The 144179-nt window shown below is 41.3% G+C and overlaps 2 protein-coding genes, 1 long non-coding RNA gene and 1 pseudogene across 7 annotated transcripts; 3 read left to right on the plus strand and 1 right to left on the minus strand.

Annotated features, from left to right (window-relative positions):
- The first annotated feature begins 9826 nt into the window (after nt 1-9826).
- Nucleotides 9827-59073, plus strand: TRAF5 (TNF receptor associated factor 5). 5 transcript variants are annotated; one of them, XM_033195264.1, is made up of 11 exons: nt 9827-10084; nt 36069-36287; nt 37236-37293; nt 39531-39632; nt 43128-43292; nt 43925-44002; nt 44310-44384; nt 48873-48965; nt 53584-53724; nt 55410-55578; nt 56235-59073. In XM_033195264.1, exons 2-11 carry the CDS (start codon nt 36070-36072, stop codon nt 56807-56809), a joined length of 1674 nt encoding a protein of 557 aa, XP_033051155.1. In that variant the 5' UTR covers nt 9827-10084; nt 36069; the 3' UTR covers nt 56810-59073. The 5 variants fall into 5 exon arrangements, with proteins under 5 accessions (XP_033051155.1, XP_033051158.1, XP_033051159.1 ...); XM_033195267.1 differs by lacking the exon at nt 9827-10084 and adding an exon at nt 10165-10296; XM_033195268.1 differs by lacking the exon at nt 9827-10084 and adding an exon at nt 26884-27724.
- A 1998-nt stretch (nt 59074-61071) lies between these two features.
- Nucleotides 61072-66921, minus strand: LOC117074024. Its single transcript, XR_004433495.1, has 3 exons — nt 66828-66921; nt 64848-64938; nt 61072-61241 (listed from the first exon to the last, which is right to left on the minus strand). It is a non-coding gene; the product is annotated as an uncharacterized LOC117074024 (long non-coding RNA).
- A 318-nt stretch (nt 66922-67239) lies between these two features.
- On the plus strand, nt 67240-103232 carry LOC117074023 (annotated as a pseudogene).
- Nucleotides 103233-136455: 33223 nt separating this feature from the next.
- LOC117075735 (actin-related protein 2/3 complex subunit 3-like) lies at nt 136456-137003 on the plus strand. The gene has a single exon (XM_033198350.1). The coding sequence runs from the start codon at nt 136467-136469 to the stop codon at nt 137001-137003; it is 537 nt and encodes a 178-aa protein (XP_033054241.1). The 5' UTR covers nt 136456-136466.
- Nucleotides 137004-144179: the final 7176 nt, after the last annotated feature.

The following is a 144179-nucleotide window of genomic DNA, read 5'->3' on the forward strand; positions in this document are numbered from 1 at the left end:
TTACTTCTTTGTCATAACTGCCTTAGGGAAGGAATGTTCTGCAGCAGTATATTAGCGACAATGGAGTTTGAGAATTAAACATGACAAGGAATGCTCCTAGATGTGTGAGTTTGTGTCTAAAGGGCAATGTGGCTTTATCTGCCCGTTTTTGCTCTCCTAAGTCCTACAGAACTAAGGGAGAAACAGTGAAGATCAGAAGTTAATATTGGGGGAGATGTTTGCCAATTGTCATTACTAGGTTTAAAGTAGACAACTGTTAATTAATAAAAGGAACAGGTCTTTAAACTTCAGAATCCTAAAGCAGGAATCTGGGTGAGCGGGGTCTCTAAGGAAAAAATGCTGGTGATGTGAAGTGGAGGGATCTAAGAACAGTCTTCACAATGTAAATGACATCAAAGTTGATGTCTCAGAATGCTTCATATTTTTCCTTCCTTTGGACTATTTTAAGAAAGGTGAAATTTTTATTCTGTACAATTTAATCTTACTTGTAAGGTACAGTTACCAATAACTAAGAAGATGCTGAATAATACCACAACACAAGGTATCTCTTGAAGGATCTGTCTAGTTTACTACCCAGAACAGCTTTCTTATTTGACAAGATTTGGCTTGAAGAGGCCTTTAATCCAAAGACCATTTTTGTTGATACCCTACCCCTTCATCTTTTCCAAAAGAGTGAAAACAATCAGAATCATTGAGGGCTTGTGGCCTATGTATGCAAAATGGTTGCCCACCAACCTTTAATATGATGAGTTTTCCAACTTGACTAAACAACTTAACTTCTGTGAGCCTCATTTTCCTCATTTGGGGAGGAATATATAAACTGGGGCATACAGTACCTGCCCAATGTATGTTAGAGGTTTTTACATGTCTACTTATACCATACCCTTCTTAATAAGGGAAATATATTTTGACTTTTTTTTTTTTTGGACAGAGTCTCGCTCTGTCACCCAGTCTGGAGTGCAATGGTGCAATCTCAGCTCTTTTTTTTTTTTTTTTTTTTTATTAAAGTGCAGTGCAAAAAGAGATTAATTTCAGTTCAAGATGACAGACTGGACATAGTCTTTTACTTTTCTTTCCCATAATCTCCCCCACCAGTCTTACTGAAATGACAAGAAATAGAAAAACCAAAATAACCCTTAGCAGTGCTAGGAAGCCAGAGGAGGAGCTACCAGCAGATGGGAGTAAATTTATGACAAAAGCCCACAGAATTAAGGAACCTCTAATGTGACAAAGAGCTGAAGCCAGCCTTTTGCTAACAGCCAGCAAAGAACTCAGGCCTTCAGTTGGACAACCTGCCAGGAACTGAATCCTGCCAACAACGATGTGCACTTGAAAATGGATCCTTCCCCAGTTGGGTCTTGAGATGACCAGAACCCAGCTAACACCTTGATTGCAGCCTATGATTAAAGTAGAAGCATCCAGATTCCTTACAGAAACTCTGAGTTAATGTGTGTTTGAGCTGCTAAGTGTTGGCAGTGGTTTGTTTTGCAGCAACAGAAAACTAATACAATGGATAAATACATACCGTGTTAACATTAATCAAAAGAAAGTTGGAGTGACTGTATTAATGTCAGAAAAAGATTTCAAAGCAAAGACTGTCATCAGGGTTAAAGATGGTCATTTAATAATGATAAAGGTGGGCAGTTCATCAAGAGGATTCCTGATAAAACTGCAAGAAGAAATACACAAATTCACCATTATAGTCAGAGATTTCAACACCATCTCTCAATAACTGATAGAATGTGGAAGCCAAAAATTAGAGTATAGAAGACTTGAATAACACACCTTTACCTAACTGAAATGTGGGATCATTCTACCCAACAGCAGAACAAACATTCTTTTCATGTACACATGACATTTTTCTCAATATCAGCACTACTGACATTTTAGGTTAGATAATTCTTTGTTGTGCATTTAGAACGTTGAACAGAATCCTCAGCCTCTACCCACCAGATACCAGTAGAACCCACCTCCCCAGTCTGACAATCGAAAATGTCTCCAGACATTGTCAAATGTCCCATAAGGAGCAAAATCACCTCCAGTCGAGAATCATTGCAATATATCATATTAATAAAGGAAAAAAGCCATATGATTATGTTGATAGACACAGAAAAGATATTTGACAAAATCTAACACCTATTCATGATTAAAACTTAGAAAACTAGGAATATAACGAAACTTCCTCAGCCTGATAAGAGCATCTACAAGGAGCCTACGGTTAACATCACACTTAATTGAATGCTTCCCCTCAGGATGGGAATCAATGCAAGGATGTCTGCACTCACAACTCTATTCAGTGGTTTACTGGAGGTTATAGCCAGTGCAATAGGCAAGAAAAAAGTATACAGATTGGAAAGGAAAAACTAAAATTGTTTTTATGTGCAGATGACATGAAATTGCATGTAAAAAATCGCAAGAAACCTGCAGGAACTAGAATAGTAGTTTTTGCAAGTAGCAAGCTTAAGAAAATCAGAGGATACAAGATCAATGTAAAATCAATTGTATTTTCGTATAATGGCAACAACTGATCTGAGAATGGAATTAAGAAAAATTTATTCATGATAGTATCAAAAAGAAAAGAAATACTTAGGAATAAACAAAAATGTGCAAGACTTGTCTACCAAAAACTATACTGCTGAGAGAAATAAGACCTAAATAACTGTTCATGGATTGGAAGACTTGATATTGTTAAAATGGCATTTCTCCTCAAATTGATTTATAGATTCCATCTAATTCTTATAAAAATCCTAGCAGGCTTATTTTGCACAGACTGACAAACTAATTTTGAAATTTATATGGTGATGCAAAGGACCTAGACCAGGGGCCAGTAAACTTTTTCTATAAACAGCCAAATAGTAAATATGTTAGGCTTTGTGGTCCACAAACTGTTGCAACTCCTAACCTCTGCCATTTTAGTTCAAAAACAGCTAGAGAAAATATACAAATGAACAGACATAGCTATGTGTCAATAAAACTTTATTTACAAAAACAGGCAGCAACTCCTTAAAATAGACAAAACAATTTTGAAGAAGAACAAAATTGGGTGATTGGCACTAACTAATACCCATATTTGTTATAAAGATTCAATAATCCAAGATTGTGATATTGGTATAATGATGGACATACAGATCAATGGAACAAAATAAAGAGTCCAGAAATAGACTCACACATATGTGATCAACTAATTTTCAATGAAAGTGTCAGTGTAATTCAATGGCAGAAATGATAGAATATCTGCATGCAAAAAAAAAACCTCCAATAAACTTTGATCTTTACCTTACATCATACATAAAAATAAACATAAGATGGAACACAGACCTAAATATAAGAACAAAAACGGCCGAGCACGGCGGCTCACACCTGTGATCCCAGCACTTTGGAAGCCCGAGGCGGGAGGATCACCTCAGGTTGGAAGTTTGAGACCAGCCTGGCCAATATGGTGAAACCCTGTCTCTACTAAAAATACAAAAATTAGCCAGGTGTGTGGAGCATGCCTGTAATCCCAGGTACTCGGGAGGCTGAGGCAGGAGAATGACTTGAACCCAGGATGTGGAGGCTGCAGTGAGCTGAGATCGTGCCACTGTACTCCAGCCTGGGTGAGGCAGGGTAAGATTCTGTCTCAAAAAACAAAACAACTATAACTTTCTAGGAAAAAACACAAGAAAATATATCACTGAAGCATGATCCATAAGAGAAAAAAATTGATAAATTGTATTTCATCAAAATTAAAAATGTTACTTTTCAAAAGACACAAGAAAATGAAAAGGTTAGCCATTGGCCAGGAGAAAATATTTGCAAAACACAAGTCTGATCAAAGATTTGTATCCAGAATATACAATGAACTCTTACAATTCAAATATAAAAGCTCTTTCAAATCAATAATAGAACAAAAGAGGGGGGTGGTGGAAGATTTGGATACACATTTGCTGAAGAAGATATGCAAATGGAAAACAAGTACATAAAAAGATGATCACATCATTAGTCATAAAGGAACTGCAAAGTAAAACCACAATGAGCTACCTGTAACACCCACTAGAATAGCTAATATTAGAAAAAACTGACAATAGCAAGTGTTGTCAGGGATGTGAAGAAACTGGAACCCTCTTACATGGATGGTAGAAATGTAATATGATACAACTACTTTGGAAACCTATTTGGCAACATCTAAAAGACTAAATGTACACTTAAAATACAACCCATTAATTTTACTCCTAGGCATCTACCTAAAGAGAAATGAAAATTTATGTGCACACAAAAACTTCTATTCAAATGTTCACAGCAGCATTATTTATAATTGTAAAAACTAGAAATAATACAAATGTCTATCACTTGGGGAATAAACAAAATGGTCTATCAATACAATTTTTTCTATTATGGATCATGCTTTGATAATATATTTTCATGTTTTTTTTCTAGAAATTTATAGTTTTGTTCTTATATTTAGATCTTATGCTCCATCTGGTTAATTTTTATTCATAGTATGAGGTAGTCAACAATAAGAAATAAAACACTATTGACTTATGCACCAACATGGATCAATCACAAAAGTATTTCCCTACTTGACACAAAATGCTACATATTTATTCATATTAATTTTCTCCTTTTTTTTTTTAGATGGAGTTTCGCTCTTGTTGCCCAGGCTGGAGCGCAATGGTGCGATCTTGGCTCACCACAACCTCTACCTCCTGGGTTCAAGTGATTCTCCTGCCTCAGGCCTCCGGAGTAGCTGGGATTATGGGTGCCTGCCACCATGCCCAGCTAATTTTTTTGTATTTTTAGTAAAGAAGGGGTTTCACCATGTTGGCCAGGCTGGTCTTGAACTCCTGACCTTGTGATCCACCTGCCTCTACCTCCCAAAGTGCTGGAATTACAGGCGTGAGCCACGGCGCCTGGCCTTATTCATATTAATTTTCAAAAAAATGCAAAGCTATGGAGACAAAGGAGATCTCTTGCTTGAGGCCAGGGCTCGGGGTGTGGACTGACTGCAAATGGACACAGGGGGTGAGGGATTTGTTCTAAAATATCATTGTGGTTATGGCTGCACAACTGTATACATTTACTAAAATTCATCAATTGGGTGAATTTTATGTTATTAAAAGTACATCAGTAAAGTTGTTTAAACAAGGAAGAAGAAGTATGGAACTGGAAGGGCTGTACAAAAGCTGTATCACAATGAGAGGCCCTCATTTGTGCCAACAGAAAGTAGCATGAGATTTCCGAGGATAGAAGTGGCAAGGTCATGGAATACTGAGGAGTGATTAGAGTCAAAGACCCTTGAACTTTGTGTTTTTTCCCAGGATGGGCCCTTCCTGAGCTTATGCCTTTCTTTCTAATGCTTCTGTCCTGTTTTCTGTGAAATGGAAGATGTGACTAACCAGGGTTCCAAGATCATTGCTTGAAATCTCAGCATATAGAGTAAGCACTGTTCTCAAAAATAAATACCAAATAAATGGTCTTCCTTGTTACCAACCTATTACAAAATGCAAGACCAAACCGATCAAACCTATTATCTTACTTCATGATTCCTAAGGCTAAATAATAACTTTTAAATCTATATTGTAATGCCTTCTGGTGATTATGCAGAATTAATATGTTAAAATGTTTTCCTAGTAGTGATAGGAATTGCATGTGTGAATCTTATTAAAGAAACTGTCAAAGAGGACAGAATTCATACTTAGCCAGGTGTACAATGAAGACAGGAGGCCTAATTTAAAAACAATAAAAGGCCGGGCATGGTGGCTCAAGCCTGTAATCCCAGCACGTTGGGAGGCCGAGACGGGCGGATCACAAGGTCAGGAGATCGAGACCATCCTGGCTAACACGGTGAAACCCCGTCTCTACTAAAAACTACAAAAAACTAGCCGGGCGAGGTGGCGGCGCCTGTAGTCCCAGCTACCCGGGAGGCTGAGGCAGGAGAATGGCGTGAGCCCGGGAGGCGGAGCTTGCAGTGAGCTGAGATCCAGCCACAGCACTCCAGCCTGGGTGACAGAGCGAGACTCCGTCTCAAAAAAAAATAAAAATAAAAATAAAAAAATAAAAACAATAAAAATCTCATTTCTCCAGCCAAGGCTGACCATCAGACAATCAAACCATGAACAGGAATAAGGAAGGGTGTGTTTATGTATCAAGCAGGGGATCCCCTGGAATAAATACATAATATATGGCCATAGGAACAGTACAGGTCTGCTTTTTTAGAGTGGTGCTGACCCTATAACATAGTAGATAACAATAGAGTAAAGCAAGGTAGAACAAAAAAAACATGGTTTTTTTCTTAAGCTCCTGAGTTAAAGGTGCAGCTGCTGAATGCACATACACAGGCTCTTTTGCAAAGGGAGGCTTACAAAAAATTTACATTGGTCCCAAGAGAAGCTCCCTGCCCCATCCCAGTACTCCCTCCCTCTCTTCTTGTGGTGGTCAGCACACTGACAGGCAGAGCTGAGCTAAAGGTTATTTGATGGAAGCAAAGAAACCAGTCATTCATGTCTTGTCTCAATACAACACCTACTTAGTGAGCAAGCTGCGTGTTCTCTGTGCACAAGACCCTGAGATCTCCTTTTTGCCTGGAAGTGGTTTGCTGCTACAATATATCACCCTTTCCATGTGTGTTCTATTACAGACAAAGACTTTCCATTGTAACTTGCAATTGAGTCAAAGGTGCAATCTATGGCCCAAGGAGAGGATTTTCCCTCCTTATCTGATCTCACTGATCTCTAGGTGATGGGAAGTATGAACTTTCGCCCTGCTAACTAACTCACTACATTGATCAGTCTTGTCACAGAGGAGCAGCCTGAGGAAGATAATGCATCCATCTACTATTCCAGTAGGCGGCGTCCTCACCTCTCCATCAGCACCATCTTTACATTGGCAGCCAGGGTTGCAGTCTCTCATCCTAATTTATACAGCAAATTAAACAGCTGAAATCCATGTCTTCGGGCATCTAGAGCAATATTACAGTGTCTAGAAGCAACAGATAAAGGGTTAGCCCTTTCCTTCTGCATAAAACTGTAGTGTAGAGTTCAGCCCTGGTCTTATTTTGTAACTGAATTTAGTTTGAAGGTTGGATTTTGTTCAGTGTTAGATATAATGTTGAACTTAATGCTGAATATTTTCAAAACACTAAAAGTACTAAAATTTGTCTTTAAGTTGTTTTGTTTGAATTCACACCAATCATTTATTTGAGAGGTAGGGTGTAGTGGCTAGGAGTACCAGAACCAGACTTCCCAGAATTCAAATTCTGCCTCTCTCAAACTAATAATTTTGTGATTCCAGGCAAATTGCTCAATAGATAAGATTTTCCATCTATAAAATGGAGTTGATTATTAAATGAGTTAACATGAAAAAATACCGAGCACAGAAACTGGTATATAAAACTTAATAGGCCGGGCGCGGAGGCTCATGCTTGTAATCCTAGTAGTTTGGTAGGCCGAGGTGGGTGGATCACTTGGGATCAGGAATTTGGGATCAGCCTGGCCAACATGGCGAAACTCCATCTCTACTAAAAATACAAAAATTAGCTGGGGTGTGGTGGCGCACGCCTATAGTCCCAGCTACTCGGGAGGCTGAGGCAGGAGAATTGTTTAAACCCAGGAGGTAGAGGTTACAGTGAGCCAAGATCGTGCCACTGCACTCCAGCCTGGGTGGACAGAGCGAGATTCCATCTCAAAAAAAAAAAAAAATCCAAAAACCTTAATAAACGTTAGTTATCACTTGAAGGTATTTAATTTTTTTTATATGAGCATTTACGTACATACAGGATTCAAATTCCACTTTATGATCAACAAGGAAATTGGGACTATGTTATTGACTTCTGACTAATATCCATCTAAAATTCCTTTACCTTTCTACTTAGACTCAGCCCTCAAGTTATGCGGCCCCCATTTCCCACCACAATAAAGATCCACCTCTCTATCCCAGCTTTTATTGCATCATATTTAAGGCTTGCACGTAATTTTTGGAACAGTTGACTGCTTTATTCAGTTGGTGGGGAGAGGAGTAGGAGAGGCAAATCACAGGCAATGACGGGACTAGGGATTCTGAGCATACCTGCATGTATGCATACTAGACACTGACGTTCCAGCCAGTGAAAGGAGATACAACTTCTAAAATCATTATCAACTTTATTATGCTTGGAAGTAATGAGAAGAGAGGCAAGAAGCAGGCAATTGTAAGAGGAAGTGGGTGGGACGTAGTGGCTCGCACCTTTAATCCCAGTACTTTGGGAGGTCGAGGTGGGAGGATTGCTTAAACCCAGGAGTTTGAGACCAGCCTGGGCAACATAGTAAGTCTCCATCTCTTTAAAAAAAAAAAAAAAAAAAAGTAGCTAGGCGAGCTGGGCATCCTGGTGTGTGCCTGTGGTCCCAGCTACTCTGGAGGCTGAAGCGGCAGAATTACTTGAGCCCAGGAGATCCAGCCTGCAGTGAGCTGTGATCATGCCACTGCACTCCAGCCTGGGTGACAGAGTGAGAACCTCTCTCAAAAAATACACACACACACAAAGAGTGGGAAACTATAGTGCATGGCAGAACAGAGAGGAGAACTCGGGTTCACTAAGCACCTACTCTGTGTCAGGTGTACAGGAGTGCCATCTTATTTAATTCTCATGAGAAGATTATGAGACAGATCTAGAATACCGAAGCAACACCCACCAGTGCATCTCCTCCACAGAGCGGTTAATCTAACTCACCAACCAAAAAAGGTTTGGATCTGGATTTCTGGCTCTTTTGAGAAATAAGAGATCAGGTAACAATAGGCTGGCACTGGGTGGTGGCTGCTCCACTAGATCCTCCACCTGCTCTTTAGTGCACCAGCGCCTCCCTCCTTTCTCCATGACCACAACCTCTGCCTCCCTCCTGTATGTTTCCTGCCCAGCTCCTGAGCACATCTGAGTTTTCGACTCCCAAGGGGTATATTATTCTCCCCTTTTATTGACGAGTACTGTAACTGAAACTCAGAACAGTCAAGTACTTTTCCCACGGTGGCCTAACTGAAAGTAAAGGATCTAGATAGAATTGGAATTTTGGTTCATTTCATTTATATAGAATGTATTGCCCTTGGAGAGAATATATTGTAAGAAAGAGCCCAGGTTTAAGAGTGCGCAGACTGAGCGCGGTGGCTCAGGCCTGTTGGGAGGGAGAGGAGGGCGGATCACACGGTCAAGAGATGAGACCAGCCTGGCCAACATGGTGAAACCCCGTCTCTACCAAAAATACAAAAATTAGCCGGGCGTGCTGGCGCATGCTTGTAATCCCAACTACTCGGGAGGCTGAGGCAGGAGAATCGCTTGAACCTGGGAGGCCGAGGTTGCAGTGAGCCGAGATCGAGGCACCGCACTCCAGCCTGGCGTCAGAGCGAGACTACGTCTCAAAAAATAAAATGAAATAAAAAATAAATAAAATAAATAAAGAGAGAGAGAGAGACCTGGATTCAAGTTCCGGTTGCAGAGCTTGCTGAGTGTGTCTCACCTTGGGTACTTCACTCTACGTTGCTGCTCTGGCCCTCAGAGAGCTCATCTGTAAAATGGGGATGACCAGGCCTACTTCACCAGCTTGTTTTGAGGACCACAGGAGATGCTTGGGAAGCCAACCCTTGACATAACGGGGAGCTCTACAACTCTCAGAGATTGGTAGTGTTAGGCCAACAGGCCAACAGCAAGAGGAGGGCTGGCAAATTTGTGCTACCCTGAAGGAAAGTCTGGGAAGGACTGATTTGAGCCAACTTTCAAGGCCTTGAGCAAATAGGTCAACACAGAAAAGGACTGGCTGAGCCTTATCGTGCCTGACGGAAGAGCAAGACGTCCACAATTGGAACGCACGTGAGGGAAATTAGATGACTAGACTTGTAGATACTAACGGTTCTGAAGCGGGTAGGTTAGCTTTCCAACCGCCTGGGTGACGGTCTCAGCCTCCGCCCGACCCCTTCCTGCGCGTCTGCTCTTCCCCTGCGCCCGCCCGCGCCCCTCCGCCCGCGCCCCGGCCCCGCCCCAGGCCTCGCCCCCGCTTCGCCGCCGCCGCCGCCGCCGGGCGCAGCCCAGGAGCAGCTGCGCGCCTGCAGACCCGCCCGGCGGAGGCCGCGCGCCGAGCCCCACGTGAGTCCGGCGGATCGCCGCCCAGGGCGCCCTCGCGGCGGAAAGTCCGGGGTGGGGACACCGACGAGCGCTTTTCATCTTGTCCCAGTTACTTTGAAACCGAAAGCGCCTGCTGGCGTCCGGCCGGTCCCCGAGCGGCAGGGAGGGCGCGAGGCGGCGGCTGGGCCGAGGGAGGCAGAGGGTCCCGGGCTCGCGGGAGACCGGCGGGGCAGGTGACCGCCGACTGCCCCGGGACAGCGGGTGCGGTGCGGAGCGGGTTTTCTTAGCCGGGGAGAGGTGCGGCGAGGGCGGAGACTGGGGGTCCCGAGCTGGGGAGCTGGTCCAGAGGGCGGCTGTGGACCGGAGGGGCCAGGTTCCGTCGGGGTGCGCTGGTGCGGAGGACTTTCAGGCATTTCCCGCACACCCGCACTGCAGACCGGGCCCTGACCCCCTTCCGACCCCGAAGGCACCCCCTCCACCTTTGCAGGGCTTTCCAATCAAAGCAACTCCAGAATGAAACGTCAGGATTGCCAGGAATGGAAGCCTCCACTAACTGTTCGTTTGCGCGTCTTCCTTTAGAAAGCAGATACCCCCCTCCCCCAGAAGGCCAGCTCTAATGAGCCTTGACGCAAACCAAAGTTCGGAGAGGTGGAAGGAGTTGCCCAGAGGCACCCAGAGAACTCGCAGATTCTGAGTTCTCTGTACCAGATTGTCTCCACTTTGTTCCTGTTCTGCAGGGTCTTGGTGGTTCTGAGAATGTTCGGGGCCAAGCTCTTGCCGCGGGTCCCACTGGGCCACTCTGGCCGGCCGACTTTCTCTGCTCATTCTGCCTCCTTCTGCTAAGTTTCCATATTTGGGTATTTCAGATTTACTTTCATGAGAACTCAATTATCTCGCTGTGGCACCAGGCGACCGTTGAGGTTGGAGAAACCAGGCGAGGCTCCCTGCCAGGGTTGCCCCTGCAGCCCCCACCCTCCATAGCCCTGGGCTTTGACCCACCTCCTGTGAAGATAGGCATCTGGTAAACAGTTAATTCTGTAAATATTTATTGGGCAGGTGCTGTGTGAGAACTGGGCTGGGGCCAATGGAATATGATTATTTCCTCCAGAGATACTTGCATTTTAAAAGGGCTCCGGAAGACCTGAGATGCAAAGAAATTAGTTGAACCATTTCTGGGAATAGAACAGTTCTGGGTGTGTGCGAGATAATTTTAGGCAGCAAAAGGCTGGGCTAGGACCTCACAAATCCCAGCACAGCTGCTCTGCCTTATGTACTCACAAAGCTGAAAACAGGGGTGTTAATGTAATTGATGGTTTGGGTGGAAACACTTCCATCCCTAACTCTAATTTGAACTAGAAAGACAGAAATTGCTGCAGGAACGATGCCTGTAAGATGGAAGTAGAAAACGCCTAGCTTCTGTAAAGGTTTTTGATTTTGTTACAGTTACTGTTTTTGTTGTAACTCTATGGAATGGATCAACTCTTAGATCCCTGGGTCCTGGACAGAGGCAGGAGAAAGTGTCTGAGCCAGCATCTGGAACAGGGGAAGTGATGGAGAAGGATACTCTTCCCACGGCCTCTGGGCTGAGGCCTGTTGTGATGGGCAGGGTAGGATGGTGGTGTTTCCCTCTGTCAGCAAGCATCACCTGAGTACTCGCTGGACTTGGGTAGTACGGCGATGGAAAGAATGTGAAAAAGAGCTGCCGTCTACTGAATGTCCTAATGATAGGGACTGGGATGTTTCAGAGGGGGTGATTTGCACAGTCGGGGAGCTAGATGCCTCAGAGTCAGTCTTGTTAGGCTAGCAATGGGAAAGGCACCTCAGTACTTAGACAAACCTTCTGTGATTAGCTCAGCTTTACTGGGGAGGACCTTGAAGGAAAAATAATTGTTTGTAAAACTTGGTCCTTTGCAGAGCATTTTCTCTTTGCTCTTGTCGTTTTGTTCTCATTTTGTCCTCCATGACGCCCTCATGAGTTAGAGCAGGCTTATTCTCTACATCTCTCAGATTGTGAGGGTGAAGCACTGAGGGGGTAAATAGCTCCCTGAGCTCCACTGCTGGACCAGGCCCAGAGCATTGAGGTGTCTGGTTCCCCTGCTCCAGGCCCCTCACCCGGGCTTCTCAGAGAGCCGTATCTGCCCACCTCCTCCTCTGTCTGAGGGGTCAGCAAGGGGACCCAGATTCTGATAATGCCTCTGTGGTCTGTCTCCAGCAACATGGAGCAAGTTCTGCTGGAGGCTCTGGCCTAACCACCACAGGAACAGGCATCTACTCTGTTAGCTCTGCCCAGCCAGGCAAACTCGGGGCAAGACCCGTGTCTGTTTTCATGTGTGTCTTGGAACCTGGCATAGAGTAGGCCTAAACAGATGTTTGCTGAATCGAATGGAATTCATTCAGGGTGTGTCTCCCTTGGGGTCTGAGCTGCCAGGGACAAGTGCTGGGTAGGTTTGGGAGAGAGAGGTTGAGCTCCCAGCAGGACTTGCTTAAATCCAGAAATTAGAATAACACTGTATAGCTTACAAGAAGCCCATCTCATCTGATTAATTTCTCACTACCTCCTCAAGAGAAGGGAGAGGCACATGCTATTCCTTCCACTTTACCTGGTTGCAAGCTGAGGCTCAGAAGTGATTTAAAAGACCTCACAGCATGTAGGGTTGGGGCAGGACCCAACCCCAAGTCTTCTTTCTCCAATTCCTGTGCTTTTCCCATAGTTTATTAACTAAAGGAAGCCAGAATTCTGGGCAGGAGGAGGACGAGAGAACCAGCGAGACAGTCATCGAAAGCTGCCTGACCTTGTCACTGATCGGGGTTAGTGTCTGACTCAGTCTCTGAAGAGCTTTTTTCTGCCCAGGTTGTGGCTTTTTCTGAGGTTCTGGATAGGAGTTCTAGCTCCAGTAGAGGTGTAGCAGGTGAGTGTCTGTGTGTGTTGGGGCAGAGGTGAACATGCTGCAGGGCAGAGGCAGTCCTCAGAGCTGGCAGGCCCCTGCTGCTGCTGCTGCTGCTGCTGCTGCTGCTGCTGCTGCTACTGCCACTGCCGCTGCCACCACTGCCGCTGCCACCACCACCCAGGAGTGGGCCAGCATGAATTTGTTGCCTTGCCCAGATGAAAGCTTTATTTGAAGGATCACACAGCAGCCTTGACCCACATCGCCTCCAGCAAGTCCTATCTTGTGAGAAAGTGGCATGGAGGACCAGGCAGGAGATAAAAGTGAAAGTACTCATTAGTCCTGACAGAGGAACTCAGTCTGTTTCCATTGACAGTGGTGAGCACATTTTGCATATTTGTACCTGGAGGCAGGTAGTGATGCATGCTTGGATCGTGCTGTAGCAAAAGCAGTATATATGCAAATGGTCTGTACACTGTGCAGTATCCATGTGACATGCAGGTCTTAGAGACCCAGTATTAAGTGACAAAGCCCAGTGAGTGCCCTCCCAGGATATCTGTGTGGAGCGAGGGCTGCCATCTCACTTACTTTCAGCAGAGCCCCATGTCTGATTTCTTGACACCACAGGCTCCATCAGCTTCCCTCCTTAGCAATTCAGAACATTCCTGAATTTTTTCCCATGGCGGTTTTTTTTTTCCCCCTCTCAAGGAGAAAGTGCTCTCCTCCAGATCAAGGCAAAAGCACGTTCTCCATCTACACTCCCAAATCAGCTCTCTCCTCCTCCCTCTGAGGCGGGTTCCCTCCCTCCCTCCCACTCACAGACTTCTTCCCTCCCTCCCTCCCACAGACTTCTTCCCTCCCTCCCTCCCACAGACTTCTTCCCTCCCTCCCTCCCACAGACTTCTTCCCTCCCTCCTCCCACAGACTTCTTCCCTCCCTCCCTCCCACAGACTTCTTCCCTCCCCTACAAGCTGAGTTTTCTGTTAATAAGAAGACTCCATGTTTCCCCAGTCCCTCTTCTCTTTCTTTCACTGACAAGCTTCTGGAAAGAGTGGCCAGCTCTTGCACTCGCTGCTCACTTGGCACCGTGCACCTGCTGTGCTGCTCTGATTGCTCTGTGTAGGTTTCCAGGACCTGGTACTCCTCAGTCGCCAGCCCATACCAGCCCACGCTGCAGCTATTACTTACCTCCTTGGAGGTTGCTACACCGCCCCCACCAGCATTCCCTTCCTTGACATCCAGCTTCTTATCTTCCTCTGTCCTGCAAATGCAGGTATGGAGCCAAGCCTGGGTCCTCAGGCTGGATTTCAATTCTCTGTGCTTCTTTCCTTGAGCCCTTGGCCATTCCCAAGACTTAAACCAACACTTTTAGGGAAAGGCTGATCAAATTTCCATCCCTCACCCAGTTCTCTTCTTCACCATTATGATTTGCAATATTCAGAATCTTCCCCATGCTGTTTTAGTGGCACCTTAGACATTTGTCCCGGGCCGCCTCTTTCTCTGTGTTCTCTCTAACTGTTGCAGAAATTGCTGCTGTTCCTCAGTCACCTTTATCCTGTCCCCCTCAGCCAGTCCTGATCTATCTATTCCCAGTTCAGGGCCACAGGGACTCTTTCCTGGGCAACCTTAATTAAGCATTGACTCGTTTTCCTGCCCCAGGTCCATCTGTATTCAATTTTCCTTTCCACACTACTGCAGAGGGGCCTCCCTAATACATAGCCTGGTCAAGACCTGCTACTTTCAATGATGGTGTAGTAGAAACAGTGTAGACTTCAGAATCTGGTGGGCCTGGGTTCAAATCTGGGTTTATGATTTGCTGGTTGTAGTTATATAATCTGAGCAAGTTGCCCAACTTCTATAGTGTCTGTATTCCCACTGGTAAATAGAAATAGTAATGTGTGCCACTTGGGGTTGCTGGAAAGATGAAATGAGTCAATATATATACAGAACGTGGAGTCTGGCAGATATTTCAGTAAAACTGGTTTTCTCCTTCCATGTGGTTAATAGCTGTAGAGCATTGTGGGGTTTCTGGGGAGTTGGAAAATGCATGCCTAGCCTAAAGGCATCAAATTTAAATTAAAAACCAGCAGAAGAATTGCTGTGTGTCATAGTAGACCATCTTTTTTTGGGGGGGTGGGGGGATGGAGTTTCACTCTTGTCACCCAGACTGCAGTGCAGTGGCACAATCTCAGTTCACTGCAACCTCTGCCTCCCGGGTTCAAGCGATTCTCCTGCCTCGGCCTCCCAAGTAGCTGGGATTACAGGCGCCCGCCACCACGGCTGGCTAATTTTTTGCATTTTTAGTAGAGACAGGGTTTCGCCATGTTGGGCAGGCTGGTCTCAAACTCCTGACCTCAGGTGATCCGCATGCCTTGGCCTCCCAAAGTGCTGGGATTACAGGTGTGAGCCACTGTGCCCGGGCAAGTAGACCATCATTTAAACTAGCCTATTGCTGCCACTTTGCCATCTCTAAACCAGGTAGACCTCAGGGGCCGGGGTAGGGAAGCTGGGATGGGACAGGGTATGGTGGGGATAAGGTGGGATGAGTCCTTGGCAGGCAGAGGGGGCAGGCAGCCTCAGAGGCTGGGGCCCTATGGTCCAGGTTTCAAGGGCAGGAGTCCAGTTTTCAGTACTTGTGGGCAGAGCAGGCGGCAGCTTTGGAGGAAGAATAGTGCTTGGCAGAGAGCCAACACAGGAAAAAAATAAAACAGAATTGGGAAACAAAAATATAAGCTCTGACTTGATCGCCAGGAGCAGACCAGTTACTTTAGCAGGATCCAATGTGAAGGCACAGCAGGATGAGGTTGACTTGATGCAAAGCCGCCACCCAGAGCCCTTTCTATTCTCCTGTACTAAGGCGGATGGCTTAGAACAGCCAGGCTGTGTTCTAATGCTTCTGTTAGGGAGACCCTTGACCCTGGAGGATGGAGGGAGGTGGATGGGTTTAAGATAAGCAGCAGGCATGAAGGTTGCTCTTCTGTCTTCATGATTTTAGGATTTCTGAGGTAGAGGCTGGGTTGATATCTATGATGCAACCTAGGAAAACTTACCATGCCTCCTTGGGTTAAAGGCAGAATAATTTAATATAAAGCAAAGGCTTATATGCTAAGCAGATGCAGAATGAAAGAAGTGATTAAAACATTGGGTGGAGTTATTCCAGGAATAACTCACTAGGGAGCGAGAGGGGTAGATAGGAGAAATGGAGGGGGAATATTAGACTTAAGCAAAGATGTTTTAAAAAGATGAAGAACATTTTAGTCACCCTTAATGAGTGGGAAGTAGATTATTTGGGAGCAGACTGATTTCTTTATGTTAAGATGTTTTATTTCAGAAACCAGTACTTTGGGATGTTGCCTCAAATTCTCTGTATCATTCCCACAGACCTCCCTTAGAGATATCTATTGCCATGTATTAGCTATGGACAGCCAGAGGCTAAGTTCTTTCCCCACTTCCTTGATACTAACAGTTCCCATAGGGCCTATGTATGACTAGGTGGTTCACTTTCACTTCACTTACACTGGATCTTCCTAACAAGTGGACCTCTCTAGCCCTCATCTCTTCTACCTCATAACAGCAGTGCTGGATTTTCTCATCATCATTTCTGTTCAAGCCTTGTTAAATAGCTCTAGGCCCTTCTTTTTTGTTGTTATTTTGTTTTGTTTTGAGATGGAGTCTTGCTCTGTCGCCCAGGCTGGAGTGCAGTGGTGCCAACTTGGCTCACTGCAACTTCCGCCTCCCGGGTTCAAGCAATTCTCCTGCCTCAGCTTCTGGAGTAGCTAGGATTACAGGGGCCTGCCACCACGCCTGGCTGTTTTGTATTTTTAGTAGAAATAGGGTTTCACCGGCCGGGCGCGGTGGCTCAAGCCTGTAATCCCAGCACTTTGGGAGGCCGAGACGGGCGGATCACGAGGTCAGGAGATCGAGACCATCCTGGCTAACACTGTGAAACCCCGTCTCTACTAAAAAGTAGAAAAAACTAGCCGGGCGAGGTGGCGGGCGCCTGTAGTCCCAGCTACTCGGAGGCTGAGGCAGGAGAATGGCGGTAAACCCGGGAGGCGGAGCTTGCAGTGAGCTGAGATCCGGCCACTGCACTCCAGCCCGGGCGACAGAGCGAGACTCCGTCTCAAAAAAAAAAAAAAAAAAAAAAAAAAGAAATAGGGTTTCACCATGCTGCCCAGGCTGGCCTTGAACTCCCGACCTCAGGCGATCCACCCCCATCGGCCTCCCAAAGTGCTAGGATTACAGGCGTGAGCCACCGTGCCTGGCCTTGTTTTATTTTTTTGAGGTAGGTCGTTGCTCTGTCACTCAGGCCGGAGTGCAGTGGTGCAATCTCGGGTCACTGCAATCTCTGCCTCCCGGGTTCAAGCAAGTCTCTCACCTCAGCCCTCCGAGTAGCTGAGATTACAGGTGCCCACCACCAGGCCTGGCTAATTTTTGTATTTTTAGTAGAGGTGGGTTTCCCCATGTTTGTCAGGCTGGTCTCAACACCTGGCCTCAAGTGATCTGCCCACCTCAGCCTCCCAAAGTGCTGGGATTACAGGTATAAGCCACTGTACCTGGCCTAAAGACCTGTAGGCCTTTCTACACCTGACTTGCCTATGCCTACCTTTTCTTACATCATTTCTCCTGCCTAGAATGCCTCCTGTTCAAATCCATTAATCCATACCCCTGCCACTCTTTTCAAAACAAATTCAAAATTCATCTCTTGTTAGGCTTCTGTGTTGGGGGTCCCCAAGACCATCCCCAGGTTCAGTGATTTGCTAAGAGGACTTACAGGATTCAGCGTCCAGCAGATGGTCATACTCACAGCTATGATTCATTTCAGCAAAAGGATACAAAGCAAAATGAGCAAAGGGAAAAGGCTTATGGGGCAAAGTCCAGGGGAGACCAGGTACAAGCTTCCAAGAGTCTTGGAAAAGACTCTGCAAAGGACTTCCGAGGGGGAATCACACAGGATGTGCTGAATTTCTCCAGCAGTGCATTGTGACAGCAGGTGTGAAGCACCGTCTACCAGGGAAGCCCATTAGAGACTCAGTGCCCAAGGTTTTTACTGAGGGCTGGTCATGTAGATACTTCATCTAGCACATGTCAAAATTCCAGACTCCAGAAGAAAAACAGGTGTTCCTCATAAAACACATTGGCCAGGCATGGTGGCTCACGCCTGTAATCCCAGCACTTTGGGAGACCAAGGTGGGCGGATCACGAGGTCAGGAGATCAAGACCATCCTGGCTAACATGGTGAAACCCCATCTTTACTAAAAAATACAAAAAATTAGTGGGGCTTGGTGGCACGCACCTGTAGTCCCAGCTACTTGGGAGGCTGAGGCGGGAGAATCACTTGAACTCAGGAGGCGGAGGTTGCAGTGAGCCGAGATCGCACCACTGCACTCCAGCCTGGGCGACAGAGCGAGACTCCATCTCAAAACAAAACACATTGTTTACCTAGACAGTTTAAGCACAGTGAGCCACTCTTAGCAGTTCAGGTGGTGGGAGCCTTACTGAAATCCGTGTTCCAGACACCAGCCAGGGGCCATCCTTGCGAGCAGAACTTTCTAAAGATAGCAGTCTCAGGCTTGCTGTGTTAACTTGTTTCTGCACAGCTTTTCTTCATAATCTCATCTGTTCTGTCCTCTCAGTGCCTAACTATAGTTATGTTGTAGAGAAAATTGCCCTATACAAAGGGCAATTTACAAAGGGTTTCAGCCCAGAATGGCCTCCTACTGCTGTGTGGCCCTTTGAACCCCTCCGTTTTCCTCATTGGGAAAAGAGGAATTATAATTCCTGCTTGTAGGTCTCAATGGTGACTAAAGACCAAAGAAAATGATGTATTTGGTCATTCCATCCATCCCTCATGATTGAGTACCTCCTTTATCTAAGGCAGTGAGTGAGCTGTGGAGAGTAAGATGTGAGTGTGACATGGTGGCTTTGACAGCAGACAAGCCTGAATCCCTACCCAGCAGTTACCAGCTGTGGTACCTCCAAAACATTGTGTCATCCCCCTAGCTTTGGGTTCCTGATCTGTAAAATATGAATATGAATCATATAGTGAGTATCTACAAATGTGGGCTGCTGTGTGGATTAAGTGGGACAGCCTATGTATAACTCCTGTGATATCTAGAACATTGTGGCACCCCAAGTGGCAACTGTTAATTGACTCATATATTTGAGTGCTTGCTCTGTGTCTGCACCTTGAAAAATATAAGACACAATTCCAGCACTGCTTTCTCCATGCTGGGGAAGACTATTGTTGAACAGATAATTAATTACATAAACAATTATTTACATTCCTGGCAAGTGTTGTTAAGGAGAAGTATAGGTGGTTCAAGGGCGTGTCGTAAGTCGGGGGAACCCTAACCTGACGGAGGAGGCACACAGAGGCATAGCTGCATGTGTGAGGCTTCATCTGGGCTTGAATGTGTTGAGCTCAGCAAGAGGAGGCGGGAGAGGGAAAGATGTTTCCGGCAGAGACAACAGCTTCAGGAAAGGGAGACCCAGCCTTAGGGCGAAGGCTGTAAGGGGGGAAGGTTCTCTGTTCATATGAGGAGTGGCAAAAAGACCAGGAATCCAGGAGAGGTAGAGGACAGGTGGGGAGATTGGCCTAATTCAGAGGTCACCTCTGCCGCCACCCTGGCAGGGAAGGGGCAGAGCAGGGGCCCCATGCAGGGAGATTTGCAGGTGTGGTGGCAGGAAGTAGAGGTGGTCTGGTCTGATGATCTCTGGTTTTTTTTTTTTTTTTGCTGTGCAGTAGGAAGTAGAGTTTCCTGGTGAGACTGGAGGGAGTGGTCAAGGTTTGTGGAGGAGAGAAAGGTTTAAAATCAACATTGAACAGAGTGAGCTGAGAGGGAAAAGCTGGCTTTGTGCTGTTACTATGTTGGCATGATGAAGTCTCTGGAAAAGGACTCTGGCAAATGGGATTTTAGATCTCTAGCACCTTGTACAATGCCTGGCACCTAACTGAGGGCCCCATAAATGTTGGATGCATTGCATTGTTGGCTGGCCTACCTATATACATTTTTGTCAGCATTTCCCCCTTTCCCAGGTGCCTGCTACCCTTGGGCTAAAGCTTCCCGCTTAGCACCTCCCCCAGAGGCTAGCTCACATTAGTGTGTCAGAGATTACAGGCATACGCCACCATGCCTGGCTAATTTTTGTATTTTTGGTAGAGACGGATTTCACCATGTTGGCCAGGCTTGTCTCAAACTCCAGACCTCCAGACCTCAACTGATCTGTTTGCCTTGACCTTCCAAAGTGCTGGGATTACATGCGTGAGCCACTGCACCCAGCCATGTGCACTGTTTTATGTATTGGGACCTCAGTATCCAAAGAAACAATCCCTGGTGTGATGGCGCTTATATTCTATTCTGATAGGGGAAGACAGAGAGTAAAGACATGAACAAGTAATATGTTAGGCAGTAATAAGTGCATGGGAGGAAAATGCAGTAGAAGATGGGTCTGCCAGGGATGTTGCGTTTTCCATGTAGGGTGGTCAGCAAAGGCCTCCCTTGTGAGATAACATTTGAGCAGATTCCTAAAGTGAAGGAACAAGCTCTTCAGATATCAGGGTGAAGAGTATTCCAGGCAGGGGAAAAGCAAACAGAAGCCTCTTCTGCTGTTCAAGAAGAAGCAAGGCCAGTGTTGCCAGAGTGAGTAGATAAGGGGGAAGTCTCTAGGAAGTGAGGACACAGAATGGAGGGGCAGAGAAACAGAGGGCCGTGACCTCCAAGGTCACTGGCTTCTACCCAGAGTGCAATGGGGCCATTGGAGCAGAGGAGCAGCAGAGACAGCTTCTGTTTTTAAAAGCATCACTCTGGCTGCTGGGTTGTGAATGGGCTGTAAAGGAGCAAGGCAGAGCAAGAGACCAGCTAGGAGATTGATGCAGTAACCATTGGGGGGATGATGGTAGCTTAGGCCAGAGTGGTTATGCTGACAGTGGTGAGGAGGCAGAGGGGAGGATATGTTGGGAAGGAAGATCCCATGGGATTTGGTGTTGTGAGATAGAGAGTAAGAGAGGACCCAAGGATCACTCCAAAATTTTTGGTCCAAGTGACGCTGTGATTGGTGGTACCATTTCACTGAGATGGAGGAAGGCTATGGGAGGAGCAGGTTGGATGGGGATTGGATGTGTTAAGTTTGTGATGCCTATTCAATGTAGAGGCATCGACTAAACAGTGGAGTGTGTCTGGGGCTCAAGGGAGAGGTCCAGATTACAGATAGAAATCAGGGCATTGTCAGCCATAGCTGGTAAGGCCATGAGGTAGGACGTGCTCACCCAGAGAATGAGTGCAGATAGAAGAGAGCAGGTCCAGCACCAGCCTGAAGCTCCAAGAGATAAGAGAAGGTGACCTGGAAGCTGCCACGGTGATCTGAGTGGTGCTCCTCATGCTGTCATGAGCTGTAGAATCTAGCCTGGGAATTTGCTAGAAAGTGAGATTCTAGTTGCTACTGAGAGATCATGATACTGAAGTGTATTAATCAGTATCATATTATAACAAATGGACCCCCTTCCTCTGGGGTAAGATGTCCAAGCCAGCATTTTCATCATTTTCTAGAACAGATTCTTAGCAGAGCATCTGGGGCCCTGACTGCTCAGAGAGCTGCTGCTATAGTTTTGTGCATATGCATACGCATGATCCCTACCTTGACTGAAAAATTCTTGGGGACAGGAGCTACCTGGTAACCCACTCCCCTCCACTCCCATAATACAATAAGGCGCAGCCTTTGCATGTGACTGGCACTGAATAAAGCTGGCTAGGAGGGCAGGGTGGACATGCATGGTGATTAAGTGCTTATTTACGTGCCAGGAATTGTGTGATAATAATTTACGTGGATTTACTCATTTAATCTTAACTCCAAGCCTTTGTAGCAGGTACCATTATTGTCTTTTTTTTGTTTTTGAGACAAGAGTCTCACTTTGTCACCCAGGCTGGAGTGCAGTGGTGCAATCTTGGCTCACTGAAACCTCCATCTCCTGGGTTCAAGTGATTCTCCTGCCTCAGTCTCCCAAGTAGCTGGGATTACAAGTGTGCGCCACCATGCTCAGGTAATTTTTAGTAGAGACAGGGTTTCTCCATGTTGCCCAGACTGGTCTCGAACTCCTGAGCTCAGACAATCCACCTGCCTCGGCTTCCCATATTGTCCCATTTTCTAGATGAGGAAGGGGTAACACAGGTAAGCGAATGGCAGAAGGGGTTGAACCCCAGCAGTCTGGCCCCAGAGCTGGTCTCTAACCAGTAAGTGGTACTTCCTGCCATCAAGCCCTCCTGTTTGGTGTTGGCTGCGATGTGGTGCATTTTCTCCCAGCTGTGACACAGAGTGAGGAGCACTGGCTTTGGAGTTGGAAAGTCTGTGTTCAAATCCCTGTGCCCATGCACTAGCTGTGTGATTTGGGGAAAGTTGTTTAAGAACTTGAGGCCTCGGACTCTTCATTGGGAATATGATGAGGTTAGCAGTATTGCCACAAGGTTAGTGTGGAACTGTGTATGATATTGTATGTAAAAGTGCAGGCTGGAAATTACTAGTACATGTCAGGTTTTATTATTATTATTGTTATCATCATTATCTTGAGAAACCAAACTGTGAATCTCCTAGGACTAACCAGAAGAGCTGCCAGAGGCCTGGGGATCGTAGCAAACCCAACAGGCCCTGCTTCCACCAGAGCAGGTATTCTGTATGCTCTTTTATTTATTGATGTTTCTGCATGAAATTCGGTTTGGTAAGTTCCACTGTGAAACAATGCAACACTTGGGTAGCTCTTCCCTTAAGTCCTTCCAGAGCTGACAGGCTCAGTTGTGGGGTGGGGGGTGGAGAGGGTGGGGGAATCCACTCCCCCAGTTCTACCTACTTCTCTTGGATCTCCTCTCTGGGCTCCCTACCCGCTCTCCCTCTTCTGTTGCCCTGATCAGGCCCATGAGTCCCAACAGCCTGAAGGCTGCATTTTTCAAGTCACACTCTAGGATGCCTGCCTGTATGTGGGCTGGGCACCTAGAGTGTGCCTGGGGTGTATCTGGGGTAGCCCACCCCAGGAATGGTCTCTCGTCTGCTTCCTCCATGGACTGGACCAGAGCTGGCCTTGCCGCCAGGCGGGAGGGGATTGCCCTGTGTGCCTCTCACAACACGTACCCCAGCCACAGCCCTCCCAGCTCTGGGCAGTAGGCAGCTGGCAGTATGTCATACGTCTGTGGTCAGCTTTGGAAATGTAAACTTACACAAAGGCAGCTGTGGATGAGCATTTGTGGGAAGGTGGGGCACCGCTAGAATGATGTTGACCTTTGGTAGCTAAAAGTCACCAAAAGGTCATGCCACGGTTTCTAAATACTCACTGGTACTTCTGTAGCCCGTCTAGGGTGGTCTCAGGTTTTTCCCTTTTCTTCAGAGTACCCTTAGGCCCTGGAGGGTGGGGCTGGGTAAAGCCTGGGCTCAGTCCTCATTTGAAAATGTTTCTGAATTCCAAGCTAAATCTAAACCGTTGTCTGTTGGCTGTGCATCCAAGCTCGAGGGGTCACTGCAGCTTCATTCACTTTACGAGTGTTTGTGCTCTTCGTACTTATCTTTGTTTTTGTTTTTTGAGACGGAGTCTTGCTCTGTTGCCCAGGCTGAAGTGCAGTGGCGCAATCTTGGCTCACTGCAACTCCCGCCTCCCAGGTTCAACTGATTCTCCTGCCTCAGCCCCCTGAGCAGCTGGGATTATAGGTGCGTGCCACCACGCACCTATTTATTTTTTATTTTTTTAGTTTTTTTATTTTTTTAGTTTTTTTTTTAGTATTTTTGTATTTTTAGTAGAGATGGGGTTTCGTCATGTTGGCCAGGCTGCTCTCGAACTCCTGACCTCAGGTGATCCACCCACCTCAGCCTCCCAAAGTGCGGGGATTATAGGCGTGAGCTGTTGGGAAAAAGCTGAGTGTTGGGAGGGAAACTGAGGCAGGGCTTGCATAATGTCCTTGGGAATATGTCTAGACTTGCTGGCTCCTTGCTTCTAGCCCTCCTAGGCTCCTATTCCCATTATCTCAAGTAGCAGAACATGTTCCATATAAATGCTAAACCATCACAGCTGTAAATCACGTGCTTAATGCAACGTGTCCTTTTGACCTCCACATTCTCACCACCTGTTTCTCTGTTGGATTACCAATAAATAGCGTGGGCTCCCAGCGCTCGGGGACATCCCAGCCTCCACAATTGCGATGGCTTCTTGGTGTCCCACCTTTATCTCTCAAATGGTCTTTTTCTCAATCCTTTGACTCTGCCGGCCTTTGTCACCCCCATGACCTGGTATTGGGTCTGATCACCCCAACAGTGAGCCACCGCTCCTGGCCTCTTTGTACCTTCTTTGTAAGCAAGGAGGATGATCAGGAAGGGGGAAGGGGGAGAGAAGTGTGCGTCTGAGATGACAGCCCCATAGCTCCATGCAGTGGGCACACCCACCCCCATTTGGGAATGCAGTTGAGCTGGCAGTAGGCAGCCTTTCCAATGAAGAGAAGCCTTTCCAACGAGGAGAAGTTCTTGAGCTGAGTCAAGAACAAAGGGCAGAAGGCTGACCTAGCCTTGGGGAACCCTGTAGGAGTGGAATGCTGGCAAGGAGCCACCGAGAGGTGTGGTTCAGAGCTGGAAGAGAAGCAACAAATACAGAACCCTAGGGCCAAGGGATCAGGGAGTTTCAAGAAGGAAGTGCCAAATGTCACATAAAGAGCAGGAGGTCAGTGATTTAGGAGAGACTAGTCAGCAAATGTGATGATGTGATTACAGTTTAGATCATCGAACTAACATAATATGCTTTCCCAGACTACATATGGCCTCATATACCACATCCCCGTATGATTTGGGCCTGCCAACTTATTCCAGGTAGAGTACAGATGAGCTTGGGAGGGCCAGGAAGGCTTCAGAGAGGCGCTGATGGGATCTGATAAAGGACACAGGTCTGTGGGTGCCACCTGGGAGGTGTGTTTCCATCGGGCACTGCTCTAGAGCCGGGAATGGGAAGGAGAAGAGGGGTAGGGGGAGAAAGAGGTTGATGGGGCATTGCTGGGCTGAGGATGGAGAATGGGTGGGAGCTCCAGCGGATGGGGAATTTGGGCCCGTGTGCTGCATTTTTGTTTCCTTATCAGTGTCTGCCTATGGTAGGTTCCCAGCAAAGAAATGATTTACAAAAAGTGACTGAATCAATAAATGTTTAGTGCGAGGTAGCCCAGTGTAACCATGAATTCAAAATTGGGTGAAATGAGAAGGCAAATAGCATGTCAGGCAGTCAGGTTATCTCAGAGTGGGGGACGTTGATGGAGACACTCAGGGACAAGTGCTTATTAATAATAATAGCCCTTATGACACCTCTGTGTACTACCACTATAAGCTCTTCACACATAGAGGGGTCGGCAAACTTTTTCTGTAAAGAACCAGGTAGTAACTATGTGTTTGAGGCCTTGTGGGCCATATGGTCTTTGGGGCAACTGCTCAGCTCCTCTGTGGTAGCACATAAACAACCATAGACAATGTGTAAGTGAATGAACATGGCTGTGTTCTAATAAAACTTTATTTACAAAACATGTGATGGGCCAACCCTTGATGTATATGGTATTGACTTATTTAATCTTCAGAAGTTCTATGTGGTAGCTACTGTTATCGTTTTATCACCATTTTTTTTTATATTTTTCTTTTTTTTGAAGTTTGATAAGTCCTACTTTTTTATTTTTATGGGTGTGTATTAGGTATATATGGGCTACATGAGATATTTTGATATGGGCATACAATGCATAATAATCCCATCAGGGTAAATGGGGTATCCATTATCTCAAGCATCTATCATTTCTTTGTGTTACAGTCATCCCAATTCTTTTAGTTATTTTTAAATGTACAATAAACTCTTGTTGACTATTATAGTTACCCTGTTATCAAATACTAGATTGTATTCTATATAGTTATTCTGACTATATTTTTGTACCCATTAATCATCCCTACTTCTTCTCCCCAACACTTCCCCAACCCCACAACTATTCTTCTCAGCTTCTAGTAACCATCCTTCTACTCTCTGTCTCCATAAGTTCAATTGTTTTAATTTTTAACTCCCACAAACAAGAACATGTGAAGCTTGTCTTTCTGGCCTAGCTTATTTCACTTAACATAATGTTCTGTAGTTCTATCTATGTTGTTCCAGGTGATGGGATCTTGTTCTTTTCTATGGCTGAATATTGTGTATATTTACCACATGTTCTGTATCCATTCATCTGTTGATAGATGCTTAGTTGCTTCCAAATCTTGGTTCTTCAGTGCTGCAGTAAACATGAGAGTGCAGATGTCTCTTCAACATTCTGATTTCCTTTCTTTTGAATATATACCCAGCAGTGGGATTGCTGGATCGTATATAGTTCTGTTTTTAGTTTTCTGAGGAACCTCCATACCATTCTTCATAGTGGCTGTACTAATCTACATTCCTACCAACAGTGTACGAGGGTTCCCTTTCTTCCATGTCCTGTCCAGCATTTCATTTTACAGATGAAGAAACGGAGAAGTATAGAGACCAAGTAATTTGCCTAAGGTCACATGGCTATGAAGGTGTATGGGCAGGATTTGAATCCAGGCAAGTCTACTCCAGAGTCCATGGTGGTAATTGCCATGCCATGCTGACTCTCGGAACCTGGGAGGGGGAGGGAGGAACCCCAGCTCCTCATCCCCTGTGGGCCTCCACCACTACCTGGAAGTAGGAACTCACTAGGCCTCCATTTCCTCATTTTAAAAAAGGGGGAATAATGATTATATTATATTACCCTGTCTCCTATGCTGGAGTGCAGTGGCGCCATCATAGCTCACCGTAGCCTTGACCTCCTGGGCTCAAGCAATCCTCCCACCACAGCCTCCTGAATGGCTGAGATTACAGGCTTTAGCCAACACACCTGGCTGAGGGGTTAAAATGAGCTAATGCATATAAATTAGCTGTCTCTGTGCTTGGACATAGCCTCAGTACTTGTAATCCTAACTCATATCTGACTCCAGCATTAGGCTCCATTCACTTCTTTTAATACCCTTCCCTTGCCTTCCGCCTCAATCGGAACTCTCCTCGATTGTCTTCATGGCCCTTTCCCACTGTGGCCTCACACTAACTCTGAGTTTCCACATTGATTATTGAGTCATCTGGGTTATTGGGTACTGTGGCCTGGGGACTAAGGAGGATAGCCCCGCCCTTGAGGAGCTCGAGGAGCTGTCCCTAGGTAGCAGTGGGGACTGTTACAGAGCTGGAGCCAAGGATGGGGGCCGAGCGCACCGGAGTTGAACAAGGCTTCCTAGTGGAGAAAGCTGCTGTGTGGGAAGATCAGTAGAGCTTCCTTTGTTATTTTTTCCTCTTGGTCTAGTTTCTAAGAGCAAATCTAAAGGTCTTCTGGATACCTTCAAAGTACCACCTGGAGTCAGGTCGACTCTACATGGTTCCAAGAAGAGTTCCACTAAAGGCATCTCTGTAAGTGTCACTGACTTGAGGCGGCAGCAGCTTCGGCCATGTCAGCATGGGTGTGCAGCCTGGAGGGTTGGGGGAAGAGGGATGCCCTTCAGCCTTTGCGCTCCCATCTACTCACCAACAGTGCTTGCTGTACCACCAGGAGAATGGGGAAGCAGCGGTTTCCTGACAACTTGGAGAGAAGTCACAGTTCTCTTTAAAGTAATTAAAATTATACTCACATCATTCTTTGTCCTGTTCCCAAGACAACGTTCTTCTGTGAAGGCGTAAGGAAAAGCAAAGAAAACATACGCTTATCTCTGCCTCTAAGACATCAAAGCCAGTCATGCTGGGGTAAGGACGGTGCGTCGGTGGACTACGGTCACATGTTTTCTGGTTGTTGTGGTGTCACCTGGTCTCTGCATGAGCTCCCGGCCATATTAGGTGCAATGGAAAATGGCCTTGTTGGTTCTCCCTTTCTCCAAGGCCTTCATCTTTGACCTGCCTGGTTAAAGGGGTTTCTTGCACAATTTTTGAGGGAAGACCTCTCCGGGCCATCACAGACAGAAGCTTTGGAAAAACTGTGAGACCATTTCAGTTCTCCTTTGTGCCAGAAGGATAGCCTAACAGATAAAGTGCTTTCTCCTCCTTCCTTTTCCTTTCCTTTTTTGACTTAGGGTCTTTCTCTGTCACCCAGGCTGAAGTGCAGTGGCGTGAACAATGAACACAGCTCACTGCAACCTTGACCTCCCAGGCCCAAGCGATCCTCCTGCCACAGCCCCCCAAGTAGCTGGGACTACAGGCATGCACCACCACACCCTGCTAATTTTATTTATTTGTTTATTTATTTATTTTGAGACATAATTTTGCTCTTGTTGCTCAGTCTGGAGTGCAATGGTGCAACCTCGGCTCACCGCAGCCTCCCGGGTTCAAGCGATTCTCCTGCCTCAGCCTCCCGAGTAGCTGGGATTACAGGCATGCACTACCACACGCGGCTAATTTTGTATTCTTAGTAGAGACAGGGTTTCTCCATGTTGGTCAGGCTGCTCTCAAACTCCCAATCTCAGGTGATCTGCCCACCTCGGCCTCCCAAAGTGCTGGGATTACAAGCATGAGCCACTGCACCTGGCCAACTAATTTTTTTAATTTCTGTAGAGATGGGGTTTTGCCATGGTTGCCCAGACTGGTCTCATACTCCTGAGCTCAAGCAATCTTCCTGCCTCGGCGTCCCAAAGTGTTGGGATTACAGGCGTGAGCCACTGTGCCCAGCCCCGTCCCCCTTCCTTTTTTTTTTTTTTTTGCTTCCTTGTAGTAACTGTTCTTCCTGGAAGAACAGAATCACAGGATTCAAGGCCAGCCATGACCTTGAGAGAGAACTGCCTATCCTAGCAGGAGAGCATCTGGAACCCACCCAGGGTATGGATTCAAGAGACCCGTTGGTCACTGCATCTTGGGATTAAATATTCTAACTTTTCTTTACCACCAGCCACAGTCTCTCCTCTTTAAGCCCAGGACCCATTGGTGGGCCTTGGGTGGGTTTGGGGAATAACATATTTATATCCTTCCCATGCTGCTCAAGTGGGTATTAGGCAGTTGACCAACACTGCCAGTGAGACCTGAGCAGAGCTGAGAAATGGACAGTTTGGCTTCTAGCAGCCCATCCACAGAGAGAGGGGCCAGCTGGTGTCATTAGAGCCATGGAGGAACACCGGTCACTGTTGAGATGCTGCTCAGCACCCAGGGATGGGGGAGAGGTCCCCTGGCTTCCCCCTCTCCCCACCCCAGTGCCTCTCATTGGCTGAACCTCACCAGAAGCCAGGGAGCCTGGAAAACAGTTTGTGGCATCAAATTTCACCCTACCTCATGGTACAGACCTAAGCAGAGCAAGAGTAGGGATGGATCTGGGCAAACAGGCAAATGACTGGCTTATTCCCTTAATTTCGTTTCAGCTACAGTTAGTTGCTAACCATTCTAGAACTTTTGTGATCCCGGGAAATTCTTTAATCTCCTTCATCTAGAAAATGCCTCTTTCTTCAAGACCAGCTGAGATGATTTCTTCTCTGTGAAATCAGCACAGACACCTCAGAAATTGTTAGCTACCCCCCACCGAGGCTCTACCAGTTCTTTGTCGGAATCTCTGTTTGTGGTACTTGCCAGCGGGATATTGTAACCGATCATTTTTGTTCCTTATTTCTTCTGTCCTTGGAGGGCTTCAAGGGCAGATGCAACGTCACAGCCTCTGCTTTCTCAGGACCTAACCCAGGGTCAGTGCAGGGATGTGCAGATGAGTGGGCTGTGGGGTGTCCTGCTCACAGTTTCATGGATGGTGAGTGGCAGAGCAGAGACAGAGGTCTCTGGTCCTGTGCCCTTTTCACTCTGGGGTTTTATCTGTAGTAATCAGTAATTCCCCAAGAATCAGAACTTGAAAACCCTGGAGACAAATTTCATGGACTTATGTCTTATGCACTACAACATAATATATTAAAAAACTCCCCAATTTTTCAAATCTTCATTAATCCAAACGGGTTGTTGGCAGGGGTATGGAGGTAGTATGGATAGACAGACCAGGATCTACCTTTCTTTGTTAAATCTTTCTTAAACTCTGCAAAACACATATCTTTTTTTGTTATGACTGAAGGATAAGCTCACGTTGCTTCAGAATGTGAGAATATTTATCATATGTTCTCCAGAAATCTGTAGAGATATGTAAGTAAAGAATTTAAATGGTGGCATCCACAGCTTTCCTTTGGAATTCCTAAAAAATTCTCATGGAAAAGATGCATCAATTTATGAAACAAGAAGATGGCATTTCAAAGAAACTCAGCAAGAGTTCTTAGGGAATAGATGGGATATGACTTTCTCTTGTCTCTTTGAGCTTGAGTTAACAACTCTTCAGTAGGAGTACCATACTGTACATCCCATTGATGGCAAGAATAAGAATGCCCTTGACTGCAGAAAGGTGATATATAAGCTCTATTTTTAGCACTTTTGATATGTTTTATTTTTCTCCTGACTTGCAAGAACTGAGCTTCTTTGTGGTTCCTGGTACGTAAGCTGTTACACACAGAGGGGAAAGATTTTAATAAAATGGAGTGCTTACTCATTTCCACTAAATAGCTGCCTGGGAATGACAGAATACCAGCTGAAAATATCTAATTAATTAGATAAATATATTTGTTAGGTAAAAAAGCATAGCCTTTCTAGTTCTGCTGTTGGGCTCTCTCATGTCAGTGAAGACAGTGGGTTCAGGCTTGAGGAAGCTTCAGAAGGAGACGGACCCTGCCCTGGGAGGCATCATAGCTCTGTTGATATACCAGAACCTCACCCAGAAAGACACCTCAAGTCCACGTCTCACAGCCGAACATAAATGCTTATTTTTTACAATGTATGATGAGATTAAAAACCCAATTTCATAAAAACAAATACTGGACAAGACAATAACAGATTTGAGAGTGAACAAGGTCAGTGAATGACTTAGGCTTGTTGAATAGGTCTGGGAAATACACACATGGATGGGGAGAGGAAGGATAGAGCATTCAGTCCGCTGCTGGCTGTTCAGCAGGAGCAAGGAGACTGTAAGAATCACATGTGCTGTGCCTGCCAGGACAAAGCTGACAAGACAAGGGCCTGCACAACAGGCTAGTAGAGCAGTGGTTTCCAAAGTGTGCTTCAAAGGCCCCTGGGGTGCTGGAACAGCTCTTACTGGGAAAACACTTAATGGACTCTTATTTCAGGTGAGTTCAGGTAAGAGCCAATTGTGTGCATCTCTTTCGCAGTTCCAGTTCAGTGACCTTTTGCATTGTTACCTTGAAATTAGCCATAGTGGAAGTGTTTACAGAAATCGGCAAATGCTACAAACTGGAGCTTTCCCCCAGTTGAGCAGATTATTAAACGTTTACTAGCACAGCACTGCCTGCAGCTCCCTGATACACTTTCGGGGGATCTGCATGGTCAAAACTATTTTCATAATAGTACTGACATCATTTGCCATTTTTACTCTTCTTTTACAAATGCACAGAGGTGTTTTCCTGAACAGACTGAATGTAGGAGCAGACGTGAGAATCCAGCTATCTTCTATTAAGCAAGACGTTAAAGAGATGTGCAAACATGTAAAATGGTGGCACTCTTCTCACTAATTCTTTTGTTTTGGAAAATGGTTATTTTTCATAAAAATATTATTTGTATTAACATATAATTGGCTTATTATCTTGAAGTAAATACTTTTTTAATTCCTCAATTTGACTCTCAAGTATGGTAAATATGAATAGATATAATTTGCATAAACAAAAACTCTTAGGGGTCCTCCATTAAAAAAAGACAAAATTTTATTTTAGAGCAGTTTTAGGTTCACAGCAAAATTGAATGAAAGTCTGTTTATCCATTCTTTCTTTCATGGATTGTGCCTTTGGTGTTGTACCTAAAAAGTCATTGTCAAACTCAAGATCATCTAGAATTTGTCCTATGTTATCTAGTAGGAGTTGTAGGTTTTGCATTTTACTTTCATGTCTGTGATCCATTCTGAGTCAATTTTTGTGAAGGTGTCAGGTCTGTCTAGCTTCATTTTCCGATGTGGATGTCTAGTTGTCCCAGCACCATTTGTTGAAAAGACTATCTTTGCATCATTGTTTTGCCTTTGCCCTTTTGCCAAGGGTCAGTTGACTGTATTTATGTGGGTCTATTTCTGGGCTCTTTATTCTGTTCCATGGATCTATTTGTCTGTTCTTTTGACAATACTCCACTGTCTTGATTACTGTAGTTTTATAGTAAGTTTTGAAGTTGGGTAGTATCTGTCATCTTCAATATTGTGCTCTTGTGTTGGATCTGTGGCTCCTCAAGTTTTAAGAGTGTTATCTTAGACCAGGTGCTGTGGCTCATACCTGTAGTAATCTTATTGCTTTACTGAGCTGAAAGGATTGCTTGTGGCCAGGAGTTCAAGACCAGCCTGGGCAACATAGTAAGACCTTTGTCTCTAAAAATAAAAATAAAAAAGTTAGCCAGGTGTGGTGGCACACACCTGTAGTCCTAACTACTGGGGAGGTTTAGGTGGAAGGATCACTTGAGCCCAGGAGTTGGAGGTTACAGAGAGCCATGATTACACCACTGCCCTCTAGCCTGGGCTACAGAGTGAGACCCTGTCTCTGAAAAAAAAAAAGAAAAAAAAAGAGTGTTATCTTAGTCTGTTTGTGCTGCCATCACAAAATACCTCAGATGGGTAATTTATAAAGAACAAAATGTATTTCTCACAGTTCTGAAGTCCACAATCAAGACACCAGCAGATTCTGTGTCTGGTGAGGGCTCACTTTCTGCTTCCAAGATGACCACTTATTGCTGCGTCCTCCAGAGGAGGTGAACACTGTTCTCACATGGGGAAAGGTGGAAGGGCAAAAGAATCTAGCTAGTTCCTTTGAACCCATTTTAAGGTCACTGGTCCCATCCATGGATACACAGCCCTCATGACTTAATCACCTCATAAAGGTCCCACCTCTCAATACTATGACACTGGACCTTAGGTTTCAACATACGAATTCTGGGGGGGACACATACATTCAAATCATAGGGGGTCCTGAGACCAAAAAGTTGGAGAACTACTGTTGTGGCAAAAGATGGACATACACACAGATGAGTTCCATAGATTCTTGTATTAGGAAGAGTGTAGAGTGTAGTGGAGGGGAACCTGAACTGAGTTTTGTACATCCTACTGCCTCATTCTGGGGACTGAATGAGCCTGTTGCTTTAGGTACATCTCTGAGAGTCCAAATTTAGATGCTGTGTGACAGACTTGGGCCTGGCCTCAGAAGAGAATCTCAGAGGGACATAGAATATGACATCAGGGCACAGGATGTGAAGTGCCAACCTCCCCAGGAACGAGGGAACACAAAGCAGAGTCAGGAAGTTTGAAAGTGGTTCTTCGAGTTCTCTGAGAGAAAGGTGGGTCTTGGTTATTAGGGTTGTGCATGTAAATAAAATGTTTGCCTCTTCATCTTCAGACTTCAAACTTTTGTTAAATCCCAAGAATCAGCCATGTTACAGGAGGGAACATTTGTATCTTACACTGCTTACCTACCACCCTTGAAGTTTTGCAGGAAACAGTAGGGAAAAGGTGGAGCTTTGGTCTCAAACCCCAGACTATTTATTTATTTGTTTATTTATTTATTTATTTTTGAGACAGGGTCTCTTGCCCTGTCACCCAGACTGGAGTGCAGTGGCATAATCATAACTCACTGCAGCCTCCACCTCCCAGGCTCAAGTGATCCCACTTGCCTCAGTCTCCCAAGTAGCTTGTGCAAAGGCCCGGTGGCATAAAGTGTGGTGTATTAGAAGAACTAAAAAAAAGCCTGTGTGTCTGGAGTACAGAAAGCCAGGGAAGAGAGGTCCAGGATGCTGCTGGATTGGGGAGGATACAATCTTGAGCCTGCTTAGCATTGTCGACTTTCTCTCAGAGCCCTGAGAAGCCACTAAAAGATGAAGGGAGATAACCTTACATTGTACTTGGCATTTTGAAAGTCTCATCCTGGCTCTAGTATGGAGAATAGTTTGGAGAAGAAAACAATGAATGAACTTATATTTAGTTCAGGTGAGAAATGATGTGGCTTGGTACTTGTCTTAGCTTGGGCTGCTATAAGAAAGCACCATAGACTGGGTAGCTTATAAACAACAGAGGTTTCTGACGGTTCTGGAAGCTGAAAGCCCAAGATCAGGGTGCCAGCGTGGTTGGGTTCTGATGAGATCCCTTTTCTGGGCTGCAGACTTAACTGCTGTATCATCACATGGCAGCAAGAGGGCCAGGGACCTCTCTGGCATCTTTAGAGAGGAGGTCTCAACATGTTGCCTGGGCTAGACTTGAACTCCTGGGTTCAAGCCATCTTCCCACCTCAGCCTCCTGAGTAGCTGGGACTACAGGTGTGCACCATCATTCCCAGCTCTCTCTTGCCTCTTCTTTTTTTTTTGAAACAGAGTCTTGCTCTGATGCCCAGGCTGGAGTGCAGTGGCATGATCTCGGTTCACTGAAATCTCTGCCCCCTGGGTTCACTCCATTCTCTTGCCTCAGCCTTCCAAGTAGCTGGGACCATAGGCACCCACCACTGCGCCTGGCTAATTTTTTGTATTTTTAGTAGAGATGGGGTTTCACTGCGTTAGCCACGATGGTCTCTATCTCCTGACCTCATGATCTGCCCACCTTGGCCTCCCAAAGTGTTGGGATTACAGGCATGAGCCTCTGCGCCCAGCCTTCCCTGGCCTGTTCTTCTAAGGGCACTAATCCCATTCATGAGGGCTCCACTCTCATGATTTCATTACCTGCCAAATACGTACCTCCTAATACTGTCACATTGGGGGTTAGAATTTCCACATATGAGTTTTGGGGGGAATACAAACATTCGATCTACCACAATGGCAGTGATAGATACTCTGAGTAATATATTTGTGTGCAAGAAGTCATTGCCAAACTCAAGATCATCTAGATTTTATCCTATGTTATCTTGTAGGAGTTTTACAGCTTTGCATTTTATGTTTGTGTCTGTGATCCATTCTGAGTTAATTTTTGTGAAGGGTGTCAGGTCTGTGTCTAGCTTCGTTTTCTGATGTAGATGTCCAGTTGTCCCAGCACCATTTATTGAAAAGACTTATCTTTGCATCATTGTTTTGCCTTTGCTCCTTTATCAAAGGTCAGTTGACTGTATTTATGTGGGTCTATTTCTGGGTTCTCTATTCTGTTCCCTGGATCTATTTGTCTATTCTGTTGATAGTACTACACTGTCTTGATTACCATCGCTCTATAATAAGTTTTGAAGTTGAGTAGTGTCAGTCCTCCAGCTTTGTTCTTCTCCTTCAATATTGTGTTGCTGTGTTGGGTCTTCGGCTCCACAGGTTTTAAGAGTGTTATCTTAGGCTAGGTGCAGTGGATTACCCAGCACTTTGGGAACCTGAGCTGCAAAGATCACTTGTGTCCAGGAGTTCAAGACCAGCCTGGGCAACATAGCAAGACCCTGTCTGTATTAGTCCATTTTCATGCTGCTTATAAAGACATACCCAAGACTGGGCAATTTATAAAAAAGAGAGGTTTAATGGACTTAACAGTTCCACGGGGCTGCAGATGCCTCACAATCATGGCAGAAAGCAAGGAGGAGCAAGTCATGTCTTACATGGATGGCAGCAGGCAAAATGAGAGAGAGAGAGAGCTTATGCAGGGAAACTCCACCTTATAAAGCCATCAGATCTCATGAGACTTATGCACACAAGAACAGCACGGGAAAGACCATGATTCAATTACCTGGGTCCCTCCCACAACATGTGTGAATTTAAGAGAAGTCTTGGATGGGGACACAGCCAAACCATGTCACTGTTTCTTAAAAAAAAAAAAAAAAAAAAAAATTGGCCAGGTGTGGTGGTGTGTGCCTGTAGTGCCTGTAGTCCCAGCTACTGAGGAGGGATCAGTTGAGGCCAGGAGTTGGAGATTACAGTGAGCCATGATCACACCACTGGCCTCCAGCTAGAAGTCATCTGGTCCAGCCTCTAACCTGAACACCCCAAAGACATTGCACCTTTGCCGGAGACCCCTAGTGGCAGGAGGTTGTCACTGTTGTTTCAGAGTGACAACAGAATGACCATGTGAATGATGTACATTAATTATGAGACAAATAACCAAAGCACGTGACGGCTGTAGTTGTTTGCACACTTAATTTTCCTTCTTCTCTCCTGACCCCTGCAGAATGGCTTATTCAGAAGAGCATAGAGGTATGCCCTGTGGGTTCATCCGTCAGAATTCCGGCAACTCCATTTCCTTGGACTTTGAGCCCAATATAGAGTACCAGTTTGTGGAGCGATTGGAAGAGCGCTACAAATGTGCCTTCTGCCGCTCGGTGCTTCACAACCCCCACCAGACAGGATGTGGGCACCGCTTCTGCCAGCACTGCATCCTGTCCCTGAGGTGAGTGGGCATGGCCTGCAACTCTGGCCATGGCAGGCCCAGCATTCAGGTGGCAACTGTGGCCACTCAACTGTTTTCATGGGTTTTGGAGTTGCTTAACTTGGCCACAGGACCATGACTATAAGGAAGGACTCTCCCAGATCCCTTCTGTGAGGGCCTGAAGAATAATCATTGTTTGGTCACTAATTTACAGATATTCACCTTTTCTTAAAATTCAGACTGCACCTGCTTTGCACGGGAGAGCAGACCTAGACACACACTCCATCATGGGAGCTGGCTATGGAGAAGGGTTTGAATCTCACAATGTCTGTGTTGTTACCCCAATCTTCCCTTGCCTTGAGGAAGAGGTGCTGTGGCTCCTAGAAGGGACCTTGCTGCCACGGATGCTGTCCACTCCTGGGCAGCTGTAAGACCTGGGTCATGCTGTGTTGAGGGAGGAGACCAGGAGAGATGTGAAAGCAGGCACACTGTGGGGGTTCATATAGGAAGCAAGGCAGTCATTTTACCCTGCCAAGCTTTGAAAGGGGGTTATTACAGTGCATCCTCATTCCCTCATGTGTTCATGCATTCAGCACCTGTGTGTTCTGTGCTCTCATGCTGAAGAACTACAGCGTGGAACAGGACCCCATGTCTGCCCTCTAGAATGTCCCAGTCTGGAGGAGACAAATGTGGCACAGTGTGATAAACAGAGGACAGGGACTTTTAGCTCTGTCCAGGGACTCACTGACTGCATCCTGGAGGATGCATGAAGTTTTTCAGGCAAACTGAAAGACTAGGAAGGTGCTGAAGGATGGGTGCAGAAGGCACCTTCTGAGTAGAGGGAGTAGCATGTGCAGACAGGGACCAGCCTGCCCAGCGCTAGAGCATGACTGGAGCCCTGGGACTGGTCTTGGAAATGCTGTTGAGGTAAACAACTAACTCTGACTCTATTTTAATTTTTTTCTCCAGAGAATTAAACACAGTGCCAATCTGCCCTGTAGACAAGGAGGTCATCAAATCTCAGGAGGTAAGAAAGTCACTGCTTTAGTCTAGCAGCTCTCAGGGTGATAGAGAAGAAGTCAATGAATTGGACATTGAGATTGGAGCAGGAGAGTGGTTGAAGGAGACCTTCCTTGAAGTCCATATTCCTCTGCTGTGGAGTCACATCAGACCCTACTCGTAGCCCTGTTTGAGAGGCTTGTTTGGATCTTTATTGACCACACCCCTCCTCCACCCCAAGTCTCCTCTCCTGCTGCTTCTTTATCCCCTTCCTATGCTAGCTCTAGCTAATATATTTCATTATGGTTTTGATTTGCATTTTCCTGTTGGCTAATGAAGTTGAGCATTTTTTCATGTGCTTATTGGCTATTTGTACATCTTCTTTGTTAAAATGCCTACTTATTTTCTTTGCTCATTTAAAAAAATTGAGTTATTTACCTTTTGTTGAATTATAAGAGTTATTTATAAGAGTTATTTATAGCCTGTAATCCTAGCACTTTGGGACACTGAGGTAGGCAGATCACATGAGGCCAGGAGTTTGAAATCAGCTTGACCAACATGGCGAAACCCCGTCTCTACTGAAAATACAAAAATTAGCTGGGTGTGGTAGTGCACATCTGTAATCCCAGCTACTTGGGAGGCCGAGGCACAAGAATCGCTTGAACCCAGGAGTTGGAGGTTGCAGTGAGCTGAGATCATGCCACTGCACTCCAGCCTGGGTGACAGAGCAAGACTCTGTCTCAAAAAAAAAAAAAAGGTTCTTTATATATTCTAGGTGTAAATCTCTTAGCAGCCATTTGGCTGCTAAGATTTGCAAGTATTTTTCTTCCATTCTGTGGGTTGTCTTTTCCCTTTCTTGACAGTGTGTTTGAAGCACAAAATTTTTTCATTTTGATGAAGTCTAATTCATTTGTTTTTTTTTTTTTCTTTTTTTGGTTGCTTGTTCTTTTTTGGTGTTGTATCTAAGAAACCATTGTCTGTTCCATTGTCATGAAGGTTTTCTCCCTTAAAACTCCTCTTTTTTTTTTTTTTTTTTTTTGAGACAGAGTCTTGCTCTGTCGCCCGGGCTGGAGTGCAGTGGCCGGATCTCAGCTCACTGCAAGCTCCGCCTCCCGAGCTTCTCCGCCATTCTCCTGCCTCAGCCTCCCGAGTAGCTGGGACTATAGGCGCCCGCCACCTCGCCCGGCTAGTTTTTTGTATTTTCTAGTAGGGACGGGGTTTCACCGTGTTAGCCAGGATGGTCTCGATCTCCTGACCTCGTGATTCGCCCGTCTCGGCCTCCCACAGTGCTAGGATTACAGGCTTGAGCCACCGCGCCCGGCCAAAACTCCTCTTTAAGTTCAGTTTTCTTCCTTTAAGATTCTGTTGCAGGATGTTCAAGCAGAAGCTTTCCTCGAGCCTCTAGTCTGCTGTACATGCATCTTCTCTATATCCCTTATGATGTGTTTTGCAAATACCTACAACGGGGCTGTGCTGCAGCTAGTGTCTGTCTGACCTACTGTCCAGGGGTTGGCATACTACAGTCTTAGGACAAATCCAGCCTGCCACCTGTTTTTGTATGGCCTGTAAGCTAAGAAATTCTTTTTACATAATGGTGGGTGCATAGAAACCCTCATATTTTCGCAACTTCTTGTGAGTCTTAAACTACTTCAAAATAAAAATTCATTTTAAATAATCAAAAGAAGAAAGTATTGTGACGTGGAAATTATGTGAAGTTCAAATTTCAGTGTTCATAAATAGTGTTTTATTGGAATGTAGCTGTGCCCATTCATTTAAGTATTGTGTATGGAAGAGTTGAAATCTGGCAACAGAGAGGACTGTGATGTGGACTGTCTGACCCCTTACAGAGAAGGTTTGCCTACTCTTGGTTTGTGCTAAAATAGCAAGCCAGCACAGCCTCAGTGACACTGTCTGATGAGTAATACATTTACCCTGGGACTGGAAGCGGAAAGCATCACTCCTGGCCAAGCTTTACCTCCTGTCGTTTAAGAATGTGGGGTCAGGTTCACCATAAGATTCACCTAGCTGCAGCCTGTTGCACAGGGCATTGTTACCTGGCTTATGTGTTTGATGGTTTGTCAAAAGCATATATCTGAGACAGCCTTTTCTTTCAGTGTGGTGTAAGTGTGATATTTTCATTCCAGCTGGTGTCTGAAAGTTTCCACCCGCCTTCTGAGATATACTTGAAGACCAAATTAATAATAGCTTAATTCACATTGCTGTAAAACTTTGGAGTGTGTGAGACCTATTATGTTTATCTTTTAGGTTTTTAAAGACAATTGCTGCAAAAGAGAAGTCCTCAACTTATATGTATATTGCAGCAATGCTCCTGGATGTAATGCCAAGGTTATTCTGGGCCGGTACCAGGTTGGTATTATTCATGAACAATATCTGCCTTTGCCGCTTTTCCAGGGATATATATTGAACCCCTTTATGTGACAGTTACTGAGCTAAGCATGGTACAGGGATTCAGTGAATTGCCCTCAAGGATTCCCAGTCTAGCAATACAGGTGGCTACAGTGCTGTAGCCCACCTAGGGCTGAGGTGTGAGTGAAGAGGTTCGTCCTGTATGGAGTGCATGGAGAACATCTTGTATCCACTAGACCTTAATTGTGTGGTAGGGATCACTGAGCCAGAAGAGAGGGTGTGGGACATGCTGGACAAAACAAACACTCAAGAATATGTTATTTTGGGGGAACTGTGTGGGACCCGGGGCATGACTACAGAAAGACACAATTATGAGGTCCTTCCCCAAAAGCATTTGCTCTCTCACTTGGTGCTGTCCAGGTGTTTCCCAGCAGCTGTGGGGCCTGGCCTCATGGGGTTTATGATCTAACACAGATCACTCAGACCAGGACAGAGACAGGCTGTGGGTTAAAGGTAAAGCATTGATAGGAGAGACAAACCAACAAGGTGTAGGGGAAATGTAAGTGAAGGGGAATTGAGTGCCTTTCAAATGAAGTAACCCCAACTGCTCTTCCCTCCAGCTAGGGAAGGTAGTTAAATGGGAAGCTGGAAGTGTGGTGCTGCCTGGCAGGCCCGTGTCAAGTTTGATCACACTGCACGTGAACATGACTCAGGCTTCTCTAACTTCCAGGGAATTGCTGAGAGGCTGCTGAAATTTCCCCTGCACACCCACACATTTTGGAACACATATTTCAGATGATTCAGTCTTTTCTCTATCACACCTCCAAATCCCTCAGGCACTGAGCTTATAAATGTGTAAATGATTTCCTTGTTAACCCAGGGATTTATTTGGGGGTTCATAGACTGTTTGTTATGTGTTATGTTTTCATGTGTCTTTTGCCTCTTGTTTGAATAGTCAAGTCCTAAAGCAAGGCCTTTTTTCCAACTTTGTTGTCACTAAGCCTAAAAAGTAAATGAGGCTCAAATGGACCATTGAACAGCTTTAGTGACCAAAACTGGCTTGTGGAGAGCAGGGGCTGGTTACTCTCCACCTGTTTTTTTTATATTTCCCCTCATTCCTTGTTTCGCACCCACCCTCTTGTGTGGTAAGGTGTAGAATCTTACAGGTCACAGAGTTTTGATGAATATTGACTGTTTGGGTGAGGGTTGAGGAGTAATATCAATGAATTTTGGAGAAGAGATGGATTCTAACTGTGATTACCATGTGATTCTTACTACCGGAGGTGAAGGAGAATAGCTGTATTTGTTTATCTCACTGTCAAAAAACTGTTTGCTTTTTCTTCTGAGAAGGGGTCAGCGAACTCTGTTAAGAGTCAATAAAAAAAATAATAATAATAACAATAAAGACCCAGATAGTAACTATTTTAGGCTTTACAGGCTGTACAGTCTCTGTCACAATTACTCAGCGCTCCCATTTTAGAGGGAAAGCAGCTCTAGACAATATGTGAAGGAATAGGTGTGGCTCCTCTCCAATAAAACTTTAATTATAAAAACAAGTAGCAGGCTGGATTTGGCCTGTGAGTCTTAGCTTGCCAATTTTGTCTTAAAGGACCCTCAGAGGGACAAATTCTCTAACATTTTGGTAACTTGCCAGCATCACAATAACTGCAGTGATTCAAAGGTTTTCACTGAGATATGCCTGCTTTTTAACATCTAGAATGTTGGCCAGGTGTGGTGCTCACGACTATAATACCAGCACTTTGGGAGGGCAAGGCGGGCCAGTCACCAGAGCTCAGGAGTTTGAGACCAGCCTGGCCAACATGGCAAAACCCTGTCTCTACCAAAAATACAAAAATTAGATGGGCATGGTGGCTGGCACCTGTAATCCCAGCTACTCGGGAGACTGAGGCAGAATTGCTTGAAACCTGGGAGGTGGAGGTTGCGGTGAGCCGAGATCGTGCCACTGCACTTCAGCCTAGGTGACAGAGCAAGACTCTGTCTAAAAAGAAAAAAAGAGAAAAAAAAACTAGAATGTCCAGCCTGGCCAACATAGTGAAACCCTGTCTCTACTAAAAATACAAAAATTAGCCGGGTGTGGTGTACACCTGTAATCCCAGCTACTCTGGAAGCTGAGGCACAAGAAGCACTTCAACCAAGGAGGTGGAGGTTGCAGTGAATGGAGATCGTGCCACTTCACTCCAGCCTGGGCGACAGAGAGAGACCCTGACTCAAAAGTAAAATAAAATAAAATAATAAATATAAAAACAAAAATAAAATAGGATGTGAAGAATCCTGGAGTGAACACTGTCCATGTCATCATTCTCTATGATGATTAAATTAAATCATTTAATATTTAATATTAAATAGTATATATAATGTTATATATTATATTGCATATAATATATTAAATATATATTGTTTATAATATATTAAATATATTTACATGTAAATAATTTTTATATTTAATAATGTTAAATAACTAGAGAATATTTAAAATAACTTTTAAAATAAAATTAGAGAATATTTAAAATAAAATTTAAATAACTTATTATTTGTGACAGAGTCTCTGTCACCTAGGCTGGAGTGCAGTGGCACAATCATAGCTCACTACAGCCTCAAACTTCTGGACTCAACTGATCCTCCCACCTCAGCCTCCTGTGTAGTTGGGACCACAGGTGCACACTGCAACACTTGGCTAACTAAAAAAAAATTTTTTGTGTGGAGACAAGGTCTTTGGGTCTTACTGTGTTGCCCAGGCTGGACTTGAGTCCTGGCCTCAAGTGATCCTCCCATCTCAGCCTCCCAAAGTTCTGGGATTAAGAGCATGAGCCACCACACATGGCCAATAAAGTATTATTAATGATTAAAAGTATTTCCTGATTTTACCAGTCTGACCATTCCTAGCTTCTCTTGGGCCTGCGAACCTGTATTTCCTCTGCCTCCTTTATCATTTCTGGAATAGCTTCCTCTCCCTTCTTTTCATCTTCTTAATCCTTTCCCTTTCTTCCTTGAGTTAGGATATGCCCTTCTCTCCTTTTTTCTTTTTCCTGTGTCCTTTTACCATCTGCTGTGCAGAGACCCATACTTGATGCTGGGGCTTGGTATGAAGAGTCCACAAAAAATAAAAATAAAAATGTCCTTGAAGAACTGGTAAATTAAGGAAAATATGCAAGAACTAACCTGAGAAGATGAGCACGTTATTAGATCATCTAAAACAAACTTGGTGTACTTCCCTCCTCACCCATCTTCCTCTGTCCTCTGAATTCCCCCCAAGACTGGCTTTCCCATCTCTGGCACAAGCATCCCTCCCCATGCCCTCTCCTCAACAGAGGCAGTGGGCAGCATCCCCTGAGAGCCTACCCTCTGCCTTGCCCTGTGCAAGCCTTTCTGCCCAGCTGCCCACCCTGTTCTCTCTCCCTCCCTGGGCCTTCCAGCTGACTTCCCTCCTACCACACTGGTCAGCAGGTCCCACTGGCCTGTTGTTATCTGTTGCAGGATCACCTTCAGCAGTGCTTATTTCAAGCTGTACAGTGTTCTAATGAGAACTGCCGGGAACCAGTCCTACGGAAAGATCTGAAAGAGCATTTGAGTGCATACTGTCAGTTTCGAGAGGAAAAATGCCTTTATTGCAAAAAGGATGTGGTAGTCATCAATCTACAGGTAAAAAACAACACACACAACAGTCATCTTTATGGAGCTAAATTATGCCTGACTGGTCACAGTGAATAAGGTGGAATGCCAGAAGAACATTCCTGCATTTGTTTTTGTACAGAATTGGTCTAAAGAATTTGCTTTTTGGAGAGAAGTTCTGTGAAAAGCTTAAAACCTTCTTGTTGGTAGCACTCTCTTCATTTATTATTGGCAAAAATATTATTTGAACACATGCTGTGTATGTGTAAGGAATGCTGGGTGCTGAGTCACAAGGAGGTGAAGATAATGTCTACTTTCTGAATTCTGCAGTGTAGCTGGGGAGGCAGGATGTAGGCATAAAAAGAAAGCATGGGTACCTTTTACATGTCCCGAAGGAGCTGTGCTGGCAGTTCCCCAATCTACCTTCTTTGAGTCCTGTGCTCTATGACTTTCTTTTGAAATAATTGGAAAATTTAATATTTTAATTAAGTTCATTTATACCTAGAAAGTGGACATCTTTAATCCTTTTTTGGAACTAGGCAATAACTTCCTGTAGAGAGTAAGCCACATGACATATATCCCCAAAGAGACACAGGTGTAATCACTGTGAGGCCATGAAAGACAACCCTTGGCTTTGTTTTATTGTACTTTGTCTGTTTCAGAATCATGAGGAAAACTTGTGTCCTGAATACCCAGTATTTTGTCCCAACAATTGTGCGAAGATTATTCTAAAAACTGAGGTAACTGCAAATAATCCTCTCTGTAGATTTTATGGAAGATGAAGTTTTAGTAATCATTGTGGTCTGTGTTTGATAAAATCCCAAATATAAGGGCCCAGGGCTTAAATTACACTCATGACCATGACATATCTGTCTTCCCTTCTCTTTTTCTGCGAACTCTCTTCAGTTTTCATCACAGCTGTTTCTTGCCAGGCCTCTCTCCTTCTCCTCGTCCTTGCCTTCTTCCCAAGCCACCCTTGGCTCCCTGATTGCTGCCGTTGGAGAGTAAGTGATGAATTTCTATAGCTTGTGACTCTGCATTTCGTAGGTGGATGAACACCTGGCTGTATGTCCCGAAGCTGAGCAAGACTGTCCTTTTAAGCACTATGGCTGTGCTGTAACGGTATGGAATGACTTTTTGTTTCTGCCTATACGTTCTACTGTATAATTCACTTGGCAAGTTCAGTTTACTCTCTGTTCCATCGAGGGTGCAGAATTACAGTTCTGAGAAATTTAAGGTTAATTATTTTAGAGTTCTCCAGAGAAACAGAACCAATGGGGATATATACATATATAGAGATTTGTTTTAAGAAGTTGGCTCTTGCAGTTGTGGGGGCTAGCAAGTCCAAAATCTGCAGGGCAGCTCAGCAATCTGGAAACTCTGGCTGTCTGGAGTTTCTATGCTGCAGTTTTGAGGAGAAGCATTTTTTCTTCAGGAAACCTTAGTGTTTGCTCTGAAGGCCTTCAAGTGATTGGATAAGGCCCATGACACTATAGAGGGTAATCTGCTTACTTCAGGTCTACCAATTGTTCTCACCACATCTATGAAATACCTTCACAGCAACATATAGACTTGTTTTGAGCAAACAACTGGGCACCTTAGCCTAGCCAGGTTGACACATAAAATTAACCATCACAGTAATTATTTCTTTGTTCTTTTTGTTTTCCTTGAGACAGAGTCTCACTGTGTCACCCAGGCTAGAGTGCAGTGGTGCAATCTTGGCTCACTGCAACCTCTGCATCCCGGGTTCAAGCAATTCTCCTGCTTCAGCCTCCTGAGTAGCTGGGATTACAGGCACCCGCCACCACGCCTGGCCAATTTTGTATTTTTATTAGAGACAGGGTTTCACCATGTTGGCTAGGCTGGTCTTGAACTCCAGACCTCAGGTGATCCACCTGCCTTGGCCTCCCAAAGTGCTGGGATTACAGCACCGTGCCTGGCCCACAGTAATTGTTTCTAATTCTGATTCCATTTCCTCCACCTGGTTTGGGAACCTTCTGGGGTTACTCCTCTCATGATTACAAATCCTGGTTTTATGGTGATATACCCTTGTATGTCACCAAGTATACTGAAACAAAATGGACTTAAAATCGTGTTTTAATATGTATGTAATTACCTTTTAAATACTTTAAAATAATACTCAATGAATTATATAAAATAAAATAAAATTTGATTTCTATTTCAGTCTTTTTAATAGATTCCAGATGGAGCAGAGTTTTAGGCATTAAAATATATCATGCTCTGTATTATCATTCTGTATTTTCTATAATCTAAAATTATTCCAGAATAAAGTTTACTTCAGAAATCATGAAAATACTAGAAGGAAAGATGAGTGTTTTTTTTTTGAAATGGAGTCTCGCTCTGTCGCCCAGGCTGGAGTGTAGTGGTGGGGTTTTGGCTCACTGCAAGCTCCGCCTCCTGGGTTCATGCCATTCTCCTGCCTCAGCCTCCTGAGTAGCTGGGACTATAGGTGCCCACCGCCACACCCGGCTAATTTTTTGTATTTTTAGTAGAGACGGGGTTTCACTGTGTTAGCCAGGATGGTCTCGATCTCCTGACCTTGTGATCCGCCCGCCTCAGCCTCCCAAAGTGCTGGGATTACAGGTGTGAGCCACCATGCCCGGCTGAATTTTTTTATTCTTAAAGAGGCTGGTGTGGTGGCTCATACCTGTAATCCCAGCATTTTGGGAGGCTGAGGTAGGTGGATCATTTGAGGTCAGGAGTTCAAGACCAGCCTGGCCAACATGATGAAACCCTGCCTCTAACAAAAATACAAAAATTAGCTGAGTGTGGTGGTGCACGCCTGTAATCCCAGCTACTTGGGAGGCTGAGGTATGAGAATCGCTTGAACCCGGGAGGCTGAGGTTGCAGTAAGCTGAGGTCACGCCACTGCACTCCAGCCTGGGTGATAGAGCGAGACACTGTCTCAAAACAACCCCCTGCCCCGCAACAACAACAAAAGCCCTTTCTTAAATGACTAACACAAAACCAGAAGCCATAATTTTGATAAACTTATAAATATTTAAAACTTCTATATGATTTTTTAAAATACCATAAATAAAGTCAAACAGCAAACAATGAACTGGAGGGAAAAGTCTGCAACATATGATTAGACAAAAAAAAGGGGGGGGACCATTTTCCTTTATATACAAAGAAACCTCTAGTGTTAATAACTTACTCAACTTAATGGAAAAATAGGCAAAGAAATATAGTATATAGGCAGTTCCAGAAAAAAATTCATTTGACTGATAGATGTAAGAAAAGATGCTCATTTCACTCCTAAATAAATGTACATTATAACAAGAAATATAATTTTACCTAATGTCATCAAATTGACAAAGATTAAAACATCTTATGATAGCTCACTTTTTTTAGGGTGATTTGGTTATATCTATGAAAATAAAAAATGAATCCACACATTGACCATGCATTTCTGCTAGGATTTATGTTACAGATATCCTTTCTTATACAGTGATTACACATACACAAACACACAAAGATGTTTATTATTGTTTGTATGGCAAGAAAATCCCACAACAACCCCAAACTAAAAACAACCTGTAAGTCTATCATTAAAACACCAACTATATGATTATATATTCATATTTTAGAATATTATATAGCTGATAAAAATAATGAGATATGTAAAAAATTAAATATAGTATGTTCTCATTTGTGTTAAAAATGTGTATATATCCTTACTGACTCTGGTAAGACTAGGAAATTGGGTGTGGAGATGGAAAGAAGAGGCCTTTTACTTTTCATTCTTCATCTTATGTTGTTTGACATAAGCACATATTTTTTTATTTTAAAAACCATTTGAAAAAATGTATATTGTGAGAAGGATTTTTAAAAAAATCTATGAAGAGTCTATAAATTTGTCACATATCAAACCAGAGGTTGTCTTGGCCGCAAAAAGGATAGGGTTTACCTTTCTTGTGCATCAGCACAATTGTCCAGCTTGGGCAACATGGTGAAACCCTGTCTCTACCAAACAATACAAAAATTAGCCAGGCGTAGTGGCGCACCCTGTAGTCCCAGCTCCTTGGGAGGCTGAGGTGGGAGAATCCCTTGAGCCAGGGAGGCAGCGATTGCAGTGAGCCAAGGTCATGCCATTGTACTCCAGCCTGGGCAACAGAGTGAGACCCTGTCTCAAGAAAAAAAAAAAAAGTACAGAAATTGCTTTCTAGCTCTAAAAATGATCTTTATAGTCAGGCCCAAATCTCCAGTTGGTTTGTATTCTAGAACTTGCCTCAGCATCAGAGCTTGGGATGGCTCGGGGAGTTATTCTCTGGAACCTTATTTAGGACAGCCTGTCACCAAAGAAGCCACCCCTAACCCAAATGGAAATTGACGATGAATATTTAGTTAGACTGCATGGATCACCTTGATGCACCTAACAAACATTTGCTTTTACTAGTAATATAGACAGGCAGTCTGCAAAAAAAATATTTTAATGATTAGGGAAAAAGCAACCATTTCTTCTTGCAAATGTATTGTGTGGTTTTGAGGGCAACATATATATATATATGGGCTGAAATTAAAATCAGGTGGCATTCCTTCTGCCCATGGCAGCCAGTCCGTGATTGGAGGCAGCATGGAAATGTGCTTGACAGGAGGAAGAACTAGCATTGACTTAAAACTGATTTGAAGAGGCCAGGCGCGGTGGCTCATGCCTGTAATTCCAGCACTTTGGGAGGCCGAGGCAGGCAGATCACGAGGTCAGGAGTTCAAGACCAGCCTGCGCAATATGGTGAAACCCCGTCTCTACTAAAAATACAAAAATTAGCCAGGCGTGGTGGCACGTGCCTGTAATCCCAGCTACTCGGGAGGCTAAGGCAGGAGAATCGCTTGAACCCAAGTGGAGGTTGCATTGAGCCAAGATCATGCTACCGCACTCCAGCCTAGGCGACAGAGTGAGACTCCATCTCAAAAAACAAACAAAACTGATTTGAAGATAACCCACGAAGGAGATAGGTTTTATATGGGAATAGTTGAGAGATGATAATAACTACACTTAACCCACAGTCATATACTCCCAGGGCAAGGAAGAAAATCAGCACTGCGAATTTTGATATTGGCTTGATTCTCTGTCTCATGGATATTGTAGAATCCTAAAGCTGGGGCCAGGTATGGTGGCTCACACCTGTAATCCCAGCACTTTGTGAGACCAAGGCAGGCAGATCACTTGAGGCCAGGAGTTCAAGACCACTCTGGCCAACATAGTGAAACTCCGTCTCTACTAAAAATATGAAAATTAGCTGGGTGTGGTGGTACACACCTGTAATCCCAGCTACTCGGGAGGCTGGGGCACAAGAATCTCTTGAACCCAAGTGACCAAGGCTGCAGTGAGCCAAGAACACACTGCTACACTCCAGCCTGGGCGACACAGTAGGGCTGTCTCAAAAATAAAAATAAAAAAATGAATCCTAAAGCTGGAAAAGGGACCCACTGGAGTCATTTTTCCTGCAACCCACTAGAGACTGGTACATGTTTAAACTATTAAAGTAAGCAAAGTTGTTAAGATTCTATTTTAGCAGAATATCCTACCACCTCTTTCATTTTTGAAGCCTCTCAGCAACCTGACTTATTTTTCTCTTCATATTGAAGGATAAACGGAGGAACCTGCAGGAACATGAGCATTCAGCCTTACGGGAGCACATGCGTTTGGTTTTAGAAAAGAACGTCCAATTAGAAGAACAGGTAAATCTTCAAAGGTTCAAATAAAAAGTGAGGCAACAGAATTGCTGGGATTTGCCTGCTCTATGCTGGTATTTTTCTTTTCTCCTCTATTTCAGTATGAGTCAATTGGAGGCAGATGTTTTTCTATTAAGTGGCCAAACAGGCTCATAGGATTATAGAACATTAGAATTGGAAGGTGCCGTTAGGATCTTTGAGTCCGTCCCCCTCATTCAATAGATGAAATAACTGAACTCTGAGAAATTTTTATGTGTTTTAATCGTTAAGTAGCAGAATTCAATCTCAAAACTCATGTCCTCTGATTCTAAGTCCAGTACTCCCCATAGTATACCATAACTGCCTCTCAATAGCCTATCTACACACCTTTTGGTTAATACCTGGCACTTAGCAATTTGATGTTTCAGTTAAATTAATATTACTGTGAAACAACTGTTGACTATCTATTCTAAGCACTATGGGTTTTATAAATTTTGTGGTAACTCTAAGGAAGCTTTGCAACCTGATAAATGCATATATACACACTTATTTCACCGAGTTGTGATTATCAAGTGAAATTATATGCAAATGCCTGCCATAGTGCCTGTGGCACTCATATTAACCTCAATAAATGCTGATTCTATTGAGCAATTTTTAGGAAAGTTAATTATTTTGTTAGAACATCTCAGAAAATCAGACTTTTCTTTCTTTTTTTTTTTTTTTGAGACAAGTCTTGCTCTGTCGCCCAGGCTGGAGTGCAGTGGCGCGATCTTGGCTCACTGCAAGCTCCGCCTCCTGGGTTCACGCCATTCTCCTGCCTCAGCCTCCCAAGTAGGTGGGACTACAGGCGCCAACCACCACGCCTGGCTAATTTTTTGTATTTTTTAGTAGAGACGGGGTTTCACGTGTTAGCCAGGATGGTCTCAATCTCCTGACCTTGTAATCTGCCCGCCTCGGCCTCCCAAAGTGATGGGATTACAGGCGTGAGCCACCGTGCCTGGCGGAAAATCAGACTTTTCAAGCCCAGGTAGGGAAGAAAACCATTTTCATAAAAGGAGCTGATGTTTACTACTGCAGATGATTTTTTGATGTCTGATTTTCTATTAAAGTAGGTGGGTGAGTTCCAGGGTCAGATCCTGGAGAAAATTAGGAAGACTGATTAAACGGTAACTTTGGTAGAAGGCATGCTGCCTAGTAACCGTTCCCAAGTTTTTTCTGTATCAGTTGCCTCATTCATCCATCCTTTCATTCAAGAAACACCTACCATATGTCAGGTACAATGTTTGCTGCTAGGGACACTGAGCCAAGGAAGACATAGCCTCTATCCTTGAAGAAGTAACATAAATGTAAACGGGTTAGTTGTCATGCCTTGTAGGACATGCTGTAACTCAGTCTGGGGTACAGAGGCTGCAGCAGTTTATTCTGGGGGAGTTGGGGAAGACTTTCAAAGTAAGACATCCAAGCTGCCTCTTGAAGGAGGAAGGATTCATCAGTTAAAATGTTGTGGAAGTAAGACATCCAAAAGGGAGAGCTTGCACTGAAGCAGGGAGGCATAAGAAATGCTGATGAATCAAGGAAATGGGGTTTTAGAATGAATAGACTTCTGAGTATGAGGTAGAGAGAGGCTGGAGACTAGTGTGTTGGATCCAGATTGCAGTGGCCTTTTGTGTAGCCTAAGAAGTTTTGAACACTGTGCATTCAATTATTTTTTCATTCATTCATTCTCTGCCTTGTTTCAGAAAGGTTTTAAGGACCAGAAGTTTGAACTAATTTTTTTTTTTCCAGTAATAAGGAGCTAATGGAGGTTTCTTAATTGGAAAATACTTGGTCAGCTAATTGTTTGTTTGTTTGTTTGTTGAGATAGGGTCTGGCCCTGTCACCCAGGCTGGAGTACACTGGTGTGATCTGGACTCTCTGTAATCTCTGCCTCCCAGACTCAAGAGATCCTCTACCTTAGCCTCTTGAGTAGCTGGGACTATAGGTGTGCACCACCACACTCGGCTAATTTTTGTATTTTTTTTTTTTTTTTTTTGTAGAGACAGAGTTTTGCCATGTTGCCCAGGCTGGTCTCATGAGCTCAAGCCATCTGCCTGCCTCAGCCGCCCAAAGCGGTTTGTTTGCTTTTGTTTTTTAAAGCAAGACAGTTGGTAAGAGCATGGCAATTGATAAGAGTGAAGGCTCTGGAGCCAGAATGCCTAGGTTTGCAGCCAGGCTGCACACTAGCCATATGAGTTTGGACAAACTACTTCATTTCTGTCATCCCCCATTTCCTCATTTGTAATTGGGGTTGTGGTGACGGTAAAAAGGGATAATATAGTTAAGCTAGTAGCACAATGCCTAACACATAATAAGTACTTCAATAGTAGGTAGAAGCAAGATACTGGAGGTGGTGGTGGTGATGTTGAAGGCTCAACCAAGGCCATGTCGGCTGGAAAAAGAGAGAGTATCAAGAGACCTTCTGAGGTTGTAAATGACATGCATTAAGCTGAGTAGGGAGGGGACATGGTAATGATATTAACCGAGATGGGCACTACAAAACTGGAGCAGGTTAGAGGTGAGGGTGCAGAGAGAGACAAGGAGTTTGCTTTTGGTCAGGCAGGTAGGTGGAAGTCAGCTCTAGGGTTCTAAATAAAGGATTCTAGGGCCAGAGATCAAGTGATTGTCTCAGCCATTTGTGCATTCATTCATAAAATATGTATCAAATGCCCTCTCTGTGCCAGGCACTGTCCTAGGCTCTAAGGATAAACAAATAAATGAGATGTAGTCTCAAGAAACAATTTAGTGGAGAAGAAGACCAAAACAACAACAACAAAAAGCAAGTTATAAGCATGATAATGATGATTTATACACTAGAATATGGACAGGGTATCATGGAACTTGAGAAATGGGCTCGGTGGGTGGTGCAAGTAAGGAAATATTTCCAAGAGGATGTACCCATGAGTGGAGGCTTAAAAAGTGGTAGTTTTTAGATAAGAGAGAGGTGTATGAGAGATCAGGGCCTGACGGGAAATAGGAGTTGTGTGGTCTTGCTGGGCAGGATGCATGTGGAATGTGAATGGGCTTGAGGCTGAAAGTGTAGCGGGGGCAGGTCACGTAGGGCCCAGTGTCACCTGTAAAAGCAAGCCACTAGAGACGTTTATGCAGGGAAGGCTCAAGACCAGATTTTTTCTCTTAATATTACTCTGGTCACAGTAAGGAATACAAATGGAAGGAGAACAAGACTAAAGCCAGGGAGAGCATTCATGTTACTCATTCATTTAACAAATATTTATCAAGCACCTACTGGTGCCAGGCCACAGTCTAGTTGCTGGGGTCATAGTGGACTGTGAGGTTCATGCCAGTCCCGGCTCTCACGGAGCTTATGTTCTGGTGTGTGTTGTGGGTAGAATGGGTAGAGCAGGACCAGTTAGAAAGCTGCTGTTGCAGCCCAAGGGAGAAATAATGAAGACTGAAACTAGTGCTGAAATGAGAAATGGATGTAAGTCTTTTTGTTTCTATTGTCATGTTAAAAATTAAAATCGGCAACTGTTGCAGATGAATGGATATAGGAATAAGAGAAGAGCTGTCTAGGATCAGCTTTAGGTATCTAATTGTTTTTTTGTTTTTTTTTTTTTTTTTTTTTTTTTTTTTTTTTGAGGCGGAGTCTCGCTCTGTCGCCCAGACTGGAATGCAGTGGCGCAACCTCGGCTCACTGCAAGCTCCGCCTCCCGGGTTCACGCCATTCTCCTGCCTCAGCTCCCGAGTAGCTGGACTACAGGCGCCCGCCACCTCGCCGGCTAGTTTTTTGTTTTTAGTAGAGACGGGTTTCACTGTGTTAGCCAGGATGGTCTCGATCTCCTGACCTCGTGATCCGCCCGTCTCGGCCTCCCAAAGTGCTGGGATTACAGGCTGAGCCACCGCGCCCGGCCAATACTTCGCATTGTTTCCTTCAAGTAGATTATAAAATCTGTCAATATGCTACCTACACGTTTTGCCTATCACTTGCTGGCTTGTATGCTGGATGGGTTACTTAAACTCTCTACCTCTGTTTCCTCATCTGAAACATGAGTCTAATATTCGTGAAACTCATAGGTTCTTTGAGGCATACAAGAGCTAATGAATATTAGGGTATGATAGACAGCAAGTTTTTGCCATTATTACTATTGATACTTCGCATGTAACATTTAATGTGGTATGGTGATCAGTACTCTTTGGTGGTAGTTTTATTTTGTTTTAAGAGACAAGGTGTCACTATGTTGCCCAGGCTGGACTCAATCTCCTGGGCTCAAGTGATCCTCCCCCATCAGCCTCCCAGGTACCTGGGATTACAGGTGCCTGGCTTTTGTGGTTGCTTAATAAGTCCATGTTGAATGAATGAAGAGAACCAGTTCAGTAAATTCAGTCAAGTGATGTCTGTCACTACATGAACCATCATAGTAGGTTAGGTATAGAAAAGGCTGATGAGAAATTCTGTAGATGTGGCTTTTTGGAACCACCTGTAAATATCTTCCTATAATTATGTAGGAATCTACCTGTAAATATTTTCCTAGAAATAAATATGTACATTTTTTCCTAGAAACACTTTCTTACCTGCAAGTACGATTTTAACTTATATGCATGCAGTTATATTCAATGACTTTATTTTTCCTCACATTCCTGTTATTAGATTTCTGACTTACACAAGAGCCTAGAACAGAAAGAAAGTAAAATCCAGCAGCTAGCAGAAACTATAAAGAAACTTGAAAAGGAGTTCAAGCAGTTTGCACAGTTGTTTGGCAAAAATGGAAGCTTCCTCCCAAACATCCAGGTAAGAAATGGCCTTTCTGTTGAAAGCCAAGATTTGGCTTTCAATTGCAGTGAGGGTTTTTCTTTTAACTTTTTAAATAGAAATAATTTAAAATATACAGAAAAGCTATAAGAATAAGATGGTGCAAAGAACACTTGTATAACCTCCACCCAGATTCACTCATGGTCAACGTTGTGTCCCGTTTGCTTCATCATTCATGCTCCCCTCCACTGCTCCTCCCCCATCATGTGTGTTTGTGCGCGTGTGTGTGTGCATGTGTGCATGTGTGTGCGCATACTCTTTCTAAACCATTTGCGAGTACGCTGCATATTTTATGGTCCTTTACCTCTACATGTTGATACTTCAGTATGTATTTCCCAAGAATAAAGATCTTCTTTTACACAACCCCAGTATGTTTAGCAATATCAGTAACTTTAACATTGATACAATACTTCTATATAATCTATAGCAATTTGGGTTTTAATTAATGTTGGGCCAGTATTAATCACTTGATTGCAGATTCACTGAGAGCATCTGTAGTTCTGCATTTTGTAGTCAACAAGTGAAACTATTAATTCCCTTGGGAAGAAAATGCTTTAAACATCACTAAAATATAGCAAAAATAGTACTTTGTAAATTATGAACGTTAAATAACCATAAATGAATTCTGATGAATAATGTCTTTATCATGATTATAAAATTTGTAGTGAAAAAGATTTCAAGACATGTGGTGTAGGCAATATATTTGAAATTTAGGTTATCCCAGAAAATCTAGGCCCTATAATTTCCATACTTAGCCAGCACATTATACATTAAACACACACACACACACCCATATACATACAATGTATATGTATGTGAAATATATATAATGTATATATGCATATGTGTATATACATGTATATGTACAGATGCTCCTCAACTTACAATGTAGTTATGTCCTGATAAACCCATTAAGTTGAAAACATTGTAAGTCAAAAATATGTTTGATACACCTAACCTATTAAACATCATAACCTAACCTAGCCTAGCATACCTTAAATGTGCTCAGAACACTTAAATTAGCCTACAGTTGGGCAGTCATCTAACACAAAGCCTATTTTATAATAAAGTATTGAATTCCTCATGTAATTTATCAAATTCTGAAAGTGAAAAACAAAATGGTACTTTGAGTAGCCATACCTTATATTATACACACACAGGGAAAGGGAGGAGTAGTTTTATTTCATCTCTTCCACCTGAGAGAGCAGTCAGAAGTTTAGGTCTTACCACCCGTAGAGCTCAGGCCAGAATCAGGTGCGCCTATTCCATCTAATTCTCCACCTTCTAGCAGAGCAAGAGTGAATCAGGAGATTGGCTTCTAAAAAGAGGAAGAAGTGTAGGGCAAGAGGAGAGACAACATGAAAATAAATATGTAAAGATGGGTTGGAGAACCAAGCAGAGGGAAACGGAGGGAGGATAAAAATTAGATAAAGAAAAGTTCAAACATTTGGAACAGGAGCTGTGGTAGGAGAGGAGGAGGAGGAAGATAATTAGGTGGCTCATCTCTCTGTGATCCTCACTGAATTTTATTTTCTGGGCTTGTATTTTTCATTCTGTTAATTGATTAAATGTGATATGTTTGAATTGAAAAAAATTTTAATCTCAATGAATTGCTAAAATATTAACTAATTTTTTAAACATGATTATCCATTTTGTAATGAAAGGTTTTTGCCAGTCACATTGACAAGTCAGCTTGGCTAGAAGCTCAAGTGCATCAATTATTACAAATGGTTAACCAGCAACAAAATAAATTTGACCTGAGGCCTTTGATGGAAGCAGTTGATACAGTGAAACAGAAAATTACCCTGCTAGAAAACAATGATCAAAGATTAGGTATGTCTGATATTTTATTTCTCTTTTGGTGACTCATTTGTCTGCATGTGTTCATGAAACAACCAAACACCTGGCCAAATAGAGAGTCACATCTGTCCAGGATAAACAATGGCTGAATCTGCTATTTGTGAAAGCATCATGAGATTCTGGCCACTCAGGCAAAAATGAGGGAGGGCCACAAGTGGGGTTGGGGGACTGGGCTAGGAGATTCCAAGACTGGAAACAGGTCAGCAAATTCCAAGAACAGGGATTGATGACTTTCAAGAAGAGTGGAAAATAATGAGAAACCTCAGGGAGAGAGGTGGTGGGATCATTGTTTTAGGTATGGGAAAATATTAAAGGGTTTGTCTATTTAAAAGCATTCTAGTTAGAAAAGTGTGGGGCTCAGCATGCTGACTCATGCTAGTTGAATGCTCAGTGTGTCTTCTCTACACTTCAGTGAGTTTAAGATACACATCCAGGTTTTCTTTGGAGGCAGTGTGCCAAAACATGATATTCCCTGAGTTAATATTATTACAAGTGAATTCATCTCATCTTTAGGATGTCAGGATTTTGTTGATTCTCTTTCAGGTAACAAAATTCCACTTTGGGAAAATATTAAAGATAACTTTTAGGCCTATGGAATCTTTTTTTTTTTTTTTTTTTCTTATTTGCAGCTGTTTTAGAAGAGGAAACTAACAAACATGATACCCACATTAATATTCATAAAGCACAGCTGAATAAAAATGAAGAGCGATTTAAACTACTGGAGGGTACTTGCTATAATGGAAAGCTCATTTGGAAGGTGACAGATTACAAGATGAAGAAGAGGGAGGCAGTGGATGGGCACACAGTGTCCATCTTCAGCCAGTCCTTCTACACCGGCCGCTGTGGCTACCGGCTCTGTGCTAGAGCATACCTGAATGGGGATGGGTCTGGGAAGGGGACACACCTGTCCCTATACTTTGTGGTCATGCGAGGAGAGTTTGACTCACTGTTGCAGTGGCCATTCAGGCAGAGGGTGACACTGATGCTTCTGGACCAGAGTGGCAAAAAGAACATTATGGAGACCTTCAAGCCTGACCCCAATAGCAGCAGCTTTAAAAGACCTGATGGGGAGATGAACATTGCATCTGGCTGTCCCCGCTTTGTGGCTCATTCTGTTTTGGAGAATGCCAAGAACGCCTACATTAAAGATGACACTCTGTTCTTGAAAGTGGCTGTGGACTTAACTGACCTGGAGGATCTCTAATCACTATTTATGGGGTGGTGATAAGAGGACTTTTTGGGGCCAGAACCGTGGAGGAGAGCACATTTGATTATCATATTGACCTGGATTTAGACTCAAAGCACATTTGTATTTGCCTTTTTCCTTAACGTTTGAAGTCAGTTTAAAACTTCTGAAGTGCTGTCTTTTTACATTTTACTCTGTCCTAGTTTGAAACTTAAAACTCTTAGAATATTCTCTTATTATTTATATTTTTATATTTCTTGAAAGATGGTAAGTTTCTTGAAGTTTCCGGGGTGTTTTTCTTTTACTGGTGCTTAGCACAGTGTCTCAGGTACTCTAAATATTGAATGTTATGGAGGATATAGAGGTAGCAGAATTCCCAGTTGAAAATGTTTTGATATTTTATTGTTTGGCCTATTGATTCTAGACCTGGCCTTAAGTCTGCAAAAGCCATCTTTATAAGGTAGGCTGTTCCAGTTAAGTAGTGGGTGATGTAGTTACAAAGATAATATGCTCAGTTTGGACCTTTTTTTCAGTTAAATGCTAAATATGTGAAAATTACTATACCTCTAAGTATTTTCATGAAATTCACCAGCAGTTTGCAGGTACAGTTTTGCAAGGCTGCATAAGAACTGGTGAATGGGATAAGCATTTTCATTCTTCCTGATGAAGTAAAGCAGAAAGTACTGCATAGTAATATGTAAGATATAGCTAGCCAGCTAAAGTTCAGATTTCATTAGGTTCAACCCTATGAAAAAAACTATTTTCATAGGTCAAAAATGGTAAAAACTTAGCAGTTTCGTAAGATTCAACCGAATAAATATATATACACACACACATACATATACACCTATATATGTGTGTATACAAACAGTTTGAATGTATTTTGGTAACAGTAGTAAATCAATGTGAGGATGGATAGAATTTAGTATATAATAGAGAAAATGTCATAAATAGATAAAAGGAATTTACAACTTGAGGAGAAAACCTTTATAATTTCCTATGGGTGTCAGAAGTACTCTCAGCAAAAATGGATGGCTAAAACAGTATCTACTATTCTCTGATAACTTTTTTTTTTTTTTTGAGACAGAGTCTTATTGTCACCCAGGCTGGATGGAGTGCAGTGACATGATCTCAGCTCACTGCAACCTCCACTTCCCGGGTTCAAGTGATTCTCCTGCCTCAGCCTCCTGAGTAGCTGGGATTACAGGCACCCATCACCATGCCCGGCTAATGTTTATATTTTTAGTAGAGACGGAGTTTTGCCATGTTGGCCAAGCTGGTCTCAAACTCCTGACCTCAAGCGATCTGCCCACCTTGGCCTCCCAAAGTGCTGAAATTATAGGCATGACCCACCGCGCCTAGCCTCTGACAACGTTTGAATTTGTAAGCTGCTATGCAAGTGGGCATTTATATAAACTTGTAATGTTTCTTGTCAGAATTCTGAGTACTTTGTGAAGAACAGAAATGATCATGTTCTTATGCATCTATCTGTATGGGTCTGAAGGTGTATATACAAATTGAGATGAGTCTTTATGACTCTTGATAAGCCTAAGTTTAACAACAACAGCAAAAATGCCAAGTTGTCCTGAGCCCTCCTGCATTGTTATGCCACTTCCCTACTGCTCATATGCAGGCTGGCTCCCCTGGGCACACAAAGATGAGTATGGGCCATGGGCCCCTGTAGAGCTGCTCACCTGGTGATGACCATGCACCTTACAATTTCTGAGCAGTTAACCCTATAGAAGCATGCTTTATATGAGTGTCTTCTGGGAAGAGGAACCTTCTTAATCTCTTCTGTGGGATTTTCAAATACTAAAGACTCACACTGCAGCAATGATCCCAGATGATTAAATTCAAAGAAATATGTTCACAACAGGAATATACTAAAGAACTAAAGCGTCGCTGCTGGTGAACTGTGGAACAGTTGATGCTCAACACATCACTTTGGACAAATTCAGGAAGCATTTCTCTAGCCCACTAGGCCAGACCCAGGTGCTCTGTGTATTTGTTTTTAATGTTCTTCATCATATCCAAGTTCACTCTCTTTCTGAGCAGTGGAAGATCGTATTGCTGTAACTTCTTTTGAGTAGTTGATATGGAAAACATTTTAAAGTGAATTTGTCGAAATGCTGGTTTTGTGTTTTATCCAACTTTTGTGCATGTATATAAAGTATGTCATGGCATGGTTTGCTTAGGAGTTCAGAGTTCCTTCATCATTGAAATAGTGATTAAGTGATCCCAGAACGAGGAGTTCTAGCGTAAAAAGCACCCCTTTTTCACAAGAGTTGTGAATTTGCTTTTAAACAAGGTGGATCTATGTAAACTATTTTTCCTTTTTTTATGAACAGAACAGTAAGTTTTCTTCTGTATCAATAAGATTTAAATTTTTATTTCCATTTTGGGTTAATTTTGGTTCCTGATGAAAAGATAACAATACACTAAGCATAAAGGGGAAGCTAATATCCTTGAGAAAGTTACAGAAGGATTACAGTGTGGGTGTGTGTGTTAATAATGCTTATTAACAAGTCTAAAATCTGACCCCTGATTTCCACATTTGGTATTTTCAGAGAAAACGAGACAGTCACAGCCAGGATCAATTCACAGTGCCAGTCCTGAATACAATAGGACAGTGAGGTACAAACCCTTTGTGTGGTCCCTGGATAATCAGTCCACACTACTGACTCTTTTCTCTTAGAAAGCAGTTGGAGATATATGTCTCAGTCTTATATAAGAATTCTGAGCTGGAGATAAAGGTTTGATGGAGGCACAGTAGGGGTCCCAGGTGGTGAAATCACACAGGAATAACACATTCTATGGGAAGAGGAAGAAGAACCTGTAAAGCATTTGGAGAAGGAATGATCCAGAGGTAAGAAAAACACCAAGGAAGGTGGGAAGAGAAAAGAATGTCAACAGGGCCAAATGCCAGCTTGGGAACAGCAGCCACTCGCAGAGCATTCCCACAGCCCTTGTGAACTCACTGTCACCCCCATGCTGCTCTCTCCTCAAGTCTGTATCTCTGACCCTGGCCTTTGCCATAAGGTGATCCGAGTACCTGCTGAACATCTAAATTCAGGAGTCCCATAGGGACTTTAAGGACCACTTCACCATACAGAACTGGAAATCTTCCCACCCTCCCCACCACTGCCAACCTATTACTTCTCCATTTTTTCTCTCTAAGTGACATCATTGTCCAAGCCAAAAGTTTGGACACTATTCTAGATTCCTGCCTCATCTTCCCTGTCCAGTAACCCGCACTGCACTGCGAATTTGACCTCCAAATAATTTTTTTAGAGGTATTCCCACTACTTACCCTTCCTCAGTACTACTGTCTTGTTTTAGGCCTACATTATTTTTTAAATCACAACTGTTCTTCCTATTTTTAGTTGTGCCTCTTTGGAGTTTGACACTGTGACAATCTCCACAGTGTCACCTGATGATCCATCTCAAATGAAAATCTGAGAATGACTCCCACCCCACCCACACTGTGGCTTCATAGCCCATAGGAAAAAGACCAGCCTCCATGGAGTGCCATACAAGGCCCTCCATGCCCACTTCTACCCTTCTGGCCTCACCTCCTGACAGTTCTACCTTGCATTTAGCAACACCAACCCAAGCTATCTGATATTTGTCTGAGCTTGTACTATATGTCTATCTGGAATACTCTTTTTTTGAGATAGGGTCTTACTCTGTCACCCAGGTTGTAGTCCAGTGGCACAATTACAGCTCACTGCAGCCTTGACCTCCCTGGGTTCAGGTGATCCTCCCACCTCTGCCTCCCAAGTAGACGGGACTACAAGCACACAACACCAGGCCCAACTAATTTTTTTGTATTTTCTTTAGAGATGGGGTTTCACCCTGTTCCCCAGGCTGGTCTCCAACTTCTGGACTCCAGTGATCCGCCCACCTCAGCCTCCCAAAGAGTTGTGATTACAGGCATGAGCCACCATGCCTGGCCTGGAATACTCTTCTCTATCCTTACCTTCTTTGCCTGGATAATTCTTGCCCTTTTAAGATTCTGCTTTGGCCTCACCTCTTCTGGGATGCCTTCCTAAACTATCCTTTAATCTGTAACCCTACTCCCACACTTCACCCTTAGTAACTGCCCATCGGGTTCATTTTGCCCACTGCCCAGATAGAGCTGATTTATCAAGACAAAGGAATTGTAACAGAGAAAGAGTTTAATTCACACAGCTGGTTGTACAGGAGACCGCAGTTTTTTTATTGCTCAAATCAGTCTCCCTGAAAATTCGGAGACTGGAGTTTTTAAGGATAATCTCATGGGGATGGGGGCAGGTAGTGGAGAGTGCTGACTGGTCCCCGGGGAAATGGGGAGTCAAAGGTGTCTTCTTGTGCTGAGTCAGTTCCGGAGTGGAAGCCACGAGACCATCAATCTGGGTGGGAGCAGCTGATCCATCCAGTGCAGGGTCTGAAAATACTTTGAGCACCAATCCTAGGTTTTATAATAGTGATGTTATCCCTAGGAGCAACTGGGGAGGCTTAGAATCTTGTGGCCTCTAGCTGCATGACTCCTAAACCATAATTTCTAATCCTGTGGCTAATTTGTTAGTCCTAGAAAGTCTGGTCCCCAGGCAGGAAGGGGGTTTGTTTTGGGATAGGACTGTTGTCATCTTTGTTTCAAAGTAAAACTGTAAGTTCCTCCCAAAGTTAGTTCTGCCTACACTCAGGAATGCACAAGAACAGCTTGGGGGTTAGAAGTGAGATAGAGGTGGCTAGGTTAGATCTCTTTCACTGTCATAATTGGCTGTCATAATTTTCTGCAAAGGCGGTTTCACCTTCACTGTATCAAAAGTCCTTGCTCTGTGCTGTATACTTTCTTGCCCATAACTCAATTGCTCGACTTTTCTTTTTCCAGAAAACAAATGTTGCTACATATTTATCAGATTGTGTGAGTAACAAATAGAACAGATATTGTCCATGTCCTCCTCTGACTTCTAATCTGTAGGTCAATCACAAGTGGTACAGAAAAATGATCAGAGTGTAAATGTTCCCAGCCTCTGGGCTGGCAAAGACTTTGCCTCTCAACTTCTCTCCCCAGTGCCCTAAGGAAGTGTACCTCTCAGAACTGTTTTGGATGTTTGTGATGCAAAATAAGAGAACAGGCAGAAAAACATTTGAAAGGTAAGCTCTAAGGGAAAGATTTATGGAGAATAGCTAAACAGATCCACATAAGGATTGGGGAGAATTAAAGAAGAGAGCGGATGGAATTTGAAACTATGGAAACACTGCCAAAGCAGCCATGGAAATAAGAAAAAAAAAACAAAAAACAAATAGAAACTAGGGGAACTGTGACTTGGAGCCTTTTTGATTCTTTTTTCTTTCAAGAGACCCATGCTGAAGACTAAAATACGTTTTAAAATTATTTTTGGCTGTTTGAAATATACATATTTGAAACTCCACGCATAGACTCTATGGCCCCAGAATTTATAAGACATTTGGACAAATTAAGTACATAACAATACAAGTTGTGACAAGTGCCTTGAAGAAAATCACAGAGTACAGGAAAAGACTGATGAGGCTGCTGTGGGGAAAATGTACTGGGGTTGTCAGAGAAGGCCTTAATTCTGAGGTAACACAATATCTCATGTTCATGTGACATGTTTTCTGAATACCCAGCACTTTTCAACAGCCTTATAAAGTCTGAGGAATTTCCTATGAGAAAACTTGCCTCCTTGACCCCCTTTGTAGCACAGCAATGTGACCTATGCCCCACCAAGCAGGCAGTCAATGCAAAATTTCAACTTGAAAGTGAGCAAGATAGGCCAGGCATGGTGGCTCACGCCTGTAATGCCAGCACTTTGGGAGGCTGAGGCAGGTGATCACAAAGTCAGGAGTTCGAGACCAGCCTGGCCAACATGGTGAAAGCCGGTCTCTACTAAAAAATACAAAAATTAGCTGGGCGTGGTGGCGGGCACCTGTAGTCCCAGCTACTCGGGAGGCTGAGACGGGAGAATTACTTGAACCTGGGAGGCAGAGGTTGCAGTGAGTTGAGATCATGCCACTGTACTCCAGCCTGGGTGACAGAGTGAGACTCTGTCTCCCAAAAAAAAAAAAAAAAAGAAAAGTGAGCCAGATGAAGAAGGAAGCATGCCTAACTCTGGCTACCAGTGGGGACCGCCAGTGTTTGTGGAAGTTGCAGTTTCGGTGTCAATGGTGGCAGCAGCAACAGATTCTCACTAGATCCTCTAGTGTGTTTGGGTACCGTTATTTCCACATTTGGCCTCTGGCTCTCCTGGAGATTCTGTGAGCTACATGATATTGTTAAAGTCCTTTTCTTTCTCAACCAGAGTGGATTCTGTTGTTTGTAACTAACTGCCTGACCTAATCAAGCTGAGATCTGAAAGATGAGTCAGCTGTGGAAAGAGCTGTCAGGGTGGATCAGTAATCTGGGCAGAGGGCACTGAAGAGTGTTGGTTCAATGAACTGAGAAGAGGATAGTGTGGTGGGAGTTTGGTAGAAATCAGGAGAATGATAGTTGATGAGGGTAGAGAGGGAGGCACAGGGTTTAGAACCTAAGTGCTCAGGCCATGGTGAGAAGTTTATGGTTTATGTAAAGTATAATGAAAGTTAACATGTTATGGGCAAAGGATGCATGATCTGATTAATATTTTGTCTCTTAATATGGAGCATAGATTAGAAGGGGGACAAGAGAGAACATGGGAAGAGTATTAAGGTTAAATCATATTGAAATTGCATTTCATGTCTGTTGCCTCTGAAGCCGAGAACCATGTCTGATTCAAAAGTACATACCAGGTGCTCAAACAGTGTCTTAAGCTGAATGAATACAATAATGCATTGAATTTTTATAACAACTCTGATAGGCAAGTCTTCTGCCCATTCCATAGATGAAAAATCTGGTAAAGAGATCCAAGTACTAGGCACTGTCCTAGGAATGTTACATATATTAACACATTAACCTTACAATAACCTCATGAGGTATATGCTATTTTATCCCCACTTTACAGATGAAACAACTGAGGCACAGAGAGTTTATGTAATAAGCTCTAGGTTGCTCAGCTAGTAAGTGGTAGTGCTAAGATCTGAATCCAGGCAGTCTGGCCTCATAGGCTCCACTCTTAACCACTACACAGACTGCCTCATATGGATACTGATGAATTCTAAACACACACATACATATATATATACCTTTAAATGAGTTAGAAGAGTAACTACTATTCATAGAATAAAAATCAAATATAACTTTCAAACCACTAAAGTGAGAAAAAAACTGGAAAAAGAGACTGTCAAACCAAAGGCAGTAAAGAGAACAGGAAGCATGATACATAGAAAAAATGAGTGAGATATATCTATGAATAAGTTAAGTGTTACTATTAAGAGAGGGAAATCTCAAATATGAGAGGGGGACACATACATGCTTTTAAAAAACATACCAAAAACAAAATAGAGCTAATAACTGCATTAGCTTTGTAGTCAGAGAAACTCTTGCACACGTGTACCAGGAAACATGTACAAGAAAATTTACTGTCAGCAGTTTGTAACAGCAAAAAAAAGAAAAAAGAAAAAACTGGGGCAAAAAAATAACCTATGTTGGCATGGAGTGGAGCAACAGCAGCTCTCCTGCATTGCTGGTGGAGGGTAAGCTGGTAGGAGGGTAAGCTGGTACAACCACTGGAGAACAATCTGGCAATATCAAAGTTGAACTGTGCAAACCCTTCTACCTTGCAATTCCATTGCTAGACATTATCCTAAAGAAATTCTTACCATATGTCTAAGAGGCTGTGTGAAAGAATTAACTTATATTGTAATGACAGAAATCAGGAATCATTAAATTGCTAGCAACTGGAGAATGGATAAATGGTGGTACAGTTATACAATGGAATACTATTCAGCAGTTAAAAAACTAGAACTACAGGAATCAACCTGGATAAATTTTACATACACAATTATAGGTGACAAAAGCAAGTGACATGAATATCATTTATATTAGGTTTAAAAAGCATGAAACAGTACTGTATGTTACTTAACATCGCTACATGTATATGGAGCATATATAAAAGCTTTCATGGGAATGACATACCAAATTCAAGTAGTAGTTAATTTCAGAGAGGAAGAGCGGGAGAATGAGATTGCAGACCGTTTCACAAGGAGCTCTAACTGAATGTTAAAATCTGAAGCAAATACGAGAAAATGTTAAAATGGGATAAAGCTAGATGGTCGGTATACAAGTGTTCATTATATTATTTTCTGTAACTGTACATTCTGGTAATATTTCGTATTAAACATTTTAAAGGACAGTTAAGCTTTCAACTCGAGATTCTATAAAAAGAACAAAATAAACCCAAAAAAATAAGAAATTAATGAAGGCATACATTAATGAAGGATAAATTACTTTTAAGACAGATTTTATCTATAAAACCAAAAGCTGGTTTGATAAATATGATCAAGAAAAAGACTCCAATACAATATATAAGAATATATATGTGGCCGGGTGTGGTGGCTCACGCCTGTAATCCCAGCACTTTGGGAGACCGAGGCGGGCGGATCACGAGGTCAGGAGATCGAGACCATCCTGGCTAACACGGTGAAACCCCGTCTCTACTAAAAATACAAAAAATTAGCCGGGCGTGGTGGCGGGCGCCTGTAGTCCCAGCTACTCGGGAGGCTGAGGCAGGAGAATGGCGTGAACCCGGGAGGCGGAGCTTTCAGTGAGCCGAGGTTGCGCCACTGCACTCCAGCCTGGGCGACAGAGCGAGACTCCGTGTCAAAAAAAAAAAGAATATATATGTAATATATAAGGATGGTTGACAACAATATGAGATATTTTTTAAATGTTAGAAAATGTAGCTGAAATTTTTTTTTTTTTGAGACTAAGTCTCACTCCGTCCCCCAGGCTGGAGTGCAGTGGCGCAATTTCGACTCACTGCAAGCTCCGCCTCCCGGGTTCACGCCATTCTCCTGCCTCAGTCTCCTGAGTAGCTGGGACTACCGGCGCCCGCCACTACGCCCGGCTAAGTTTTCGTTTTCGTATTTTTAGTAGAGACGGGGTTTCACGTGTCAGCCAGGATGGTCTCCACTTCCTGACCTCGTGATCCGCCCGCCTCGGCCTCCCAAAGTGCTGGGATTAAAGGCGTGAGCCACCGCGCCTGGCCCATACTTTTCTAGAAAAAACTAATTTTTTCAAGAAGCAAAATAAAAAATTCTATGTATCAATAACCATGGAAGCTATATTAAAAACAAAACTATCCATTAAGATGGCCCCACACCCAGAAGGCTTTCAAGATGAGTTCTTCAAAACCTAAGGAATGTGTCATTCACACATGTTATGTCTATTCCAGGTCGTATAAAAATAATATGGCTGACTCCTAGCACAACCTGTTACCAAAACTAGACAAGAACAGCAAAAGAAAACCATACGCCAATCTAACTTAAGTGCATACATGAAAATCAAAAGTTAAATACACAGCAAATTACATCCAGCAATATACTGAAAAAATAACATACCAGGATTGTAAGGATGGCTCACCATTAGAAAATCTATTATTGTAGTTATTTTATTGTAGAGTAATGGAAAAAAGGCCATACAATCATCTCAAAGACTGATACTGAAAATACTTGGTAAAACTTAGTCATTTGCTGATTTAAAAAAACAATGAAATGGTAAACTACGAAAAGAACATAATTTGCCTATACACCCACTCACACACACACCATAAACCTGCAGAAGATGTCTTGAATGAAACCTAAGATGCAATCCAAAATAACTCCTGGTAAGAAATAAGTGCCTCCGTGGCTACTATTCAGTGTTGCGTTGGATTCTTGGGAAAAGCCAAAATTGTTCTTTACAGATAAATTCTTACCTACAAATCAAAGAGGACTGCCTGTCAAATTTTTCAAATACGAAGGTTTAGTGAACTGTCCAGATAGATCAACAATCAAAAGCCATACTTATACAAGGGTACTAATGAATTAATAGTCTATTAGTAAAACAAACTACAACAAAAGTAGCTACGAAAAAATGTTAAATGCGCACAACACCAAGCAAACTGCAACACTTTACCTGAAAAACAAGGAAGAACTGAATTTTAAAAAAAAGCCACATTGCTGGATGGCAATTATCAATATTGTACTAGTATCCAATCTTGGCAAATCTACAAAAATATGGAATCCCAAACAAATCCCTGGAAATCTTTGCCATTTGGCGCCAATCTACTTCAGAAATCGGCCCCAGGTTGTGAGGTTCCTCACATGTGCGTGTAAACGCTTCGAGAGGGGTGCAGCCGCGGACAGAAAAACCGCAGCCTGAGTCCCCGCGCCCCTCTCCTCCCTGCGCGCCAGCAGCCCCTGCATAAGGCTCGCGCGACCGGAAGAGTCGCTTCCGCTCCCGCCCAGTTCTGTGGCGTAGGCTGGACTTTTCTGGTCGGCTGTTACGCGTGCGCGCGCCCTGGCGTTTCCTACGCGGTCGGGCGCTGGGTTTCGCGGCGCTGGCCGCAGTGGTTGTTCGGCACCTTTGGTCCGGTTGAGGTTGTCAAGCTGGACCAATAGGTTGTTTCTCTTCAGTTTCCAGTAAGTGACCGTTCCAGCCAGGGCTGTGGCTAGAGTGTGAAGGCAAACAGGTAGAGGCCGCGCCGTCATTTTCTTACCACCTCACTCTTTCCTCAACGGCCCCCTCGGTCACTCCGAGGGGACTGTTGGTAGCCCCGCTCTGCCTCGTCCCCCGCTAGTGAGGCCGCTCCCAAGCTCTGAGTTTCCCCAGAAGATGTGACCGTTGTCATGAAAGCTCTCATAGCGTTTAAGCCCTAGTACTCGACTTCTCAGAAGCACCCTGGAGGGTGTACTCTTGGCCTGACCCTTCTCAGCCCTTCCGCTTCCTACAGTTGGGACGGGTCCTCAGATACTCACCAGGAGAATGTGATGCCCCCACCACCACTTCTTACTCCAACTTTCTTTGTGACTGTGCCCTCTGTTTCAGAATCCTACCGCCTCGTAACAAAAATGTACCAAGGACCATTCCACTTCACGCCCCTCCCTCCCTTCTCATACCCTTGAGTGCCTTAAGAGTAAAGCACTGACCTAAGCACTTTACATGCATTTTATTTAATCTTCCCACGCAGTCCTTAAGTAGGCAGACATGAGAAAATTGAGGCACAGAAAAGTTTAATAATTTGCCCAAGGCAACATAGGTTGGATGTGATAGGGTTGAAATTTGAATTTATTGTGTAGCTTACTCAGTCTGGCGTTATTATCATTCATTCCTTTCTCTTTTCCAAATACTGAGTATTCCTTTTTTTTTTTTAGTTGCTTCTACAGAGAAATTTTTTTCGTTAATGCTGTTTAGAGGGTTCTTCTTGAGAAATTTGGGTTCTGTCTAAGAACCCTTTTCTCAGAGCTCTCCTTACACAGACCCTTAAGGGTTGTTTTACCAAATCTAAGCTCCAAACTTAATAATATTTTGCATATCCAAAATGTGCTCATGCTTCCTTAAAAAAGTACCCCTAAACCAGTACCCACTAACCAGCCCCCTTCCTATACCTCAATATGACAATGGTTATCACTATTCTCAGCAAACATTTGGGCAGCTAGCTTATGTAAGATAATAAAGATAATTGGGGTTTTGAAGAACTCTGAGGTTTACTTCCGACCTGAAGGGGAAACATGAAAAGGCCTTCATAAAAAGGCCACATAAAATAGCAGATAAATCCCATTTCAGTTGCACAGATTACAAATTGTATAAGAGCAACTTTGGACAAATCAGGTAAGTGCTAGATTTGTTTACTTATCTGTAAAATGTTAAGGTTAGGCTAGGTCACTAAAATACTATAAATCGAAGTTCAGAGAGAGGAGTGATTATACTCACTATTGAGGGAGGTGGAGGCTGTAGTTTGTTGTTCTTTTTTTTTTTTTTTTTTTTTTTGAGACAGGGTCTCACTGTTGCCCAGGCTGGAGTGCAGTGGCGTGATCAGAGCTCACTGCAGCCTCCACCTCAGCCTCCTGAGTAGTTGGGACTACCGGTGTGCATCACCACGCCCAGCTAATTTTTGTATTTTTTGTAGAGACAGGGTCTCGCTGTGTTGCCCAGGCTGGTCTTGAACTCCTGGCTTCAAGCAGTCCTCCCACCTTGGCCTCCCAAAGTGCTGGGATTACAGGTATGAGCCACTGCACCCCACCTGTAGTATGTTCTCAATACAGAGACAAGGTTGAAGGATTCAGAGTACATTTTTCTCATTTTGAATATCTAATAAAATCAGTAGACCCTCCATCAACAGAGGATTGGGTAAAGAAAATGTGGTGTGTGTGTGTGTGTGTGTGTGTGTGTGTATATGCCATGGAATACTATTTAGCCATTAGAAAGTCATGTTTTTTCAGCAACATGGGTAGAACTGGAAGCCATTATCCTAACCAAAGTAACTCAGAAACAGAAAGTCAGATATTACATGTTCTCACTTAAAGTAGGAGCTGGGAAGCAGTGGGCACACGTACATATAGACACTGGAGACTACAAAAGGTGGGAGGATGGGGGCGGTGAGGGTTGAAAAATTACATACTGGGAACAATGCTCACAATTTGGGTAATGGGTACACTAAAAGCCCAGGCTTCACCACTGTGCAATATGTACATCTAAGAATTCTGCACTCGTACCCTCTAAATATATAAAAATTATGTTTTTCTGAGACAGTCTTGCTTTGTCACCCAGGCTGGTGCAATCTTGGCTCACTGCAACATCCGCCTCCTGGGTTCAAGTGATTCTCATGCTTCAGCCTCCTGAGTAGCTGGGACTATAGGTGCGCACCATCACACCCGACTAATTTTTGTATCTTTAGTAGAGATGGGTTTTGCTGTGTTGGCCTGGGTGGTCTCAAACTCCAGGCCTAAGCAATCAACCTACCCTGGCCTTCCCAAGTGCTGGGATTACAGGTGTGAGCCATGAGACCCAGACTACAAATAAATTTTTTTAAAAAGCTGTAGATCTTGCTCTGGAAATAAAATTCACATCCATACAACATTTTATGCTTAATTTTAGGAGATTCATGACTCCTCCTTCTCAAATGTAAATGTTAAAAACCCTTGATTTAGGGAAACAGTATTATTCAAAACACCAGAACTAAGCCAGATGTGGAAGGCCATTATCTTGTGGGCAGTGTTGAACCATTTGAGGTATGATAAATCTGGTAGCAGTATGAAAAATGCATGACAGTGGGAAAAAGCAATGAGACTATAGTTAAGTGGCAGGGGAATCATTTAGGTAGCAGACTGTGCCAAGCAGTATTGGGAATGAAGAGAAATTAGAAGAAATATTGGCAAAGACAAATATCTGACTGGATATGGAATTGAAAGAAGAAATCAGTGATAACACGGTTTGAGGATCAGTTATGCGGCAGGTCTATCTTCTCTTCAGTATTTTATTGAAGTAATTCCTATAACATATGTGCTAGTGCTTACTTTGGTAGCACATATACTAAAATTGGAATGATACAGAGAAGATCAGCAAATAAAAATATAAGTATAAATTTTAAAAAGAAACAAAAAACATATGTGCTCTAAGATCACTCCCAACCCAACAGACATTAAAAAGGATGAGGCAATACACAAACTCCTCTGTATTTATAAATTTGATAATGTGAGAGAAATGGGCCACTATCAAAATTACCAAAACTCACCCAGGACAAAATAGGTAAATGAAATAGTCCTATAACTATTAAAGAAATAGAATTTGTGAGAAAAACAAAACAACAACAACAAAAAACAAACCCTGGCAAGAAGACTCTTGCCAGGAAGAAGAAAAAAATAATAATAATTTTAAAAAAGCTCTAGGCCCAGATAATTTCACCGGCTAATTTCACCAAACATTCAAGGACGAAAAAATACCAGTTCTGTTACAAACTCTTTGGATTGTAGAAAAAGAAGAAACACTTAACTCATTTTATGAAGGTGGCATTTTCTGGATACCAAAACCAGATAAAGACAATACAAAAAACAAATCTAAAAGTTAAAATCCCTCATGAACAAAGATACAACTTCCTCAAAAAATATTAGCAAATTGAATTCAGCAGTATACTAGAAAAATAATACATTGTGAACAAGTCTCATCCCAGGGATTCAACATTTGAATGTCAATCCATAAGAAAAACTACATGATCCTATTAATAGATGCAGAAAAAGCACTTAAGAAAATTCAGCATTCATTCATGATTCTTAAAACTCAACAAACAAGTAATAGAAGAGAACCTAATAAAAGGCATCGAGAAAACCCATAGGTATTGTTATACTTAATGGTGAAAGACTGAATGCTCTCTACCCTCCAAGATTGGGAACCAGGCAAGGATGTTTCTTCTACTACTATTTAATATTTTACTGGAAATCCTAGCAATTATAGTAAGTTAAGAAAAGCATTCTGATTGGAAAAAAATAAAATTATATTTGCAGATAACAGTTATATAGTAAATCTCAAGAAGTTATTTAAAAAGCCGGTAGAGCTAACAAGTAAATTTAGCAGGTTGCAGGATACAAGCTTAACCTACATAATCCTATTTCTACACTAACAATGAACTGTTGGAAACTGACCCACTCTCCTCCCTCACAAATGAAATACTTAGGTAGAAATCTAACAAAGTATGTGTGGGATTTGGAAACTGACCCACCCTCCTCCCTCACAAATGAAATACTTTAGTAGAAATCTAACAAAGTATGTGTGGGATTTGTGTGCTAAAAACTACAAAATGCTGATGAAAGAAGACCCATAGTGTTCATGGATTGGAAAATTCAGTCTAGTTAAAATGTCAGTTCTCCCTAAATAGATCTATGAATTTGATTACAGCCAAAAGTCCAAGCAATATTTTTTAGGCATAAATTACTTGATTATAAAGTTGATAAGGAAAGGTAAAGGAACTAAATTAGCAAAAGACTTTTTAGAATGAGCAGAGCTGAAGTATTCACATGACCTGATTTTAAAACCTAAAATTCTTTTTTTTTTTTTTGAGACAGAGTCTCACTCTGTCCCCCAGGTTGGAGTGCAGTGGCAGGATCTCAGCTCACTGCAAGCTCCGCCTACCAGGTGCACACCATTCTCCTTCCTCAGCCTCCTGAGTAGCTGGGACTACAGGCGCCCGCCACTACGCCTGGCTAATTTTTTGTACTTTTAGTAGAGACGGGGTTTCACCATATTAGCCAGGATGGTCTTGATCTCCTGATCTCGTGACCACGCCTGGCTAATTTTTTGTACTTTCAGTAGAGACAGGGTTTCTGTCTCTACACCATATTAGCCAGGATGGTCTTGATCTCCTGACCTCGTGATCTGCCTGCCTCAGCCTCCCAAAATGCTGGGATTACAGGAGTGAGCCACCGCGCCCAGGCTAAAACCTAAAATTCTTTAGGAAAACAGGAGAAAATGTTTGTGACATTGGGTTAGGCAAAGAATTATTAGGTAACAACAAAAGCACTATCTATAAAGAAAAAGATCAATTGAATTTCATCAAAAAATATTTTGCTATATAAAGGGTACTGTAAAGAGAATGAAAGACAAAGAGAAAATATTTGCAAATCACATACTTGACCAAAGGCTTTTATATCCAGAATATATAAAGAATTTCCAAAACCTAACAAGAAACCAAATAACCCAATTTAAAAAGTAGGCAAAAAGTTGTATACTTCACCAAAGATGATATACAGCTAGCAAATAAGCACATGAAAATATGTTCAACATCACTGATCATTAGGGAAATGCAAATTAAAGCCAGGAGATAATATTAAACAGTTATCATAATGGATAGAATTAAAAAATAGGACCAAGTCCTGATAAGGATATGGAGCAACTAGGACATTCACACATTACTACAGCCACTTTGGTGAACAGTTGTGCAGTTTCTTAGGAAGTTAAGCATACACTTACTATGTAACTCTCCGGTTCCACTTTTGTGTGTTTATCCTAGGGAAATAAAAACTTATGCTAACACAAAAATCTGTAAATGAATGTTTATAGTAGCATTATTTATAGTTGCCCAAAATGTCCTAAATTAAGGTTGGTTCAACATTTGAAAATTAATCAGTGGAATCTACCATATTAGCAGACTAAACAAGAAGAACTACATGAACTAAATGTCCCTAAGTGAGTGAATGTGGATAAACATGGCGTAGTACATCTTCACAATGGAATAGGACTGGATAAAAAGGAACAAACGTTGATATATGCGGTAGCTTCGACGAGTCTCAGGTGTGTTATATTAAGCGAAGGAAACCAATATCAAATGGTTAAATACTTACGATTTCATTTATATGACGTGCTGGAAAAGGTAAGACCAAACAGACAGTGAACAGATAGATGAGTGGTTGCCCAGAGTTAAAGGTGGGGAGAGGGTCTGACTGCCAGGAAGTAGCACGAGGAAATTCTTTGGATGCTGGAATTGTTCTGTATCCTGTTAATGGTGGTTACAAGTATCTATGCATGTGTTAAAACTCTTAATACTGTACATACATGTGAATTTTACTGTATATAAATTTGAAAGTAAGTTTTACTGAAAAATTTTTTAAGAAAAAAAACAATAGTCTAGAATCTCATTTTAAAAACTCACCCCTGACCTCAGTAATTCCTCCAACTGCTATGCTGTTTTTCTGCTTTCATGTTAAAATATATTTATTGTCCTTATTTCCTCACTTGCCAATTCACTCTTTTTAAAAAAACCTTTAAAAACATTTAGCAACATAATATGTACACATGATTAAAAGATCAAATTGTATGTGAGAGTTGATAATGAAAAGCAACAGTCTCCATCCCACCTGCTTTCTCCTCCTTCTGGATCCACATCCCCAGAGACAAACACTTCAAACATTTTTTATGTTTAGTTATTTTGGTGATTATTTCTACATTTCTAAATAGTATGCCCATACTGTTTTTTCTCAAATTTATTTATTGTCCTCTGAGTTTCTGCTGTGATAGATGAGGACTCAATTATGACAGCCTCTGCTCCTGCTGGCTGCTTTCTCTACAGATTTCATAAAATGTTTTTATTTTCTCTTTTGTTTACTCTTGTAAACTTAAGCAATTAAGCAATATATTTAAACACATATTTCTTGTTCTATCAATATATTTAAACATATTTCTTGTTCTATCACTATCACAAGTTTTATCACTCTTGATTTCATAGGATGATATTGGCACTCCCTTCCTACTACCTTTTCTTTTCCTTCTCCACCTTTCATGTCCTGACAGCTCTGCCTTTACATTTATAGCATTATAATTGGATAAATTAACTTTTGTTCTATAACTGTTATGAACACTTCAGTGTTTTCCTCTGTAAATTGTATTCAAATGTTAAAAACCAATGAAAATAGTTGGACTCAGTGGCTCACACCTGTAATCCCAAATCTTTGGGAGACTTAGGAAGGAAGATCGCTTGAGCCCTGGAGTTTAGGGCTGTCATAAGTTATGATTGCACCACTGCATTTCAGCTTGGGCAGCAAAGCAACACCCTGTCTAAATAAATAAATAAGGTAAAAAAAAATAAAATGAAAAAAAAACCCTCAAAATAACATTTTATTGTGACTTTATACATATTATTCATTGCAAGTCTCAGGAATGTGCTTAGGTTATATTTCTCTTGAAGTTCATGATTTTTAGGGAAATGTTGCTAGTATTAATTCTTGACAACTTTGTTAGAACCCATGGATATTTTGTTCTTATTTGGACCTATTGCTCTTGAGTACTTTGAACAGCTTTATCCTGAGATTTTTTTTTCCTTTGAACTCCTGCAGTTTTCTACACTTTTATACCCCTCACCTTTTACTTTCTTTGTTTATTGCTTAACCATCATTTTAATATGACTAGGAAGGAAGTCTGGCATCTTGGATGAGAATTCCCACTTACTCGTTGTGTGCTTCAAAGGAGATTTATTTACTTTTACATTACAGGCGTGAGCCATCGCACCCGGCCCAGAAGTTTCTTTCCCTAGATCTACTTATATATTTTAAAGTAATATATTTGTAGTAATGTTTCCTAATTTAGACATTATCCACCTTAGACATTATCCTTTGACTTTCAGTTATGAAAGATGAGTATTTAGTACTCCATTTGTGCTGTTTCCTTTTGTGGTATCATTCAGCCTTGTGGCTTCAAATATTGTGCTGAAGATTCTCAGACTTAACTACTGTGAGTGCTTTTTCTCTATTCAAATAATCTTTGTCAACATGAAGTAAATAACATATGTACTTAGTCTATAGGCATCTACTAAATTGTTATTTAGGTATGCCTTGAAACTTCTGGGCCGGGTGCGATGGCTCACGCCTGTAATCCCAGCACTTTGGGAGGCCAAGGTAGACAGATTGTTTGAGGTCAGGAGTTCAAGACTAGCATGGCCAACATGGTGAAATCCTGTCTCTACTAAAAATACAAAAAAAAATGAGCCAGGTGTGGTGGTGGGTGCTTGTAATCCCAGCTATTCAGGAGGTTGAGGCACAAGAATCACTTGAACCCAGGAGGCAGAGGTTGCAGTGAGCCGAGATTGCGCCACTGCACTCCAGCCTGGTTGACAGAGTGAGACTCTGTCTCAAAAAGAAAAAAAACTTCCGATTTTCTATTCTGTATTTTAGTGGAATATTATTCCAAATGTATTCCTTCTTTAGTGTTGGCATATCTCAGTTTGTTTTCTACCGAATTGATCACACCAAAATTCTAGAAGTTATCCTTTATTTCTTTCTTTCCTTCACAGCCAGTCCACCAGCAATTCCTGATCATTCTGATTCTTGAATTCAGCCTCTTTTTTCTGTCTCTATTACTACTACTATAGTCCATTTGTTCTCAATAGAATTGTGGTTCTCAACAGTGGTTGCCCCCCAAGGGACAGTTGTTAATGTCTGGAGCCATTTTGGGTCATCACACATAAAGGTGCTATTGGCATCTAGTGGGTAGAGGCCAGAAATTGTGGCTCGACAGCCTAAAATCCAAAGGAAAGCCCTTCACAACCAAGAATAATCCAGCCCAAAATGTTAGTGCTGAGGTTGTTATGATTTTCATTTTCTTTGTCCCCAGAAATATCATTTTGCATTTTAAATTCTCTAATAACGTGTCAATATTTTGTTTTATAGACATGGCAGGGAGGTTTAATAAGTCCACTCACAGAAATCCTGAAGATGCCAAGGCTGGCAAATATGAAGGTAGGAGTTCATGCTTGCTTGAAGACCTTTTGGGTAATTTAAGGTACATTTTATAAATTAATGCATATGTTTCTCTCTCATATGTTGCTAATATTTGGGAAAATAATTGTGTTCCATTTTATATCTCTCTAAGGTAAACACAAACGAAAGAAAAAAAGAAAGCAAAACCAAAACCAGCACTGATCCCGACATAGATCAGTGACATCTTTTTCTTCAGATGATCGTGTGTTTCCTTCTTCTTCATCATCATCTTCAGGAAGCCAGACGGATTCGAGTACTGAAGGTATGTTTATCATCCTGTTAAAGTTTCATATTTATAAGTTAGGTGATTTAGAAAAAAAGTACTAAACATCTGTTACAATTTTTGTTCATTCAACTAATATTTATTGAGCATACTCAGTATGTGCCAGATGTAATGGTAAACATGCCATGGTCCCTTCAGACAAGGAACTTTTATTAAGCAATATTGGGAATGATAGTAAGAGGAGTTAAAAAGAAAATATAGTAGACAATAAAACAAGCAACTAGTTCATTACAGTGCAGGTGAGTGCTATTACTTCACATGCATATGTCACGGGGACAAGGAAAGGCTTTGGAGAGGAAATGATTATCTAAACTTGAGTGGTGGAGGATGAATAGGCATTTGCAGGCAAAGGCGAGGAAGTAGAATTAGGGAATATTTATTATAGGCTAAAGGAATTGCGTGTGGTAACCACTATTAACATTTGGAGTCCTAATTCAAGTAATATGGCCCAGCTGCAAAGGGAGCTGGAAAGGCAAGATTGGCTTTTTTAGCACTGATGATGAAAGGCATGTGGACGAATATTCACTGAACATAGGAAGCGGAATCAGATACTAGGCAACCAAAATATAACAGATGTTCTCCACACTCAACCCTAGACAAGATCAGTTGACTGGCTCACTTTAAATTACTCCTTTGTCTCACCTACCTTTACTCTCTCTCAATGTTTGTAAGTTGTGTTGTAATTAGTTTTTCTATTGGCTAATTTGGTATTAAGTAACCTACTTGTAACTCTGCTTCTTGTTCCATCAACTGTAGTTAATTATTTTATTCTCTCATTTACATAAGTTAAATATATTGGTATCTCTATCCTTTCCTCCATTTTTTTTTCTCCCCATTGTCTTCTTTTAGTTTTTCAGTAGTTAATATCTACAACAAAAATTGTCTTTTTTTGTCCATAGATTCACTTTAAATCTTTAAGACTAATAATTAGCATTTGAATCACTATCATTATATAAATAGTGTTACTACAGTGCCAAGTTACATGCAAGAATTACATTTCCATTTCATGGATCTAATATGATTGCTAGGACTCTCAGAGTGTTTTTCTAGTCACAGCATCAAGTACATCATTTATATTCTATCAGTTGCTTAAAACCGTGCTGTATCTTAGTTTTTTGAGATGGCGTCTCGCTCTGTCGCTCAGGCTGGAGGGCAGTGGCCCGATCTCGGCTCAATGCAAGCTCCGCCTCCCGGGTTCACGCCATTCTCCTGCCTCAGCCTCCTGGCTAATCGGCTCACTGCAAGCTCCGCCTCCTGGGTTCACGCCATTCTCCTGCCTCAGCCTCCCGAGTAGCTGGGACTACAGGAGCCTGCCACCTCCCCCGGCTAGTTTTTTGTATTTTTTAGTAGAGATGGGGTTTCACCGTGTTAGCCAGGATGGCCTCGATCTCCTGACCTCGTGATCCGCCCGTCTCGGCCTCCCAAAGTGCTGGGATTACAGGCTTGAGCCACCGCGCCTGGCCATAGTTTTTGTTTTTCTTAGAGTTTCTAGTTCTCCTTCTTGTTTTTTATTGTTGACGAAAAGATCATATAACTGCCATAATGAAAAGATTTTCCATCCTTTTAATTATACTATTCCTTAGAGTTCATTTCTTTTCTCTGGAGATGTTCTTGCCTGCCTAGTGTAATCTAGACCATTTTCTACCCTAAAGGCCTGCTATTTCTCTGTTATCCTAGGATCTCCACTCACTGGTCTTCTGGGTTGGATCCATTGTTTTCTTAGATTCATGTCTTCCTCTCTCTTAGTGTTCTGCCTTGACTGTTGGAGTACACTGTCAAATAGCTTTTTACAAAATGTCGTCTGGGAAGTAAATTTTCTGAGTCTTGGCATATCTCAAAATGTCGTTATTCTACCCTCCCATTAATTGGTAATTTCAAAATGATTCTTCCCAATCCCAATTTCCAGAAGCAGGCATTTCAAACTCTTTTAGCAGTCTGTTTTGATATCTATCTCTGATAGATATGGTTCCATAACTTGTTTATGTAATCATTTCTACGTTTTTCAGTTTTAGGCTCTATGGATGATTAGAATTTAGCTACTTTTGTTTTAAACCACTATTTCCCCCTACATTTACTTTCTTCCTCCCATCCTCCTAAAAAGGATTTCTTTATTGTAACTTTGATAATTTAATAGTTTAATTGTTATGGCTATGTAGATGCTATGCTGTTCACAGCTGAACCATATAATGGTTTCTTTCTAGCACAACCTTTTTATTCCTTACAGTTAATAATTATTATTATTATTTTATTTTATTTTTTTGAGATGGAGTCTCGCTCTGTTGCCCAGGCTGATGTGCACTGGTGCAATCTTGGCTCACTGCAACCTCAGCCTCCCAGGTTCAAGCAATTCTCCTGCCTCAGGAGAGTTGGAATTACAGGCGTGTGCCACCACGCCTGGCTAATTTTTTCTATTTTTAGTAGAGACAGGGTCTTGCCATGTTAGCCAGGATGGTCTTGATCTCCTGACTTCATGATCTGTGTGCCTCGGCTTCCCAAAGTGCTGGGATTACAGGCATGAGCCACCGCGCCCGGTCAATAAAATTTGTTTAGTTTTCTGTGTTTGTGATGTGTTGTAATAGTATAAATTACCTTTGAAAAGGTTCAGACACATCAGATATTCAGTTAATTTCATTTCGGGATTCTCTCCTAGATCCATTTAACATACTCCATTTGGACTTACTGTTCTTAAGACCTGTTAAGCAACTGTGATATTAAGTTCTTTTGTCTTCATTCTGGATATATCCTTTACCTCTCTTTTGGGTTTGGTCACCCATTTTCTGGATCATATTGTTTCTTCCTCTTTTATTTTCCCCTTATTTTACTGGAGAACCTATAACTTCCAGGAAAAAGATGAGCAGCTAATTCCTATTCAGTTTGTAGTTGTGGGTTTACACTATTAAATAAATTTCTTTTATTGACTTCTGCTTCCGGTAACACAGACCTTCTGTAGAAAACCCAGGAGGGATAGGAATGAATCAGAGGTAAATTGAGCCTTACTGGAATTGTAATCTCATCTCTGCATCCCTAGTTGGGTTTAGATCATCATCCATCATTCTGTTTGCCTGGTGGAGGATAAATAATCTTGAGAGATGGATAACATCATCTAGAATCTCTAGAATTTTTTAATACAGCATACATAACTTTTAATAAAATATTTCTAGATATGCCTACATGACTGAAAAACAAGAGAAAAAAATAGTAACAGCCCTACAGGTAATACAGATGTTGAGTTAGCTGGCAATGAAGTTTAAATAGTTGTGATTAATGTATTTAAGAAAATAGAGATTTATCAACTGTAAGAAAGAATCAGGTATAAATTCTGGAATAAAAATTCATTATCTAAAATTAGCAATTTAGATAGATTTTTCAGTAGATTAGACACACACACAAAGAATTAGTAAACTGGAAGTCACATCAGGAGGGAAAAAAAAGAAAGATACAGAAGAAAATGTTAGAGACATGTGAGACACAGTAATGAGATCTAACATTGTAATTGGAATTGAAGAAGGAAAGAAAAGCAAATGCCTAAAAGTTTCCCCAAACGGATGAAAGACGTCAACTAAAGATTCAAGGAACTGACAACCCCAAGCTGGATAATACAAAAATCACATTGGTAACCTTTGCTTCTAGTCAGGAAAATGGTTGTCTTTTGTAGAATGGAGTAGTTAATATGGTGGCAAACTAACATTCTCCTTTTCTATGTCCTTTTTCTTTTTCTTTTTCTTTTTTTATTTTTTAATTTTGAGACAGAGTCTCGCTCTGTTGCCCAGGCTGGAGTGCAGTGGCACAATCTTAGCTTACTGCAACCTCCGCCTCCCAGGTTCAAGTGATTCTCCTGCCTCAGCCTCTTAAGTAGCTGAGATTACAAGTGCCCACCACCATGCATGGCTAATTTTTGCATTTTTAGTAAAAATGAGGTTTCACCATGTTCCCCAGGCTGGTATCAAACTCCTGACCTCAAGTGACCCACTTGCCTCAGCCTCCCAAAGTGCTGAAATTACAGACGACATGAGCCACCACACCCGTCCTCCTTTTCCATGTTCTAATTAAAATAATTCATTTATATTTTCCAGTAGACTGCTTAATAGTTGCATTCACATAGTTTCTGCTAATAACACCTTATATTCCCTAGATTAACTGGAGGTTGCATTCTAGTGGACCTAGGAGAGCATTGTCTTTTGAATGGGTTCCTAAATGCCGTGTATTTACACTGGGATACAATTATAATTAAACTTTTTTCTTTTTTATTCTTTTTTTTCGAGACAGTACCTCACTCTGTCACCAAGCTGGAGTGCAGTGGCATGATCTTGGCTCACTGCAGCCTTGACCTGCTGGGCTCAAGCGATCCTCCCACCTCAGCCTGTTGAGTAGCTGGGACTTCAGGTGCACTCCACATGTCTGGCTAATTTTTGTATTTTTGGTAGGGACAAGGTTTTGCCATGTTGCCCAGGCTGGTCTCAAACTCCTGAGCTCAAGTGATCTGCCTGCCTCAGCCTCTCAAAATGCTGGAATTATAGATGTGCACCACCATGCCTGGCAAATTAAACAATTTTATCTGCTATTTGTATCTTGTAAGATTCTTCCAACAAACATAATAAAGTTGATTAAAATATCAATCTTAATTATTTTAATATTCTTCAAATTCTTTAATCAATAAAATAATTTTTAATGTTAGAACTGAAACTTCCAAATCTTTTTAAACTTTTAGATGCTACCCAGGGAAAAATTAAGAAGAAGAGAAGAGAGAAAACAAATAAATGGAGGGAAAAAAGAAAGGTTAGTAATTGTGAGTAATATAAGAGTAAGATTTGGCTATTAGAGGATATTGTACTTATTAATTAAGAAACAATCTATAAGGAATTTGAAGAGCTATAAGTCAAGGATTGGTTAACATGGTAGTTAACATGGTGGTGCTAAGCTTATAGTGTCCTTTGCTGCTTTTCAAATACTTCTCAGAAAACTATGCAGACAGGTAAAACCTTATAATTACAATTCTTTAGATTCTTTTTAATTTTGGTGTTAATATAGTTATAAAATAGCCTATGTGCTTTGAAATAAATGCAAGTAATATGGACCTAAATTAAATGAAAGGTAAAATAGCTACACTCCTTTCTCTTTATTTAATTTCCCTATGGTTATCACTCTTAAATATTTGCTGTACAACCTTTGATTTTTCCTCTCTGCACATGGAAATAAATAAAATTGATGTAAATAAATGTGTATAGTTTTATGTACTATATAATACATATGTAATTTTATGTTGACGAAAATGGACTATCAATTTGCTTCTCTAAATTTAATTTAGTTCATATAAGTTTATGAACTATTTGTAACATATATAAAACTTAGACGTGTAATAATAAAAAGAGCATCATGAACCTATTTAACTAGAACATTACCAATATGATTATCTCCCAGTATTTTTCTTCCTTCTTCTGTTCACTTGCTTTCCCATTAAAAGTAATATCCTAAATTTTGTGTTGCTCCTTCTCATGCCTTTTGAAAATAATTTTATTACAAATGGATGTATCTTGAAATATTATTTTGTTTAGCTTATTTGGTTTGGGGTTTTATAAGAATAATACCTTTTCTGCAGTTTTCTCTGGCTACTTTTTCACACAATATTTTGTTTTATGGTTTATTCATATTTTTGTTTAGCTGTAGTTCATTAATTTTCTCTGCCATATAATACTCTATTGGGTGAATAAAGCACAATTTATCTATTGTCCTGTGGATGGACATTTACAATGTTTCTAATTTTTTTCCTTGTATTAAAAAAAATATTTTGTGAGTAATAGGTGAGTATATTTATGGGATACATGAGATATTTTGATACAGCCATGCAATGCATAATAATCCTATCAGGGTAATTGGGGTATCCATCACCTCAAGCTTTTATTCTTTCTTTGTGTTACAAACAATTTACTTACACTTTTTTAGTTATTTTATTTTATTTTATTTTTTATTTTTATTTATTTTTATTTTTTGAGACAGAGTCTTGTCCTGTTGCCCAGGCTGGAGTGCAATGACGCGATCTCAGCTCACTGCAACCTCTGCCTCCTGGATTCAAGCAGTTCTGCCACAACCTCCCAAGTAGCTGGGACTACACGCATGTGCCACCGCACCTGGCTAATGTTTGTATTTTCAGTAAAGACAGGGTTTCACTGTGTTGGCCAGGCTGGTCTCGAAGTCCTGACCTCATGTGATCTGCCCACCTTAGCCTCCCAAAGTGCTGGGATTATAGGCATGAGCCACCGTGCCCAGACTCTTTTAGTTATTTTTAAATGTACAATAAATTATTGTTGACTATAGTCACCCTGTTGTGCTATAAAATATGAAATCTTATACATTCTAGCTATATTTTTATACTCATTAATCATCCTCCCTTCCCCACCTCCAACTACCCTTCTAAGCTTCTGGTAACGATCATTCTGCTATCACCATGAGTTTAGTTGTTTTCATTTTTAGCTCCCACAAATAGGTGACATGTGAATTTTGTCTTTCTGTGCCTGACTTTTGTCACTTAAAATAATGACCTCCATTTCCATCCCTTGTTGCAAATGACAGGATCTCATTCTTTTTTTTGGCTGAATAGTGCTCCATTGTGTATTTGTACCACATTCATCTGTTGATGGACGTTTAGATTGCTTCCAGATTTTGGCTATTATGAATAATGCTGAAGTAAACACCAGAGTGCAGATATCTCTTTGACATACTGATTTCTTTTCTTTTGGGTCTATACCTAGGAATGAGATTGTTGGATCTTATGATAGCTCTCTTCTTAGTTTTTTGAGGAACTTCCAAACTGTTCTCCGTAGTGGTTATACTAATTTACATTCCTGCCAACAGTGTATGAGGGTTCCCCTTTGTCAACATCCTTCTCAGCATTTGTTATTGCCTGTCTTTTGGATAAAACCGATTTTACCTAGGGTTGGATGATATCTCATTATAGTTTTGATTTGCATTTCTTTGATAATCAGTGATGTTGAGCACCTTTTCATATGCCTGTTTGCCATTTGTATGTCTTCTTTCAGGAAATGTCTATTCAGACCTTTTGCCCATTTTAAAATAGGATTATTAGATTTTTTCCTATAGAGTTGTTTGAGCTCCTTTTATATTCAAGGATTGTTAATCCTTGTCAGAAGGATAGTTTGAAGGAATTTTCTCCTATTCTGTGGGTTGTCTTTTCACTTTGCTGATTGTTTCCTTTGCTGTGCAGAAGCTTTTTAACTTCATATGATTCCATTTGTACATTCGTGTTTCAGTTGCCTGTGCTTATAGGGTATTACTCAAGAAATCGTTGACCAGTCCAATGTCCTGGAGAGTTTCTCCTAATGTTTTCTTGTAATAGTTTTATAATTTGAGGTCATAAATTTAAGTCTTTAGTCCATTTTGATTTGATTTTTGTATCTGGCAAGAGATGGAGGTCTAGTTTCATTCTTCTACATCTGGATATCCAGTTTTCCCAGCACCATTTATAGAAGACAATGTCTTTTCCTCAATATGTGCTTTTGTTACCTTTGTCGAAAATGAGTTCACTGTAGACATATGGGTTTGTTTCTGGGTTCTCTTCTGTTGCATTGGTCTGTGTGTGTGTTTTTATGCTAGTACCATGCTGTTTGGGTTACTGTAGCTTTGTAGTATAATTTGAAGTCAGGTAATGTGATTCCTCCAGTTTTGTTCTTTTTGCTTGGAATAGCTTTGGCTATTCTGGGTCTTTTCTGGTTCTGTATAAATTTTAGGATTTTTTCCCCATTTCCATGAAGAATGTCACTGGTATTTTTATAGCGATTATATTGAATCTGTAGACTGCTTTAAAGAGTATGGATATTTTAACAATATTGATTCTTCCAATCCATGAACATGCACTATCCTTCCTTTTTTGTGGTCTTTTCAATTTCATACATCAGTGTTTTTTTATTTTTATTGTAAAGATCTTTCACTGGTTTTTTTTTAATATATACTTTAAGTTCTAGGGTACATGTGCACAACGTGCAGGTTTGTTACATATGTATACATGTGCCATGTTGGTGTGTTGCACCCATTAACTTGTCATTTACATTAGGTATATCTCCTAATGCTGTCCCTCCCGTGTCCCACCACCCCACGACAGGCCCCGGTGTATGATATTCCCCACCCCGTGTCCAAGTGTTCAAATGTTCTCATTGTTCAATTCCGATCTATGAGTGAGAACATGTGGTGTTTGGTTTTCTGTCCTTGCGATAGTTTGCTGACAGTGATGGTTTCCAGCTTCATCCATGTCTCCACAAAGGACGCGAACTCATCCTTTCGTATGGCTGCATAGTTTTCCATGGTTTATATGTGCCACATTTTCTTAATCCAGTCTGTCATTGATGGACATTTGGGTTGGTTCCAAGTCTTTGCTGTTGTGAATAGTGCCACAGTGAACATATGTGTGCATATGTCTTTATAGCAGCATGATTTATAACCCTTTGGGTATATCCCCAGTAATGGGATGACTGGGTCAAATGGTATTTCTAGTTCTAGATCCTTGAGGAATCGTCACACTGTCTTCCACGATGGTAAAACTAGTTTACAGTCCCACCAACAGTGTAAAAGTGTTCCTCTTTCTCCACATCCTCTCCAGCACCTGTTGTTTCCTGACTTTTTAATGGTTGCCATTCTAACTGGTGTGAGATGGTATCTCGTTGTGGTTTTGATTTGCATTTCTCTGACAGCCAATGATGATGAGCATTTTTTCATGTGTCTGTTGGCTGCATAAATGTCTTCTTTTGAAAAGTGTCTGTTCATATCCTTCACCCACTTTTTGATGGGGTTGTTTGATTTTTTTCTTGTAAATTTGTTTAAATTCTTTGTAGATTCTGGATATTAGCCCTTTGTCAGATGGGTAAATTGTAAAACTTTTCTCCCCTTCTTTAGGTTGCCTGTTCACTCTGATGATAGTTTCTTTTCCTGTGCAGAAGCTCTTTAGTTTAATTAGATCCCATTTATCAATTTTGGCTTTTGTTGCCATTGCTTTTGGTGTTTTAGTCATGAGGTCCTTGCCCATGCCTGTGTCCTGAATGGTATTGCCTAGGTTTTCTTCTAGGGTTTTTATGGTTTTAGGTCTAACATTTAAGTCTTTAATCCATCTTGAACTAATTTTTGTATAAGGTGTAAGGAAGGGATCCAGTTTCAGCTTTCTACATATGGCTAGCCAGTTTTCCCAGCACCATTTATTAAATAGGGAATCCTTTCCCCATTTCTTGTTTTTGTCAGGTTTGTCAAAGATCAGATGGTTGTAGATGTGTGGTATTTTTGAGGGCTCTGTTCTGTTCCATTGGTCTATATATCTGTTTTGGTACCAGTACCATGCTGTTTTGGTTACTGTAGCCTTGTAGTATAGTTTGAAGTCAGGTAGCGTGATGCCTCCAGCTTTGTTCTTTTGGCTTAGGATTGTCTTGGCAATGTGGGCTCTTTTTCAGTTGCATATGAGCTTTAAAGTAGTTTTTTCCAGTTCTGTGAAGAAAGGCGTTGGTAGCTTGATGGGGATGGCATTGAATCTGTAAATTACCTTAGGCAGTATGACCATTTTCATGATATTGATTCTTCCTATCCATGAGCATGGAATGTTCTTCCATTTGTTTGTGTCCTCTTTTATTTCATTGAGCAGTGGTTTGTAGTTCTCCTTGAAGAGGTCCTTCATATCCCTTGTAAGTTGGATTCCTAGGTATTTTATTCTCTTTGAAGCAATTGTGAATGGGAGTTCACTCATGATTTGACTCTTTGTCTGTTATTGGTGTATAGGAATACTTGTGATTTTTGCACATTGATTTTGTATCCTAAGGCTTTGTTGAAGTTGCTTATCAGCTTAAGGAGATTTTGGACTGAGACAATGGGGTTTTCTAAATATACAATCATGTCATCTGCAAACAGGGACAATTTGACTTCCTCTTTTCCTAATTGAATACCCTTTATTTCTTTCTCCTGCCTGATTTCCCTGGCCAGAACTTCCAACACTGTGTTGAATAGGAGTGGTGAGAGAGGGCATCCCTGTCTTGTACCAGTTTTCAAAGGGAATGCTTCCAGTTTTTGTCCATCAAGTGTGATATTGGCTGTGGGTTTGTCATAAATAGCTCTTCTTATTTTGAGATATGTCCCATCAATACCTAGTTTTTTGAGAGTTTTTAGCATGAAGGGCAGTTTAATTTTGTCGAAGGCCTTTTCTGCATCTGTTGAGATAATCATGTGTTTTTTGTCTTTGGCTCTGTTTATATGCTGGATTACGTTTATTGATTTGTGTCTGTTGAAGCAGCCTTGCATCCCAGGGATGATGCCAACTTGATTGTGGTGGATAAGCTCTTTGATGTGCTGCTGCATTCGGTTTGCCAGTATTTTATTGAAGATTTTTGCATCGATATTCATTAGGGATATTGCTCTAAAATTCCCTTTTTGTTGTTGTCTCTGCCAGGCTTTGGTATCAGGATGATGCTGGCCTCATAAAATGAGTTAGGGAGGATTCCCTCTTTTTCTATTGATTGCAATAGTTTCAGAAGGAATGGTACCAGCTCCTCTCTGTACCTCTGATAGAATTTGACTGTAAATCCTTCTGGTCCTGGATTTTTTTTGGTTGGTAGGCTATTAATTATTGCCTCAATTTAAGAGCCTGTTATTGATCTATTCAGGGATTCAACTTCTTCCTGGTTTAGTCTTAGGAGGGTGTATGTATCCAGGAATTTATTCATTTCTTCTAGATTTTCTAGTTTATCTGCATAAAGGTGTTCATAGTGTTCTCTGATGATAGTTTGTATTTCTGTGGGATTGGTGGTGATATCCCCTTTATCATTTTTTATTGCATCTATTTGATTCTTCCTCTCCTTTCTTCTTTAGTAGTCTTGCTAGCGGTCTGTCAATTTTGTTGATCGTTTCAAAAAACCAGCTCCTGGATTCATTGATTTTTGAAGAATTTTTTGTGTCTCTATCTCCTTTAGTTCTGCTCTGATCTTAATTATTTCTTGCCTTCTGCTAGCTTTTGAATGTATTTGCTCTTGCTTCTCTAGTTCTTTTAATTGTGATGTTAAGGTGTCAATTTTAGATCTTTCCTACTGTCTCTTGTGGGTATTTAGTGCTATAAATTTCCCTCTACACACTGCTTTAAATGTGTCCCAGAGATTCTGGTATGTTGTGTCTTTGTTCTCATTGGTTTCAAGGAATATCTTTATTTCTGCTTTCTTTTTGTTATGTACCCAGTAGTCATTCAGGAGCAGGTTGTTCAGTTTCCACGTAGTTGAGCAGTTTTGAGTGAGTTTCTTAATCCTGAGTTCTAATTTGATTGCACTGTTGTCTGAGAGACAGTTTGTTGTAATTTCTGTTCTTTTGCATTTGCTGAGGAGTGCTTTACTTCCAACTATGTGGTCAGTTTTGGAAGAAGTGCAGTGTGGTGCTAAGAAGAATGTATATTCTGTTGATTTGGGGTGGAGAGTTCTGTAGATGTCTATTAGGTCTGCTTGGTGCAGAGCTGAGTTCAATTCTTGAATATCCTTGTTAACTTTCTGTCTCGTTGATCTGTCTAATGTTGACAGTGGAGTGGAGTGTTAAAGTCTCCCATAATTTTTTTTTTTTTTTTTGAGATGGAGTCTCACTCTGTTGCTCGGGCTGGAGTGCAGTGGCCAGATCTCAGCTCACTGCAAGCTCCGCCTCCTGGGTTTATGCCATTCTCCTGCCTCAGCCTCCCGAGTAGCTGGGACTACAGGCACCCTCCACCTTGCCCAGCTAGTTTTTTGTACTTTTTAGTAGAGACGGGGTTTCATTGTGTTAGCCAGGATGGTCTCGATCTCCTGACTTCGTGATCCGCCCGTCTCGGCCTCCCAAAGTGCTGGGATTACAGGCTTGAGCCACCGCGCCCAGCCCTAAAGTCTCCCATTATTATTGTGTAGGAGTCTAAGTCTCTTTGTAGGTCTCTAAGGACTTGCTTTATGAATCTAGGTGCTCCTGTATTGGGTGCATATATATTTAGGATAGTTAGCTCTTCTTGTTGTATTGATCCCTTTACCATTATGTAATGGCCTTCTTTGTCTCTTTTGATCTTTGTTGGTTTAAAGTCTGTTTTATCAGAGACTAGGATTGCAACCCTTGCTTTTTTTTGTTTTCCATTTGCTTGGTAGATCTTCCTCCATCCCTTTGTTTTGAGCCTATGTGTGCCTCTGCACGTGAGATGGGTCTCCTGAATACAGCACACTGTTGAGTCTGGACTCTATCCAGTTTGCCAGTCTGTGTCTTTTAATTGGGGCATTTAGCCCATTTACATTTAAGATTAATATTGTGATGTGTGAATTTGATCCTGTCATTATGATGTTAGCTGATTATTTTGCTTGTTAGTTGATGCAGTTTCTTTGTAGCATCGATGGTCTTTGCATTTTGGCTTGTTTTTGCCGTAGCTGGTACCAGTTGTTCCTTTCTGTGTTTAGTGGTTCCTTCAGGAGCTCTTGTAAGGCAGGCCTGGTGTTGACAAAATCTCTCAGCATTTGTTTTTCTGTAAAGGATTTTATTTCTCCTTCACTTATGAAGCTTAGTTTGGCTGGATACGAAATTCTGGGTTGAAAATTCTTTCCTTTAAGAATGTTGAATATTGGCCCTCACTCTCTTCTGGCTTGTAGAGTTTCTGCCGAGAGAGCTGCTGTTAGTGTGATGGACTTCCCTTTGTGGGTAACTCGACCTTTCTCTCTGGCTGCCCTTAGCATTTTTTCCTTCATTTCAACTTTGGTGAATCTGACAGTTGTATGTCTTGGAGTTGCTCTTCTCAAGCAGTATCTTTGTGGCATTCTCTGTATTTCCTGAATTTGAATGTCAGCCTGCCTTGCTAGGTTGGGAAAGTTCTCCTGGATAATGTCCTGAAGAGAGTTTTCCAACTTGGTTCCATTCTCCCCGTCACTTTCAGGTACACCAATCAGACATAGATTTGGTCTTTTCACATAGTCCCATATTTCTTGGAGGCTTTGTTTGGTTCTTTTTACTCTTTTTTCTATAAACTTTTCTTCTCGCTTCATTTCATTCGCTCTTCAATCACTGATACCCTTTCTTCCACTTGATCGAATCAGCTACTGAAGCTTGTGCATGCGTCACGTAGTTCTCTTGCCATGGTTTTCAGCTCCATCAGGTCATTTAAGGTCTTCTCTATGCTCTTTATTCTAGTTAGCCATTCGTCTAATCTTTTTTCAAAGTTTTTAGCTTCTTTGCAATGGGTTTGAACGTCCTTCTTTAGCTTGGGGAAGTTTGTTATTACCGATCATCTGAAGCCTTCTTCTGTCAACTTGCCAAAGTCATTCTCCATCCAGCTTTGTTCTGTTGCTGGTGAGGAGCTGCATTCCTTTGGAGGAGAAGAGGCACTCTGATTTTTAGAATGTTCAGCTTTTCTGCCCTGGCTTTTCCCCATCTTTGTGGTTTTATCTACCTTTGGTCTTTGATGATGGTGAGGTACAAGTGGGGTTTTGGTGTGGGTGTCCTTTCTGTTTTTTAATTTTCCTTCTGACAGTCAGGACTGTCAGCTGCAGGTCTGTTGGAGTTTGCTGGAGGTCCACTCCAGACCCTGTTTGCCTGGGTATCACCAGCGGAGGCTGCAGAACAGCAAATATTGCAGAATGGCAAATGTTGCTGCCTGATCCTTCCTCTGGAAGCTTTGTCTCAGAGGGGCTCCTGGCTGTGTGAGGTGTCAGTCGGCCCCTACTGGGAGGTGTCTCCCAGTTAGGCTACTCAGAGGTGAGGGACACATTTGAGGAGGCAGTCTATCCGTTCTCAGATCTCAAACTCCGTGCTGGGAGAACCATTACTCTCTTCAAAGTTGCCAGACAGGGGTGTTTAAGTCTGCAGAAGTTTCTGCTGCCTTTTGTTTAGCTATGCCCTGCTTTCAGAGGTGGAGTCTACAGAGGCAGGCAGGCCTCCTTGAGCTGAAGTGGGCTCCACCCAGTTCGAGCTTCCCAGTTGCTTTGTTTACCTACTCAGGCCTCAGCGGTGGCAGATGCCCCTCACTCAGCCTTGCTGCTGCCTTCCACCTTCCAGTTTGATCTCAGACTGCTGTGCTAGCAGTGAGCAAGGCTCCATGGGCATGGGACCCTCTGAGCCAGGCACAGGATATAATCTCCTGGTGTGCCATTTGCTAAGACCGTTGGAAAAGTGCAGTGTTATGGTGGGAGTGTCCCGGTTTTCCAGGTACTGTCTGTCACGGCTTCCCTTGGTTAGGAAAGGTTATTCCCCAACCCCTTGTGCTTCCTGGGTGAGGCAGTGCCCCACCCTGCTTTGGCTCACACTCCGTAGGCTGCACCCACTGTCTGACAAGCCCCAGTGAGGTGAACCCAGTACCTCAGTTGGAAATGCAGAAATCACCTGTATTCTGTGTGCTGGCAGCTGTAGACTGGAACTGTTCCTATTTGGTCATCTTGGAACCTCTTCCTATTTTATTTATCTATCTATCTATCTATCTATCTATCTATCTATCTATCTATTTATTTATTTGAGATGGATTCTCGCCTTGTTGCCCAGGCTGGAGTGCAATGGCATGATCTTGGCTCACTGCAACCTCCGCTTCCTAGGTTCAAATGATTCTCCTGCCTCAGCCTGCCAAGTAGCTGGGATTACAGGCGCCCACCAGCATACCCAGCTAATTTTTGTACTTTTGGTAGAGATGGGGTTTCACCATGTTGACTAGGCTGATCTCAAACTCCTGGACTTGTGATCCACCTGCCTCGGCCTCCCAAAGTGCTGGGATTACAGGCATGAGCCACTGCACCCAGCCAAGGTCTTTCACTTGTTTGGATAAGTTAATTCCTCAGTATTTTATTTGTGGCTGTTGTAAATGGGACTATTTGATTTCTCTTTCAGATTGTTTGTTGTTTGCATATAGAAATGCTGCTGATTTTTGTGTGCTGATTTTGTATTTTGGAACTTCATTGAATTTGTTTATCAGTTCTAATAGTTTTTTGGTGGAGTCTTTAGGTTTTTCCAGATACAAAATCATAGCATCTGCAAACAAGGATAATTCGACTTCTTTCTTTTCAGTTTGGATGCCCTTTATATCTTTCTCTTGTCTGATTGCTCTAGCTAGGACGTCCAGTAGTAGGTTGAATAACAATGGTGAAAGTGGGCATCCTTGTCATGTTCCAGATCTTAGAGGAAAGGCGTTCAGTGTTTCCCCCTTCAATGCAGTGCTAACTGTAGGTCTGTCATATATGGCTTTTACTGTGTTTAGGTATGTACTTTCTATACTCAGTTCTTTGAGGATTGAAGGGATGCTGAATTTTATCAGATGATTTTTCAGCATCAGTTGAAATGATCATATGGTTTTTGTCCTTCATTCTGTTGATATATCACATTGATTGGTTTGCGTATCTTGAACCATCCTTGTATCCCTGGGATGAATCCCACTTAGTCATGATGAATGATCTTACTAATGTGTTGAATTCAGTTTGCTAATATTTTGTTGAGGATTTTTGCATCAATGTTCAGGGATATTGACTTGTAGATTTCTATTTTGAGGTGTCTTTGTCTGGTTTTGGTATCAGGGTAACACTGGCCTTATAGAATGAATTTGGAAGTATTCTTTCCTCCTCTATTTTTTGAAACAGTTTGAGTAGGATTGGTATTACTTCTTTAAATTTTTGGTAAAATTCAACAGTGAAGCCATCAGATCCCAGGCTTACCTTTGCTTGAAGACTTTTTTACAGCTGTGATCTCATTGCTTGTTATTGCTCTGTTCAGATTTTGGATTTCTTCCTGGTTCAGTCTTGGTAGGTTGTATGTGTCCAGGAATTTATTCATTTTTTTCTAGGTTTTCCAATTTATTGGCACATATTAGCTTATGAACCTCCAACAATCCTTTTGTGTTGTATTGGTTGTAATGTCTCTTTTTTAGTCTCTGATTTTATTTATTTGGATCTTCTCTATTTTTCTTAGTCTGGCTAAGGGTTTATGAATTTTATTTATCTTTTCAAAAACAAGCTTTACATTTCATTGATCTTTTGTATTATTTTCATTTCAATTTCATTTGTTTCTACTCTGACCTTTACTATTTCTTTGTTTCTACTAATTTTAGGTTTGGTTTGCTCTTGTTTTTCCAGTTCTTTAAGATGCATAGATGGGTTGTTTATTTGAATTTTTTCTACTTTTCCTATGTAAGCACTTATACCTATAAACTCTCCTCTTAGTACTGCTTCTGTTGTATCCCATAGGATTTGGTATGTTGTGTTTCCATTATAATTTCTTTCAAGAAGTTTTTAAATTTTCTTCTCAAGTTCTTCATTGACCCACTAGTCATTCAGGAGGAGCATATTGTTTAATTTCCATGTGTTTGTATAGTTTCCAAAATTCCTCTTGTTACTGATTTCTAGTTTTATTCCATCATGGTCAACAAAGATGCTTGATATAATTTCTTTTTTCTTGAATTTTTAAAGGCTTGTTTTGTGGCCTAACATATGGTGTATTAACATTATTGAGAATGGACCATGTGCCAAGGAAAAGAATGTGTATTCTGTAGCCATTGAATAAAATGTTCTGTAAACATCTATTACATCCATTTGGTCTGTAATGCAGATTAAGTCTGATTATTTTTATTGATTTTCTGTCTGAGTGATCTATCCAATGCTGAAAGTCAGGTGTTGAAGTCTCTACTTACTATTGTATTGGGGTCTATCTTTCTCTTTAGTTCTAGTAATAGTTGCTTTATATATCTGAATTATCCAGTATTGGGTGCATATATATTTAAAATTATTATATTTTCTTGCTGAATTGACCCCTTTATCATTATATAATGATCTTTGTCTCTTTTTGTGGTTTTTGTCTTGAAATCTATTTTGTCTGATACAAGTACAGCTACTTCTGCTCTTACTTGGTCTTCGTTGGTATGGAATTTCTTTTACATTCCTTTATTTTCAGTCTATGTGTATTTTTATAGGTGAAGTATGTTTCTTGTAAGCAACAGATCATTGTGTCTTATTATTTTTATTTTTTTTTAATCCATTCAACCACTCTGTCTTTTGACTGGGGAGGTTTAGTCCATTTACATTCAGTGTTATAAGTAAGGACTTACCCCAGACATTTTGTTATTTGTTTTTCAGTTGTTTTTGTGGCCTTTATTTCCTGCCTTCTTGTCTTTCATTTATCAAAGGTGATTTTCTCAGGTAATATGGTTTAATTTCTTGTATATCTGTTGTATGTTTGTTGACTTGAGGTTACCATGAGGCTTGCAAATAATATCTTATAACCCATAATTTTAAACTGATGACAATTTAACACCGAGTGCATAAACAAACTGACAAAGAAAAAACATATACAGAGTCTACAGCTTAACTTTGTTCCCTTGCTTGCTTCACTTTTTATTGTTTCTATTTTTATTTCATTATACTATGTCTTGAAAAGTTGTAGTTATTATTTTTCATCAGTTCACCTTTTACCTTTCTACTCAAGATATAGTTTACACACCACAATTACAGTGTTATATTTGTTGTTTTTCTTTGTACTTACTGTTACCAGTGAGTTTTACACCTTTAGATGATTTCATATTGCTCATTTACACCGTTTTCCTTCAGATTGAAGAACTCTCTTTAGCATTTCATTTTGTTCAGGGCTGGCGTTGATGAAATCCCTCAGCTTTTGTTTGTCTTGAACAACATCTTTATTTCTCCCTTATGTTTGCAGCATATTTTTGCTGGATATACTCTTCTAGGATAAAAGTAGTTTTTTTCCTTCATCACTTTAAATATGTCATGTCACTCTCTCCTGGCCTGTAAGGTTTTCAGTGGCTCTATTGTATGTTATTTGTTTCTTTTCTTTTGCTGCTTTTAGGATTGTTTCTTTATCCTTTACCTTTGAGTGTTTATTAAATGTTTTGAGGTAGTCTTATTAATACTTGGATTAATTCTGCTTGGTGTTCTAAACCTTATCCTTGAATATTAATATCTTTCTCTACTTTAGGGAAGTTCTCTGTTATTATCTCTTAGAATAAGCGAACTTTCTTTCTCTTTTCCCTTCCCTCCCTCCCTCCCTCCCTCCGTCCTTCCTTCCTTCCTTCTTCCTTCCTTCCTTCCTTCCTTCCTTCCGTCCTTCCGTCCTTCCGTCCTTCCGTCCTTCCGTCCGTCCTTCCTTCCTTCCTTCCTTCCTTCCTTCCTTTCTTCCTTCCTTTTGGTGGAGTCTTTCTCTGTTGCCAGTGCAGTGGCACAATCTTGGCTCGCTGCAACCACCGCCTCCTGGGTTCAAGCAGTTCTCATGCCTCACCCAACTAGGTGGGATTACAGGCACATGCCACCATCCCAGCTCATTTTTGTATTTTTAATAGAGGCAGGGTTTCACCATGTTGGCTAGATGGCCTCAATCTCCTGACCTGGTGATCCACCCACTTCGGCTTCCCAAAGTGTTGGCATTACAGGTGTGAGCCGCCGCACCTGGCCTGAATAAACTTTCTACACCGTATCTCTCTACCGCCTCTCTCTTTTTTTTTTTTTTGTTAATCAGAGTTTCGCTCATGTTGCCTAGGCTGGAGTGCAATGGCGCGATCTTGGCTCACTGCAACCTCCACCTCCAGGGTTCAAGCAGTTCTCCTGCCTCAGCCTCCTGAGTAGCTGGAATTACAGGCATGCGCCACCATGCCTGGCCAATTTTGTATTTTTAGTAGAGATGGAGTTTCTCCATGTTGGTCAAGCTGGTCTCAAACTCCTGACCTCAGGTGATCCATCCACCTCGGCCTCCCAAACTGCTGGGATTACAGGCGTGAGCCACCACACCCAGCTCTCTACCTCCTCTTCAAGGCTAGTAACTCTTAGGTTTTCTCTTTGAAGCTGTTTTCTAGATCTTGTAGATATATTTCTTTCTTTTTTATTCTTTTTTCTTTTGTCTGCTCTGTGTGTTTCAAGTAGCCTGTTTTTAAGCTCACTAATTATTTCTTCTGCTTTATCAATTGTGCTGGTAAGAGACTCGAATGCATTCTTTAGTATGTCTGTTGCATTTTTCGTCTCCAGAATTTCTTCTTGATTCTTTTAAATTATTTCAATCTCTTGTTAAATTGATCTGATAGGATTCTGAATTCTTTCTCTGTATTATCTTGAGTTTCATTAAGTTTCCTCAACATAGCTATTTTGAATTGTCTAAAAGTTCAGATAACTCTGTCTTTCTCCAGGATTGGTCCCTGGTGCTTTATTCAGATTGTTTGGTGAGGTCATGTTTTCCTGGGTGATCTTGATACTTGTGGATGTTCCTGGGTGATTGGACACTGAAGAGTTAAGTATTTACTGTAGTCTTTGCAGTCTGGGCTTGTTTGTACCCATCCTTCTTGGGAAGGCTTTCCAGGAATTGAAAGGGACTTTGGTATGGCAATCTAATTTTTTAATCATTGCAGCCATATCTTCATTAGGAGACACCCCAAGCCCAATAACATAGACCACCATGGTGGTCTTACATAAGAGCCAGAAGAATTATCTGCATTACCATGAAGATACACTTGTTCTCTTCTCTTGCTTTCTCCTAAGCAAACACAGTCTCTCTCTCTCTGTGCTGAGCTGCCTGGAGCTGGGGTGACACAAGCATCCCTGTGGTTACCAGCATTGGGACTGTGTTGGGTCAGACCTGAAGCCAGCACAGCGCTGGGTCTTGCCCAAAGCCCGTGGTATCCACTGTCTGGCTGCTGCCTATGTTTGCTCAAGGCCTTAGGGCTCTACAATCAGCAGGTGGCAAAGCCAGCCAAGCTTATGTCCTTTCCTTTGGGGTGGTAAGTTCCCTCAGCCCCACCAGGTCCAGAGATGCCATCCAGGAGCTAGGACCTGGAGTTGGAAACCTGAGGTATCTACCTGGTACTCTATTCTACTGCAGCTGAACTGGCACCTAAGCCACAAGACTTTTCACTTTTCCCTCCCCTTTTCACAAGCAAAAGAGTCTCTTCCCATGGCCATCATCGTCCCAGGCCTACAGCATGTACTTCTGGCCACCACTGATGTTCACTCAAGGGCCAACGGCTCTTCAGTCATCTTGTAGTGAATGCTTCCTGGCCTGAGATTCTCCCCTCGGGGCAGTAGGCTCCCCCTGTGGCCCAGGGCAGGTCCAGAAATGCCATCCAAGAGCCAACGCCTGGAATTGGGGACCCCAAGAGCCCACCTGGTACTCTGCCGCACTTTGGCCAAGGTGGTACCTAAAGCTCCAAGACAGAGTCCCCTTTACTCCTCCCTCTCCGTTTCTTAAGCTGGCATCTCTCCCTATAGCCACCACAACTGGATAATGTGCCAGGTCACACCTGAAGCCAGCACATCTCTGGGTCTCACCTAAGGCCTATAGCAAGTACTGCTTGGGCATCACAGCTGATTATTCAGGGCCCAGGACTCTTTTGTTAGTAGGTGATTAGTTCTGCCAGGACTGGGTCCTTCACTTTAAGGCAGCAGGTTCCCTTCTGGCCCAGGGCATGTCTAGGAATGTTATCTGGGAGCTAGGGCCTGTAATGGAGGCCTCGGAACTCTTGATTGGACCCCTGTGCTACTGTGGTTGAGCTTGTATCCAAGTTGCGAGACAAAATTCTCTTTACTCTTCTCTCTCTTCTCCTCAAGTGAGGGAAGGAGTCTCTCCTGGAGCTGCAAGCTGCCATACCTAGGGTTGGGGGAGGGGTGGTACAAGCATTCCCTTGGCTGCCACAGCTGGTATGTCACTTCGTTGCATGTCCCACACATCCACTGACTCTGAACCCAGGACAGCACCAGGACTTGCAGTCCTTGTGGCCTAAACTGCCTTTGAAGTTTATGACCCCAGAGTACTTTAGCCTGTGTGGCAGGGCTTGCTGTAACTCAGGTTCTGACCCTGGGATGAGTAATCTGCCTCTGGCTAGAGCTTGTCTAAACACCAAGGTGAGTTCTACCCAATGTTGCTTTCTGCTGTGACATGGAAGCACTGTGTTCCAGAGCAAAGTCCCACAGTCGCTGCACTCTGCCTCTCACAAGTGCATATATTGTCTCTCCATGCCAGATGGCCATTGCCAGTGGGGATGGAGGAGGAGTGGCATCAGCACTTCAAGACTGTCTCTCTTACCCTCTTCAATGTCTCATTCTATGATATGAAGTTAAAACCAGGTACTGTTGTTTTAAAATCACATTCACATCATTTTTGTTTCTTATGAAGGTGCTTTTTTTGTGTGGATAATTCTTCAGTTTGATTCGGCCATCTTGCTCCCTGAGTCCTTCTAATTTTTTTTCCTGTTGCAAACAGTACTACCATGAATATGTTGTACATTTCTCCTCGTGTTTTTGTGTGAGTTTCTCTAGATTATATGTCTAAGAATAGAATTGCTAAATTGTAAGATGTGCACACTGTAGTAGGCAGACTAATGCCCCCTCCAAACATGTTCACATCTAATTTCCAGAACTTGTGAATATGTTACCTTATACAGCAAAGGGTACATTGAAGATGTAATTAAGGATCTTGAAATAGGAGAGTATCTAGAGTTTTCCAGGTGGGCACAGTGTAATCATAAGGGTCTTTCTAGGGGAAAGCAGGAGGTAGGGAATCAAAGTAAGAGATATCATGAAGGAAGCAGAGATTAGAGTGACTAAGCCATGAGCCAAGGCAAACAAGCAGCCTCTAGAAGTGGGAAAAGGTAAGAAACAGATTCTTCCCTATAGTATCCAGAAGGAACCCAGCCCTGCTGACACCTTGATTTTAGCCCCATAAAGGCCTTGTTTGGACTGCTGACCTTCAGAGCTGCAAGAGAAATTTGTGTGTATATGTGTTGTGGGAGTGGGGGCAGGGGGTCGGGGTTGTGGTGATTTGTTACAACAACAATAGAAAACTAACCACACCAATTTTCACCACCAATACTGGAGTCTGTTTCTGTGCTCTCTAGTCTGTTTCATTCGTTTATATGACTATCTGTACACAGTCATATAGCCACACAGTCTTAATTATTCTGGTTTTATAAAAATCTTGATACATGGTTGGGAGTTTGCCTAAGCATTTGGTATCTTGTTGGCCATTTTTTCTCTTTCCTCTTCCACATAAATTTTAGAAGCAGCTTGTTAAATTCTATGAAAAAACCTGCTGGGATTTTGAACATAATCAAATTTAAACTGTAGATTATTCATGGTAGAATTTACATCTTTACAACAGTGAATTCTTTTATAACTGTGTAAAAAAATCACATTTCATTTGTTTTAGTATTCTTTAATATCTTTCAATAAAATTTCATAATTTTATCAATATAATCATTGCACATCTTTTGTTAATTATATTTATTCTTGAGTATCTTTTCTTTTCTTTCTTCTTTTTTTTTTTTTTTTTTTTTTTTGAGACAGAGTCTGGCTCTTTCGCCCAGGCTGGAGTGCAGTGGTGCGATCTCGGCTCGCTGCAACCTCCACCTCCTGGGTTCACGCAGTTCTTCTGCCTCAGCCTCTTGAGTAGCTGTGATTACAGGCACATGCCACAATGCCCGGCTAATTTTTGTATTTTTAGTAGCGACAGGGTTTCACTGTGTTGGCCAGACTGGTCTTGAACTCCTGACCTCAAGTGATCCATCTGCCTCGGTCTCCCAAAGTGTTGGGATTACAGGCATGAGCCACTGCACCCTGCCTTGAGTATCTTTTTTGTTGTTGCTATTATAAGTAATATTTTCTAACCATCGGTTGCTTGCTATTGGAAATTTAATAGCTTTGTAAATTGATTTTATATTCAGCCATGTGTTTAAATATCTTGTTATCTCTAATAATTTGCATATTCCTTGGGGTTTTCTTAGGTAGACAGTCATAGTATTGTTTAATAATGGCATCTTTCTAATCTTTATACTGCTTTTGAATTATTAAAAGGATGTCTAGTACAGTAGAAACAATAATAGTGGGAATGATTGCCTATTTTAAAGGAAATGCTTCTGAAATATCATTAAGAAGGATGCTTTCTGTAGATACCATTTATTGAGATGTTTTTAAAGTTATCTTCTATTCCTGTTTTGATAAGAATTTTTGCTGGGCACAGTGGCTCACACCTGTAATCCCAGCACCTTGGGAGTCTGAAGGAGGAAGATCCTTCAGCCCAGGAGTTCAAAACCAGCCTGGGCAACATAGTGAGATCCTGTCCTTACAAAAAAAAATTAAAAATCAGTTGGGCATGGTGGTGCCCATCTGTAATCTCAGGAGGCTGAGGTGGGAGGATCACCTGAGCCCAAGAGATTGAGGCTAAGTGAGCTGAGATCATGCCACTACACTCCAGGCTGGGTGACAAAACAAGACTTTGTCTTAAAAAAAAAAAAAAAGTTTTAAAAAATAAATAGCCATTGAATTTTATTAATTTTTGATATCTCTTGGTCATAAAGTTTTGTTCTTTTAGTTTTTTTATGGCAAATTGTGTTTATTAATTTTTTAATGTTGCTTTACTGGGATAAACAACATAATTATGATATATTATCTTTTTTAACGCATTACTGGGTTTGGATTGCTAGTATTTTTTTTTCAGATTTTTTTCATAAGAAGAACCTGTAGTTTGTCTTTCTCTTGAAAATCTTATATGGTTTTGGTATCAAGATTAAATGGTCCTTAAGTGGGAGCTAAGCTATGAGAATATAAAGACATAAGAATGACACAATGGACTTTGGGGACTTAGGGACAAAGGATGGGAAGGGGTGACAGATAAAACTACAAATTGGGTGCAGTGTATATTGCTTGGGTAATGGTTGCACCAAAATCTCACAAATCACTGCTAAAGAACTTACTCATGTAGCCAAACACCACCTGTTCTCCAATAACCTGTGGGGGGATAAAAGATTATATGATCCTTTCTCTCTGTTCTTTCAAGAGTATTTATCGGATTGGAATGACTATAAGACTATTCAAATATTTAATTTTTTCTCATTTCGTTTTGGTTAAATTATATATTTCTGGGAGTTAATCAGTTTTACCTAAGTTTTCCTTCCATTGTTTTGTGGGTTTTTTTTTTTTTTTTTTTTTTGCCACTACATTGCTCATAACATACACTTATTTTCTTTTAAATCCTTGCTGGATATATAATTACGTCTTCCTTTTTGTTCCTAATATTTGTTTTTTGCCTTCTTTCTTTCTTCTTAGTCATGCTAGAGATTGTATGTCTTTTCTAGGTCTTTTTAAGAACCATTTTTTAGCTTCATTGATTTTGTCCATTGTCTCTTCTGCTATTTCCTCAAGTTCTGCTCTTATCTTTATTTTCTTTCCTTTCTTCTGTTCTTTGAGTTTTTAAAACAGGCATTGTTTAATTGATGTTTATTGTAGCACTAGTTGTGTTACGGTCAGATTTCTGGGGGCATTTTTTCTTTTTTTCTAGACAGAGTCTTGCTCTGTCGCCCAGGCTGGAGTGCAGTGGTGCAGTTTCAGCTGACTGCAACCTCCCTTTGTTTCCCCGGGTTCAAACAATTCTCTTTCCCCAGCCTCCTGGGGATTATAGGTGTGTATAATCCTCCTGGGGATTATAGCTGGGATTATAGGTGTGTACCACCACGCCTAGCTAATTTCTTTGTATTTTTAATAGAGACCGGGTTTCGCCATGTTGGCTAGGCTGATCTCAAATTCCTGACCTCAAGTTATCCGCCTGCCTCAGCCTCCCAAAGTGCTGGAATTACAGGCGGGAGCCACTGCACCAAACGAGCCCAACCTCTCAGCAAATTTTATATTTTTTGTTTCATGAGACCCTTGTATAATCAGTGTAAAAGGTAATAACAGAGCAGAACAAAAGAGTGCTTTTGAATATAAGAATCCAGTTTTTCGGGGGCCGGGCACGGTGGCTCAAGCCTGTAATCCCAGCACTTTGGGAGGCCGAGACGGGCGGATCACGAGGTCAGGAGATCGAGACCATCCTGGCTAACATGGCGAAACCCCGTCTCTACTAAAAAATACAAAAAACTAGCCGGGCGAGGTGGCGGGTGCCTGTAGTCCCAGCTACTTGGGAGGCTGAGGCAGGAGAATGGCGTAAACCCGGGAGGCGGAGCTTGCAGTGAGCTGAGCTCCGGCCACTGCACTCCAGCCTGGGTGACAGAGCGAGACTCCGTCTCAAAAAAAAAAAAAAAAAAAAAAAGAATCCAGTTTTTCGGAGCCGGGCGCGGTGGTTCACACCTGTAATCCCAGCACTTTGGGAGGCTGAGGTGGGCGGATCACGAAGTCAGGAGTTTGAGACCAGCCTGGCCAGCATGGTGAAACCCCACATCTACTAAAAATACAAAGAAAAACAAAAAGCCAGGCATAGTGGCATGGACCTGTAGTCCTAGCTACTCGGGAGGCTGAGGCAGGAGAATTGCTTGAACCTGGCAGGCGGAGGTTGCAGTGAGCCAAGATCGTGCCACTGCACTCCAGCCTGGGTGCCAGAGTGAGACTCCATCTCAAAACAAAAAAAGGAATCCAGTTTTTTGACCAACTTCTGTTTTTGACCTTTAATCTTGAGCTAGTTATCCTATCTAGGCCTTTATTTCTTCATCTAGACTATGAGACACCTGGATAAGGTACTTATTCTGTAAGACTTACAGTGTATTTTCCCTCTTGCTTGTAAGATAAACTTTTCATTTTTACTTCACTTCTTTTACAATATTCCATTGGTAATATCCAAGCTTTATTTTAGGATAATATAGAAATTAAAATTAAAAATCCAGATATACTTTGGATTTGTTATAATGAAAAGAAAGTATAGGACATAATGCATAATGATATTTAACAGGAATACTTGACAGGAAATAGTCTTTTTGCCACAAAGTATTTTGAGAATTTAAAGTAGTTAGTCATTACCATCCTCAGTTGGATAAAGGAGAAAGGGCCAAATAATATTTACATTTCAGGGAATTCAGTAGTACAAGTAAGAAAAAACCTTAGGTTGGTGGACAAAGATCTTATTTAAGTGCGTATTTGCTCTATTTCTTCTAATCATAACTAAAGTACTTCTTTGAATGTTTGCCAAGTAATGGAAGAAGTGTTCTTAGTATTTACTACCAAGAATTTGTTTAATAGTCCTGAAGATAAATTTTAACTCTGATAACTATCAAGTTTCTGCCATATATACATGCCATATCATGCCATACATGTTATAAAAATTGTATTTGCTCATTTAAGCTATAAAATGAATTTACCATCTGTATCATTCATGGTCCAGTTAGGAAAACAGAATTTATCAAATCAATAAACTAGAAAGAAACAACTGAAATACAACTCAAAGGAAAGCAGAATAAAGGAAACAATAAAGATAAAAACCTTAGTGACTTTTAAGAGACAGGAAGAGTAGACTATACATCTAATAATTGAGTTTTTCAAAAATCCCAACAAACTGATTAAATCTTTAAAAAGCTAATAAAAATAAACAAATAAAGGAGATATGAACAAAAGTAAAAAGGGGCTATGTCAACAGATACATAGCTTTAAAAACTTACAATTATATGAACAACTCTGTGCATATGGGTAGATCTGTGTCCACAAAATTATACAAGAAATGTTACTCTAATTTTATATGAATCATCTTTTTATTTTTTATTTTTTGTTTTTTTTTTTTGAGATGGAGTCTCACTCTGTCACCCAGGCTAGAGTGCAGCGGCGCGATCCCGGCTCACTGCAAATTCCGCCTCCCGGGTTCAAACAATTCACCTGCCTCAGCCTCCCGAGTAGCTGGGATTATAGGCGCCCACCACTGCACCTGGCTAATTTTTGTATTTTTAGTAGAGACAGGGTTTCACCATGTTGGCCAGGCTGGTCTCGAATTCCTGACCTTGTGATCCACCTGCCTCAGCCTCCCAAAGTGGGATTAAAGGCATGAGCCACCGTGCCCGGCTATCTTACTTTCTTTTCGAAGTCTCCGTTCATTGGAGGGGGTGGAAACCTGATCTCAGTCAGTTTGGAGTTTCATACTTCGAGTCTGATTATGAAGTGGGGGTGATCTCTGTGTTACTAAGACAAGGATAGGGAGAAGGTACTCATATTCACCTAGTCCTCAATGTTGCCTGTTCATGCAGGTATTTTCTGAGATGTCCATCGTCCTTTCTGGTCCTCGGACACTGGTCCACACCATTTGCCACTAAGATGTTGTCATTCCTGTTTGTCTGGTACCTTCAGGTATGTTCTCTCTTTTATTCCACATTACATGTAGGGGCATATACATAATTCTACGCCTTCACTGCTATGCTTACGTATGAAATGCAAGGCTACTTCTTAAAGCCAGATCAGCATAGTCTTATCTCCCAGTCATTTCTTCTCTGGTATCATATTACTTACCCAAGGTTCAGGATTTAACCCTCCTCATCTCCCTGACTTAGAGCCCTCATGTTTGTATGGACTTTTACTGCTTCTTTGCTACTCCATGAATCAGGGCATAGAATTCATTTTTTAAGGATCTGTCAGTTTCTGTACTCTTATCCCTTTCCCACCATATTGTCTTCTTCCTCAGTCTGGGGAAATTTCTTTCTAGGCTTGTTATAACGGGGAGAAAAAAATAATTAAAAAAAAATTAATGGGGAGATAAGAAAGCCCAGTTCTTTTTAGTTATGTTTCTCCCAAATATTTTATGTATGTATGGAACTTTCTCTATTCCCATAAAGGCTTACAGTTTTAGAAATAAAGTTTATGAATACGTCATTTTTATGTCTTTAAATCTGGTTTCTCTCTCCCCTATAGCAGCGAGCTCATAGCTATCTAGCCGATTAAAGGGAGTATGGAAGGAAAGGGCAAGGAAAAAGTGAATTCATACAAGAAAAATAAGTCAATATTTCAAAAATACTGTCCTGCCATATAAAAACTTGTTAAGATGACAGAATTTGTGGAATAATACTTGCTAATATTTATCACGCACTTGCTCTGTTCTAGGTACTATTCTAAGAATTTTATATGTATCAGCTAATCACAGCAAAATTCAATAGAAAAATATTTAACAAAATTAGTATCAGAGCTTGTATTTAAGCCCAAGCAGTTACTCTCTTAACTATGTCATTGGTTCTTGAATAACTCCCCCACCCTCACGGGTATGAATCTGGTTGTTATAAAGACTAAGGAGAGTTACTGACATTTAGTGGATAGAGATTCAAAATATTAAGTGTCCTATAGTATGAGTGATGGTCCTAAAAAATAAAGAACTGACCCAGGCTGGGCAGAGTGGCTCATGCCTGTTAGTCCTAGCACTTTGAGAGGCTGAGGCAGGGAAGATTGCTTGAGGCCAGAAGTTTAAGACCAGCCTAGGTAACAGTAAAACCCTGTCTCTATTTAAAAAAAAAAAAAAAAAAAAGGCCGGGCGCAGTGGCTCAAGCCTGTAATCCCAGCACTTTGGGAGGCCGAGACGGGCGGATCACGAGGTCAGGAGATCGAGACCCTCCTGGCTAACATGGTGAAACCCCGTCTCTACTAAAAATACAAAAAAAATAGCCAGGCGAGGTGGCGGGCGCCTGTAGTCCCAGCTACTCGGGAGGCTGAGGCAGGAGAATGGCGTAAACCCGGGAGGCGGAGCTTGCAGTGAGCTGAGATCCGGCCACTGCACTCCAGCCTGGGCGACAGAGCGAGACTCCGTCTCAACAAAAAAAAAAAGCCTGAGCAATATAGTGAGGCCCCGTCTCTACAGAAAATACAACAATTAGCCAGGTGTGGTGGTGCACACCTGTAGTCCCAGCTACTCAGGAGGCTGAGGCAGGAGGATTGCTCGATGCTTGAACCTGGGAGGCGGAGGTTGCAGTGAGATGAGATGGCACCACTACACTCCAGCCAGGGTGCTACAGCAAGACACTATCTCCAAAAAGAAAAAAAAAAAAAAAAGCTGAGGTGGGTGGATCACTTGAGGTCAGGAGTTTGAGACCAACCTGGCCAACATGGTGAAACCCCATCTGTACTAAAAATACTAAAATTAGCTGGACATGGTGGTGTACCCTGTAGTCCCAGCTACTCAGAGGCTGAGGTAGGAGAATTGCTCAGTCCCAGGAGGCGGAGGTTGCAGTGAGCCGAGATGGTGCCACTGCCCTGCAGCCTGAGGGAGACTCCCTCTCAAAAAAGAAAAAAATAATGTTACTAGAACTCCTATTGAGAAATGTTAATACTACCCTATATTACCTCTAAATTGCGAAGACTAACTCAAGAAGTAAAAAAAAAAAAAAGTAAAAGGAAAAAGAAAAACTTTTGTAATTTCTTTCTTTTTTTTTTTTTTTTTTTTTTTTTTTTTTTTTTTTTTTTTTTTTTTGAGACGGAGTCTCGCTCTGCCGCCCAGGCTGGAGTGCAGTGGCCGGATCTCAGCTCACTGCAAGCTCCGCCTCCCGGGTTCACGCCATTCTCCTGCCTCAGCCTCCCGAGTAGCTGGGACTACAGGCGCCCGCCACGTCGCCCGGCTAGTTTTTTGGTATTTTTAGTAGAGACGGGGTTTCACCATGTTAGCCAGGATGGTCTCGATCTTCTGACCTCGTGATCCGCCCGTCTCGGCCTCCCAAAGTGCTGGGATTACAGGCTTGAGCCACCGCGCCCGGCCTGTAATTTCTTTCTTAAACAAGATTATTATATGTATTATTATATATTATAGGTAGCATGGGTGAGTCTCATACCATATATAATAATCTCTCCCAGAACTTGAAAGGATATATAATGCTTTTTTTGTTGGTTTTATAAAGCTAATAAAGCACAGATAAATAGATTTCAAGATATATTACTAGTGACAAAGAGGAACATTTCATGTGATAAGAGGGTCAATCTGTCAGAAAGATACAAATGTCAGTATAAAGGTATTCACACTGCAGTGGATTGAACAATATCTTTCCTGAAATTCATGTTTACCCAGAACCTCAGAATGTAACCTTATTTGGAAACAGAATCTTTGCAGATGTTATTAGTTAAGATAAGATCATATTTGACTGGGGTGAGGGACCTAAATGCAATGACTGGTGACCTTATAAAAGGAGGAGAGGACACGCAGAAAGTCACAGGGAAGGCAGTGATCTGACTGTGGAGGCAGAGATTGGAGTTGTGCTGCCACAACTAAGTACTGCTGGGGCCATGAGAAGAGGCAAGGAAGAATTCTTCCTTAGAACCTTCAAAGGGGGGAACATGACCCTGTGGACACCCTGATTTTGGACTTACGGTTTCCAGAAACATAAGACAATAAACTTCTATTGTTTTAAGCTACCTAGTGTTGGTAATTTGTTAGGACAATTCTAGGAAACTAATGTTGCTGATAACAGAGCCTCAAAACACGTAAGTAAAGACTTACAAAATTGAAAGGAGAAATAGGCAATTCAACAACTGTTGGAGAGTTCAATACCCTACTTTCAATAATTGATAGAAAATGTAGAAAGATGATCAGTAAGGATACAAACTTGAACAACACTGTCAACTAACTTGACATAAAAAGTACCTATAAAACACTTCACCCACAGCAGCAGAATATATATTCTTTGCAAATGCATGTAAAACATTCTCCATAAATGTAAAAGGATTGAAATCATTCAAAGTATGTTCTCTAATCACAGTAGAATTAGAAGTCAACAATAGAAATAAAGGTAGTCGATATCAAAATATTTGGAAATTTTAAAACACACTACTAAATAACCCATGGGTTAAAGATGAAATCACAAGGGAAAATAGAAAATATTTTGAAATATGTACAATGCAGTTAAAGCAGTGCTGAAAGGGAAACTTAACAGTTTTAAATGCCTATTTAGAAAAGAAAAACAACCTAAGTTTTTACCTAAAGAAACTGAAACAAAAAAAGCAAATAATCCAAATCAAGCAGATAGAAAGAAATGATGACCAGGCTTGGTATCTCAAGCCTGTAATCCCCAGCACTTTGATAAGCTAAGACAGGAGGATCACTTGAGGCCAGGAGTTCAAGACCAGCCTGGGCAACATAGTGAGGCCCTGTCTCTACCAAAAAAAATTTTTTTGAATGGCCAAGTGCAGTGGCTCATGCTTGTAGTCCCAGCACTTTGGGAGGCCGAGGTGGGTGGATTGCTTGAGCCCGAGAGTTCAAGATCAGCCTAGGCAACATGGTAAAACCATATCTCTACAAAAAATACAAAAAAATTAGCCAGGTGTGGTGGTATGTACCAGTAGTCCCAGCTACTAGGGAGGCTGAGGTGGGAGAATCACCTGAGCCCAGGAAGTCAAGGCTGCAGTGAGCCTTGGTCGTGCTATTACACTCCAGCCTAGATGACAGAGTGAGATCTCATCTCACAAAAAGAAAAAAAAAATTAGCCAGGTGTTGTGGTGTGTGCCTGTAGTCTTAACTACTTGAGAGGCTGGGGCAGAAGGATCACTTGAGCCTAGGTGTTTGAGGCTGCAGTGAGTCAGGACTGCACCACTGTACTCCACTTAGGTGGCAGAGCAAGACCCCCATTTCTTTTTTTATGATTAATTTCTTGCTTTTATTTAAGATAGATCCCCCCCCAACCATGTTTGTATTTGGATTTTGAGGGAAAAAAAGTTGCGTTTAAAAAATCCATTTGAAAAACATTTATTAAGCATCTGCCAAGTAACAGGCAGTAATCTAGATACTGTAAATAACTGTAAATAACAGTGAACTAAAGAGACATTTCCTCACGAGTACATAATACAGTCAAACTTTTAAACTGAATTTTGTATTATACATAAACATTTTTTCTTCTTTATCTTTTTTTAAAATTTATTTTTATTAAAGTTCCAGGATACATGTGCAGTACATGCAAGTTTGTTACATAAGTAAACATGTGCCATGGTGGTTTGCTGCACCTATCAGGCCATTACCTAGGTGTTAAGCCCAACATGCATTAGCTGTTTATCCTGATGCTCTCTCTCCCCCACCCCCACAACAGGCCCCAGTGTGTGTTGTTCCCTTCCCTGTGTCCATGTGTTCTCATTGTTCAGCTCCCACTTATAAGTGAGAAGGTGTAGTGTTTGGTTTTCTGTTCCTGTGTTATTTTGCTGAGGATAATGGCTTCTAGCTCCCATCAGTGTCCCTACAAAGGACGTGATTTTGTACCTAGTTATGGCTGCATACTGTTCCATGGTGTAAATGTACCATGTTTTCTTTATCCAGTCTGTTGTTGATGGAAATTTGAAGACTTCCATTTCTTAAAAAAAAAAAGAAGGAAATGATAAAGATCAGAGCCAAACATCAGTGAAATAAAAAACAGAAAAACAATAGAGAAAATCAGTAAAACTAAAGTTGATTCTTTGAAACAATAAAATTGTTCTTTAATCAATGCAATTGATAAACCGTTAGCTATTCTGATCAAGGAAAAAATATAGAGAAAAGACACAAATACCAAAATTAGGAATAAAAGATAGGATATCATTACCAACTCTACAGAAGTTAAAAGTATTATAAGGGATTATTATGAATAACTTTATGCCAACAAATTAGACAAATGGCCAAATTACTAGAAAGATGCAAATTAACAAAACTGACTCAAGAAGAAAGAGAAAATATCAATAGGACAATAATAAATGAAGAAAAATAATGTGACTAAAATGAATTGGTAATTAGAAATCTTCTCAAAAGGGAAAACCCAGGCCTAGATGGCTTCATTTAAGGAAGAGGGATTACCAATCCTACAGTTTGTTTTTTTGGGAAATAAAAAGGAAACAATTTGTAACACATTTTTTGAGACCAATATTACTCAGATATCAAAACCAGGTGAACACGTCACAAGGAAAGAAAATTGCAGACCAGTATTCTTCATGAATATGTATACAAAATTCCCTAATGAAATACTAGGTAACAGAATCCAGCAGCATTTGAGAAGGATTAGGCAACAGAATGAGACAATGTCTCTAAAAAAATAAAGAGAAGATGGCTGGGCATGGTAGCTCACTCCTGTAATCCCAGCACTTTGGGAGGCCAAGGCAGGTGGATTGCTTGAGGCCAGGAGTTTGAGACCAGCCTGACCAACATGGTAAAACCCTGTCTCTACTAAAAACACAAATATTAGCCGGGTGTGGTGGCACATGCCTGTAATCCCCAGTTTTGACAAAAGTGTCAAGGTAATTCAATGAGGGAATGATAATTTTTTCAACAAATGATGCTGGGACAATTATACATCCATATGCAAAATATATATATCCTTATTTCATGCCATGTGCAAAATTTAACTCTAAATGGATCATAGATTTACATATAAGAACTAAATAAAGTTTCTAGAAAATGGCAAGGAGGAAATGTTTGTGACTTTGGGTTAGACAGGTATTTCTCCCATATGACAACAAAAACATGATCCATAAGATAACAAAATTAATAAATTGAACTTCATCAAAACAGAAAAAATTCTGCTCTTTAAAAGGCACCATTAGTGGAATTAAAAGATAAATCATATACTGGGAAAAATATTTGCAAATCATGTATGTAATAGAGGACTTTTATCTGAGTATATAAAGAACTCTTATAATTTGATAGTACAATAATCCAGGTTTTTAAATGGGATGAAAAACATTTTTAAATGAGTATTTATTATATTTTAACTAAAGAACAGTTTTCTTTCTACAATGGCTTATGTATACATGAAAAGATACTTCATAGCATTAGCCTTTAGGGAAATGCAAATTAAAACCACAATGAGATGTCACTACACACCCACTACAATAATAAAATAAAAAAGATTGCCAATACCAAGCATTGGTGAGGGTGAGGAAGAATCAGAACCCTCATACATTGCTCGTGGGAATATGAAATGATACAGTCACTTTGAAAAACAATTTGGGGCCGGGCGCGGTGGCTCAAGCCTGTAATCCCAGCACTTTGGGAGGCCGAGGCGGGCGGATCACAAGGTCAGGAGATGGAGACCATCCTGGCTAACACAGTGAAACCCTGTCTCTACTAAAAAGTACAAAAAACTAGCCGGGCGAGGTGGCGGGCGCCTGTAGTCCCAGCTACTCGGGAGGCTGAGGCAGGAGAATGGCGTGAACCCGGGAGGCGGAGCTTGCAGTGAGCTGAGATCCGGCCACTGCACTCCAGCAGCTTGGGCGACAGAGCGAGACTCCGTCTCAAAAAAAAAAAAAAAAAAGAAAAACAATTTGGCCATTTCTTAAAAAGTTAAAAATATACCTGTTGTTGGACCCAGCAGTTTTATTTCTACATATCCACCCCTATACCTCCAAAACATATATCTACACAAAGACTTATTGTGAGTGTTCATAGCAGCATTATATGCAATAGGCAAAAACTGGAAACAGTTCAGATGTCTATCAGCTGGTGAGTAGATAACCACAATATGGCATATACATGTAATGGAATATTATTCAGCAATAAAAGATAGGCTACTGATACATGCTACAGATGGATTAATCTTAAAAACATCATATGAAGTGAAAGAAGTCAGACACAAAAGGCTACTATTGTTTGATTCCATTTGTATGAAACTTTTAGGATGGACAAATCTGTGGAGCCCAGTGATGACCTGTGCTTGAGTCTGTGAGGTGTCAAAGTGGGGACTGGTTGCATATAGGCAGAGGGAACTTTTCTTCTTTTTTTTTTTTTTCTTTTTTGAGATGGTCTCACTCTGTCACCCAGGCTGGAGTGCAGTGGCACAATCACAGCACACTGCAATCTCAACCTCCTGGGTTCAAGCTGTCATCCCACCTCAGCCTCTCGTACCGTTAACAGGCATTTGCCACCACACCCAGCTAATTTTTGTATTTTTTTGTAGAGACAAGGTTTCATCATGTTGCCTAGGCTGGTCTCAAACTCCTGGGCTCAAGCGATCTGCCTGCCTCAGTCCTCCACATTGCTGGGATTAGTGATGTGAGCCACTGCACCCGGCCTAGAAGGGAAGTTTTTATGCTGATGTAAGTGTTCTGAAACTGGATTGCGGTAATGGTTGCACAACTCTGAATTTTACTAAAAATCATTGAACACTTAGGGCAAGTTTTATGATATACATATTATGCCTCCACAAAAGTATAAAAAAGAAAACACATCAAATACTAATAAATATAACAAAATACACACAGTAATTAAAACGTAAAATAACAGAAATTTTCTTACTGAGTATATTAATATTCATTTTATTGTAAGATTGAGCAAATGAATAAACGTGGAGTGGTTGAAAAAAAACAGGATTTTCACTGTGGAAGAAGGAAGACACAAATATGGAATGGAGGAAGACAAAGAAGAACCTGTGGGACTTGATCGAGATTTGAAATTAATCAGTTTAAACTTATGATTTCTAGAATATTTCCTACCTCTGTAGCTGGTCTAGAAATAGTGTTACCCTAATAGCAATGAACACACCTAGTGTTCAGTTCATGGTTTCTAAATACCATTCTCTACTAAAAGGTGCTAGTACTCCTTGGTTACTCCTTGGTAAAATGGCTGGCTGTAAGGCTAAGTCAAGAAAGTGAACACAGAGAAAAAGAAGAATCTTATGGTGATGGAGAAGCCTTATAGACATTACTGAATCAAGTGATCAGAATTAGCGTCATCAATAATGAGACAAATCAGAATCGTGTGACTCCTGTTAGGATGCATTGAGAAGAACACAGCATCACTGATGTGATATTCCTGCCAAAGATGTTGTCCTCGTTCAGAGTGCTATAACAAATTACCATGGGCTGGGTGGCTTAAACAACAGGCTTGTATTTCTCACAATTCTGGAGGCTTGGAGGCTGAAAGTGCAAGATCCGGGTGCCAGTGTGGTTGTATTCTTTGTGAATGCCCTTTTCCTGGTTTATAGAAGGTGGTTTCCTTGCTGTCTCAAATGACAGAAAGAGAGCTAACTATTCTTTTTATAAGGACACTAACCTTATTCATGAGGGCTCCACCCTCATGACCTCTACCTTCCAAAGATGCCACCTCCAAGCCAGGCCCCGTAGCTCACACCTGTAATCCCAGCACTTTGGGAGGCCAAGGCAGGCAGATCACTTGAGGTCAGGAGTTCAAGACCAGCCTGGCCAACATGGTGAAACCCCGTCTCTAATAAAAATACAAAAATTAGCCAGGTGTAATCCCGGCTACTCAGGAGGCTGAGGCAGGAGAATAGCTTGAACCTGGGAGGCAGAGGTTGTGGTAAGCTGAGATTGCGCCACTGCACTCCAGCCTGGGTGACAGAGCAAGATTCTGTCTAAAAAAAAAGCCACCTCCAAATAGCATCATATTGGGATTAGAGTTTCAGTGTATGAATTTTGGGGGGTGACACAGAAAATTCACTCCATTGCAGATCCGTAACCTAAATCTAATAATGAGAAATGATTATACATGCCTAAATTGAGAGACATTCTACAAAACAACTGGTGTGTAATCTTCCATATTGTCATCTTGAAAGTCAAGGTAAAACTGAAGAACTGTTCCAGATTGAAGGAGATTAAAGAGACATGTCATTTAAATGCAGTGCCTGAGTCTGACCTGAATCCTTTAACTATAAAGGATATCAGTCTTTTATCTATAAAGTAGTTGGAAAAACTTGGATGCTGTTTGAAAATTAGACAATGGTAATGTATTAGTGTGAATTTCCTGATTTTGACCTCAAATTGTAGTTACATAGAAGAATGTCCTTGTTTGTTAGATAACAACTTACTGGAAGTACTGTGTTTGCAACTTTTCTGTAAGTTTTAGATTGGGGAAATACTAAAAGCATTCCTGTTACAGTCAAAAACAAGAAAAGGATATCTGCTGTCTCTTGTTTTGAAGATACCAGCAAATTCAGTTAAACAAAAATACCCAGCCAGATCAATTAAGCAAGAGAAAGAAATAAAGGACATCCATATTGGAAAGGAAGAAGTCAAGTTATCCTTGTTTGCAGACAACATGATCTTAAATTTAGAAAAGCCCAAAGACTCCACCAGAAAACTCTTAGAACCGACAAATGTATTTAGTAAAATCATAGGAAACAAAATCAGCATACAAAAATCAGCAGTGTTTCTATATGCTAACAGCAGTCAGCCTGAAAAAGAAATCAAGAAATCAATCTCATTTACAATAGCTACAAAAAATTAAAATACCTAGGAATAAATGTAACTAAAGAACAAAGAAGTAAAATATCTCTACAAAGAAAACTATAAAACACCAATAAAAGAAAGGTGACAAAAAAATGGAAAGCTATCCCATGCTTTGGAATGGAAGAATTAGTATTGTTTTAATGTCTATACTACCCAGAGTGAGTTACAGATTCAATGTAATACCTATCAGTGTACCAATGACATTTTTCACAGAAATAGAAAAGAAATCCTGAAACTCATATGAATAGCTAAATAATCCTGAGCAAAAAGAAAAAAGATGAAGGCATCACACTACCTGATTTCAAATTATACTATAAAGCTATAGTAACCGAAACAGTATGGTACTGTAAAAACAGACACACAGGCCAATGGAACAGAATAGAGAACCCAGAAATAAATCCATGTGCTTCTAGCCAACTCATTTTCAACAATAGTAACAAGAACATACAATGGGAAAAAGATAGTCTCTTTAATAAATGGTACTGTGGCTGGGCATAGTGGCTCATACCTATAATTTCAGCACTTTGGGAATCCAAGGCAAGAGGATTGTTTGAGGCCTGGAGTTCAAGACCAGCCTGGGAAACATAGTGAGACCTCCATCTCTACAAAAAATTAAATATTAGCTGGGCATGGTGGTTTGTGCTTGTGGTCCCAGATACTTGGGAGGCTGAAGTGGAAGGATCACTTGGGCTCAGGAGTTTGAGACTACAGTGAGCTGTGTGTGTGCCTCTGTATTTCAGTCTGGGCGACAGAGTGGGACCATTCTTAAAAAATAAAAATAAGTAAATAAATGGTGCTGGGGAAACTGAATATCCATGTGCAGAAGAATGAAACTAGATCCCTATCTTTTACCATATAAAAAATCACCTTGGCCGGGCGCAGTGGCTCACACCTGTAATCCCAGCACTTTGGGAGGCTGAGGTGGGCAGATCACAAGGTCAGGAATTTGAGACCAGCCTGGCCAACATGGCAAAAACCCTGTCTCTACTAAAAATACAAAAATCAGCCTGGTGTGATGGCAGGTGCCTGTAATCCCAGCTATGCAGGAGGCTGAGGCAGGAGAATCACTTGAACTCGGGAGGTGGAGGTTGCAGTGAGCCAAGATTGTGCCATTGCACTCCAGCCTGGGTGACAAGAGCAAGACTCCATCTCAAAACAAACAAACAAACAAAAATAGCCAGAATATATAAGGAACTCAGTAGCAAAAACCAAATAATCAAATTTTTAAAATGAGTAAAAGACCTGAATAAATATTTCTGAAAAGAAGGTACACAGATGGTCAACAGATATTTGAAAAAAAAAATGTCCAGCATCACTAATCATCAAGGAAATGCAAATCAAAACCATGATGAAATACTATCTCACCCAAGTTAGGATGGCTATTGCCAAAAGACAAAAAATAGCAAATGCTGGTAGAATGCAGAGAAAGGGGAACTCACCTATTCTGTGGGAATGTAAAGTAGTACCTCCATTATGAAAAACAGTATGGAGTTCCTCGAGAAATTAAAAATAAAACTACCATATGATCCAGCAGTTCCACTGCTGAGTATATATTTAAAAGAAAGGAAATGGTAACATCAAAGAGATATCTGCAATCGGGATTCCTGTGTTTATTGCCTCACTGTTCACAAATAGCCAAGGTATGGCATCATCTTAAGTGCCCATCAACAGATGAATGGGGAAAGAAAATGTGGTTATGTACATAGTAGAATATTATTTAGCTATAAAAAAGAATGGAATCATGTTATTTGCAGCAATGTGGTTTGGAACTGGAGGTCATTATATTAAGTGAAATAAGCCAGGCACAGAAAAACAAATATCACATTGTTCACTCACATGTGGCAGCTAATAAATTGGATCTCATGGAGGTAGAGGGGAGAATCATGGCTGTGAGAGGCTGGGAGGGGAAGAGTAGAGGGCAGGATGAAGAAAAGTTGGTTAAGGAGAACAAAAATACAGTTAGAAGGAATAAGTTCTGGTATTAGTAGTACAGTAGAGAAATTACAGTTAATAGTAATTTAGTTCACATTTAGAAACAGCTAGAAGAGAAGAATTGTAATATTCCCAACACAAAGAAAAGATAAATTTTTGAGGTGATAGATATCCCAGTTACCCTGACTTGATAATTACAGATTGTACACATGTATCAAAATACCACATTATGCATCTATTGATTTGGCAGATAAGCTAATAAAGAAATTAAAAAGGAAACAAAATATCACATATAGTCCCAAAATATGTACAGCTATGAAATATCAATTAAAAATATAAAAAATAAAAAACAAAATTGAGATATACATTGGAAAGGAGGAATGAAGTTACTATAATTATTAGGATGTATGTTCTTATACCTAGACAACTCAAGAGAATCAATTGAAAGTTTATTTCTTTAAAAATTATGGGGGGAGGGTAGAACAAAAAGGCAGAACATAGAGGAATTGGAGGACAGTAAAACTATTTTATATGATAATTGTGATGGTTAATACTGAGTGTCAACTTGACTGAATTAAAGGATGCAAAGTATTGATCCTGGCTGTGTCTGTGAGGGTGTTGCCAAAGGAGATTAACATTTGAGTCAGTGGGCTGTGAAAGATAGACCCACTCTTAATCTGGGTGGGCACAATCTAATCAGCTGCCAGCAAGGCCAGAATAAAAAGCAGGCAGCAGAATGTGAAAAGACTAGACTGACTTAGGCTCCCAGCCTACATCTTTCTCCCTTGCTGAATGCCTCCTGCCCTCAAACATTGGACTCCAACTTCTTCGGTTTGGGGACTCAGACTGGTTTCCTTGCTTCTCAGCTTGCAGATGGCCTATTGTGGGACCTTGTGATCATGAGTTAATACTCCTTAGCAATACAACATATATATATGATATATATACAACATATATATATAGCTATCATATATACATATATAATACAACATATATATGTATACATATATACACATAATATATAACATACACATTATATATAATATATATAATGGTATATCCATTAGTTCTGTCCTCTAGAGAACCCTAATACAATAATATAATGGTAGATGTATGACATTCATTATATACTTGTGAAAACCCATAAAATTTACTACTCCAAGAATGAACCCTAATGTAAATTATGGACTTTGGGTGATGATCACCTGTTAATGCAGGGTCATCGATTATAACATACTCCATTTTAATGCTGGATGTTGATAGTGAGGGAGGCTGTGCATGTATGTGGGCAGGGAGTATATAGGAACTCTCTGTACTTTCTGCTGTGTGTATTTTGCTGTGAACATAAAACTTCTCTAAAAAATAAAGTTTATTTAAAAACTAATAGAATTCAGTTAGATTTCTGTGTAAAATTCTGAATTTGAAAATCAATAATCTTTACATACATTGATACGAGTTAGAAGATTTTATGGAAAAATCCCATTTACAGTGGAAATTTTAAAAAGATACATAGGAATAAATTTGAGAAATATGCAAGGTGTTATGAATAAAACATTTAAATACTATAATGATTTGTGAAATAAATGAAAAGATACACCATGTTCTTGGACAGGAATATTCTATATCGTGAAGATACCAACTATTTTTACATTAAATTTTAATGACATTTAAATCCACCTTAAAATAAACCACAACATTTTTAGAGTAGAACTAGACAGGATTATTCTAAAGTTCTAGTAAAAAAAAAAAGGCAAGAATAGATTATTCTAATAAGGAGGAGAACTAGCCATACCAGATATTGAAAAATAAGAAAAATATAAAGTTAAAATATTGAGGTATTGACACATAGCTAGATGGACAGATCAGTGAAATAGCTTAGGAGAAAAAAGCAATACACACAAAATTTGGCATATAACAGTCACCTCAAATCAGTAGGGAAAAGTTGACTTATTTAAAAAATAATGTTGAGACAACCAGCTATCTGCAGAAAAATTAAAGCTGAATTCATGCCTCAGCTTTGTATTAGGATAGATTCCAGATGGATCAAAGATTTACACGCAAAGAAATGAAACCATAAAAGAATTGAAGAAACCATGGAAAGGTTTTGAAATCTTAATCAGAGATGATTAAGAAATATATATAGAAAGCCTTTCTATATATATCACAAAGTCCCCAAACCTTGAGATAAACATTGATAGATTGAATACATATGAAGCCCAAGCCCAAAGACTCAGCAGTCATACTCCTGGGTATATTCTCCAGAGAAACTCATGCATTTTTATATCAGTGTATCTGTACAAGAATGTTCATGGCAATGTTGTTCATAATTGTCAAAAAACAGAATAAACCCAAATATCTATTAACAATAGAAAAGACAGATAAATTATAGTGTAGGTGTGTAGCAAAGAATTTAATCTTGCCCTAAGATAAGTCTAGCCCTTGCCCTTGACTTCTGGGAATTAATCTGTAAGCCCGATGGTCTCTAAACCCAATGTCATGCTTGATAGGAGTACACTTTGAGCACTCTCTAATTTGAAAATCTGAAATTCTCCAAAATCCAAAACCTCTGAACACCAGTATGACACCACAAGTGGAATATTTCACACCTGAGATTTACGTGATGGGTCGTAGTCAAAAAACAGGTATATAACACAGTTTATTCAGCAAACCCAAGGAAATAAAGACTCCCCCTCCAGCCCACTTTAGCTGCAGTATATCTTTTTTTTTTCCAGACTCCCCCATGGAAGCATGTCTACAAAAGACAACAAAATGACATGTGTGCAGGCCACACCAAATGGCAGGTTCCCCACAGTGCCCCACATGGGGCCAAGACCTACATGCATGACTCATTGTGGTTTTGTTTTGTTTTGCTTATTCTCTTGTGGTGTAAAGATATTGTTACAAATGCCAAAAAGGTCTGCAGATACCCTTATGAGTAATAGTAATAAGAAAAATGAAGCATTTGTGTTTATATATAACAGAGAAAGTCAAGTGGCTGGAGAAACTGGACAGTGATTAAGTGTCAAATGTCTTACAAAAGAGTAGGGTGTTGGAATCATTATGTATATGACCTGAAGAAACAGAAACATGAACTGTTGAAGTTCTACGTTGAAAGGACAGAGAAGTCAGTGAGAGAAAAAAACAAACAACAACAACAAAAAAACAATGCTGCGTAAAGCTGAAAATGAAAGTCTCAATTATGTATTGAAAGAGTGGATCTGCCAGCATTGCAGTGAACATTATGCCACTTAATGGTTTGCTGATCATGAAACAAAGATGTGTAATAATGAACTGAAAATTGAAAGAAACTGTGAATATTCAACAGGTGATTGCAGAAATGTTTAAGAAGACATGACATTAAACTTTTAAAGATTTGTGGTGATAAAACTTCTGCTGATCATGAAGCAGTGGAGAAATTTATTGGTGAGTTTGCCAAAACTATTGGTGTTGAAATCTGATGCCAGAACAAGTGTGTAATGTGGATGAAATATCACTGTTTTGGCATTATTGCCCTGGGAAGACACTGACTACAGCTGATGACACAGCCCCTATAGAAGTAAGGATGTCAGGGACAAGATCACTGCTGATATGGGCTAATGCATTAAGCACACATTAAGTGTAAACTTGCTGTGATAGGCAAAGGCTGTGTCCTTGCTGTTTTCAGTAGGTGAATTTCTTATGTGTCCATCATTATGCTAGCAAAATAGCTTGAATAACCAGGAATATCTTTTCTGATTGGTTTCACAAAAATTGTATACTAGTGGCTCAGGCTCACAGCACAGAAGGCTGCACTGGGTGATGACTACAAAATTTTAAAAATTCCTTGACAAATGTTCTGCTCATACTCCAGCTGAAATTCTCATTAAAAAATAATGTTTATGTCATGTACTTTCCCTAAAATGTGACTATTAATTCAGCCATGTGACAGAGTATCCTTAGATCCATGAAGAGTAAATATAAAAACGTTTTCTTGAATAGCATGCAACAGCACTGGACAGGGGCGTGGCTGTGGAAGGTTTTCAGGAGTTTAGCATGAAGTTTACCATCTATGCTGTTGCCAGCACTTGGAGCACAGTGATTAAAGACAAATTTGTGCATGCCTGGCACAACCTCTGGCCTGCAACTGTGTTCAGTGAGATGAACAAGATGGTGACTTTGAAGAATTCCATATGTCAAATGAGAAAAAATGATAAGCAGTCTGGCCTGCTTATATGTGCAAGAAAATACTCCTTCAGAGTCCTGAAAGCTGGAAAAATGGGTATTGAAGTTTTTAACATTGATAATGAGACTTCAGTTGTTCATTCATGACCAGTGATGAAATAGCTGAAATGGTTCTGAGTCAAGGTGATCATGAAAATGGTGACAATGAAGATGAATATTGTTAACACTGTAGAAAAAATACCTACAGACAACATGATTGTCTAAGCCTGTTTGTGTTGCTATAAAGGAATGCCTGAGGCTGGTTAATTTATAAAGAAAAGAAGTTTACTTAGGCCTAGCGCAGTGGCTCACACCTGTAATCCCAGTACTTCAGGAAGCTGAGGCAGAAGGATTGCTCGAGCCCAGGAGTTTGAGAACAGCTTGGGCAACATGGCAAGAACCCCATCTCTACAAAAAGTTTTAATAATTAGCCAGACGTGGTGGCACATACCTATAGTCTCAGCTACTCAGGAGGCTGAAGCAGGAGGATCTCTTGAGCCCAGGAGTTCAAGGCTGTAGTGAGCTTTGATTGTGCCACTGCACTCAACGTGGGCAACCGAGTGAGACCCTGTCTCTAAAAAAAAGAAGAAAAGAGGTTTACTTGGTTTATGGTTCTGCAGACTGTACAAGAATGGCTCCAGCATCTTCTTCTGGCAAGAGACTGAGGCTGCTTCCACTTATGGCAGAAAGTGAAGGGGAACCTGCACCTGCAGATCTCACAGTGAGAGAGAAGGCAAGAGAGAGAGAGAATGAGGTACCAGGCTCTTTCAACAACCAGTTCTAGGTGAACTGTTGTGGGAACTAATAGAGTTAGAATTCACTCATTACTGAGAGAATGGCACCAAGACATTCATGAAGGATCTGCCCCCATGATCCAAACACCCCATTAGGTCCCACTTCCAACACTGGGGATCAGATTTCAACATAGGGTTTGGAGAGTCAAATATCCAAACGATAGCAATGGTGAAAATGTTTGATGGGCTTACTGAAGGACTAAAACAGTATACGTTTACAAAAGAACAAGAAATCATCACAGTTTATAATGTCAGAGAGAGACTTCTAAATCAAAAGCATTGTTATTAAGGCAGGTGGCTCTGGAGAAAACATTTTGAAAAGCCATCCAGCAGAAAGCCTTCTTATCCTTAGAAGACCCACTTCTTGGTCTCTCACCTGCTTCTGATAACTTAAAAAAATGGTGTATAGTAACCTTTTAATCAAAACACAGCATGATAGGTGAGGACTGAAAGCCTGCCATTGTTTGTTGTTGCTGTTGTTTAACAGCTGATAACAGGTATTCTGGTGGTGCTACTGTGCTGCTTAGTTACCCTGAATGTATTATTTTTTCATTTTATTACTGGTGTATCATATTTTTTGCTGTTATGTACTTATGTGGGAATAAGTATAGGAAAATGATGCCTTATCAGTAGCAAATAAATTTCAGAGTCAGAAATGATGGTGATGCCAAACAACCACAGATTACCCACATGGGTAGTGGTTGAGGTAGTGACACTTTTGTTTCCTGATGTTACGATGCATGCAAATTTTATTTTATGCACAAAATTATTAAAAATTATTGCATAGGTCGGGCACGGTGGCTTATGCCTGTAATCCCAGTACTTTGGGAAGCCAAGGCAGGTGGACCATTTGAGGTCAGGAGTTCTAGACCAGCCTGGCCAACATGGTGAAACCTCGTCTCTACCAAAAATACAAAAATTAGCCGGGCTTGGTGGTGTGCACCTGTAATCCCAGCTACTCCGGAGGCTGAGGCACAAGAATCTCTTGAATCGGGGAGGCAGAGGTTGCAGTGAGCCAAGATTATGCCACTGCACTCCAGCCTGGGTGACAGAGCAAGACTCTGTGTCAAAAAAAAAAAATTATTGGCCGGGTGTGGTGGCTCACATCTGTAATCTCAGCACTTTGGGAGTCCGAGATGGGTGGATCACAGGCGTTTGAGACCAGTATGGCCAACATGGTGAAATCTTGTCTCTGCTAAAAATACAAAAATTAGCTGGGCGTGGTGGCTTGTGCCTATAATCCCAGCTATTCGGGATGCTAAGGCCATAAGAATCGCTTCAATCTCGGTGGTGGAAATTGCAGTGAGCCGAGATCCCGCCACTGCACTCCAGCCTGGGTGGTAGAGCGAGACTCTGTCTCAAAAAAAAAAAAAAAAAAAAAATTATTGTATAAAATTACCTCTGGCTATGTGTTTAAGGTATATATGAGATATAAACTAACTTTATTAATTAATTTATTTGTATTGAGGCAGGGTCTGTCTCTATCACCCAGGCTGGAGTGTAGTGATGCAATCCTAGTTCACTGCAGCCTTGAACTACTGTGCACAAGTGATCCTCCCACCTCAGCCTCCTGAGTAGCTGGAACTACAGGTGCATGCCACTGCGCCTGGCTAATTTTTAAATTTTTTTCTAGAGACATGGTCTCTCTATGTTGCACAGGCTGGTCTCAAACTCCTGGCCTCAAGGGATCCTCCTGCCTCAGCATCCTGAGTAGCTGGGATTACAGGCATGAGCCACTGCATCCAGCCTTGAATTTTGTTTTTAGAACCTGGGTCCTATCCTTAAGATATCTCATTCTGTATATATGAATATTCCAAAATCAAAAAATATTTAAGATTAGAAATACTTCTGGTCCCAGGCATTTTGGATAAAGAATACTCAACTTTTATCTTTGTTTGCCTGGAGGCCTTGGGTCACCTGATTTACGATAGGTCTGGCCATGCCAGATAGTCTAAAAATGTGATTTAGGATGGGGAAAAAATCAATTTTAGAAGGTCTTACAACCCAGTAGACAAATGTGCAGAAGATATGACCAGACAGCTCACAAAAGGAAGATATAAATGCCTTTTAAATTTATTTAAAGATACTCAAACTTACTCATGGTAACAAAAATGAAGATTTTAAATAAAAATGTCATTTTTCACCTATCTAATCAGTTAAAAGATTCAAAAGTTTGTTATCACATCATGTAATAACCTGGGGAACAAGGTTCAGGGAAGTGTAGGTACTTTCTGCTGATGGGGAAGAACATTGATTCAGCGTCAGTGGAGGGCAATATGACAATATCTATTAAAATTAGAAATACATATAATCCAGAGTCCTCAATTACACTTCTAGTAATTTATTCACACACCTTTAAATCCACATGTTTATACGTTATTTGTAGCAATATTGTATGTAAAAGATTGGAAACAACATAATTGTCCATCTGTAGTAGGCTGATTAAATTCTGGAATCTCTATACAATGGAATATATTGCAATCATAAAAAATTACTAAGTAATCCTTTGCTTACTGATTAAGAATGGCTTCAAGTTATAGCCACACAGGATGGTGTGTAAAATATGTTGCCATTTATGGAAGTAGTGGTGTTGAAGAAAGAACATATATACTTAGTAACCTATAAATGCATACAAGTATCTTTGGAAAGATATGCCAAAAAAAAAAAAAACTGTAAGATTTGTTGTTATCTTTGGGAAATATTATGGACTAAATGTGTTCTTCCAAAATTCATATGCTAAAATCCTAATCCCCCAACAATGTATTAGATGGTGGGGCCTTTGGGAGGTAATTAGGATTAGATGAGATCATGAGAGTAGATATCCCATGATGGGATTAGTGCTCTTATAACAAGAGGAAGAGGCCAGGTGCGGTGACTCACCCTTATAATTCCAGCACTTTGGCAGGCTGAGGTAGGCAGATCACTTGAGGTCAGGAGTTCGAGACCAGCCTGGCCAACATGGTAAAACCCTGTCTCTACTGAAAATATGAAAATTAACAGGGTGTGGTAGTGCATGCCTATAACCCCAGCTACTCTGGAGACTGAGACAGGAAAATTGATTGAACCCAGGGGACGGAAGTTGCAGTGAGCCGAGATTGTACCACTGCACTCCAGCTTGGGTGACAGAGCGAGACTCCGTTTCAAGAAAAAAAAAAAAAAAAAAGAGGAAGAAGAAGAGATACTAGAGCTTCCTCTCTCAACTCTGTGGGGATGCCATGATAAGAGGTAGTCTGGAGACCAGGAAGTGGGCCCTAACCAGACATTGAATCTGATGACAACTTAATCTTGGGGTTCCAAATCTCTAGAACTGTGAGAAATGTCTGTTTAAGCCACCCACCTGTGGCATTTTGTTTAACAACCGTAAGTGACTAAGGGAAAATTTAGATAGCTGGTTGATAGGTGGAAGGGAGATGTTTTGCTTTTTAAATTTTGGGCCATGAATGTAATCACTACTAAAAAATAAGTAAGGTCTGTGTGTCTTTTTTTATTGAAGCAATCATTAATATGTTTCATTTTGTTTTAAGGACAAAATATGAAACACCAAGAAAAAGAAAGAGAAGGAAGAAAAGGAGGAAACAGCCACATATGTCACCTTTCCAAAGTATCATGTGTTTCATGTTTAAGAAATTTATTTTGCAGTACTTTGGTAGTTGGTTTACTTTTTTTTTTTTTTCTTCTTTTTTTGAGGTAGAGTCTCACTCTGTCGCCCAGGCTAAAGTGCAGTGACACGATCACAGCTCACTGCAGCCTCAACCTCCCTGGGCTCAGGCAGTTCTCCCACCTCTGCCTCCCGAGTAGCTGGGACTACAGGCATGCGCCATCACATCTGGCTATTTTTTGTAGACATGGGGGTTTGCCATGTTGCTCAGGCTGGCCTCGAACTGGGCTCAAGAAATCCTCCTGCCTCAGCCTCCCAAAGTGCTGGGATTAGAGGCATGAGCCATCACACCCAGCCTGGTTTACTACAAATCACAGTGTATGACATGTTAAGGAAAAAATTATGTGTGTAATTTTTCTTGTTGGTTATATAAACTGCATTCATCTCTTAAATTTATCAAGAATAGTAGCAATCCCACATACTTCAAAGCATCAAAAATTGCCAATTGGATTTTATCTCTGTACTCTGAGATGACATTCAGTGAACAGGTATCTCCTTCAAAGTTTATTTTTGAAAATGTGTATTAACGTAGCATAGTTTCATATAATGTTCTTGTACTCACATGATATAATTAAAATACAGAATTACAATGTCGTTAGAAAAAAAATTTTATTGAAAATTTAAAATGGGCCAGGCATAGTGGCCTATAATCCCACTACTTTGAGAGGCCAAGCCAGGAGCATTGCTTGAGGCAAGGAGTTCAGATCAGCCTGGACAGTATAGTGAGACCCCATCTCTATAAAAAAATTTTTAATTAGCCAGTTGTGATGGTATGCATCTGTGGTTCCAGCTACTCAGGAGACTGGAGTGACAGGATAGTTTGGGCCCAGGAGTTTGAAGTTACAGTGAACTGTGATCACATCACTGCATTCGGAGTGAGACCCTGTCTCAACAACAACAAAATTTTTTTGAGATGGAGTCTTGCTCTATTGTGTAGGTTGGAGTGCAGTGGCATGATCTCTGCTCACTGCAACCTCTGCCTCCCAGGTTCAAGTGGTTCTCCTGTCTCAGACTCCCGAGTAGCTGGGACCACAGGTGCATGCCACCATGCCTGGCTAATTTTTGCATTTTTAGTAGAGATGGGGTCTCAAACTGCTGACCTCAGGTGATCCACCTGCCTTGGCATCCCAAAATGCTGGGATTACAGGCGTGAGCCACTACAACCTGCGGAAAAAAAAAAAAAAAAATTAAGTAAAAATGTCCTGTGACTCTCAAATATGATCAAAATGACAAAGTTGGTTTTCATCTTGTACGGAATAGTTAGGATACTATCTGCTTTAACAAATCAGGTGCTTTACAAATACATTTAGAAATTGCTTTAACTTGACTGGATGCGCTGGCTCACACCTGTAATCCCAGCATGGTGGCAGACACCTGTAATCCCAGCTACTCGGGAGGCTGAGGCAGGAGAATGGCTTGAACCCGGAGGTGGAGGTTGCAGTGAGCCGAGATCGCGCCATTGCACTCTAGCCTGGGCACCAACAGCAAAACTCCATCTCAAAAAAGAAAAAAAAAAATTAACTTGCTTAATATGGTATCTGAACTTGAACACTTTATGCTTGTATTTGTGACTATGTTTCTTATTTTATATTTATTCACTCTTTTTTTCTATGGGCTCCAAGAAGGCAGAAACTAATGGAAAATAAATGCTTCTGTAAGAGTACAATTCCATGGGTGCCCAGAGCAATTATTAATCTGTTTCAGATTGGTAGACATGTAGTCCTCCCCAAAGGAGATGATGGTATTTGAATCAAATCTTAAAGGATGAGTATATTTTACTAGGCAGAAGAAAGGGTAAAGAGCATTCCAGGCTGAGGGAAAAGCATTAGCAAAGGCAAATAGGAAAAAAAGTTCATTTTGGATTAGGATATTTGCAGTTGAAACTGGATCATAAAGTGACAAGTGGCAGGTAGTAAGAAATGAAACCAAAGAAGTAGTTTGGGACTAGTTTGGATTTTACTCTGTAGGCATTGGGAACATTTGAACATCTTAAAACAGAAATGACATTTTCTAACCTTTGTTCTAGGAATATAATTCAATATCAGAATGATTTGGAAGGAAAAAACCTACAGGAAGCTATTGTAGCCTAGTGAGGAAGATAAATATTAATACAGCCAATTTGTAGATCAGACTAAAGACAGTGATTAAGGGGTTGAAAAGAATAGATAGAAGAGATACTGCAAAGGTAAAATCTGTATGACCTAGTAACTGGATATAGAGTCTGGAAGACATAGTTTTATAGAAATTCATTGTTTTAATGGGATAAATCTTATTAAGGGATCATCCTAAATGGTTTTTTAATACTGTGCACAAAGTTCCCAAATGTAAAGCAGTACAAATTTTGGAAATTAAAAGTTTTACAAAATGGATGATTCCTTTAAAATAAGTATAATAAAGATTGGTGGACTTCAGGACGACTTGGCAGGCTACAAGTTTTCATACTCAGTAGAGGACTCGGTCATAGGTACCCAATCGTGTTATAGTATCATCCCACCTTGGTGTGATTGGTGTCCTTATTTTCCACATAATCAACTAGTCAAATTGTAGAAGAGGAATAATCTGGTTAATAATTAAACCTTATCAAATTCTAAAATCAATGTTTGACAGATAAAGGGTTTAAATATACTTAACTTTATAAATACCATCAGATATTTTTCCTAGGAAAAAGGTAATATGGTTGTTGCTGATGGTATTTATAAAGTTAAGTATAGTTAACCTGTCAACAACACGGTTGGAACTTCAAAAGTCCACTTACATGTAAATTTATTTCAACCAAATGTGGATTGACAATACAGTATTTGTGGGATGCAAAACCTGCATATACTGAGGGCGAACTTTTTGTTGGCTGGTTCCACAAGGCTGACCGTGAGACTTGAGTATGCATGAATTTTGGTATATGCAGAGGTCCTAGAACCAAACTTCCATGTAGACTGAGGGACAACCGTATCTGAAAATAAACATTGCATTGTGTTTTTACAGTTCTTCTATACTCTATAAAAACGTTTCATTTGTGTTTAGTACATACTTGAACTAAAATTTCTAAGTAATTCCTACATTGCAGGTGTTTGTTTTGTAGTAAATTGGAGGTAAATAGAGTCATTTGCTTGGAAAATTTTCCTGGAGGCCACAAATCCAGTGTCTAATACAAGCAATGTCTAATGCAAGCATTCTGTCATAAACTATTTCATTGGATGGGGCACTCTACTGTATAATTGATAGGCTGGGATTTGCCACCCAACTGACCAACTATTACAAGGATTTGGATAATTATAAATTACTTTTCTTCCTTTAAAATCTCCAGCACAGGCTGGGCACAGTGGCACATGCCTGTAATCCCAGTACTTTGGGAGGCCGAGGCAGGAGTTCACTTGAGGTCAGGAGTTCAAGACCAGCCTGGCCAACACGGTGAAACCCTGTCTCTACTAAAAATACAAAAATTACCAAGTATGGTGGTGCCTGCTTGTAATCCCAGCTACTCAGGAGGCTGAGGCACAAGAATTGGTTGAACCTGGGAGGTAGAGGTTGCAGTGAGTCTAGATGGTACCACTGCACTCCAGCCTGGGCAACAGAGTGACTCCATCTCGGAAAAAAAAAAAAAAATCCAGCACATAGCAATTGTACATAATGTCAGGGCTGAATCAGTGGATGTCATCTCAAAATAATAATAATAATAATAAAGCTTTTAATTTCTCAGTGCTTAGTATTGACCTGTTTCTTCTCCAGAGTTCTTCATATTAGTAGATTTGCAACTTAAGCCTGATCTGGGGATCATTCTTGATTATTCTCTCTCACCATTCCCCTGCCATTACTACCACACATGCATTTTTAGTGACAGTTATTATAGGTTTGGTCTCTTGAAAGCTCTTTTTTCTTTCTTAGCTTACAAAGACTAAAAAGTGAATCTTCAAATTCCCAGCCTCCCTTACAGCTAGTGATAGCCATGTAGCAGAATTTCTGGCCCCAGTGATATAAGATAAAATTCTTGTAATCTTAGAAATATGATTCTTTTTTTTGAGATGGAGTCTTGTTCTGTCACCCAGTCTGGAATGCAGTGGCACCATCTCGGCTCACTGTAACCTCTGTCGCCCGAGTTCAAGCGATTCTCCTGCCTCAGCCTCCCGAGTAGCTGGGATTACAGGCACTTGCCACCATGCCCAGCTAGTTTTTGTATTTTTAGTAGAGATGGGGTTTCACCATCTTGGCCAGGCTGGTCTCGAACTCCTGACCTCCTGATCTACCTGTCCTCTGCCTCCCAGAGTGCAGGAATTACAGGCTTGAGCCACTGCATAGAAACATAATTCTAAGAGGAGAGTTAAATAGGTTCAAATTAGAATAAAATAGATTGGGGGCAGGTGCCCAAGTTTAATTTAACTCAGTGAGGGAACCAGTAGGATGAAAAAGTTAGTTGAAATGGTAATATTAAAAACTTGGTTATTGTTTTTTATAATGAATGGGGGGGAAAGGAATGCTGAGATAAGATTGCTAAATTAGATACAAAACTGGTTAGGTTCTATAGGGCAATGAAAGTATAATCTTTAAAGATGCTCTTTCTACTGGTCAGAAAAGAGAATTGTCACACTTCATCCATTTTATTTAAGTTAGCCTCTAGCTATAAAATTGTTTGTTTATGTAGATATGTTAGCTCCAAGCCATAGTGAATACAGTGTCCAACAAAATTACTTTCCCTGGAGAATTAGATGACTGTTAGGCAGCCTTTTTAAACAGTGCTCTAGCATGACATTAAAAGGTCATGCAGCCATCGCTTAACCTTATTTCCAAGTTTTGAATATTCTCCTTAATAGTTGCAATAATGAATACTCTGAATTTTACTCAGAATTAAAGCTTTTTCCCTTCCTAACATTAGTCTGGGTACCTGAAATGGCAGAGAGCTCTTCTTTCCTGTTGCACTAGACCAGAATAAAGGGGTACAAAAACAAAACCTCCCTTCACTTTCTGCCAAGCTGTGGTTGGGGTCTAGCAATCTAGGCAGCAGAGTTAACAGAATTAACAGTAGGTTGGCATCAGATGCTAATGGAAAATGTTAACTATGCTGAAGAACAAATATGCTTATATACTAAATACCAGACTGTAATGTTGTGGTGATTTCTGGGAAAAAGGAAAACTATAATAAAGTAAGAATAAATAAAATGAAAAAATTTTTAAGGGAAAAAAGGATAAAGATACAATATGAATTAACCTTTAATAAGTGCAAAGTATTGTGTCCCATTATAAACTGTTGTACCTCCCTAAAATATGTGGCCAGCTGTATAATCTAAGATAACTCTAAATATTACTTGGTAATTGGAATTGGATTTTATTTTTGTGGATTGAAAACTCACTAATGAGCCTCACCCTCACCAAATTTCCTCAAAACTAAGTCCTTGATTGATTTGAAATAATTTAAGGTTAAAAGTTGCTAAACATTCCAGCCTTCAAAATAAGTATTCAAAATTTACAAATCCAAGAAATTTACTGTCAGTTATTTTCATTTCCATTAATTTCTATTCAGTCTTTATAAATGCTTGTTTGTGTTTTTTCCACATAGAATAACCTCTTATTTGAAATGTAGATTTTTGTAGTTGAAGTTTATTTTTCTCCCATTTTTTAGGCCACAGGAAATGGAGTCTGAAATAAAGCTACTGTATCTAAAACATTTATTTAATGGTAAAACTTGATGATTAATAGTATTATTAGCATTTTAAAGACTATATGTTTAGAGTTTGAAGTAAAGCTCCAGTGTTAATTTAACTTACTTTTCAAGGCTTAACATGTTCTCATCTAAAAAACAATGATGTGCAAAATTTCTTTTTTCTACTGTAAGTATTGGGAAAAATAAAAGTATTATGTATAATAAAATAAGTAGTGAATCTATTCTAATCTGTTCTACTTATTGTCTGCAGAGGGACTGAAACCGGGCTGACCCTTTTGATTTCCAAACTCAGCCTTTTGGTGTAAGGCGGCCAAAGAAGGATGCAGAGCCCAGCACTGTGAAGCCTACAAAAACACTGATGCGCTGGCCTGGGGATTTGAATTTGAACGTCTTTCATACCAAGTTCAGACTCATGAAACCAATCTTCAGATGCTCTGTAAACCACATAATAAAGAGTTTGGAAATTATATTTTGTCTTTGAAAGCCCACATGCAAAACTTGAGAGCCTTAAGTCTAAGCCAGCTGTGGCAATTCTAGGGTACTTATTTTATATTTAGATATGTTACAGGGAAGGAGGAGAGTAAGTCTGCTTTCTTGAATATTATGCCTAATTATTACGTATAAAATACTTACCAAAGTTTTATGCAAGGCAGAAAACTTACAGATGCCATGAAAAAGGTAAAGTCTTTTCCATGTCCTTTTTTTTTTTTTTTTTTTTTTTTTTTTTTGAGACAGTTTCGCTCCTTGTTGCCCAGGCTGGAGTGCAAAGGGGCAATGTCGCCTCACTGCAACCTCCACCTCCCAGGTTCAAGCACTTCTCCTGTCTCAGCCTCCTGAGTATCTGGGACTACAGGCCCGCGCCAGCATGCCCAGCTAATTTTGTATTTTTAGTAGCGACAGGGTTTCACTATTTTGACCAGGCTAGTCTCGAACTCCTCACCTCAGGTTTTCTGCTCCCTGCGGCCTCCCAAAGTGCTGGCAGTACAGGCGTGAACTACCTTGCTTGGACTCTATGTACTTCTTTTTTGTTGTTGTTGTTTTTGAGACGGAGTTTCGCTCTTGTCACCCAGGCTGGAGTGCAGTGGTGCCATCTCAGCTCACTGCAACCTCTGCCTCCTGGGTTCAAGCGATTCTCATGCCTCAGCCTCCCAAGTAGCTGGGATTACAGGCGTGCACCACCACACCCAGCTAATTTTTGTATTTTTAGTAAAGACAGGGTTTCACCATGTTGGCCAGGCTGGTCTCAAACTCCTAACCTCAGGTGATCCACCTGCCTCAGCCTCCCAAAGTGCTGGGATTACAGGTGTGAGCCACCACACCCAGCCCATGTACTTCTTACTTAGTTTTTCTTCCCACATTTTATGTTTGCATTTGCAATTACATCTTCCTCTTTCAACAAATATTACAGATTTTCATAATCACAAGTATTTGTTTTTAGAGCATGATGTAATCTTCTTTTACATTAGGTATACTGATTATGAGTTTCCAATAAAAAGTTTTCAGGTCTAAAAATGATCACATCATGCAATATACCCAGGAATCAAGCCTGCACATCTACCCCCTAAGTCTAAAATGAAAGTGGAAAAAAATAAAAATTATGTAAGAAAAAAATTATCACAGTGTTTTATAAAATAAGAAAGCAGATCAAGTGCAGTGACTGATGCTTGTAATCCCCGCACTTTAGGAGGCCAAGGCAGGCAGATTGCTTGAGCGGAGTTTGAGACCAGCCTGGCCAAAATGGTGAAACCCTGTCTCCACACACACACAAATTTAGCCAGTCATTGTGGCACATGCCTGTAGTCCCAGCTACTCGGGAGGCTGAGGTGGGAGGATTACTTGAGCTCGGGAGGCAGAGGCTGCAGTGAGGCAAGATCATACCACTGCACTCCAGCCTGGGCACCAGAGCAAGACTCTGTCTACAAAAAACAACAAACAAAAACAGAAAGCAGTTTGCCAGGTCAGCCTTTTATGTTGCCTTTGACAGTTTTACAGATCCTTGGGATTTTTGCTCACTTAGGTTTATGAGTGAATGTGTATCCCATCTAACCGTGTACTTGATATTTGCTTGTAAAACAAACTACTGTTAGAAGTAAATGATGAAAAGAGAGGGCTAGTTTGATTTTTTTAATATTCATTCGTTCATTCATTTATTCAGGGTCTTGCTCTGTCACCCAGGCTGGAGTGTGAGAGTAGGATCATGGCTCACTGCAACCTAGACCTCTTGGACTCAAATGATCCTCCCACTTCAGCCTCCCAAGTAGCTGGAACCACAGGTGCACACCACCATGGTTGGCTAATTTTTAAATTTTTTTGTAGAGACATGGTCTTTCTGTGTTGCCCAGGCTGGTCTTGTACTCCTGGGCTCAAGGAATGGCCCCACCTTGGCCTCCCAAAAGGAAGATTACAAGTGTGAGCCACCGTGTCTAGTTGATTTTTTTTAATTGGAAATTTTGGTACTGTTATGTTGTTGAGGCAGACAACTTTAAAATAATCTGGAGTATCATTCTGTGACAATGTTAGAGTTTAGTATGTTGTTCATAGGCCAGGCTCAGTAGCTCACGCCTGTAATCTCAGCACGTTGGGACACCAAAGCAGAAGGATTGCTTGAGCCCTCAGGAGTTTGAGACAAGCTTGGGCAACAGAGAGACCCCCATCTCTACAAAAAAAAAAAAAAAAAAAAATAGAAAAATTAGCCAGACATGATGATGCCAACCTGTAGTCCTGGCTACTTGGGAAGCTGAGGTAGGAGGATCGCTTGAGCCCAGGAGTTTGAGGCTGCAGTGAACTATGATTACACCACTGTACTCCAGCCAGGGTGACAGAGCAAGACCCTGTCTCTAAACATATTTTTAAAAATAAAACAATATGTTGTTCATATTATCCTAATGTAGTGTTTTACTGAATGGAATTCTTAAAGGATTCTTTTCCCCAAGGATATTAACTCAGGGTAAATTATAACAGGATTGTACATAAATTAAGCATCTTTATCTTTGATTACAGAGATATTTAGCATATGACTATAATTTCCCCCTCATATTTTCTTGGGCTTCTAGTATTTATGTATCAAGAAAGTTATTTCCTTATGTTTGAAATGGTGACATTTCTGAAATGCACCAGCAGAGGATACAGGGTTTTTATGTTTGTTTTTCATTTTCTTATTTACTGAAGAAATAAAGGCATTTTAGGTTATAAATGGACTGTTTTCTTTTTTCGAACTCCTGGCCTCAAGTGATCCACCCGCCTCTGCCTCCCAAAGTGCTGGGATTACAGGCGTGAGCCACTGTGCCCAGCCAGGACACAATATTCTTGTATAAAGAAACGAAACTCTGGACAGTTCCGTTGTCGTGGGCTTTCTTATTTTCCTGCTTTGGCAATTACTAACCAGAAAAGTAGAAACCAACACAGAAAGAGGAGAAAGAGTATTTGGAGTGTCAGTATGAGTGTAAAATGTTATTGGGATTATGGAAATACATAGATGGAGAGTTACGTATACTCCCAACCCCTCTGTATTCCAGGATGTTCACATATATGTCATGAACTAGGAAATTGGCTGCTGTGGTCTAAATGTACCCCCCAAAATTCATATGTTGAAACATAATTGCCAATATGCTAGAATTAAGAGGTGGGGTCTTTAGGAAGTAATTAAGTCATGAGGGCAGAGCTCTTATGAATGGGGTTAATGACCTTATATAAGGTGCAAGGAAGCTGCTTGTTCCTTTTCACCCTTTCTACCATATGAGTATGCACCAAGAAAGCACCATTTTGGAAGCAGAGAGTGACACTGAACATGCTGGTGCTGATTTTGTACTTTCCAATCTCCAGAACTGTGAGAAATAAATTTCTGTTGTTTATAAATTACCCACTCTAAGTTATTTTGTTATGGCAGCAGGAATGGACTGAGACACTGGCATATTCCGTAATTTGTAGATTTTATATTTTTATTGCATACAAATTAATTGTGCTATAAATATAAATACATTATAGAAGTGACCATTTTAAAAAGACATCCCATAAATTAGATTTTTAAATGCTTTATGTGGAATTTTACAAAAAGTATAGTGAAGCACTCTTTTACTATACCTCTCAAATATGTCACTGATAAGAGTTTGTTGATATCATCATCTCTTATTTTTTTTTATTTATTTTGAGACAGTCTTGCTTTGTTGCTCAGGCTGGAGTGCAGTGGTGTGATCTCAGCTCACTGCAACATCGCCTCCTGGGTTCAAGCGATTCTTCTGCCTCAGCCACCTGGTTAGCTGAGACTACAGGCACGCAACACTATGCCCAGCTAATTTTTTTGTATTTTTAGTAAAGATGGGGTTTTGCCATGTTGGCCAGGCTGGTCTTGAACTCCTGGCCTCAAACCCGCCTCCTGGTTTGAAGCAATTCTCCTCCCTCAGCCTCCCAAGTAGCTGGGAGGCCACCACACCCAGCTAATTTTTGTATTTTTAGTAGAGACAGGGTTTCGCCATGTTGGCCAGGCTGGTCTCGAACTCCTGGCCTCAAGTGATCTGCCTGCCTTGGCCCCACAGAGAGCTGGGATTACAGCTGTGAACCACTGCGCCCAGCCAGTGCTTCTCAAAATTCAATGTAAATATTAATCATCTAGTGCAGGGGTCCCTAAGCCCTGGGGCACAGATTGGTACTGGTCTGTGGCCTGTTAGGGACCTGGCTGCACAGCAGGAGGCGACCAGTGGGCAAGTGAGTAAAGCTTCATCTACTTTTACAGCCACTCCCCATCACTCTCATTACCATCTGAGCTCCGCCTCTTGTCACATCAGCAGCAGCATTAGATTCTCATAGAAGTGTGAATCCTATTGTGAACTGTGCATGTGAGGGATCTAGGTTACATGCTCCTTATGAGAATCTAATGCCTGATGGTCTGTCACTGACTCCCATCACCCCCCAGATGGGACTGCCTAGTTGCAGGAAAACAATCTCAGGGCTCCCACTGATTCTACATTATGGTGAGTTGTACAATTAATTATTTCATTATATATTACAATGTAATAATAATAGAAGTAAAGTGCACTGGCCAGGCATGGTGGCTCACACCTGTAATCCTAGTACTTTGGGAGACTGAGGCAGGGGTGGTGGATCATTTGAGGCCAGGAGTTTGAGACCAGCCTTGGCCAACATGATGAAACCCCATCTCTACTAAAAAATAGGAAAATTAGCCAGGTGTGGTGGCACACACCTATAGTCCCAGCTACTCTGGAGGCTGAGGCATGAGAATCTCTCTAACCCAGGAAGCAGTGGTTACAGTGAGCCAAGATTGCACAACTGCAACAGAGCGAGACAGTCTCAAAAAAAAAAAAAAGTGTGCAATAAATACAATGCACTTGAATCATCCCCAAACCATCACTATCCCCTGCCAGTCCATGGAAAAATTATCCTCCATGAAACCAATCCCTGGTGCCAAAATGGTTACAAACCGCTGATCTATGGGATCTTATTAAATGCAGATTCTTATTTAATAGATCTCAAAATGACGCTCAAGATTCTGCATTTCTAGCAACTGCCAGATAATGTTCATGGTGGTCTGACAACTACCCTTTGAGTAGCAAGAATCTAGACTACAGCAGTGATTCCAAAGTTATTAAAGCATTTGGGAAACAGAATAAACAGAGATTTTAGTTCCCCCACACCAACCCATTAAAACCAGAATCTCAGTTTCTGAGGCCCTGGAAATCTGTATTTTTTAATGCTTTTCAACTGGTTCTAATGATCAAACAGTATTTTCAGACTTTAGGTCCTGACCTATTTAGTTTTTAATGAAACCAATGATTTAGACTGTGACCAGAAATTTTAAAAGATAAGCAATAGAGTAGAAAATATCAGTGTGCACTTCACATAAGAATAAGTATTATTTCATGATATCAGGCTGGGCGCCGTGGCTCACATCTGTAATCCCAGCACTTTGGGAGGCCGAGGTGAGTGGATCACTCAAGGTCAGGAGTTCGAAAACAGCCTGACCAACATGGTGAAACTCCGTCTCTACTTAAAGTACAAAATTAGCTGGGCGTGGTGGTACACACCTGTAATACCAGCTATTTGGGAGGCTGAGGCAGGAGAATTGCTTGAACCCAGGAGGCAGAGGTTGCAGTGAGCTGGAATTGTGTCATTGCACTCCAGCCTGTGCAACAAGAGTGAAACTCTGTCTCAAAAAAAGTATTATTTCATGAAATTTTTGCCTCGGTTATATATCCATGTAATATGCATATGCATATGTACGTATATGCTAGGTCACAATGTAAAATGCATTTCTATGGATCACAAAAAAAGTTTGGAAAATTCCAACTATTTGGTGTTATTATATTAATAGTTCTCATTCCATCTCCCCTCTGACTATTTTTATTTTTTATTTTTTTTGAGGAGTCTTGCTCTGTCGCCCAGGCTGGAGTGCAGTGGCGCCATCTCGGCTCACTGCAAGCTCCGCCTCCCAGGTTCACGCCATTCTCCTGGCTCAGCCTCCGGAGTAGCTGGGACTACAGGCACCCGCCACCACGCCCATCTAATTTTTTGTATTTTTTTAGTAGAGACGGAGTTTCACCGTGTCCAGGATGGTCTCGATCTCCTGACCTCGTGATCCGCCCGTCTTGGCCTCCCAAAGTGCTGGGATTACAGGCTTGAGCCACCGCGCCCGGCCTCTGACAATTTATTAAGGAGCCCAAAGAGCTGCTGTTTATGTGAATAGTGTCTATCAACATTTACTGTATTATGAGCTATGATGGCACCACTGCACTACAGTCTGGGTGACAGAGTAAGACTCTGTCTCAAAAAAAAGGCCGGGCGCGGTGGCTCAAGCCTGTAATCCCAGCACTTTGGGAGGCCGAGACGGGTGGATCACGAGGTCAGGAGATCGAGACCATCCTGGCTAACACGGTGAAACCCCGTCTCTACTAAAAATACAAAAACTAGCTGGGCGAGGTGGCGGGCGCCTGTAGTCCCAGCTACTCGGGAGGCTGAGGCAGGAGAATGGCGTAAACCCGGGAGGCGGAGCTTGCAGTGAGCTGAGATCTGGCCACTGCACTCCAGTCCGGGCGACAGAGCGAGACTCCGCCTCAAAAAAAAAAAAAAAAAAAAAAATTTAATTTCTGTATTAGGAATTACAATTGAAATTAAGAAATATAATTCATTACTAATTTGTTTAAAATAACAATTAGAGGAAACCCGGGTACTGCCAAGATGCCGGCTTACCACTCTTCTCTCATGGATCCTGACACAAAACTCATTGGAAACATGGCACTCTTACCTATCAGAAGTCAATTCAAAGGACCTGCCCCCAGAGAGACAAAAGATACAGATATTTTGGATGAAGCCATCTGTTATTTCAAGGCCAATGTCTTCTTCAAAAACGATGAAAGTAAGAATGAAGCTGATAAGACCTTGATATATACACCTCTCTACATTTCTGAGTGTCTGAAGAAACTCCAGAAGTGTAATTCCAGAAGCCAAGGTGAGAAAGAAATGTATACACTGGGAATCGCTAATTTTCCTATTCCTGGAGAGCCTCGTTTTCTATTTAATGCAATTTATGCCAAACCTGCAAACAAACAGGAAGATGAATTAATGAGAGCCTATTTACATCAGCTAAGGCAAGAGACTGGACAGAGACTTTGTGAGCAAGTTTTTGACCCTCAGAATGATAAACCCAGCAAGTGGTGGACTTGCTTTGTGACAAGACAGTTCATGAACAAGAGTCTTTCAGGACCTGAACAGTGAAGGGAGCCCAGGCAGCTACCATCTCCAGATCCCTGAGCAGCATTTTCCAGCAAGATATACACGATCTTTTGCCTTTGTTTCATAAAGTTTTATACAGAAGAGAGAAGAGCATGTCGTTACTTGAGTAACTCTTGATCAAGAATTTGGGTGGGAGAAAAGAAAGTGGGCTATCAAGGGTGATTGAAATGTTCTGCAGTATTAAGCTGGCACTTAAGAATAAATAATAATAAATAAATTTCTAAAATTCAAAAAAATAACAATTAGAAACTCATTATATATTAGTATAAATAATATATGTTTATGAAATAATAATTAGGCCAGGTGTGGTGGCTCACACCTGTAATCTCAACACTGTGGGAGACCAAGGTGTGCAGATTGCTTTAGTTTTGAGACCAGCCTAGGCAACATGATGAAACCTCACCTGTACTAAAAATACAAAAAAAATAGCCAGGTGTGGTATCATATGCCTATAGTCCCAGCTACCTGGGAGGCTAAGGTAGGAGGATCACCTGAGCCTAGGAGATCGAGGCTGCAGTGAGTCATGATCGAACCACTGCACTCCAGCCTGGGCCATGGAGTGAGACCCTGTCTCAAAAACAGCAACAACAACAACAAAACAAACAGCATTGTTTTACATTTTGCAAATCTAATGTCTGGAGTGGTACAAACACCCTAAAGTGTTACCAGTGAGTTTTGGGAGTGCAGGAAAATCTGTGCCTTGCTTCTAGCTAAAAGAATATGGCAAAAGGGAAAATAGAGTGACCCATAATCATATTATGTTATATATGACTCTATCATAGCTGACTGGAGGGAGTTTTCCCTGCTGGCTTTAAAGAAATATGTGACTATGTTGTGAGAGGACCATGTGGCAAGGACCTGTGGATGACCTCTAGTTGCTTAGAGCAGTCCTTAGCCAACAGCTAGCCATTAAATAAGGCCTTCAGTGCTACAAGACACTAAATTCTGCCTACAACCAGTGAGCTTGGATAAGGATTTGAGCCTTAGATGAGATTGCAGCCCTGGCCAACTCCTTGATTTTAGCTTTGTGAGACCCTGAGCAAAAACCCTGAGGAGCTCATCTGAACCTAGACTCCTAACCCAGGAAAACTGATATAATAAGTGAGCGTTGCCTTAAGCTGCTAAAGTGATAATTTTTTACACAGTAATAGAAAACTGATATATATGGCTTCTTACATTGGCTTCTGCATTCAACTATTGTAACATTATTTTAATTGAAGTACATAAAGAAAATCCAGCCTCACACAGATCAGTTATGTAGCTGGAAAAGGGAAGGTTGTATTTTAATGGCTTTTTATGATTATCATGAATAGTCTTCTTTGCACTATACCAAAACTCAACTAGTTGTAGTTTCTTAAATGTTAGTTGGAAAGATGTCCAAATCGGAAAGAAAAGAAAAATTATCTCTGCTAACAGATGACATGATCTTATATTTAGAAAACCATAAAGATTCCACAAAATTGTTAGCACAAAGTCAGCAAAAAGGCAGGATACAAAATCAGCACTCAAAAGATCACTGGTGTTTCTATACAATAACAATGAACTATCTGAAAAGGAAATTAAGAAAATTCAATTTATAATAGCATTGAAAAGAATAAGATACTTAGGAATTAACCAAGAAGGTACAAAATTTGTACAATGAGAACTGTAAGTATTGCTGTGAGAAATTAAAGAGGACACAAATAATTGAAAAGCCACCCCATGTTCATGGATTGGAAGACATAATACTGTTAAGATGTCAGTACTACCCAAAGTACTCTACAGATTCAATACAATCTTCATTGAAATTCCAATGACTTTTTTTTTTCCAGAAATGTAAAAATCCATGCTAAAATTCACATAGAATATCAAGAGACCCCAAATTGCCAAAACAATCCTGGAAAAAAATAATAAAGTTAAAATACTAACTAACTTTTTTATTTCAAAACTTATTACAAAGCTACAGTAATCAAAACAGTATAATGCTGGTGTAAAATACTATATATCCCAATGGAATAGAATAGAGAGTCCTGAAATAAACCCTTAGATATATGGTCAAGTAGTTTTCAACAAGGGTGCCAAGATCACTCAGTGGGGAAAGAACAGTCTTTTCAACAAATGGTGCTGAGAAAACTGGATATCCACATGCAAAAGAATGAAGTTAGACCCTTACACAACACCATACACAAAAATTAACTAACGAGTCAAAGACCTAAACATAAGAGATTAAACTATGCAATTCTTAGGATAAAACATAGGGGGAAATCTTCATGACATTGGATCTGGCAATGAATTCTTGAATATGACCCCAAATGCACAGGCGACAAGAAAACACAAACAAATCGAACTTCAAAATTTAAACTTTTGTGCATCAAAGGATATCAACAGAGTAAAAATGTAACCCACAGAATAGGGAGAAAATATTTTTAAGTCACATATCCTGAAAAGGGATAAATATTCAGAATATAGCATAAAGAACTCCTAACAGTCAACAACAAAAACAAAAAACCCAAATTTAAAAATTGGCTAAAGACTTCAATAGACATTTCTACAAAAAAGATGTACAGTTGACCAATAAGCTCAGGAAAAGATGCGCAACATCACTAATAATTAAGAAAATGCAAATAACAAACCATGAAAACTAAAAAAAACTACAATGAGATATAACTTTATACACAGCCATTAGAATGACTATTATCAAAACAGTTTTTTAAAAATGTTGGTGAGGATGTGGAATTGAAATTCTGCTGCATTCTTGGTGGGGGTGTATAATAAAATGGTGCAGCCACTGTGGAAAACATGATGGTTCCTTAAAAAGTTAGGCTGGGTACAGTGGCTCACGCCTATAATCCCAGCAATTTTGGGGAGGCCGAGTTGGGCAGATCATCTGAGGTCAGGAGTTTGAGACCAGCCTGGCCAACACAATGAAATCTCGTCTCTACTAAAAATACAAAAGTTAGCTGGGCATGGTGGCACACGCTTGTAATCCCAGTTATTTGGAAGGCGGAGGCAGGAGAATTGCTTGAACCCAGGAGGTGAAGGTTGCAGTAAGCTGAGATAGCGCCCCTGCACTCCAGCCTGGGTGACAGAGTGAGACTTCGTCTCAAAAAAACAAAACAAAGAAAAACAAAAAACATAGAACTTCCATATGATTCAGCAATTTCACTGCTAGGTATATACCCAGAATAATTGAAAAACAAACTCAGATACCTGTATATCAATGTTCATACCAGCACTATTCACAAAAGCCAAAGGTGAAAACTATTCAAATATCCATCACAGATGAATGGATAAACAAAATGTGGTATATGCATACAATGGAATATTATTCAGTCATAAAAAGGAATGAAATTCTGATATATGCTACAATGTTGATGAACTTTGAAAACATGCTAAATAAAATAATCCAGACACAAAGAACAAATATAGTATTCCACCTATATAAGGTACCTAGAATGCATATAAAAGGAAAGTATAATACAAGTTACCAAGGACTCAGGGGAGGGTAATGGGACATTGTTTAATAGGTAGAGTTTCTCTTTGGAATGATGAAAAAGCTTTGGAAATGGACAGTGGTGATGGTTTAATCACCAATATGAATATACTTAATGCCACTATACTGTATACTTAAAAATGATTAAAATGGTAAATTTTAAGTTAGGTATATTTTACTATAATTTTTTTTAAATTGCCCACAATTCAGAGGTAGAAAAAGAAGTTAGTTGCAGAAAGAAGTTAGTTGGAATCTGAAATTATATCAATGATTTTCATGCTTTGTTACATTAAAATTCATTGAATTATCTTGCACTATAATTGGCTCTTTTATCCATGCATGATTTTGTAACATCATGCATTGGACAATCTGAAAAATACTGGTCTGCTGAGTTATACAGATCTTCCAAAATTTAACTCATTTAATTATACAATATAAAAATTGTATACCAGTATCACTACCAGTATTTTCAGAAAGTCATTAAGTTTTGGAAAAATGTCAAAACTCGTGACGTAAGAAGCAAATGAAGGTTACAGATGTGTTTTCCAAAATTATTTTTTCTTGAGTTTTATCATTGGCAGCAAATACAGTCAGACGTTTTTCTTGAAATGACAAGCTCATGTCATTCATTTTAGAGAAAATGTCTGCCAAATACTCATCTGGATAACCATATTTCTCTATCAGTTTTTCTTTCAAATAAAAATGGTGGTCTCTGAGAAAAACAGCTCTTTCAGCTTGCGGCTCAATCAGTTTGAGTAGTTTTCCTTGAGAAACCACTCTACTTTGGCATGCAGAAGTACTTTATATACACTTCCCATTTTGTCACACAGAATATTACAAAGATGTATACTCAAGGATTGAGATTTAATAAAATTATTACTTTTTACCACCTCACCAAGAGTATTTTTCTTGAGAGGCAGAGAAAGATGGCAGAATAGAAGGCTTCACCAATCATCCCCACCACAAGGAGCCCAATTTTACAACTATCTACACAGAAAAGAGCACCTTCATAAGAACCAAAAATCAGGTGAACACTCATAGTACCTGGTTTTAACTCCATATTGCTGCAAGAGGCACCGAAGAGTTAGAAAAAACAGTCCTGAATTGCCAGCACCACCCCTTCCCCACCCCTGGCAGTAGTGGCATGGCGCAGAGAGCTGCTCTGGGCACTGGGGGAGGGAGAACACAGCAATTGTGAGGCAGTGAACTCAGTGCTGTCCTGGTAGAGCAGAAAGGAAAACCGGACCAGACTCAGTGACACCTGCCCATGGAGGGAACATTCAAACCAGCCCCAGCCAAAGCGGAATCACAGATTACAGTGGTTGGAACTTGAGTTCCTGCAAACCTCACCGCTGAGGGCTATGGTGCTCTGTGTCTCCAAGTAAACTTGAAAGGCAGAGTAGGCCATAAGGACTGCAACTCTTAGGTGAGTCCTAGTGCTAAACTGGGTCCAAAGACAGTGGACTGGGGGGCCATGCAACCTACTGAGACACCAGCTAGGGTGGCTAAGGGAGGGCTGGCATTACCCATCCCCTAGTCCCAGGCTGCACAGCTCACACTCCAAAAAGGACCCCTTCCTTCTGCTTGAGAAGAGCAGAGGGACGAGCGGGCAGGACTTTGTCTGGATACCAGCTTTGTCTGGATACTTTGGTTGGATACCAGCTCAGTCACAGCAGATAGGGCACCAGTCAGAGTCATGAGGCCCCTGATGCAGGCCCTAGCTCCTAGGCAACATTTCTAGACACATCTTGATCCAAAAGGGAACCTGCTGCCTTGAAGGAAAGAACCCAGTCCTTGCAGCATTCATCATTTTCTAACTGAAGAGCCCTTTGCTCCTGAATAACCAGCAGCGATACCCAGGTACTACATCGAGGGCCTTGGTAAGCCTCTGAGACTTGTTGGCTTCAGGGGAGACTAAGCGTATTACCAGCTGTGATGGCTATGGGGCAAAACTCCTTTTGCTTGAGAAAAGCAGAGGCAAAAACAAAGAGGTCTTTGTTTTGCACCTTAGGTACCAGCATGGCCACAGGGGATAGAGCATCAAGTGGACTCATGGAGACCCTAATTCTAGGACTTGACTCTTGGATGGTATTTCTGGACATGCCATGGGCCAGAGGGGAGCCCATTGCCATAAAGGGTGAGTCTCAGGCCAGGCAGCATTCACCACAAGCTGACTTAAGAGCCATTGGTCTTTAAGAGAACATCAGACATAGTCCAGCAGTATGTCTCATGGGCCGGGGTGGCGGTGGCTACAGGGTGACACTCCTTTACCTTTGGAGAGGAGGGAAGAGTGGGAAGGACTGTGTCTTGTGATTTGAGTGCCAGCTCAGCCACAGTACAATAGAACACCAGGTAGCTTTCTAAGATTTTTGACTCTAGTCCCTGACTCTTGGTTGGCACCTCTGGACTCATCCAGGGCCTGCAGGACCTTGTCCAAAGGAAAGGACACAGGCCTGGCTGGCTTTGCTGCCTGCTGATTGTACAGCCCCAGGGCATTGAGTGAACATAGGCAGTAGCCAGGGAGTGGTTACAGCTGACCTTGGGCAAGATCCAGTGCTGTGCTGGCTTCAGGTCAGCAGTCATAGTGGTAGTGCAGTCATGGTGGTGGTGGCCACAGGGATGTTTGTGTCACTCCATTCCCAGCTTTAGATAGCTCAGAACAAAGGGAAATGCTCTGGAAGAAAGTAAAGCAAGAGAACAAGAGTCTCTCCTGGTAATCCAGAGAATTCTCCTGGATCTTATCCAAGACCATCAAGGTGGTACCTCTATGAGTCTTCAAGAACCACAGCATTACTGGGCTTGGGGTACTCCCTAAAGCAATGCAGCTTAGATCACAACACCCAGGTCCTTTCAAATATCTGGAAAGCCTTCCCAAGAAGGATAGATACAAATAAGCCCAGGCAGTGAAGACTACAATAAATAACTCTTCAATGCCCAGACGCTGAAGAACATCTAATAGCATTATCACCATCTAGGAAAACATGATCTCACCAGATGAACTAAATTAGGCACCAGGTACCAATCCTGGAGAAAGAGATACGTGACCTTAAAGATGGAGAATTTAAAATAGCTGTGTTGAGGAAACTCTGAGAAATTCAAGATAACACATAGAAGGAATTCAGAATTATATCAGATAAATTTAACAAAGAGACTAAAATAATTTTTAAAAATCAAGCAGAAATTCTTGAGCTGAAAAATGCAGTTGGCGGCTGAGTGAGGTGGCTCACACCTGTAATCGCAGCACTTTGGGAGGGTGAGGCGGGCGGATCACCTGAGGTCAGGAGTTCGAGACCAGCCTGGCCAACATGGTGAAACCCCGTCTCTACTAAAATACAAAAATTAGCTGGGTGTGGTTGTGGGCACCTATAATCCCAGCAACTTGGGAGGCTGAAGCAGGAGAATCGCTTGAACCCAGGAGATGGAGGTTGCAGTGAGCCAGGGTCACACCATTGCACTCTTGCCTGGGTAACAACAGTGAAATTCTGCCTCAAAAAAAAAAAAAAAATGCAGTTGGCATACTGAAGAATTCATCAGGGCCCTTTAGCAGCATTGATCAAGCAGAAGGAAGAATTAGTGAGCTGGAAGACAGTTTATTTGAAAATACACAGAAGAGACAAAAGAAAAAATAAAAACGTACCTACAGGATCTAGCAAATAGCTAAAAAGGGCAAATCTAAGTGTTACTGG

Source organism: Trachypithecus francoisi, unplaced genomic scaffold (genome assembly GCF_009764315.1).
Source record: "Trachypithecus francoisi isolate TF-2019V2 unplaced genomic scaffold, Tfra_2.0 Lachesis_group5, whole genome shotgun sequence".
Classification (NCBI taxonomy): domain Eukaryota; kingdom Metazoa; phylum Chordata; class Mammalia; order Primates; family Cercopithecidae; genus Trachypithecus; species Trachypithecus francoisi.

Excerpts from the sequence above, each read along its gene's own strand:
- TRAF5 (XM_033195264.1), top strand. The coding sequence starts at position 36,070 with ATGGCTTATTCAGAAGAGCATAGAGGTATGCCCTGTGGGTTCATCCGT. Across the intron at positions 36,288-37,235 it reads CACTGCATCCTGTCCCTGAG|AGAATTAAACACAGTGCCAA; the intron begins GTGAGTGGGCAT and ends TTTTTTCTCCAG. Across the intron at positions 37,294-39,530 it reads AGGTCATCAAATCTCAGGAG|GTTTTTAAAGACAATTGCTG; the intron begins GTAAGAAAGTCA and ends TTTATCTTTTAG.
- LOC117075735 (XM_033198350.1), top strand. The coding sequence starts at position 136,467 with ATGCCGGCTTACCACTCTTCTCTCATGGATCCTGACACAAAACTCATT.